At 37.4% G+C, this 144,179-nt stretch overlaps 1 protein-coding gene across 3 annotated transcripts; it reads right to left on the bottom strand.

Moving 5' to 3' along the window:
* Nucleotides 1-30,617: 30,617 nt before the first annotated feature.
* Tfap2d (transcription factor AP-2 delta) lies at nt 30,618-86,353 on the bottom strand. Of its 3 annotated transcripts, none has more exons than XM_004869054.3 (8): nt 85,886-86,353; nt 84,417-84,914; nt 80,868-80,928; nt 71,069-71,234; nt 70,678-70,796; nt 55,462-55,603; nt 49,406-49,519; nt 30,618-34,712 (listed from the first exon to the last, which is right to left on the bottom strand). In XM_004869054.3, the coding sequence occupies exons 1-8, from the start codon at nt 85,922-85,924 to the stop codon at nt 34,493-34,495; spliced, it is 1,359 nt and encodes a 452-aa protein (XP_004869111.1). In that variant the 5' UTR covers nt 85,925-86,353; the 3' UTR covers nt 30,618-34,492. The 3 variants fall into 3 exon arrangements, with proteins under 3 accessions (XP_004869111.1, XP_021103443.1, XP_087044266.1); XM_021247784.2 differs by lacking the exon at nt 85,886-86,353 and adding an exon at nt 85,655-85,803; XM_087188140.1 differs by lacking the exon at nt 85,886-86,353 and having other exon boundaries at nt 84,417-84,965.
* Between the last annotated feature and the right edge of the window lie 57,826 nt (nt 86,354-144,179).

Here is a 144,179-nt window from a genome sequence, read left to right as displayed (position 1 = left end):
CTTTCTTGATTTCTTTTCAGGACTTGGGACTGAACTCAGGGCTTTTGCACTGAGTTACATCAAAACAGCCTCCACCCCCCATTTTAAAAATTTTGAGACAGAATCTCACTAAGTCACTAACTTGTCCAATATAATTTGCAATTATACTGCCTCAGCCTTTCAGGGTGTTAGAATTATAGGTGTGTACCACCATGCTTAGTTTCTTTTCATTTTACAGGTGCTTACAAGTAAGGGTTTGCCTTGACTTTTACAGGAGGTTTTGAACTTGAACTTTTTAGCAATTCTGGAACTGTTAAGAATTTGGAGGCTCTTAGAGATGGGTTAAATGCATTTTATATAATGAGATTAACATGAGCCTTTAGGGGGCCAGGAAGAGATGTTGTCCTTTAGAGCTAAAATGACCCACAAGAGATTGACGTGTTGAGAGGTGGAGCTTTTGGAAGGTGGTGGATCATGGGAGTATTATATGCATCAGTGGATGAGTACACTCATCACTATCAGTGGATGAGTTCATGGCTGAATATGATGGTAGGAAGTGGGGCCTGATTAGAATAGGTGGGCCACAGGGCGTGTGGTTCCTATGCCTGGCTCCTGCCATTACTCCCTTTACTCTGTACAGTGGGAAAAAATGAGCTTTCATTTCCTGTACAAATAATAAAAGAACTCTGCTCTAGGCATTAATAGGGAAAGACAGAAAATTTATTTTAACAAACATTTAAAAATTTCTCTTTGGCCTTTTGATTAGACTGAAGAAGTACGACGTAACTCTAGGGATTGGTTGAAAAAAGAACACAGTGAGGAATTTGTCATCTTTCAAAGTCTAGTACATTGGATGTAAACCAAATGTCCCCTTCAGATACTCAGAGTTTGCGTTTACATTTTTATAAACAAACAATGAGAAGATAACTGGTTAGATATGGTGGGGAGATTGTGGAAGCGTAGAAACCCAAATATCGTAGTAAGTGGGAGATATACTCAGCATCATTCTCTTTATAGCCCTCACCTTTCTTTTGCAATCGATCTAGATCTTGAAGGAAATAGCTGGTTGAACTCAGTACTCATGATAGAATTGCACATGGCTCATCACAATATTGAAAAAGATGGACGAGGAAAGCATGAAGAAAAAGGCCTTTTGCTTGAATTATTTTGGCCTAGTGAAAGAAAGAAACACGAAGTTAGTAATGCATTTTTAGAAAGAACACTGTATCATTTGAGAAGGCAAATGATGTTGATATGTTCCATCCCTGGTGGTACTAATGTTTACTGCTTGGGTAAAATTGTGTCTTATCTCAACTGTAAACCTTTTTGCCCTTCATGAAAGGGAACATATTAGTTATGCATTTTGAGAGGTATGCTACAAAGTAATGGTCAGCGTCATGAAGACTGAAAATGGTTTCATATTGAAAGAGAATAGAGAAATGTGACAACTGAATACAAGACATAATCTGATATTTTTACTACAGAAGATGTTATTGGCTTTATTGGAATGCCTAAATAAGTTTACAAATTAAAAGTTACATTTTATCAATAGTAGAATATTTTAATTCTGTTGCAGCTATATAAGATAATTTTTTTTTTTTTTGGTACTGGGGATTGAACTCGGGTCCTTGTGCTTGCGCAGCAGGCGTGGAAACCACTGAGCTAAATCCCCGGCCCAAGAGAATGTTTTTTGCACTTAGGAAACACACAAGTATTTTGGGGTAAAAGAGCACTAATGTCTGTCATATATTCTGCTAGACATGAAGCAAATGTGGTATAATGTAATATATGGAGAAGCTAGGGGAAGTTTATGTTGACACATACTTAAGCAGTTTATAAGGCAGAAGAAAGGGGTCACTTCTGACATCTGGTTCTTATTTAAATATCTTGCCTAATAATGGTGAAAATATTAGATCCTTTTCTTCACTTATCACTTTCATCATATTAAAATGTTTATGAATATTTTTGATTTTTTCTTTTTGTTTCTTTGAGCCAAGTTATCTCCACGTGCCCAGGCCAGGTTCAAACTTATAATCCTCTTGCCTCTGAGTCCAAGGCTTATAGGAATGTGCACAGAACCCACTCTTACTGTTTTCCATTTTGTTCGGTGCCCACTTGTCAACATTTTATATTCAGACTTTGAAATGTAGTTTATAGCCATAGCGAGGTAAGTTTTACTGTGGATGAGTTTTGCTGAAAAGCTGACAATCTCTGACAGTCATATAGTTATGAGTATGACTTGTGAACTGTAAGGATTTTTGGAAGGATGTTCAGTGGGAGCCAGCTCAGCTGACAAGGGCACATTTGGTTTCTTTCCTTCACTCCTGTTGTCCACAGTGTTGGTAGGATGCAGCCCTCTTGGGCTATGTACTGAACATTGATGATGGAATACAAGGAAGGCTGGAATGGTGGAGGTAAACAGATAGAAAGAGCCTAGACTACCCAATTCGATACCAATTTTGGACTGATTGCCTTTGGACTTCTTTTATATAAAGAGAAATAAACTTTTTCTTATGTAAGGCATTGATACTTTGGATTTCCTACTAAATGTTCATAATGAATTGACTACATTACTCTGATACTTGCAAAAACACATTAGTTATATTTCACTATGGGAAAAAATACAAATATAAAGGATGTTTTCCACACATAAAAACATGCATGAAGGTATATGAAGCCCGTACTTCCATTTTTTCTTTCTCTGCATTGGGAATTGAACTGAAAATCTTCACATTGAGCTGGATCCCCAGCCCTTTTGAAAAATGTTGCTTTATTTTAAGACAGGGTCTTACTAAGTCTCTCAGGCTGAGCTCAAACGTGTGACTCTCCTGCCTTGACCTCCCAGCGTGTTGGGATTATAAACATTTCTTCTTATTTAGCAGATAAAATGAGCCCTTAATAAACAGCTTAGTGAAATTGCTATTAATTCATAGTAATTGTACACATTCATGAGTTTCACTGTGACGTTTTCATACATGAAGTGAAGTAGCATTGCTTCTTGGCCTCTTGGCTAAGTTCAAGTGTGAAGTGAAGGATATCTTAACACATTAAAAGAGTTCATTTAAAAAATAAAACTGAGTTTATTCTTTAGAAGTGAAAAATTTTCTATACTGTAAATTTTCTGTCATATAAATTTGTATAGTCAAACAACATGTTTTCTTAAAAGCAGGAAACTGATAATCAGGATATGAAGATCAGATTCCTTTAATGATCAACCTTAGACAAACTTTATCCTGTGTAATAATTCATCATGATTGATATATGGCAGAATTCCTAGATGAGAATATTTAAAGAGAGAAAAATTCAGTGTATATAAAAAATATTAAGATACCAGATGCAGTAAAATTATACTGATAAATACCATGAAATTTGACCTGAAGATAACTGAAAGTTCCCTCCAAACTCTTCAACTTTGAGTGACAATAGCTTATTGTACCAGAGGGCTTATTATTGAACCATACAATTTTGCAGCCCACAAATAATGTGTAGTGATAATGCTTTCCCACTTGTTATTTCCACATGCAGATCAAGGCAGCAAGCATATAAGGAAGAGCTGAGGAATAACATTTGGTCCTTTGGCGGAACCACGTCAAGTAGATGAGCCAACCAGGAAGTGTGAAAATTGTGTACAGGAGGAGATGGTGTGGAATAATTAGTGGAAGAGTACGGGCTGAAGACATACTGGAAGGGAACAAAAGACACCTCCTCTGATATCTTTGAAAGTGCTGGGAGGACACCTGTGTTGACACTTTGTGTGTCAGCAGTGGCAACTCTAATGCAGCTTTCCTGTGGTTTTGGGTTGTACACTGCTTTTAGTGATCCTCAAGAATGAGTCAGGTGTTTTGGTTTTTTTACCTATTCTATGCATTTGGGACATGTAGATTCCTCTACTACACAAGTTCAATCAGGATTGGCTGTGTCCAAGTCTAGGTAGAGGGTGGAATAGACCATTAGGTAAGGTGTGAAAGGAGAGAGGATAACCTTCACCCTAGTACCTTCCTGGTTGTGTGTATGATTCAATTAGGCAGAAGAAAGAGTAACCATCTTTGGCTCCATTTCCCCAGCCCGCTCATGAATTGCTGAGGGGAAAAGAAGAACCTAGGAAGGAAAGAATGAGACATGTGAAGAGGGGAGTGTTTCCTTCCAACAGTGCCACCAGGATTCCAGGTGCTCCTACCCAGGCACATTCTCATGTGCTTATCTTATCCACTCCCTTAGTCTCTCTGTCTCTTACCTACCCTTCCTTCTTTTAGCTCATATTCACTGTCACTGTTTTAGCTACTTAAAAGAAATAGTAGATATGTTTTCTCATGATTTTTTTATTTCCTCTGATTCCTTTTCTGAATAGACTGACCAGAATCCATGAAATGCAGTCACCCTACAGTGTCCTGGGATGACCTTATTCTGTGTGATTAGCTCTCTCTAAATGAGCTGTTTTTTCAGGGAGAAATCCCTAATGATTTCCATGGAAATTTCAAAACTATCAGAAAGAAATTTTGGTATAAAATATAAATGTATTGCAATTAATTAGGAAATGTGTCTTAAACTAATAATCCTTAGTACACATTTATACATATCCATAAATTCTGATCTGAAGTTCATAAACATCTTCTAGCGTACAGATCTCATTCTTATCAAGAAAAGGAGTGGAAGAGAAACCAGCAGAGAAAGGGCAGAAAGGAGGGGGCGGGGGAGAGAGAGAGAGAGAGAGAACGAGAAGAGGGAGTAGGGCAAAAGCAAAAAAAAAGCAAGGAATCAAGACAAATGCAGACTCCAGAGGTGCTCTTTGCTGACCTCTATATTTGAGCTTAGTTCTGTATGCCAAGGCATTAATGGGGAGTATGAATTTAATAATTTAATACATATTCTCAACTTCTGCCTCAGTCAGATATATGGATTCAGATAATTGGTAAATCAGTAGTACTGGTGAAGAGATTTTCCTTTTAATGAAGATTTCAGAAAATTCAGATTGAGGTAGTCTGTAAAACTTAGTAGGGGTAGTTAATGTGTGTATGTGGCTGTAGCTTCCTTTTGAATAAATATGGCCATCCTGGAATTTCAGGGTTTTAGGACAAAGAAAGGATGTCTGGGTGAAGGACGGGATGGGAAACCTTTATCTATAGTTGCTACAATACCTAATAACTTAAAAGGGGAGATATAATAGTAATTTTTCTGCTATACTTTTTCAACTGACATATGTGATTTGATCAGGTTTAGGCTCATTTGAGCCCACAAAAAGTAAGTCAGGACTTTCTCACAGCATCATCAGGAAGTAGGGCTAATGAAAAAGCAAGCTATTTCAAGAGTGAGGTGTATCACAGCATGATGGAATGACAAACCTATCTGACAGCAGGGAGTCCTGGGGCCAAGTTTTCATGCCTGTTGAGGCATCTTAAATGCTGGGGTGTCATTAACCTTATGTCTAAAATTAAAAAATCTGGGAAAGATGGACTTACATTTCTCTCTAGAGCAGACTTCTACAGGAAGACTTTCTATAGCCTCGTTGAGTAATTCATTGCTGTTAGAAACTGAATAAATGTCAAGTATTCTGTAATCATCAAGTTGTTATGCTACTACAGACTAGTCACAATTCTTCAGCACTCACTAGGTCCCAGAATCTGTGCTTTAATCTTCTATAATTCTCTCCCAAATTTAGCTAGCTAGAATTCCTGAATACTGTCCCATAAGTTGGGAAAATATGATTCAGGATAGACAGGTATGGTTCTTAAGAGTACATTAGAGAGCTTTCAGCCCTAGGCCTGGATCCTGACTCCACCATTAAATACTCTGGATTAAATATGTGAAAGTTACTTATTCTCTGTGCCTTAGTTTCTTCATTTATAAAGTGAAGATAATAAGAGTGTTTTCCTCATAGGACTGTCATGTGTTTGCACTAATAGTTATACAATATTTTCTTAAAGCTGAGATGTGTACCTATGTTTATTCGAGTATGAAACTCATGCTGACTTCTAGCTCAGTGATTCAAATAATGTTTCTGAGACAATGCATCTTTCGAATTTAAAAATAATAGGCAAAGGAGGATACAACATGTTTCCAAATGAGGACCAATTACATGTGTAAACCATTATATTTTGCATAAACCTCCTGGAAATCCATGGTTCCCATAAAGTTATGAAATTAGAAATAACATTCCTATTCTGAGAAAGATCACACACAGTAACATACGCTGTCATCACTCACAGTATGTTTGTGATGTTGGAGTAAAAACTTCTGTTTTAAAGATGCATAAACTAAAGTACAGAATAGTGACATTATTTACTGAAGGTTGCATTAAATGCTCTCACAGGTTTTACAGCTCAAAAGCATTCATAAGTAAATAGAGAAGTACAATAAAGCATTATCATGTTACAATAAGCCCTAACATTATATATCCACTTAATCATTTTTCAGTTTTAATTTTTATTAGTACACTGCTTGTGGGGAGATGGTATATCACATCACATCTTAATTCTCTTCTCCTCCCCTTTACTCCCTCCCTCCATCTCTTGGTTCCCCCCCACACACTTGCAAAAGATCTATCTCCCTCTTTCCTATTATCTATCTTTTATGTTGCTCTTTCTTTATATTTTGGGTTTCTCCTTGATACCAATTTTCTCACATTTTAACCTTGATCTCATCCCTTTACTAAGCAGCTTCATTAAATCCACTATTTTCAATTCAGATCATTCCCTTCCACATTCCCTTCTTGTTATATGTCTATCATTTAAAGGTTTTGTATTAGTTTTATTTTTGAAATTTGTGCAAGATCAAGTTAGTCCTGTAAACAGATCTAATGCAGTTGCATAGTATAGATATCACTTGTGTCTCTGAATAATCTTTTCTTTCTTCCTTTTTCCTATGTATGTATGTGTCTATATATCTATCATCTACTTATCATCTATATTAAGTAATTCATTCATTGGAGGGTAATAAATGTCTTGTTGTTGAATTATAACAGGCCTAACCACTTCCTTTTGCTCCAGCAATCTGGCCACTGAGTGGTTATTCATGCCATATTCCAGCAGAGGGCAGTAGAATATGCATTGTAGCTTATCAAAGCTTTCAGCTCTAGCATTGATAGTTGGAAAAAAGGTACTTATTCTGATATGTTTGAAGAGAGAGTAATGTGAGAGGTTTTGGTGAAAACTTAGAGTAAAAGGAGAAGTTATATTAATTTTAGTTATAAAGCAAGTGAAAATATTTTTCATTGTAAACATTATGTACTACACACACGTACTAATAAACTAAAATAATAAAAATTGCAACATAATCTTATGCTTTTTAATTATGAATTTTATCTTTCTTTTTTCTTTCTATGTTTTTAATTATACTCTACATTTAGATAATACTATCTGTTCTGTATTTTCTTGTGGAATGTATTAATATAGAATGTAAGAATATAAATCTTCCCCTAAGGATATTAATTTCTTTAATAAGGTAAACATGTGCTTCATAGTAATCATAATTACTAAACTTTGTAGTATTCAAATAGATCTGCATATTATAACTATTAGTTTGTGATTCAACAAACAAAAATATTTTTAGGTCAGAGCTTTTCCAGAGTTCCACTCTATAGACATTTTTTTTCAAAACTTATGTGTTCATGCTATACCTTTAAACATGTTAGGATATGCAATGATTTTTCTGTCTTTACCCTTTGATGTCCCCACCTGTTTGATTGTATTTCATTCCCAGTCACTCACAGGTACACATCATTCTCATCTGGAAATACTCATATCACCCTTGTTCCTCCTTTTGCTATGGTTACCACTACCCGTGACAAGTTTTAACTTGGAAGACGGACTACAGAGGAAGCAAAATATCTAAATGTGGCAGGGCATAGTGGCACACACTTGTAATCTTAGCTACTTTGAGGCTGAGGCAGGAGGATTCCAAGTTCAGTGTTTGCCTGGGCAACAACACTTTGTCTCAAAACAAAGTAATTTAAAACAAGGGCTAGGGATGGGGATTTAGCTCAGTGGTTCCGCTGCCTGCCTTGTAAGCACAAGCTCCCGAGTTTGATCCCCGCTACCAAAAATAAATAAATAAATTAATTAATAAACTGTATGCAAAGCTCTGTGTCACAGGATTTAAAAAAAAACAAAAAGGAAAAAAATCCAAATATTCCTCCTGAGGTATGCCAGTGTTTGAGACCCACTGACATTTGTGATTCAGCTGCTTTGTAGTGGTGATGAATATAAAAATGGAATTTGAGAAGTAATGGATGGAGTATAGCAATTGGTAGAACAGGGCCACAAGAAAGATATGAAGTGTTTTGCTGAGCAAAGCTACATATACTACTAATTTTAATAGTTATGCTAGATATGCTAGATAAGTTTTAAAATCTATCATCAAGCTGGGCATAGTGATGCCCAGCCTGGGAGGATCACTGTGAGTTTGAGGTCAGCCTGGGCTACATAGTGAGTTCAAGGCCAGCCTGAACTACATAGTGAGACCCTGACTCACTCTGACTTAAACATTTATCTGTGTAACAAACTATATCATTATATCACCAACTTTTTCTGCTTTCCCAAGAACTATACAAATAGAAAAGATGAAGCTGTACATGGTGGTGTATGCCTTTAATATCAATATTCTAGGAGGCTGAGGCAGGAGGATTGCAAGGTCAAGCCTCACCTGGGCAATTTAGCAACTTAGTGAAACCTTATCTAAAAAAAAAAGTAAAATCTACAGATATAGCTTATTGTGAAGGCCCCAGGTTCAGTTATAGTACCAAACACACACACACAAACACACACACACACACAGGCAAAATAAGGTAATTAGTCTCACGGCAGTTTGGTTAGAATTTCAACTTGATTAGCTTTGAGATCTGCCCCAGGGACGAATGCAGCATGCTTCCAGGTGTGTCTGGTAGGAAAATGGAGGCCTGGAAGTCTATATCTGTTCCTTTACCCATTTCAATCTGGCATCCTTCCCTGCTGCTTTCCAGCCACCGTGAACTAAGCAACTTTGCTTTGCTACACCATCTGCCTTGAAGCCAGCTGATCATGCACTGAAACATAAGCAATTAAACCTCTTCTTTTTAAATTTGTGGATATTGTGTATTATATCTCAGTGACAAGAAAGCTAACTTGTATAGAAATCAGTACAGAAAAGTGGTGTTATTGCTGTAACTGTACCTGACTGTACAGTTTAGAAGCTTTTGGAACTGGTTTACAAAAGTTATTTAAAAAGATTTGGATATGTTGCCTACAGATGCCATAGAATGTGATAAAGAGCCTGATGGGTGACTCTGGTCAGATCTTGGAAAACTAGAATGCTGATAGGAATGTGGACAGTAAAGGCTAGGATCAGGAGATTTCTGTTTGGAACAAGGACTCCATTGGTAATTAGACTAGAGGACAACACTGGCAAAAAAATTATTTATATTTTGCTCATATCTGGAGACTTTGCAAAAGACTCATATTAATCTGAAGGAAGAAATTCCAAGAAGTGTATCATTCAGGTTGTTGTATGGGTACAGCTGGGTGTTTTTAATCAGATTGGTAGTGAGAATTTCAGGCAAAAGGCAGAGAAGAAAAATTTGAAAAACTTAAATTTTGGCCCAAAAGGAACCATCTGTAATGATGGAGCCAAAGAGGTGTAGCCACTAAAGAGATCAATGCCATTAAAAAGAAACTATACATTTTACAGGCACAAAAAGAAAAAAGCTCTGAGAGTTTCTCAAGAATCAACAAGACCTCACCCATTGCAGGCTCAAAGGTGCAAAACTGTCAACTTTTCTTTTGAGAAGAGAGTCCCTTTGACTGATAATTGAGAATGGCTCCCTGGGGAATTGGTTCTTCAGGACTCACTTTACCATGTTTAGCCAAACAGGTATTCAGGGGTTGCTGCAGTCATGGTCTAAGGGGGCCTGGCTACTGTTTGAGTTGACATTTTTGTTATCATTCATGTGTTGCTGGTTTTTCTGGCATGCAGACTACAAGAGTTGTGGGGTCATAGAGGCTTTCCTCTTTCAAAGGAAGACCTGGAATGCCAGGCAAGGAGTCCCTGAGAGGGCAATGCATGAAGTTATGAGAATGAAGCCAAAGGTGCACTGAAGACCCCAGGAAATTGGAGATTTCAGGAACATGGAATGTCTGCCAAGGCCATCTGTAGGATGTGAATGAGCCAGCCCAAGAGCAAGGCTGTGTAGGCTGCAACCAGCAAGCTGTAGGGGTGGGGCCACCAAGCACTTTGGAGCTCATATTTTACCAGAGTATTTCAGGGGCCAGATATGGAAGTATAGGACTTAATGTTTTCCCTGCTGGGTTTTAGTCTTGTTTTGTTCTGATTTTTTTCTATCTGCCTATTCTTCCCTTTTGGTATGGAAATATTTACCCTGTGACACTGTAACTTGAGATTATGTAACTGGTTTTTGTTTATTTTTATAGAGACTCACAGCTAAGTGTGAATCTTCAGTCTCAGAAGAGACTGGGCTTTTGAAAAGACTGGACTTGGGCTTTTCAAAACTGTTTTGGAACTTCTGAGACTTTGGGGAAGGGAATATTGAGTTTCTGGTTGTATACAGGGCAATTGTATTATTTTAGGCAGAATTTATTGTTTTTATTTGAATATTAAGTATGAAGATTTTATTTGATGATTAAATATTTGAGGATTAAGGAGATATATTTGAGAAACAAGTTGAAAAGGATTTGGATGTGGTAGAGTGGAGTTTCAATTTGATTTGCTTTCAGTTTCACCCTGGGGACTGGTGAAGCACACTTCCAGGTGTGTTTGGGTGGGTCATGGAGGATTGGCCTTGGAATCTATGTAAGGTATCTCACTTTTTCCACTCTGGCCCTCTACTTCTAACTGTGCTTCTAGAGTACCTTGACCTAAGAAGTTTTGTTCAGCTATACCATTCCACCATGATGTCTTTGCCTTTGACATATAATGATATTAGGTGGTTGGTCTTAGGATCTCTGGACAAATTAGTGAATAAAAGCAAATGAGCTCAAAACATCCATAGGAAATCTAAAGTCTTCTGACTGTAAGGACAAATTAATAAAGGAAAATAAGGAGCACAAAGATTCAAATTCCCAGCTCTAGATACACATAAAACACTTTAAAGTTTCTAAGTGTGTCTTGAAAGAAAAATCTCTCCTTTGGCTGGAAGGGCTAAGATTGCAAAACTCCAAACACAGGCCATCATAATTCAATCGGCTGAAATATAGTGTAAGTTTAATGGTCAGCCTTGAAGGATATCTAAAGTAAGGGTGAGGGCACTTATTAGAAAAGAATGGGATCCTGTAAACTGGGGTGGAGATGTTAGGGAGGACCCCGATGAGGCCGAGGATGTTAAGCTCCTAGACTCTAATGAAATTATTTTTCCAGAGGAAGAAATTTCTCCACCCACAGTGGCAGAGGTATCCCCACCCCCTGTGGTGTTGGCCTCTTCTAGTGTACCTGAGGAAACTAGTCCTGTGTTGGCTAAGCATGATAATGCTGATACTCTGCAGGACCCATGCTCATCACCCACTTTTGCTTCTTGGTCTATAACCAGGCTCAAATTGCTGAATGTTCCTCATGGTGAGGTACATGGTGTGACCCATGAAGAAGTTCGCTATTCTCCTAAAGAACTTTTTGAGTTTTCTAATTCTTATAAAAGACAGTGATCAATCTCTTTCTTTAGCTACCCCTGCCATTTCCAAATGGGCCCATGAACAGGGTGGCCATTGTGGTAGGGATGGAGGTTATGCATGGGCTTAGCAACACAGACTCCCACTTACAGAGGCTGATCTGGCTACAGCCAATGCTGAATGCCCAATATGCCAACAGCAGAGGCCAACACTGAGTCCCTAATATGGCATCATTCCCCAGGGTGATCAGTCTGAGACCTCATGGCAGGTTGATTATATTGGACCACTTTCACCATAAAATGGACTGCACTTCGTCCTTCCTACAGACACTTATTCTGGATATGGATTTAACTTCCCTGCACATAATGCTTTTGCCAAAACTACCATCCATGGTCTCACAGAATGCCTTATTCACCATGGCGGAATTCCACACAGTGTTGTCTCTGACCAAATAACACATTTTACAGCCAAACAAATGAGTCAGTGGGCTCAAGCTCATGGAGTTCACTGGTCTTACCATGTTCCTCACTATCCAGAAGTGGCTGGATTTATAGAAAGTTGGAATAGTCTTTTGAAGACATAGTTACAGCATTAGCTATGTGGCAGTTGCTTGTAGGGCTGGAGCAAGGTTCTTCAAAAGGCTGCATAGGCTTTGAATCAGCTGCCATCACTTGGTACTATGTCTCTCACAGCTGGGATTCATGGGTCCAGGAATCAAGGGGTAGAAGTGAGAATGGTAGCACTTACCATTACCTCCAGTGATCCATCAGCAAAATTTTTGCTTCCTGTTCTCATGACCTTATGCTCTGCTGGTTTAGAAGTCTTAGTTCCAGAGAGAGGAAGGCTTGTACCAAGAAGTACAATAATAATAATACCATTGAATTGGCAGCTAAGACTTCCCACTGGTCATTTTGGACTCCTTTGAGGAAACAAGCTAAAAAGGGAGTCACAGTGTTGGCAGAGGTGAATGACCCAGACTATCAAGGGGAAATTGAACTATTATTTTATGATGGAGGAAAGGAAGAATATACCTGCAGCATAGGAGATCCCTCAAGGCATCCCCTAGTATTACCATGCCATTTTATTAAAGTCAATGGGAAACTACAACAACTCAATCTAGGCAGAATGACAAATGGTCCAGAACCTTCAGGAATGAAGGTGGGAAAGAACTAAGACCTTCTGCAGTGATTGCTGAGGGCCAAGGGAATACAGAATGAGTAGTAGAAGAAAGTAGTTCAAAACTGGTATGAAGTTTTCATGCACTCATTCAGTTAAGTTTCACAACTGTCCCAGAAGACAGCTCTAGTATTATCATTCTCATTTTACATGTAAGAAAACCAAGGCATAAAGAGTAATTTGCCTACAGTTATTCGTAATTTGAAAGTATGTTATTTGCACAGCCAAAGGAAATCATAAGGAAGTAGCCAAGCCAAAATCAAAATGCAGGAATCTTGATCCTAGTTTCTGGTTTTAGTAAGTCCTGCGCACGAGTCCCAGTGCTCCCTTTGGCTTCAGGATGCAGATATCAGTCTGTTTTGTTCAGCATCACATACACATATTCAACACAGTGCTAAGTTCACAATAGAAATTAAAAAAATATTTATCTAATAAGTGAAAAAGTATGTTTATCTTTTAAATCATGGATAAAAATTTTTGTTTACTTAAGCCAACATGCATTTCATCATCAGAAATGATTTTCCAAAAACCTACAGATAAATTTTTTATATTGTTATGAAACAATAAGCCTCTTCCACTTTGATCAATGATCCAGTGCTTTTGGGTATAATATTGAGCACTTGTTACACACAATCAACTTTGAAAAAACATGAGAAGCCCTTTATTGCACCTCTGGTTTTCAAAAAAGATGTCAACTAGTTTCCAGTACAATAGTTTTTAACTGCCAATTGTATACATATAACTGGTAACACTCTTCTAATATTAGTGAACATAAAACAAAAACCAGCCATGAGGCCCAAACAATTTCCAGGCCAACCTAGGCAATTTAGCAAGACCCAGTCTCAAAATTGAAACAAACAAACAAACAAAAAAAAGACTAGAGATGTAGCTGAATGTTACCTCCATTCAGTCTACTACTTTAAAAACAAAAATGAAACAATGGAATCCATTTATTATTATGAGCATGAGGGTGGGATGGGCCCATTTGGTAATCTGCATTGAGCTCTGCTATGATTGATTTTTCTTGCTCATGTATTAGTGGACACCTGCCTGGTCAGCTCACAGTTTATCTCTTCCACAGAGCCTCTTGTCTTCATCAGGCTAGTCTGAATTCGTCCTCTTGGTAGAGGATATTCAGAGTGTGGAGGTAGGCAATAGAATCAGCAAAGCCATTAATATCTTGTTGGCTAAAGAATGTGGCTAAATATAGAGTTGGTGTGGAAGGAAGATAGAGAATTTATGACCATCAGTGTAATTTAAAAATTGTGACATGGAATAGTATTACCCAGAAAGAAAGTCTTGAAATCATTATCTCCAATATCTATCAGAAGTTCAACTTAGCAGATGCTTTCTTAAAAGTCCACGCTAGTAGATATTACTCTATCTAACCATAAATTATGCCAGGCAGTAGAGAGCTAAAGAAGTGGACTAATGTTCTTACCAAAATGGTCTTGTTTTCACTGACCTGTGTTTTGATGTAATGTCATTTGTCTCAGAGACAGTCTTTTCCTTGGATATACTAGAGTGGTTCTTAACTTGCAAGGCATGGAGGTGGAGGTGACAGAATTTTGATCTCCACAGAACATTTTGGCAATGTCCCAAATATTATTAGTTACTGAAGCTGGAGGAGGCTTCTGTCACCTAGTGTGTAGAGGGTAAGGGTGCTGCTTAACATCTTACAATGCACAGGATACTCCCTCTAGATGATAGTGATCCAATCAAATGTCAATAGTGCCAGGGTTGTGGAACCGTAGTCTGCTGCAAGGATGTCATTGGTAGTATTCCCAAGGGTTCTTTTGAAAAACTTATTTTTCCTAATTATTTTTCAGAAATAGTTGCACTTAGGTGGAGAAATTGTTTTATCTTAGCCTTAGACACAATCATAATGAAATGAAGAAATGATCATATCTTCCATTTTACAATGTCTGTTAGAAAACTAGTCAAAATGTGTATTCACCTTCAGCAAATACATATATTTCTGTTTTTATTGGCCTTATTTCTGGCCATTAAGTTTTATGCTTTATCATTAATTTCTTTGTCTTTCTTGGCTATTTCTAATTTATAGTATTTTTATTATTTTTGTAAGTTTCTGGAACCTGTCTAAAATCATACTTTTTTTTGAAAAATCTAGGGGTATAAATGAATAAATACATGAAATAAAATAAATTATTTCTGGGCCATGATCAAAGCTTACTAAAAAGTAAGTACAGTGGCCGGGGATTTAGCTCAGTGGTTCTGCCACCTGCCTCGCAAGCGCAATGACCTGAGTTCGATTCCCAGTGCCAAAAAAAAAAAAAAAGTGAAAAGTAAGTACATAATGAAAACTGCTATTCATAGCAAAAGGAAATGAGGAAAAGTTCTTAGGTTAAGGACTTGATGTTAATTTGAATCTTAAAGAAACAAGAGCAATGAAATCTAAGGGTTTTTGTTAACTTTAAAGTCCTGATGTTTAATTTATTCCACAACTTATGCACCTAGTATAATGACTAGAAATATATATTTTTGATTGAGTGAAGAAAGAATCAATCTGTGCAAATTTTGATAAAAAGAATTCTTTTCAAAAATGTCTAGGTCTAAGAAAGTATTTTTTTGACTAAATATGACTTCTTGCTGCTTGTTGGTTTTGCTTGACTGATTTGTGAAGTCTGGAACTTGTGAAGATACTATCTTGTGTTAAGAAGATCTATGTCTCTATAACAATTAAATACATTTGTTCATGCTGAGGGAATTTAGCCAGACAGTAGAGAGAAAAATGCATAATAAGCAGTGAGCTTTGAGCATAGTACTACCTTTGGTTTATGTTCTAAGGAAGTCATAGACAATCTTCCCCAAAACTCCTTCAGTAAAATGATTACAACAGTCTTCTGTTTCAAAGTTATTGTAATAGCTTTATAACCCCCAAGATAAAAGACTATAATTTTGTGTGGAATTTGGTCATTCATTATGAAATTTAAAAACCTATGCACTATAATATAGAAGTTACACTAATTGAGGAAAGCATTTATGAAGTCAGAAAGAAAATACTGCCTTTCCATGTATTCTGCTCTACCCCCTTCAAATCTTGGATGTGCTAGTAAATAGGCCTCTAACAGATAATCAGACAATGAGCATACTTACAGTGGATCCCAAAATTCTTGAGGTTGTGTTCCTAGAGCACCTGTGAATTGTGAAAAACCACAAATTTCAGATACAGTCAGAAAAATGCTTATAAATGCCTATTTTATAGTTTAAACCCTAAACTATGCCATATTTCCCATGGTTATATAAATTGACTTAATAAAATACTGTATTGGGCCAGGGATTTAGTTCAGTGGTGCCACTGCTTGCCTTGCAAGTACAAGGTCCTGAGTTCTATACCTGGTACCAAAAAACAAAAAACAAAAAACAAAAACAAAATAAAATACTGTATTAATAAACCCTTAGTATATGCAGAGCAGTTTGGTGGCAACTTAGGCCTTTAAGAAGAACAAACTCAAGAATATTGGAGATAGCTACATGTGGTACTGCAACTTGTTATGATGCCATAATGCTGGGGCATTTGTTGGAGATAGATTATAGGGCAGCAGCCAATCAGCAGCAAGGAGAACTGAATAAAGCTCTAGAATTGGCTACTTTCAAAATTCCTGCTCTAAAAACAATTTCGGGAGTCACTCCCAGCACCGAGGAGGTGAGCCTTCTGGGTCATTGTACCACTGCACCCAGTGCTGAGGAACAGAACTGCCCCCAGCACTGAAGAGGAGCCTTCCAGGTACCACCACCTCCAGTGCTGAGGAGCAGAGCCACCCCCAGTGCTGAGGAGGTGAGCTGCACAGCACCAGCAGCACACCCCCACCCCCCACCTTGAAATGAGAAGACATGAAAAAAGCATCAAAACCAGACTTACAGATCAACTAAAGCAACCCCAAAGGGAAATGAGATGGAAAAATCTGATACTCAACCATCTGGACTCCCTGAACTGGCAACAAAAGAGGATCTGGAAAAAATGAAATCAGAAATAATTTCTCAGATAACAGTATAGATTGTGCCCATAGTGCAAGATATGATTAATAAATCTAGAGAGGACACAGAGAAAAAAATAAAGAAACTGAGGAACGTGATGGAATCCCAACATAGGAAACACATGGAATCCATAAAATAGATGTAGATTTCCAGGAGATTAAAAACTCCATTGAAAGTTTATGCAGCAAAATGAGCCAATATGAGGTCAGAATTTCAGATGTAGAAGATAAGATTGCAATTAGTGACCAGGAAAAGAAAAATTTCTTTAAAACAGTAAGGGACTATGAGAAATCAATCCAGCAGAAGCTAGATGATGCAAAGAATAACATAAGACTGATTGGAGTCAATGAAGAAACAGGAGAGAGTGCATGCAGATGACATAAAAAACTGTTCACAGCAGTGATGGCAGAAAACTTCCCAAGCAGGGGAAAGGAACTTGACATAGAGATAAGTGAGGCATATAGGACTCTAAATAGCCTTGATAAAAAAAATCTACACATAGACATGTAATACTTAAGATTCCAAAAACCCAACAATAGAACAAAATTCTACAAGCAGTTAGAGAAAAGAAACAAGCCACATACAAAGTAAAGAGATTCAGAATCACAGCAGGCTTCTCAACACAAACCCTAAAGGCAAGAAGAGCTTGGAGTCACTTATTTCAAGTTCTAAAGGAAAAAGCCTCCAACCCAGATTGATGTACACTGCAAAACTATCTTTCAAAATTGTTGGAGAAATAAGAAACTTTCATGACAAAGAGCACCTTAGGAACTTCATGAATACCAGACCAACACTCCAAAAAATTTTAGACAGTATCTGAGGCAAAGATAATGAAGATTACAACCCCAGGAAGCCCAGAAGAATGAATCCATTGGGCACAACAAGAAATTGAAGATGAAGCTGGGGAGAATCCAACAAAAAGAAAAAGACATGACAATGATAAGTCAATATGTTGCAGTTATAACCATCAGTCTAAATGGTCTCAATTCATCAATCAAAAGAAATAAACTGGCAGAATGGGTCAAGAAGCAAGGTTGAAGAATATGCTGCATACAAGAAACACACTTAATTCAAAAAGAAATGCATAAACTGAAAGTTAAAGAGTGAAAAACAAGACTCCATATGACAGGAACCCAAGAAAAAGCAGGAGTAGCTATCCTCTTTGCAGATCAACTGGATTTCAAACCAACACTGATTAAGAGAGACAAAGAAGAACACTACATCCTTGTAAAGGGAAGATTCCAAGAGGAAGAGATGACAATCATAAATATCTATGCACCAAACACTAGTGCACCCGACTATATAAAACAAATACTAATGGACATGAAAAATCATATAAGCACTAATATAATAGTAATGGGGGATCTTAATACCTCACTCTCACAAATAGATAGATCAACTGGAAAAAAATAAACAACAAAATACTAGAACTCAATCAAACTCTTGAACAAATGACCTTAACAGATGTTTACAGAGTGTTCCACCTCAGAAAATCAGAATATACATTCTATTCAGCTGTGCAAGGGTCATTCTCCAAAATAGACTACATACTCATATAACATGTGTAGGTAAGAGCAAAGGAATTGAAGTTATCCCCTGCCCCTGTATATTATCAGACCATAGTGTGATGAGATTGGAGATCAATAGCAAAAGAAATGGCAAAAATTTCAGAAACACATGGAAATTGAACAACACACTTTTTTTTCTTAAATTCTTTTATTGGTACATTTTAGGTATACAACACATTTACATCTCTCATTGGGAACTTGTACCTTTACATGATGCATCATGGTTCTTATTTTTTCCCCATTCCTAATCCTCCCTCCACCCCTCCACCCTTCTCTATTTACAAAGACTTTATTTCCATTTTTTCCATTTCTCAGCATGTTTCCTTTCCCTTCTTTCCTTTCCCCTGCCCCTCCCACTACCCCTACCACTTTGGACCTTTTCTTCCTATTTTGCATTATCAATTATTCATTCTAATCATTGCTACATTTTAGGTATACAATATAAGGACATTCATCATTGGAAATTTTCACCTTTACATAATCTCTCTTGGTTCTTATTTTTCACCCTTGCCCAGCCCTCCCTTCAACTCCTCCTGTCCTCCCTATTTACAAAGATTTTGTTGCTATTTTTCCATTTTCTCATATTAATCCCATTCCCTTCTTTCCATTGCCCAACCCCTCCCACTTCCTTCCCCTTTGCCCCTTTTCTTCCTATTTCACATTACCTATTATATATTTTAGTCCTTATTTACCCTTTCGGTTTCTCACACCAGAGAAATTATTCAGTATTTATACATGTGTGTCCTATTTATTTCACTTAAGAGTGTCGTCTCAATTTCTCATTTTTTATGGCTGAGTAGTACTCCGTTTAATAAAAAAAATCCACATTTTCTTGATCCAGTCTCCAGTTGATGGGCATTTGGGCTGTTTCCAAGTTTTAGCTATCACAAACTGTGCTGCTATGAACATGGAGGCACATATATCACTGTGGTATAATACTTTTAATTCTTTGGGGAAGATCCCCAGCAGTGGAATAGTGGGGTCAAATGGGACTTCCAGTCCTAGTTCTTTGAGGTATCTCCATACTGATTTCCACAGTGGTTGCACCAGCTATACTCCCACCAGCAGTGGAGCAGGATTCCTCTTTCCCCACAGCCCCACCAGCATTTGTTATTGGTGGATTTCATGATAGCATCCATTCTTTCTGTGGTGAGGTGTAATCTCAGCATTGTTTTCATTTGCATCTCTCGAATGACCAGTGATGTTCAACATTTTTTCATGTATTTATTTGCTATTTCTACTTCTTTGTCTGAGAAATGTCTGTTCATTTCAGGTGCTCATTTTCGGATTGGGTCTTTAAATTTGGGAGGTCTGATCTTTCTAAGTTCTTTATAGATTCAAGATAGTAGACCTTTGTCTGAGGAAGAGCAGGGGAAGATTGTTTCCCACATTGTGGGTTGTCTCTTCACACTACTGGTGGTTTCTCTTGCTGTGAAGAAGCTTTTCAATAAGAAGAGATCCCACTTCTTGATTATTTGTGCTAGTTCATGGGCCACTGAGGTTTGAACAACACACTTTTGAATAACAAATGGGTCACAGAGGAAATTAAAGGAGAAATCAGACAGTTCCTTCAATTAAATAACAATGACAATAAAACATATCAGAATGTGTGGGACACAATGAAAGCAGTCATATGAGGGAAATTCATAACAGTGAATACTCATATTAGGAAAACAGAGCAAGCCCAATTAAACAACCTGATGCTGAACCTCAAGCTTCTAGAAAAAGAAGAGCAGGACAAACCCCAAGCCCATAGAAAGGAGGAAATTATAAAGATCAGGGAAGAAATCAATGCAATGGAGACTAAGAAAATAATACAAAAAAATCAATGAAGCCAAGAGTTGGTTCTTTGAAAGAATCAAAAAAATTGACAAACCCTTAGTCAACCTTATCAGAAAAAGGACAGAAAAGGCCCAAATCCATGCAATTAGGAATGAAAGGGATGTAATTACAACTGACCCAGCAGAAATCCAGAGGATCATCAATACCTACTTCGAGAATCTATATGTCAACAAGATGGAAAACACAGAAGAAATGGACAGATTCCTAGATACATGTGAATTACCAAAGTTTAATGAAGAAGACTAAAATTCTAAACAACCCAATATTAATCAATGAAATTGAAAACGTAATTAAAAACTTACCAACTAAGAAAAGCCTGGGTCTTGATGGCTTAACTGCTGAATTCTACAAGACATTTAGAGAGGAACTGCTGCCACTACTGTTTAAACTCTTCAATGAAATTGAAAGGGAAGCAATACTCCCGAATTCATTCCTGAAAGCAAGCATCATCTTGATCCCCAAAGGAGAGAAAGACCCAACCGAAAATGAGAACCATAGGCCAATCTCACTAATGAACATAGATGCAAAAAATCCATTTTTTTTTTGTACCGGGGATCGAACTCGGGTCCTTCTGCTTGTGAGGCAGGTGGCAGAACCACTGAGCTAAATCCCTGGCCCCGTAAATCAAGCTCTGATTTGTAGTGTTTTCAGAGTCCATAGTAGAAATACCCTGTCTTCTTTTTTTTTTTTGGTACCAGGGATCGAACTCGGGTCTTTGCACTTGCGCAGCAGGCGGTGAAACCACTGAGCTAAATCCCTGGCCCTGCAAAAAATCCTTAATAAGATACTGGCAAATAGAATGCAGAAGGTCATCAATAAGATCATACACCCTGATCAAGTGGGGTTCATCCCAGGGATGCAGGGATGTTTCAACATATGCAAATCGATCAATGTAATACACTGTATCAATAGAACCAGGGACAAAAAACTTTTGATCACCTCAATAGATGCAGAAAAAGCATTTGACAAAATCCAACATGCATTTATGATAAAAACCCTTTAAAAACTGGATTAGATGGTCTCTACCTCAATCAGATAAAAGCCATCTATGAAAAACCAAAAGCCAATATCATACTAAGTGGTCAAAAACTGAAATCCTTCACACTAAAATCAGGAACAAGAAAAGGATGTCCACTATCACCACTCCTGTTCGATATAGTTTTGGAAACATTATCCACAGCAATTAGACAAGAGAACGAAATAAAAGGATTAAATATAGGAAATGAAGAAGTCAAACTGTCATTATTTGCAGATGACATGATACTCTATATAGAAGGCCCCAAGAAGTCCACCAAAAGTCTTTTAGACTTAATAACCACATTCAGTAAAGTAGCTGGATATAAGGTCAACACACAAAAATCAATAGCTTTCTTCCACATGAACAACAGACTCACTGAGAGAAAAATAGGGTAAACAATTACTTTCACAATAGCATCCAGAAAACTGAAATACCTAGGAATCAACCTAAAGAATGAAATCAAAGACCTCTTCTCTGAAAACTATAACACTCTTAAAAGGGAGATTGAAGATGATATCAGAAAATGGAAAGAAGTCCTTTGCTCCTGGTTAGGAAGAATCAACATAGTGAAAATGGCCATAGTTCCAAAACTGCTATATAGATTCAATGCAATCCCAATTGAAATCCCAGCAGCATACTTCACAGACCTTGAGAAAAAAATCTAAACATTCATTTGGAACAAGAAGAGACCTAGAATAGCAAAAGTAATTCTAGGCAACAGAGACATGGCAGGGGTTATTACAACCCCCAACTTGAAACTATACTACAAAGCTACTATGATAAAAACAGCATGGTACTGGCAAGGAAACTGACCTAAGGACCAGGGGAACAGATTAGAAGGTGCAGGAACAACTCCAGACACACTCAGCCTCCTCATCTTCATCAAAGGAGCCAAAAACCCTCACTGGAGGAAAGATAGCCTCTTTAATAAATGGTGCTGGAAAAATTGGGTTTCAACTTGTCAAAGACTAAAACTAGACCTGTATCTCTCACCATGCACTCAACTAAAATAGAAATGGATTAAAGATCTAAATATTAGAACAGAAATGCTGAACCAGTTGGAACAGAGGTTAGGTAGAAGTCTTGAAGACATTGGTGTAAGAAAAGATTTCATAAACAAAACCTTAGTTGTCTGTTAACTAGCACAAACAATCATCAAGTGAGATCTCTTCTTATTAAAAAGCTTCTGCACAGGAGAGAAATCACCAACAGTGTGAAGAGACAGTCCACAATGTGGGAAAATATTTTCACCTGCTATTCCTCAGACGAAGGCCTACTATCTAGAATCTATAAAGAAATTTAAAGAAATCAAACCTCCCAAATTTAAAGACCCAATGCAAAAATAGGCATCTGAAATGAACAGACATTTCTCAGACAAAGAAGTAGAAATAGCAAATAAATGCATTAGAAAATGTTCAACATCACTGGAGAGATGCAAATGAAAACAACTCTGAGATTTCACCTCAGCACAGAAAGAATGGCTGCTATCATGACATCAACCCAGAATAAATGCTGGCAGGGCTGTGGAGAAAGAGGAACACTGCTCCACCAGTGGTGAGAGTGTAGACTGGTGCAACCACTGTGGAAATCAGCATGGAGATAACTCAAAGAACTAGGACTGGAAGTCCCATTTGACCCAGCTATTCCCCTGCTGGGTATCTTCCCCAAAGATTTAAAAGAATCATACCACAGTGATATATGTGCACCCATGTTCATAGCAGCAGTTTGTAATAGCTAAAACTCGGAAGCAGCCCTATTGCCCATCAACTGGAGATTGGAAAAAGAAGATGTGGTTTTTTAATAAAATGGAGTATTACTCAGCCATAAAGAATGAGAAACTAGAGTCATTTATAGCTAAATGGATGCATATTGAGGCCATACTCTTAAGTGAAATAAATAAGACACACATGTGCAAATACCGGATAGTTTCTGTAGTGTGAGAAACTGAGAGTGTAAATAAAGGTTAAAAGGATTAATAATTAATAATTGATACTTTGAAATAGGAAAAGTTCCAAAGGGGTAGAGGTGGTGGAAGGAGATGGGGAAAGGAAAGAATGGAAAGGAAAAATTGTGAGAAAAGAAAAAAAATGGAAACGAAGTATGTAAATAGGGAAGGGTGGAGGGGTGAAGGGCGCACAGATAATGGGGAAAAAATAAGAACCAAGATACATCATGTACAGGTAGACGCACCCAATGATAAATGTCAATGTATTGTATACCTAAAATGTACCAATAAAAGAATGTAAGCAAAAAAAAAAAAAGAGAGAGAGGAAAAAAAATTAATAAAAACCCTCAATTGTATAGTGTATTTGTGGTTTCCGGGAAATTGTTAGGGTTTCGAGAATAAGTATTAGTTAGGTTCTAAGGAAAATCCTGTGAACAATTGAGAACACAAACTCTCAATGACGACTTCATGGGGGCGTAAGGTGTACTCTTTTTGGTACTATTTGAGGATGCAATATTTCCACAATGTTTTGCTGTAGATGAGATTTTGCTGTCAGTTTCATATTCCATTACTATTTTATTTAAACCTTGTTTTTAACAGTTTGTTTTCAGAACTTAGACATTGGAGAATGAGCTAGATACTTACTTTATGTATTTATATATTAGATATTTTGCACTTTTCACTTCTCACTCTGGGACTGTGAACATAAAAACTCTTCTAGGATTTCCAAAAAATTTATAGTAATCTCTATTTCTTCCAGAAAACCTAGGCATATTCCTTGAATTACATACTCATTCATTTGCCCATAGTTCATGGAAAATGAATAAGTGCTGTATGTGCCATCCTTGTGGCAGGTAGGCACAGTGATAAGCAGTACGGATGGATAAACCTCGAGGAGCCTGGAGCAGAGATCAAAGGCCTATGTCTCCGGCAGTATTGTTCTTTTACATGGACTATCTCATTTATTGCTAATTACATGAATGCTGTTATTATCCTCATTTTGCATTGTGGAAACTGAGAAACTTCTGTCTAATAGGAGAAATAATTAGCAAATGATTTTAAAACATATGTTTGGTGAATGATACGGCAGTGTGTCATGGTGGCATAGGAACACAAGGGAAAGACAAGCACCCTGGTTTGGGTAATCTGAGAAGGTATTTGTGGCAGGCGTTATTCCAATGATAAATTTCTCACTCCAATCCCTGGGACTGTGACAATAATTTGATATCACACTCATAATTATAGTATCTTCCAAAAGGAATTTTCCAGATGTGATCAATACTTCTTGTTAGGTTAATTTTTTTAAGCTTATTTTGAATTAATGGAAAGGGAGCTCATGAGAGTGAGCAAAATCTGATCTTGTAAGCACTTTAAAAGTATAGAATATTCACCCCAGCTTGTGGCAGAATGGAAATTCAGAGAGATACATGTCAGTGCAGCTCTTCTGTCTTTGAAGATGTTGGAGGCCACATGACAAAGACTAAAAGCAGCACCTGGGAGTTGCTAATAATGCCTGCTGACAGCCAGCAAGAAAATGGAGGCCTTAGTTCTTCTTTTTTTTTTTGTACCGGGGATTGAACTCGGGTCCTTGCGCCTGCACAGCAGGCAGCGAAACCACTGAGCTAAATCCCCGGCCTGGGAGGCCTTAGTTCTACAATCTAGGAAATAAATTTTGCCATCCATCTAAATGAGCTTGGAAGCAGTTTTTCTTGAGTTTCCAGAAAAGAAGCGAACCAGGCTGCTACTTTGACTTAGGCTTATGACCATGTAAGCAGAGAACCCAACTGGATTGTGGCCTACGGAGATGTGTACTAATAATTGGATGTTTTATGCCACTAAGCATGTGATAATACATTATGTATCAACAGAAGACTAATACAGCTGCCCTGATTATGTGACAATCAAGCTAACTGGGTGCTAAGTAGGAGGCTGGGAGTGAGGGAGGTTAGGTGAAGCATAGTGTTCCAAGTTAAGAGAGCTTGGCAAAGTCAAGGCAAAGCCTTAGATCATGGGACATTCTATGAGTTCAAAAGATTGTAATGTGGCTTGGCCATGGAGTAGATGTATATATTTATAGGGGCACGGGATGATACAGGGGAAGCAGCGATATAACATAAACCTAGAGGAGGCTGGAGTAGAGAGCAAAGGCCCAGTCCAAAAGATATTGCAAATCATATAGAAGAGTTTAACTATCGTAAGGGCAATAGCCATGAAGAGTATTATTGTGGATGGGCAAATTAGATTTACTTTTAGAATCATTCCCTGCAGTGTGTAGAATGGAATAAGGAAGAAAAGAACTGCAGGCAGGAAATTAGCTAGGAGGCCACTGCAGCGATACATTCATGAGTTGTTGATACCCAGAACCAGGGGACTGGCTACCACAAACAGTTAATCACTAGGTCCTGAAAAATTAATACTATAATGCTATGCTATTTATAGTTTTAATATTATTATAAAATAATTATTATAGTATTATGATTAATTTTAGTGTTAATATCTGTATTGTTATAAAATTAATTATCATAGTATTATGATATTAATTTTTCAAGACCTAGCAATTAACTGTATAAGAGAATAGAGAGAGGAAAACATCAAAAGCAGTTACTAAGTTTCCATCGTGAGCAACTGTATGGAGACATTTTTAGCAGAGATAAAACCATTTAACAAGAGGAATTAGTTGAAGGAGGGAATTGATTAGAAATTCATATTTTGATATATGCTGAACTTGAAGAAACTGTTTTCAATAAGAAGATAACCATTGACTATTGACTATATGAATCTGGAGTGCAGGAAAATAGTATGATTTAGAATTCATCAGCATTGTACTAAGCTAGGCTAATGTACAGCAACAAACCCTCTTTTCCACCCTCCTCACTAGTTTCTGTAGTTAAATATAACAAAAGTGCTTCTTCCTATGGGGCCTTCCAGGGGCCCCACCTTGTGTCTTGTGGGTCTGCCATCACTAAGACAGTGGTTCTCAGCCTGGAGTGACTTAACAATATTTGGAACAATTTTGGTTGTCACAATTAGGAGGGGTGTTAATAGTATCTGCTGAATAGAAATCAAGAATGTGAAACATGCTGCAGCACACAAAGCAGATCCTCACAGCAAAGAATGATTTGGCCCCAAATGTCAGCAGTGCTAAAGTTCCAAATCCTTGGGGGAGGGCCTTATCATACTCCTCATGCTGAAGAAGCCAGAACGTGGAGAAAAGTGGTTTTTATTGGTGAAGCCTAGAAGTTGAAAGTATTACTTCTTCTTTCCAGTGAAGAGAAGTTAATTGCATAGCTACAGACAGCAAAAAGTTTAATCTAGGTCAGAATTTAGCAAACTGCAGCCCTCAGAACCAGTCCAGCCTGCTGCCTCCTCCTTAAGTGATGAGTGATCGGAACAGTCCTGTCCATTTGTTTACACATTATCTATACCTATTTTTATGTTACAGTGGCAGCAGACCAAGTATCTGGCAAAGTCTGAAATATTTACTATCAGGCCCTTTATTAAAAATAATTGAAAACCTGTAGTATACAGGTATACCTAGGACTAGGAAAAATAGACTGTGTTAAATGACTATTAGTCTCTGCCACTAGAAATGACATAACTGAAATTATTGTAAAAGATAATATCCCACACGAAAAATGTGCATGGTAAGAAGGTAAAAGAGTCTATATTTAAGCCCATAGATGTCAGCTTTTATTGACAACAAGAACATTGAACTAGGGAAGAAGACTAAACATACAATTATATCTCATACCTCAATTTCCTTTTCCAGAGATCTTGATTTGAAACAAATAATAAGGAAATGCAGTGTTAACAAAGAATAGATTTGAAATCTTAGACTATCTGGCAAAAATTCTCATGTCCACTTTTATTTTTGAAAATTCTCTTCTGCTTTTCATGGGCCATTATTGATATTTCAAATCATCTTAAGTGTCTTGGTCTTTTTAAACAACAGTTTTATACCGGTGAGAAGTAGCTGAAATAATGTTTTTAAGTGTGGCAGGTATGAATGTCTGTCAATTTGGATATACGACAAAGATTATTTTCTATAACATGCTAATTTCTATTTTTAAACCTTCATTTTCATGTGTGGCACAAATATGATCTCAGCCTACACTGGGTCCATTGGGTGGTCTTGCTATCTCAGTGCTGGGTGGGGCAGGCTTATGTAGGAGCAAAGAAGTGGGCATTGCCTAGCTTGGTCTCCAGCTGTTGATGCTACATCTACAAAGATGACCATTCTTCTATATTGTGTGATGTTGTGGCTGGAAGTCTGAAAACTGTTTATAACACTTTGCCGGCTAGATTCTAATTAGGTTTTGCCAATGGAAGATACTGGTTCTGAGCGGGAGGGACAAGAAGGAGAAAAGATGTTCCAGCACATTTCCAGTTTCTACTAGCATCTCTCTAGCAGAAGAGAAAGGTTAAATCTCCAGCCTAAAACTTCTGCTGAATTCCCAGCATTAGAATACTATACTCCAGAAGTTCCATTAACAACATTCCCGACCTGCTTTCTCAGAGGTTCATGTAATAGCCATGGGTAGAATGGTGCTCTCCTCCAAGTTTCTGGTTCAGCTAACTTCACCTCCTTTCTTCTGTTCTTCTGTCTCTGAGCATCAGAAAATGGACAGACATCCCCTGCTCCTGGATAGGAAGGATTAATATAGTGAAAATGGCCATACTTCCAAAACTCCTATATAGAGTTAATGCAATCCCAATTGAGATCCCAGCAGCATACTTCATGGACCTTGAGAAACTAATCCAAAAATTCATTTGCAACAAGAAGAGACCCAGAGTAGCAAAAGCAATTCTAGGTAACAGAGACATGGCAGGGGGTATCACAATCCCCAACCTGCAACTATACTACAAAGCTACTGTGATAAAAACAGCATGGTACTGGCAAAGAAACAGACCTGAGGACCAGTGGAACAGATTAGAAGATGCAGAAACAACACCAGACACACTCAGCCATCTCATCTTTGGCAAAGGAGCCAAACACCCTCAGGGGAGAAAAGATAGCCTCTTTAATAAATGGTGCTGGAAAAATTGGGCTTCAACTTGCCAAAGATTAAAACTAGACCCATATCTCTCACCATACACTAAACTAAAATAAAATGGATTAAAGATCTAAATATTAAAATAGAAACTCTGAACCAGTTGGAACAGAGGTTAGGTAGAACTCTTGAAGACATCGGTGTTGGAAAAGATTTTATGAACAAAACCTCAGTTGCCAGTGAACTAGCACAAACAATCAACAAGTGGGATCTCTTCTTATTAAGAGGCTTCTGCACAGCAAGAGAAACCACCAACAGTGTGAAGAGACAACCCACAATGTGGGAAAAAATCTTCACCTGCTCTTCCTCAGACAAAGGTCTACTATCTCGAATCTGTAAAGAACTTAAAAAGATCAGACCTCCCAAATTTAAAGACCCAATCCAAAAATGGGCATCTGAAATGAACAGACATTTCTCAGACAAAGAAGTAGAAATAGCAAATAAATACATGAAAAAATGTTGAACATCACTGGTCATTCGAGAATGCAAATGAAAACAATGCTGAGATTCCACCTCACTCCAGAAAGAATGGCTGCTATCATGAAATCCACCAATAACAAATGCTGGTGTGGCTGTGGGGAAAGAGGAACCCTGCTCCACTGATGGTGGGAGTGTAGACTGGTGCAACCACTGTGGAAATCAGTATGGAGATACCTCAAAGAACTAGGGCTGGAAGTCCCATTTGACCCCACTATTTCACTGCTGGGGATCTTCCCCAAAGAATTAAAAGTATCATACCACAGTGATATATGTGCCTCCATGTTCATAGCAGCACAGTTTGTGATAGCTAAAACTTGGAAACAGCCCAAATGCCCATCAACTGGAGATTGGATAAAGAAAATGTGTTTTTTTAATTAAATGGAGTACTACTCAGCCATAAAAAATGAGAAATTAAAGACATTTATAGCTAAGTGGATGCACATTGAGGCGATACTCTTAAGTGAAATAAATAGGACACACATGTATAAATACTGAATAGTTTCTCTGGTGTGAGAAACTGAAAGTGTAAATAAGGACTAAAATGTATAATAGGTAATATGAAATAGGAAGCTTCTGTTTCATTTACTAATATTTGGGTGACACAGTGTCTCAGTTTTGCTCTTTTAGTATTCTTATATTCATTTGTCTTCTTCCCTTTGAAAAATACTCTTTCTTTGAAATCCTAGTGGGGTTTCTGTGTTCCTATCTGGTCTTTGATTGATATTTATCTCAGGTTTCTCCTGTGTGTGCTATGTCCAGCCTGTGGGGACTCTGTATTTTTGCCATTTATCTGGGCTGCTTCTGGGTGAACCTGACACAACAATTACAACTTGTTTGTTTTCTGCTTGCACCCACATCATGCTGTTTTATTTGTGCCATGGTTTCAGTTTTGTTTTTGTTTTTTAATCCATGGGGCTGTGTAAGTATCACCTGCATAGTTGCCATATAGACAGTTCCTTTGCTTCAGCACAATGCTAGATTTTCTTCCTGTCTGACATTTTATTTTGGGTGAGGACATAGTTCCCCTTTGTATTAGTCAGATTTCTCTTCACTGAGACACAATACCTGACACCCACAATTTAAAGGAAGATACATTTCATTTGGCTGGTGTTTACTGGAAGTTCAGTCCATGCTTTGCTGGCTAAGGCAGAAACATCATGGCACAAGTGCATGGAGCAGCAAAGATGCTTACTTAGTTCATGTGGTGAGGAAGCAGAACAGGGGGACAATGCCAGAGGGGAAAGAACTAGAAAACACATGGTAACCAACGTCACATCTCTGTGATCCAGGAGCATGTACTCTTCAGCATTTCTTAATCCAGTGAAGTTGACTAATCAAAATTAATGGTCATACCCTCTGTCCTGAGATTCACATGCTCACCTCACCACCAGACATGGCCCCATCTCTTAGATGCAACAATAGCTAAGCTGTTTAAAATTCCCCATTTTACTCATCCTTTCCCTAACTGTGGGCTATTTCTGGTCTCCGATGTGTATGTGCATGTGTGTATGTGTGTGTGTAAGAAGGAAAGCTCTTGACTGATAAGATTTTAGTCCGCCAGTTTTCCTTAGGGCCTGAGTTTTTGAAAATGAAAACATGTATAAAAGTTTGACTCTTTTGTTACCTACACTCTTTGGGGTCATATTCTTTTCCTGCAGCAGTATGGGAAAAATATTTATTGTTGCAGGAAAAAAGTAGGAATAACCAAAAATATAATGTTTTTCTGCTAGTTTTCAAACTAGCATTCTGCCTGAAATTTTTTATTAATTATATTGGTACATTTAAGGTATACAATATAATAACATTTATCATTGGAAATTTGCACCTCTACATAATCCATCTTGGTTCTTATTTTTTCCCCATTCTCCTGCCCTCCCTTCAACCCCCCCACTCCTCCCTATCTACAAAGACTTTGTTTCCATTTTTTCTTTTTCTCATATTCCATTCCCTTCTTTCTTTTCCCCTACCCCTCCCAATTCCCCTTCCCCTTTGCACTTTTTCTTCCTATTTGAAATGTTTTTTGATTCTCACAAAGTCCCTTTTCTTTTGATCTCCACCTCTCCCTTTCCCTTATCACAACACTCTTCTTTGATTTCCCACCCCTGAAGAGGGACTGATCTCTACTTTAACAATAATTTGTTCAAACTTTAAGCGTAAGTCACATAACAACAACATTCCACTGTTTGTCTCTAAGCACTTCCAGTACATTCACTGACTCTGACAACCATCCTGTGAGCAGGAAACTAATGTTATTTTCTTCTTATAGGTGGAATACTGAGGAGGCACAAATGAGTTCAGCAAAGCCCCAGGTGACGCAATAATGAGTGAAAGAGCTGCAATTCAAACCCAGGTAGTTTGGCTTTAGAGTCCACACTCAGTCACTGGATTTTGCCACCTCCCACATAGCGACTTGGTTTTGGTAAGAAGATGACACATTGATTGTATGAAGAATTTTGATACATTTAAAATATTTCATTGATCTAAAATGCTTCCAAAGAGACACAAAAAGAAGTAAACATAAGAAAGTGAATTGTGTTGTTTTTTTCTCTTCAACAAGGATACTTTGCTGACGTATTTACCTTACTACAAGCACCAGTTGACAGAGGGTCAAACTCTTATCACTGCCACACACAGATCAAGATGCCAATAGGGCTAAAGGATGTGTTCTGTCCTGCTCATCAAAGAGAACACAGGAGAAAAAGCAAAAGAAACTTCAATGCCAGGAAGATTTATCCCTATGTTAAGTTACCTGTAAAGAAGGCCAGAGAAGAAATATCTTTACAGTGTTCACTGATCTTTCCAGAGATAAAAATACAAAGCAATTCAGTGGTTTTATCTATTTTTCTACAGCCATCAAACTTAAGCCAAATTGTAACTCTAATGAAATAGTCATGATAGTGATATTTAAATTGGTTATTGAAACAGACTTAAAACAAATGTGTTTATATAGAAATTTGACTCACTCCTTCATGAAGTTTAAATTTTTATGTTGTCATTATTTTGGGTAAGTATGAAAGCCTTGATTAGTTTTTCTGTGCAAGTAGTAGTTAATTTGAAAAAACTTTTGCATTTCTTTATTTCTTATTATAACATAGAATATCTTGTTATCTCCCTTTCTTTCCTGTAAACTATGAAAATGGTAATACTTATAACTTTATTTTTATTGAGAGTCTGATAACTAACTAGTTTTCATTATTGTTATATATTAAATATATGTGTTTGCAATGAATGTACTTTCATGGAAATATTTCTTTATTCAAGTAAAAGTAATCATCAATAAATTACTGTGGAGGAAGCAATTCAGATTGAATAACTGAATGTGAAAGAAAACATCACACTTGGAAGGTCCTTTGACCCATTTTGGACAAAGAACAAACACACATTCATTTATTCATTTATTTAAAAAGTGTTAGGTAACTATTATATACAAGGCAAAAGTTGATATGTTAACAATGCCTATTAGAATATCATAATAAATAATGATTCTGAAGAGGACCAGTCCATCTATTCCTTTAAGCTCTAATGGCTGGTGAAGTTACATGGTGGGGGCTGTCCATTTAAGGCTCTTAAAATGCCCCAACTTCTGGTAAATAATATGCACTGTAGTTATAGTTAAACTTTTTGTTTTCAAGGCTAATAAATAATGACACCCCACTGAGGTACTTAGAACCTGAACTAGTCAAAACTAAGGGTAAAGAAATAAGCTAGTAACAAAAGCCAAATATAATTTTTCATCCAATTATCGGTGAACATTTGACATGGTATATAATTACGTTAAGGACCAAGCAGATATGCATATCAAAATGCCATATTAAATACATATGTATTATTAATAAATGGAATAAAAGAAAATTAGTGTGGAAATTTCATTAAGGAAATAGCAGTCCACATTATCTGTATGTAACCTCCTACTACTTATTAAGAGCCAATATTTATCTTTTTGTTTCATGTGTATATTTTGCAATATAGAAAATTGGATGGAAGACAGAATCATTTATTTTGTGATAAAATTTGGAACTTCAGCAAAATCTTAGCTTTATTTTATTTTATTTCAAAAAAATTTAAATCCATAAAAGTGGTAAAATTTTAAAAATGGAACTAACCATGTGAAATCACAATTCATTAGTTTCACATTTCTTTAAGTGCTTCTACTGGCTGTAACTATATAATTGCTTTATATAGAATCCCTTAGTTGCATCTTTCATTAATTGAATTTAATCTGGGAAATTTAGATTTTCATTGCTAATTGTTCTTTTCTGTACACAATTAAAGCTGAAAAGTCAAATGATTTTAAGAATTATTGCTCCGCAAAAATAGTTTTTTGTGATGTTCACATGAAAATGTTTGCCCTATGTCTTCTCAAATAAATATCTAATATTCCCCATGGGGTTATAATATGGCAGAGATTTTTAAAAAGTAATTAAAATATGTTAATGAGAGGATAATATTTTCATGCTAAACCAAGCGTTGGGAGTCCACACATTATTAAATGATTTTCAGCATACTTTGACCTATATTTTTATTTGCCTACATAGAAGTTTGAAAATTGTTAACAGTAGAAAAGTTAGTACAATGTCATACCAGTCAGGTTTCTTGTCACAGGCAGATTTCTATGGACCAAACTTTCATTCAATTATCTCCTGACCTTTGCAACCAGGAGTCTTGTGATTTCAGTGCCTTAACTAAAGTGAAGCTATAAGAACAAGCTATGAAAAAAGAAAGCATCTTAAAAGCAAAGGTCTTCTCTGATCAGTCTGTTTTGCTTTTTTATTGAACACAGACCTGAATGCTTTTGTGCCTCTAAAGGTTTAGAGCACATCTATTGGGGAAAGTAGAAGAAGCGCAAAGGTAGGAAAAGAAGGACTCTCGTTTTAACCTCACAACCATCAGCCACAGTGCTTCAAAGGGGCCTCCACTGGTTACCTGGTCTCATCTCCTGTCTCTGAGAGGTGGGACTTCCCAGAAAGATCATTGTTCCTATTCCCATGCAATTCAGGGAAAACAATGCCATTGTTTCCCATCAAGTCCAACAGTAGCAAAACTACCCCAACCCACTCAATGCAGTCTGTTTTCTTAAACTGTTACATTGGTGATATCAGAAGAATGGATAGATGAGTTTATCTCATTCCTACAGCGTCTGCTTTCTGAATATCTACTTAACCATTAGGTGGCTGAATAAATCCACGAGGGGGTAAGAACATTATAGTCGAAGGAGAGTTTTCTGAAATTTTAAAATACCGCCAAGGCACTGATACTTAAGTGGGCGAGAAGTAACCAAAAGTTTTAGAACTACTGTCAGTTCATAGGACAGAAATTCATGACTGTCCTTTTAATATTTATTAATGAATTAATTTTCAGATTGGTCAATATAATGGAAAGAGGCACTCTTGAGTTACAGGGAGCTAAGTCAAGAAAGACTGGCACTATAAGCAATGGTGGTAGATTATAGTTTGGTCATGCTTTCTAATCCCTAACTACAGAGCAGGATAAGAAAGTGCATCAGTCAAATGTGAAAAAGCATTTGCTGCCTCTCCAAAGTCCAGAAGTGCTTAAAAACAGTGGTGTATATAATTTGGAACAATAAACTACGTGCACAAAAGGAATTAATTATAACATAAAATTAAAAAGTGACAATTTCATCACACAATTACACTGCTATTTCCCTTTTTCATTTTTTTAAAAATTTGTCCTTTTTTTGTTTTATGTTTCATTTCCACTTTTTTTTTTCTAATGTAGGGTTGGGGAAGGTAGTGATTTGGTCCACTGAAGATTAGTCACCCTCAATGATATATATATTAGAAAAAATATCAGCAGCAACACTCTCTGGAAATAGATTCTGTTTGATGCAGCTAGTCCGTCTTTTCTGTTTTTCCCTCTTTCACGGCAGCCTCTGAAGTTTTCCGCAGGGGGGCTTTCTCCGAGTTGGCATGTCCTTGTCCAGAATCTGCCGCTCCACCGTTTTTGTGCGAAGTGTGTTTTTCCAAGTAGTTCAGCATCTCACTGAGGACTGTCTGGAAAGTGCTTAGAGCTGCACATATTGCTGGAGTCCCAAAGCCATGAGTGATCAAACTAGAAATGAGAAGAGGTAGAAAAAACAGGTAAATATTTTGGAAATCCCTTCCCCATTTAATCTAGAACATTCAACTGAACATGAATTTCTTGTTTTCCTAAACGTTTCTGATCATTATGGAAGATATTACATAATTCAAGTATTGTTCTTAATCATAAGAAGTTTAGGGCCTACAGTAAGTCCCTGACTTATGAATATTCCAGTCACTACTTTCACAGGTATACTGTGTAAGACTCACTTGGTCGACTTTTGAGTGAATCCAAATTATAATCAATTCTCCTGGATCAGAACTCATCTGTAAGTGAGGAATTTACTGTATTTGGAAAAAGACTTGTAACTAATAGACTTGATATGCACTGATTATTAGCAAGTCTGAGTATTTAATATATGACTTGATTTTCCATTAGGAAGTAGCTAGAAATGTAACTTCCCATGTGTAGGAATCATCTGCTCTTCAAGAGTATCATATATGCTTTTATAGGAATAAACCAAACATGAAGAAATCATACTTGGCTAAATGCACCTGATAGCTACCGATTCCTCTAACTTCATCTTCTCTTCTTACATAATAATAGAATTTTTTTCTGGGCACATGGGTACCAATTTGAGACTATATTGTCAAGCTTCTTTTCCAACTAAGTTTTGACTTGATATTAATCTATCCATAAAAGAGCCTAAGGAAAGTAATATATGCAGTTCTCTCTATTTCTCCTCAAAATATATGCACTATACAGATGAGGATAATAACCTTGATGGCAGAGACAGAATAAGATGGAAGGAACCTATTCACCTCCAGATTCCTATGTGAGAGAGGATAAAATTCTATCTTACCATGTAAGCAACTCTCTGGGTCTTGAAAGCTAACTAATAGCTAATAATTTTAACTATTGAACAAATGTAGAAGGGAGAGGGGAATGGGAAAAAAAAGAAGAGGCAGGACATATCATGTACAGGTGCAAATTCCTCATGGTGAATGTTATCATTATATATATCTAAAATGTACCAATAAATGTTTTTGCTTCAGAAAAACACAAAAAATGTAGAAATTTTGTGGTAATCTCAGCATAGATATCCCTTAGAACCATGACAGATGTCTGTTGTTGGACATATATGTATAACTGTAGCTTCACTCTTCTTGGGAACAGAAAATACACAAGTTTTTCTCTTGTATAAATTTTTATGAAGTTATACTTTTGGTCTGCTTCCCATAATTTATGTTTTATAGTACTACAGCAAAATATGATTGCCACAAACTATGCACATAAATGCATATATTATAATATATATTTTAGATCTAAACCATACAATTATTTTGCTGTTAAAGATTATATATCCTAAGAGAAGTAACTTCTAGTATGGTTTAGATCTAAAATGTCCCCCCAAAGTCTCATAAATCTCATGTGTTCAGAGGGGCTTTGCAAAGGCAATTAATGCTATATATATATTACAATATTTGTAACTCATTAATCCATGATGCGTTCATAGCTGAATATTAGGAGGAGGAGCCTAGATGGAAACAGAAGGTCACTGGAGGCTGAGGGGTGTATCTATTTTCTGTCCTCTTTCTCTTCTACTCTGCTTCCTGAGTTATGAGGAAAAGACCTTTCCTTCACCATGCCTTCCACCATGATGCTTCTGTTTTAGAGCCCACTGACTATGGACTGAAACTTCTGAAACTGAGAGTAAAAATGAACCTTTTCACTTGTAATTTATTAGTGTCAGGTACTGTGTTTCAGCAGCAGGAAGCTGACCAATACAATAACATTTTATTTTGCAGTGCTGGAGATGGAGATTAAACTTGGAGCCTCTGTCATGCTAGGCAAGGGCAATAATGAGATTTTAAAACAATGCAAAGAAGGAATTTGGAATCTAAGACAGCCTGCTGATATACTTCATTGGAAGTAATAGTAGGATCCACCATAAAAATTATTATTTATGTTAATCCATGCAGAGAGCTCAGGTAATGCTAGACCTACACTAAGTGCTCAATAAATGAGTGTTGGTTGTAATGTATTCATAGTTAAGGGTAAAATTTCTTGCATGTCCTTTTATTACATTACCAGTCTTTCCTCTGAAAATTTTACAAAGTTTGCCCCATGCCTCAGTCATAATCAACATAGATTTTTTTTTTTTTTTGGTACTAGGAATTAAACTCGGATCCTTGCACTTGAGAGGCAGGCAGTGGAACCACTGAGCTAGATCCCCGGCCCAACCATCATAGATTTTAAAAACTACTTCAGTCTCCAATCATTTAAAAAGCAACACTAGTCAAGGCTTACACAGTTATTTGCACCACAATTTGTAATATAAGATATTCTCCAAATTCAGATATATACATATCTTTTCTACCTTCCCTTCTATTGTTGAGCAGAAAAATGGATTTCAGCTCTTTTCTACAGTGATAGAACTACTAAAGGAGAATTCATATGATTTGAGATCTATCAGAGAGTCGGGATAATAAATGGAATTGTTTAGAGTAGTAGTAGAAATAATTGTAGTAATATCGACAAAAGAACTGAGGGAAACCATCCCTTTAATATCCAGATGTTTGGCTCTGGACATATACTGCTCCATTTCTCATGTTTTGTTTCTGTTTAGAGTTTCTTGTACTGTAAGAAAAATTTTATTTTCATCTATGTTGCCACATCCTCTTGGTTGTGATTCATCTCTTCAACAATAGCTTAGTATACAGTGTGTATTTTCATTGTGGATAGATATTAAAGTTAATAGCCACTATTTGAATTACAAATATAACCCAGGCTCTAAGTTCTTTGCATGTAGCACATCATAAAATATTAGCTGTGACACTGAGAAGTAGCTGTTATTATTTCTGTTATATAGATGAAGAACTGAGACCCAAAGAATTGAATTAATAATTTACCCATGAGATTGTATATTACTAATTGCCTTTGCCCTTATGTTTCTCTCAGGATGGAAGTGTTATTCTTTTTTTTTTTTTTTGTAATCTGCATTTCTGTTAGCAGTTTTAGCTCAGTTTCTCTGACATCATAATTTTCTTGTTGACTTCCTTATAGTTCTGAAAGGTAATAATTTTTCTCACTCACTTTCTGGTGTAAGGGCAGGAATTTTAAAATCAAGTACAAAGTTGATAAGTCTATATAAATCTCTTCTTTATCTATGTTATAAATATAGTTTTTGCCACACCACAAATACCTCCCAGCTGATAGGCTCTCTTGCTTCTAAAAATATGGACCTGAAATAAGAAGTCTGAAATTCGGAACTGTTATTATTAACTCACACTCTACCTGACATTGTAACTTGCCAGTATTTGAGTATTAGTTACCTCCAGGAGGCACCTTTTGAGCAGAAGGGGTGGGGATCTTATGAGTATGTTATTAATTGGGATAACGAAAGGCTGAAAGTTCCTTTGGTTTCATCTGGGAGTTTCTGATCTCTAGAGTAGTAGGATTTAACTTTAAGTCTGTGTTCCAAGAATGAGGAAGATGAATAATACAAAAATAGGACCAATGGTTGGGAGCAGGGGAGGGTAGTGCTCTGTTATCAAATAAAAAATTAAATAGTAATTAAGATACTTTGCTGCCTTTTTGAAGAATTTAATACTAGCAATAGTACAATCAATGGAGTTGAGACTTTATTTTCTTTAGGTCTAAAGAAGCCATATTTCTAGATAAAGAAATGGAGGCACAGTTTTCAGAGATGATCTTGGAGAAATCATAAAAGATAGAAAACAAAGTAGTGAAATTGAACAGAGAAACATGACTTATAATTAGAAAGAGAAGGGTTTTAGAAACTCTAAATTATTACATTATATTTAATTAGTCTTCTAACATTTCTATAATGGGATAGTTTTAAAAATTGAACTTATCATGTTTGAATTTACTTTACTTTTATCAAATTTTACTTACTCTTTTGAGTTGGCTGAATTTCGACAAAGCCATACAGTTGTGTAACTCCCATAATTACTTAAAAGTTTTCTCAGGCTTCTTTTTAGTTAATTCACACTCCTTCTGCCCTCTCAGCTCCTGGCAATCATTGTTATATTCCTGTCCCAATAGTGTTACTTTCTCCCTGAATGTCATATAACTGAGTCAAAAGTCTGTAGACCATAGTATCTGGCTTCTTTCACTTACTGTAAGTTTTTTTCTCCCCGTACTAAAGATCAAACCTGGGGCTTTTTGCATAGTAGGCAAGTGGTCTACCACTAAGCTATGCCCCCAGTCCAGAATAATAATTTTGAGATTCATCCATGTTGCATTACCAATAGATTATTTCTTTTTATTGCTGACAAACATTCCATTGAATGGATTTATCACAATTTGTTCATGTAGTGGTTTATTAAAACTTTAGTGTTAGCATTTAAAAAGTAGAATTGATCCCTGAAATGTTGCATGGGTTTAGTTGAAAGTACAATAAAAGAACTGTGCTGCCTTTTCCCGTGTTGGGTAACAAACAAAATTTGCTAGACAACTTAATTGGTGGAACAAAATCAATTATATGAAATTTAGGAGAGATTAACGAAAACATATCCACTTGGGTAAAAAAGCAAATTAGTGTTGCAGTGTACCAAAGGAGAGGTCTAACTCAAGTGTAATTCACCAGGGAGAAAGAATTTAAACCAGTAAGTTTAAACTAAAAAATCAGGAGTCAAAATTTGAGGTTTGGATCATAGGCAGGCAGACACAGAAGTTAGGTCTACCCTAGTCATATTCTTATTCATCTTCTTTCTCTCCATTTCTTTAATGAGATTCCAGCTCATTGGTTTAATTTTCCTATTACTAATTTCACACTGAGGAGTAGAAAGGCTCTGACAACTGACTGTGAGCAATACAGTCACCTGCTGAGAAAATCTAGACTGCTGTAGTTTATGGCACCTGACATTAGGGAAAATGTAACTTATATTTAACAGTCACAGTCTTAATTTTATTCATGGTTTTAAAAACTGTTTTGCTAGACCTCCCAATTAACATTCTCTAAAGCATCCTTCTGCGACATAAATCGTATCTCCCTACTGGCTCAGTTCAGGGAGGTAGTGACTGCTGGATACAACTTTCCACCTAAACGTTATCATCCAAGGGTTCACACTTCTGCAACTGAAAGGACCCTACTGGGTAGAGAATCTTTTCTATGGAGACTGTATGTGTATGAGTGTGTGTATATGTAACTGTGAACATGTGCTACTATTTAAAATAACATCTGATCCTGGGCATGTCACTTAGTGGTAAAGCACATGTTTAGCATGCTCAAGGCCCTGGATTTGATCTCCAGAACCTGCAGAACCTAAAGTAGCATCTTCTTCTTGATCAATGGACTTGTCCTGAGTAGGTCTACTGATACAGGCTTCAACTTTTTTGAAGCAAAACTTATTTTAAAAGTTTAAGCTGTAATCGCTATCAGCAGTTAATAGTGAAGAAGTTTCGATCCAGAAACAGAACAAAAGGTAGAGTGGATGGTAGAGAGATGAGACTATGTTATGAGAAAATACTTTATGTTTTGGTTAAGAAGATGGTAATTACAATCCGTTTTCAACTCAGTCTATACTTAGTAAAGTACTTGACAATAATGAGGACCTATTAGGAAACTTCTATATATAATAAAGATTTCACAGACTTTCCTCACACTTTGCAATCCTTAGTTAAGTGTATTTTGTTGCTTATGGTCAAGGTCTTACTCACATTTACATTTTTTTTGGTACCAGGGATTGTGAAGGGGATTGTGCTTGTGAGCCAAGTGCAGTCCCACTGAGCTTAATCCCTGGCCCCACATTTATTTTTGAAATCCCCAAAGCTTCAGGATAAGCAGAATGTGAACTACTCTAGGATTCTGAAAGTACATCTATCAGAGGAGCTAAAGCCAATTTACCTCACTTAATCTAAGTAAATATGGTTTACATTTTGCTGGTTTTGTTGCTAGGTAAAAGTTTCCAAATTATTCCCATATTGCCCTAATTGTCCTTCAAAAATGCTTTAACTTTATGTTAGTTGATTTGCCTACACTAATTTACATTAAACTACTAAAAGAGTTTTCTAAGACATACCCTAAAGCAAGCTCCCATAGGATCTTCCTAGAATTCTTCTCATCTTAGCAACAATTGGGCCTGGTGTCTGACATTTTCTTATCTACCAAGCAAACTTAGTGTGGACTGAAAAAGTGATGAAAGTTTTATTAGTATTTTTCACTGAAGACTGGGCCACTCAGTTGTGTCTATCAACTGTGGGTGGATTTCTCTATTGTTGTTTTTCTGGAAGTAATCGATACTTTTATCCTTCCAAATAGAAATCTGAAAATCAAGAGAAAATAACCTGCCATACCTATCTACATAATCACAATAAAAGCTAATTTCATTTTGTGAAATTTTAACTCACTCCCCCACCCCTTTCTCTATTGCTAAGGATTAAACCTAGGGCTTTCTTTCAAGCCCGAAAAGTGCTCTACAACTGAATTACAACACCAACCCTAAACCTCAGCTTTCTGCCTGGAAAATATTTGACAAGCACAATTCTCTTTTCCTTCATTTCTTCTGGTGTGTATGAAGGTTGAAAGAGAGCTTAGGCTTTTATTTCTATCACTTTGTTACATTCTATTGCATGGTTCCTATGGGTCTTTGTTATGCATCTTTTGAGTTCTAGAGTTTCACGAACAGCACCTGTACCAGCCTCAGCACTGCTCTTCTGCTTTGGGGAAATATGCAAAAAACAAGATTTACAGGGAGAAAAGCTATCCTTTCCTTGTTTTTGGATTACTCAGCTACTGCAGGTGAGGGTCAAGTCTAGTCTGAGGCTCAGTGTGTATTTCCCCTTACAATAATAGGTGGCCACCAGAAAATGCTTTCTTCCAGTCATGAAAACATCCCTGAAGGAAGGATTCTGGGGAACAGACCCAGCAAAGGGTTGAGAGTGTCCTCTTCCAAACTTTCCTTTTCTTCAGACCCCTGAGGGTAAGGTATTTCATCTCTCTGTAGCAGCACTACCTCTATATACCAGGCATGGAGCGAGATCTCACATTCTAAAAAAGTACCAGGGCTTATTCTCTCAGATCTGAGTGGTACTTATTTTTTGTAGCCTAACTGATTTGAAGAAATAATAAAAGGGAAACCGGCTGACAGTGCATACTTCCTACATTATTGTATCTTATCTCTTGGCCCCAAGTACTTTCTAAATGGACTTTACTTAAGATACATATTTAAGGTTTCTGATTCTCTGGTGGATGCTGATGAGGAATCATTGAAATCTACTCATTAGCAAGCCCTTGACAGCACCCACAGATGTTCTATGATTTCCTTAGCTTATTTCAATGAGTAGGTCTCACCATAGACATCCCAATTTAAATGGTTTAAGATGGTGTCCAAAAGACCAGTGTTTTTTAAACAGTTCCCATTCATCTTAAATGAAACCAGGAAGTTGGACATATTACATTAGGATCAAGAAATAATGCCAGTTATGTCTACTTGAACTTCTTCAGCATTGCCCTGGGAACTTTTGTAGAACTTTAGTCCTATGGAATGTTGATAAATATTCTGAAACATAGGAAGAGTTTCTGTGATCAATTTTTGAAACCTGGGGTGAAGAGTTCTAGGAGCCTTTGACATGCTAGTATGAACTGTAATACTTCAAAATAGGCTTAATAATAAAGTTTTCTTGAATGAAAAACCTTGACCATGAAACACTAGTGTTCTGCAGGTTCCTATCAAAGAGGTATGGTCATGAGTATTCTGTATCTCTGTCAGATTGGGAGGTATATGCCCACATACCACTTTAAAATAATGTTCCTTCCGCTTGTCTCAGGTTCCAAGAGGAAATGGGTCATTGTGATTCCATTTTGCTTTAATCTAGCTCATTAGCAAAGCAGAATAAGGATATAATTATTACATACAGGAGGAGAGTCCAGTCAATCATATCTAAGGCAAATTTTGAAGGTGGCGATATTTTTTGACATCTTCACTATGTTTTTTTACACATGAGAAAGCAGTTTTCAGTGTCATTGTTTTTTTTTTTAGTACTGGGAATTGAACCCAGAGAGTGCTGAGCTATGCCCCGCGAATTCCTACCCCACCTTTTTTTGAATTAGAGTCCCACTAAGCTGCCCAGACTGGCCTTGAGATTATGATCCTTGTGTTTCAAGTTCCAGTAGAATATTTTTCTCCTTAACACTTTTTCCATCTTTAGTTTGATGCTATGCAACTTGTGAAGATCCATAGTCCTGGCAATTTATCTAATTCTGTAATTCCCTGCTTAATGATAAAAGTATGTTAAATAATTTAATACAGATTAATAAAAGAAAAACCATCATGGTTGCTCTTGTTTACTGAGGAAGTAAAAATGCTTACATGTTTCATTTTTAGTCTACATTTTTGCTAGCAAAAGTTTTTCTTCAAGGGAAGCTTGTTTTTATTCATATACAAATATTAACATGTTTAGTGAATTAGATCTGACTACTTATAGGAAGTTTTTTCTTTGCAACTGGGTGTGACACTCAGTTTGGGAGTTTAGATTAAGTTTTAAAGTTTAATTTCAGCATCACAAAGGGATTTGTTTGGGAAACATAGGATTTTTCTTTTCTTCATAATTCAGACCTACTATGTCCCATATTCTTAAATATAATGGTAGTAGAAGTAGCAGAACATCCTGGAGGAAGGGTGATAATTTTACTTCTTACATGCTATGTTTAGTTATGTAATGTATTCTATAAGGTTTTGTTTTCAGATTAGAGATTTCCTTAAATCTCTTCATTTGTCTTCTGACACTAAAAAAAGTTTTCACAAGATTAATAAAATCAATTGCTGCTGATTACCCTCCCAGCCACTGTCCTAGCCCAAGAAAGTGGAGAAAAAACCCCAACAGTGATCTATACACACTTTAGGCTCCTTGGAGAAGACTAAAGATGTTCACATGAAAACAAGGGCAAACTCCTCTTTTCAGTGAACTGCCAAGAACATAGCACTCAGAAAGTGCTAGTTGAGTTGACTGGAATCCCTGTTGTGTGTAGGTCACTAAAGAAATGAAGATGAATAACTCTAGAAGAGAAAATTCAGGGACATGAAAACTGCTTTTAGAAATTGGGGGATGGAGGGAGGGCAAGATTAAACTGACTCTGTAAAGCCCCCAAGGAATGGGCTGTTAGGGAGACAGTGTTGTCTCAGTCAAAGAAGACATTTCTAACAGAGTTGTGAGAGGCAGAGGAGCAGTCTGTCATTGAAAGTTTTCAAGCCAGAAATGGAGGACAATTTGACAGGGGTGTTGGAAAGAAGATCTAAATGTTGACAGAGAGTAGGAAATGTAAGGGACCTTCCAACACGGAGAATCAATGAAGAAAACATAATCACTCACAAACACATAGATATCTGGATCTGCCTGTACATTCTTATTTTCAAAAATTGTGTGAGTACTGGGAAAGTCTATTTCTAAGAAGGTGTCACTATATTTTTTGATGCAAATAGGCGAATTAAGCATATCCATCATTTCACTTCTCTAGCCTGTGACCCAATTAAAACACTATGGTCCTGGGAATGAAACAGTAGGGAATACATCCAAGACTGAATTGAGCTATTATGATAATCTACATTAATTAATGTATCTACTGGACACATACTATGTGCTAGGTATTATGCATAGAAGGTGAAAGTCTTTCGTGTTTGTTCCAGGTAATTACCAGTACCCTACTTAATCCTGCTTTGCAGAATTGCTCACATATGTCTTCATATGTAATTAGTCTCCATTTTGGAGAATCCTAAAGTATGTGACATTCCATCAGTCATCTTTTCACTATCTGCCATTAGCACAGTGAAATACAAGAAAAAATAAAATTTCAGTTTCCAGAGGTGGGTTCTGAAGACAAAAATCTTCCTTACTTTTTTCTGATAAACTGTCTTTTCTGAACTGGGCATTAAAGAGAGTGTAAATTTTCCTTATTTACATCATCAAATGTGCTTTTCTTGACTTTGGAGTCAAGGAGATTATGAGAAAATAAGAGACAATGATGGGAAAAATTGCTAAGATTTTCTGATCTCTAGGAAGTGAACTTCTAACATTTCAGAAAATTACGCTGTGGATTTCTTTCCGAGCTATATCCTGTCTGTGAAGCCCTATGGCACCTTGGTCTAATTGCCACAGCCAGTCCTGGGGATGTTGAATCTATAGGGTCATCTGCAGAGTTCAATCAAACCTCTTCCCCTTCCTGGTAAGTGTGGAGGTTTCTGGTGTGTCCTGTACAATTCACACTGCTGATGGCACTCGGCAAATTATAAATAATGAATAAACCTGCCTCCTGTCAGCTTGATGGAAAGAAGCTGCTTTCCAGGCTACAAATTGAGAGACGGTCACTGCCGTGCTCAGTTTCCCAGAACACACAAATGTGTCATCTGCGCAGAAACTGAAAGTAGCTATCTGTGCTCTACAAGGCCAGATTATTCCTGATCGTTTTTAGATGTACTGCTGCAAGTAAGTCACAGTTCTCTATATACCGAATCGGCAATCCTACAAGGAATAATTTCAAGCTCTCTGCACTGAGAAGGAGATTGTGATTAAAAATAAGAAATGGTAACACAAATTGATGTTACTAACTAGAATGCCGATTCAATCCTGTTCCCTCTTCATTTCTTTTTCAGTCAGAACTCAAAAAAATACTGAAAAATTAGACTATGTCAATTGCTGCTTGCTTTCAAAGTCAGTGTGAAATGGTTCCTTTCAAATTCATCTTTCTCTTAAGCTTATGGTTCTATCAAAATCACAGTTATCACCCTCAGTGGATTAATATTAAAGAGATACTCCGTATTAACACACTTTTTACCCAGATTATTAACAGAATCATAGATGTAGAATCCTTTAATACATTAATGTACAAGACATAATTACATAATTTTAATAAATAAATAACATAATTTTCAATGTCTTCTAAAAATCAAATTTGAATTGTGTTTCTTCCAAAAGAGGGAGAAAGCTAATAGTTAAGGTTTGTTTTCTGACAATTGTTCTTAAACTTTCATATCAGAGTCAACTTCAGAATTTTGAAAATAACATAGATGCCTGAGTTCCAATATAGACCTATGGGAACTGATCTTTAAATATATACTCTAGTCCTTAAAACCTTTAAAAAGCTCTAAAATTGATACTGTTATTACACCAGGTTTAAGGAGTACACTTGTAAACCTTAAAGTCTATGTCAAGGTCTGGCAACAAGCCAACTTTTTTTTTTTTTTTTTTTTTGAGAAACAGTGTCTCCCTATGTAGTTCAGGCTGGTTTTGAACTCACTATGTAGCCTAACCTGGGCTTGAACTCTCAGGATCCTCCTTCATCAGCCTCCTGAGTGCAGGGATTATAGACATGCACCATCATGTCTGGAAATAAGCCAACTTTTGCTAACCTGTCCTTAAGATAATTTATTGTTGTGTCTTTAACAATGCATAGTGAAAAGTTCCACATATGTAATTCAACTGAAGCTACGTCAAGAGCCTTCAATTTGGCTTCTAATTTGAAATGTTAACTATGTATCTTTTGTTTCAAAGGATATAATTTAAACTATGCAAAAGAATGAAGTTGGACCTTTACACCATATATAAAAATTAACTTAAAATACTTCAAAGCCCTAAATGTAACACATAAAACTATAAATCTCGCAGAAGAAAACATAGGGGAAAATTTCAAGACATTAGATTTCACAAGCATTTTCTAGAGGTGACATGAAAAGCACAGGCAAAAAAAAGGAAAAATACCCAGTAAAAAAAATATACACTTCCCTAGTGAGCACCAGCATGTTTATGTATTCTGCAAGAAGGGGTAACTAAGATCATATAAAGCCCCTATAAGGGACATTCATCTCATATGGCCTGTGCTGAGCAAACAACTGTTTTGCCTATTTATTTCACACAGTTACTAATGTCCAGTGTACATGATGCAGTTTTTTTGGGTTTTTTTGGCACCAGGAATCTAACTCAGGACCTTGCAGTTGCGAGGCAGGCACGGTGGCAGTGAGCTAAATCCCCAGCCCACATTGTAGTTTTTTTCTGTTTTGAGTCAGAAAAAGAGATCACTGTCCAATGAAGGCTTCAGCTGGAAATATCTTAGTATACATGAGAGTCCCAATTCCTGTTTATTAGAGAATTAAAGCTGAGTATCACAGACACAAGCAACAGAATGAAAAGCCAATCTATGAAATGTAAGAAAACATTTACAAATTATATATCTGATGGAAGGTTAGTACCCAGAATATTTAAAGAACTCCTGCAACTCAACAACATAAAACAAAGTAACTTAAAACTGGGCAAAGAATTTGAATAGATTTTTTTTTCCAAAGATGACATATTTGTTCAAAAATCACTAATCATTAGGGAAATGCAAATGAAAACCATGAAAGAATATCACTTATTAGTATGGCCATTATGGCCAACAGCAAGTGTTGGTGATGGTATGGAAAAAGGAGAGCTCTATGCAATGTTGAGAATGTAAAATGTTATGCCCAATCACAAAGGAGTATGACAGTTCCTCGAAAAAATGAAATATAGCATTACTATATGACTCAACAATTCTACTTCTGGATATATGTATACAAAAGAAGTGAAAGTAGCATCATCAAGAGATTTTGCAGAACTGTATTCATAGTAGCACTGTTTGTAGCAGTCAAGAGGTGGAAGCTATCTAAGTTTCTGTCAATGGTTGAATAAATAAATAAATGTATATATTTGTACAGTGAGATATTCTACAGCCTTAGAAGGAAGAAAATTCTGATGTATGCTACAACAGAGATGATCCTGAGGAAATTGTGCTTAATTAAATACTAGTCACAAAAAATCAAATAGTGTATGATCCCATATATATGAAATATCCAAAGTTGTTAAACCCATAGAAATAGAAAATAGAATGGTGGTTGTAGGAACAGGAGAGAAGGAAGTGAGGAGTTGTTTAGTAGGTAGAGAGTTTCAGTTCTGAAAAAGTCATAGAGCTTGGTTGTACAAAAATGTGAATGGATTTCTCTCTACTGAATTGCACATTAGAAATGTTTCCAATGATAATTTTCACATTATGTTTTTTAAAATCACAATTTAGAAAAACATATACTTTAGGAAATTTGATACAAAGTAGATTTTGTCTAAGTGACTTTTATAACCCCACTAATTTAACATTATGAAATCAGGAAAAAGTAAATAACATACGGTATAAAGAAAAATAAATGAAAATTCTGGCAAGCATTTAGATAACATAAAAGACAGGAAATTTTAACTTTCTGCTATTCAAAATGCTTAACATATAAATATAAAATTTTATAGTTGATATTGTTGTAATTACTATTTTTATTATTATTTGTTACAAATATACAATATACTGTTAGAATATTTAAATGTATAGTTTCACGTTGTTTCAAATTGATTAAGAATTTGTAGCCTCATATAATTTTGAGAGTTTTATACCCTCAAATATAATTTTCCTTCCCTGTTTAATGAGGGTGAGAGTAGCCATTTATCCAATATTTAGCTCTGAAGAGCACCAGCTTGTTATACCATATTCTGTATGGAGAATTAAATTAAAACATATAAAGCCTATGTAAGGAATATTCTTCTCATATTTAGAAGTGAACATTTTCTCTAACAAGTTCTGGGACATTAGATTAGCAAGTACTGAAGTATCAACAAATTAGCACGTTGTGCCTATGCTGAGCAAAGAACTGTTTTGCCCATTTATTTTACAGAGTAGCCAATACTCAACGTATATGTTGAAATTCTATTTTGTTTGGGGACAGGAAAGGAGAGCTTACTACACAATAAAGGCTATAGTAACTGTGATTGGAAATAACTTAGTATACATGACATAGAACCCCAATTCTGTACATTTTAATAGTAATTTCTTCCTTACAGAACACTTATAGTGTCAAAATCTTCTTTCAATCCAGAATTGAATTTGAATAAAAATTAAAATCTAAATTTAACTTCTGTAAAAATTACAAACCTTTTAGTATACACACAAAATATGGAAAGTGTTTTATAGAAAAAATACTTGAACCATTTGTATCTTTTAAACTTGTATTAGTAGTGGAGGAAAACAATACATCATTTATTGAATGCATACTGTGAATTCTTTTGCTAATTTTAGGTATTCATAGGTCACTTTGCTAGAGAAATAAAGATTTAAGAGTATGTAATTAATTCCAAACAAACTGGTTCACATGTAGAAGAGCCCAGATTAGAAAATGCTTCTCTTGACTCCAGAATCTTTTGCCTTAATTTTTATTGGCATTATATTTTTCCCAATATTATTGTATTTTTCTTTATGTCTTCAATTCAGTGGCAGAAAAATCTTCGAAGAAGTGCATGCTATATGTGGTGAATTTTGGGAAGATAAATCGTAAGTTGAGTCTCCAGATACGTGTTTATTACATCTTGAGTAAACTTGTTGCATAATGAAAAATAAAGTATTTTATTTAAAGTCTCTGATTTGGCAGAGTAAATTCCAACTTACTTAAACATTTATTATTTCATATAATGGAATTACCTTCCTCAACAGCCTTAAAATCTCTAGAAATAAATTTCTGTCTTTTAATAAGTTATCCAGCCTAAGGTATTTTGTCATAGCAACCCTAGCAAGCTGGAACAGTTACCATTTTTATATATAAGAGCTATCTTTAAGTGGCACTGTGCTAGGAATACAAAGATGCAAAGATCTGCATCGATAAAGGTGTTTTAAGAACTCAAATGAGAATCCGAGTAAACAGGAAAACAAGTCTTACCTGAAATGCGTCAAGTGTCTCTGGATGTCAAGGTCTAGAATTGGAGTGGGTCTGGAGGATCCCAGTGGTGATCTATCTTGGCTCAGGAGGTCTTGGAACTCTTTACAAATTTGTCTAAAATGAAAGATATAAAATCGAAAGTGAACTTTTAAAATGGGGCTATAATTTCATGGCATGAGATTTTACCAACATTGATTCTCTCCTTTAAAAAAAGGACAAGAAAAAAATTCATCTAGAAACCTCCGAGGTTTTAATCACAGAATAAAGTTGAGATTCACAATCGTGACTTTGCTCTAGAGGATTGTGGGATGATCATAAAGCACCAAAAACAAGTAACACGCCATGGGCACTAACAAAACCTATTTGTAAAGAGGATATTCATAGATTAACCTCAGGATAAAGGATAATTCACAAGAAAAGATTATACAAATTTCTTTTTAAATTACTACAATCCAAATTTTTTTAGGCCAACAGATCTGTAAACAAGTTTCATTAATGTTACAGACTAACTTCATTCAGAGTCACAAATAAAGGAGATTTTGGAAAATTTTACTATGGCATTATGATTCAGACTCTTATGGTCTAATTTTGTGTTTTAATATTTGAAGTAAACACAGAGAGGTAAAACCTATGCAACTGGTGAATGGATCTAGGGATGGAGGGAGAAGGGAGAGAGCGGTGAGGAAGGAGATGTAAAAAGGATTTAGATGTGATTATGTATATGCACCAACTCCCATGATAAATGTATTATGTAACACAAACATGTACTAATTAAAAAATACATTTGAAGTAGTTAATTTCTTATCCAAGGTTTAGTCTACTAGCCTCACAAAAATTGTTAATATTATGTTCCATGTAAGCTGATTTCTTGCAGAAAAGACTCACAAGTACATTTATTATGGCTTTTCTTGTTTCAAGTGGTTATGATTTCTGATTATTGGTTTCAGTTGAATTAATAGCATTGTCATGTATGTTGGATGACAGTAAAGTTTGATGACTTTGTAATACATAGTGTAATGACATAATTTTAAAGAAAAGGAAATATAGCCAGACTTTTTTTTTAAACAACAAAACACTAAATTAATGTTAGCAGCAGGAGAATGAAGTAAAGAACTATCAAAAAACTGCTCAAAAGCATCCATCATTCATAGCAAAGCCACTCCAGATGCAACAGGCAACATGGTAGTTAGTAGGTATTTTGTCTATACAATGGACCATAGCAAAATATAATGATGTAGCCTTTATTATGATTATCAACAAGTACCAAAGAGTCAAATTATCCAAAGTGAATATTGGCTAGCCACAATTCTGTTGTAAAACATTTGTGCCATTAACAAATAACTATTAAAATGTGACAAAATACATTGAAGAATGAATAATTTATGCTGAATTTAAATCAGAGAAGATATTAGATGTCTAAAGTTTATTTGATTCTGCCAAACATCATTTGTGATCTTTTCCAAGGAGAAAGAGCCTCTGCCAGTGCTCAAATATTATGTCATTTCACAGAACTTGCCTTATTTGTTTTTACAGAACACAGGTGAAAGTAAATCAGGGTCATAGATAAACAAGTCCCTATATGCTTAAATTAAACAGAACCCCTCATATCTCTCTGTAGTGCTTTGGTTGAGTCTCTGAGACATAGCATCTACATGTATGATTTTGACAAATGCGTGTGTCTACTTTCACTAAGAATATTTCCTTTGAAGTCCTCATTTCTCTTCTCAGCTGGCTAACTTCCAGGTGAATTGCTATATTTTAGTAGCTGAGTGTGATTTTTCTCAAGTACTTGATGCCATTTTGTGGGACATCATCATCTGCTATGCTTTATGTTATTTAAGAAGTAGATACACTGTTAACTTTGTTTCCTGAAAATATCTAATTGCTCATTTTTATGACTAGCCATTGAATTTTTGTGTAGTAGCCTATCACTATAACTCATTCTCACAAAGAAAGACCAGTCCTAATTTTCTCACAGATTAAAATAAACTTCAAAAAAATTAAAGATGGAAATGTCGCTTTAGTTCTTGTAGTATAATATCAAAATTAGACTATTGAATAAACTAATTTATAAATTGACAAGTGAATTTTGTTCCTACATAAACAATACAGCAAGTTATAATAAAATTGATGAAGAAATAATTGATGAAGAAAAGACAAAGTGTGGAAAAATTTAACCTATGCTAAATAATTCAACTACACCACACATGCAGCTCTAACAGGAGGAGTATTAGAATTCTCAACCTTTAATGTTCATTCTGCTGTTTAATTCACTGACGCAGAATAGGTCTCAGACTGAAATACAGATGACAATGTGGTAGATTCCCCACAGGCAGTTATCACTATTATTACATTATGACAGTTACAGAATTATTTTTATGAGTAGCTTCATTCTTATTTAAATTTTATTTTTAAAGTCATAATAGGAAATGTTCTTATGTCTCAAAAAGAAATGTCATACATTTGAGTTATATAATACAAGATGATGTTTGATGAATCATACCTTCTAATTTTACCACTTACATCATTGCCCTTAAACATGTAATTTTTTAGCTGATTTCTAGATATAAAGTTCTGTGCTTCTACTGACAATTATTATTATAATACTTGACTGAAAATGGTTAACTGTTCTGATTTACTTTAGTGTACATAAGATGTGAAACATAGTCTTAAATTCAATTAAAAAGTTTACATGTGTTTTCTATTAACCAAATAAATATTTTGTCTGATACATGGTACATTTTTAGAATTCAAAAATTGTCTCAGTATCTATCTTTTCATCTAATTATCTAAATTACTCCAAAATATTTGGTTAATCATAAAATACTAGAAATATGGAAGAAGTAGATGACCAATGACAAGCAATAAATGGGCCCTTTATATGCTATTAAATTCAGCTGGATCTGTTACCCCTCAAAGTGGAAAAGAAACATGGAGACCAGCCTGACAAAGACAGTCAGCAACTAGGTCTCTCACCAAGTCAATTTTAGATTTCATATATACTTTGATAAAGTTGAAGTCTTATTTAAAAAGTCTTATGAAAAAGTAGAATATAATAATTATTAATGTAGGGCACTAAATGCCAATTTTGAGCATTTTAATTGATGAAAATATCCAATGCTTTACTATAAGTGGAAAAGTAGAAACTGCTCAAAACACATGTTGGGTCTGTTTATATGTTGAAAAAATAGCAAGTTATTCATACATAGCCTCAATTTATCTACTTATAGTGATTACCTGTTGTATTGTATATATTGGCTATGACTGCATAGTTTCTGGTTCTTTAATTTTACTTATGGAATAGCTAATAAGAAGATGGGATCCGTATAAAAATAGCGATGAAAATTATGAAGACTGTATCTTAACTTCTCAATGATTATGCTTATTTATTAATCTATAAAATAAGTTAAATGGAAGAATAGTGTGTAAATGTCTAGCTGTGTACAAAGGGATCAAAACAAATTACATGCATTCCTAATTTTTTTTTTTTTTGGTACTGGGGATCAAACTTGGGTCCTTGCACTTGTGAGGCAGGCAGCGGAACCACTGAGCTAAATCCCCGGCCCAGTTCTCTTGGTATTTCTTTTTTCTTTTTTCTTTTTTTTTTTTTGGTACCAGGGATCAAACTTGGTCACTCCCAATGTTTTATGAAATAAAAATTCAAAACATCACTCATAATATACATTGCAGCCAAGCATGGTCAAGCGCGCGCGCGCGCACACACACACACACACACACACACACACCTGTAATTTTGGCACTCTGAGAGACTGAGTCAGAAGATGAAAAATATGAGCCCATTTTAGGCAACTTAGTGACTTAGTAGGATACTAACTATTGACTATTTGTCAAAATGCAAACAAATAAATAAAAAGGGCCAGGTATGGATTCCAAGTTAAAGGAAAACACTACTACCTAGTTAAATTTGCTATTCAAGAGATGTCTTAGCATAATGGACAAATCTGGTGGTATCATTTTTATTCTGTGAAAACAATAACTCATTATCAATTTGAATGCAGACAGAGACTCACAAACACTTCCACGGAGAGATGGGAACCCATATGAAAATGAGAACTTCTGTTTCAAGGTGCTAGAGGTGAATAGTTCACACAAGAGGTGATTCTTTGGATCATGAGTTTAAATCTTATGATGCACATGGTAAAACCACAACCAAATAATTTCAAGATAGAAATTACGAAAGTGATTCCCCTTAGGTAATTTGTGCTTTGGGATAACTGTAGCATCCAGAGAACTCTGCATGATGTTGCCAGCTGCAACACTGTCATGCTTTGGAATCATCTGGAGAAACTATCTAACGCCTAGTACTGAAAATTCCCTTGATCTGTAGCAATGTCTTTATCTTCCTCCCGAGATTACGTTAGTGATTCAAACTAACCAACTACAAGTACTTTTAATTGCCTATAAGTATTTTTAATTCCTTCTGGAGAAACTGAAACATGATGGAAGAAGATCTTCTGGGTCAAGAAACTACTTGAAAGAAGAAGAGTACAAAGTAGAAAATCAAAGACCTCCCAGAAGACGAAATGATTCCCAAGGTCTAGATTTAGGTCTTTCTATTGGTAAGTTTTCAGGTGCTTACACAACATAATGTTTACTGCCAAATTTTAAGTTTTATAGCTGACATAATTTACTTTCTCTGTCTTTTGGTTGTCATTCTCTTTCTGCTATTCCTTTTCTCTTTATCTCAATTTGCCTTTCTCTTCTCTTTTTGCCACCACCTTTTGTTGTTCTTAATTTTGGGACAAAATGAGATAATTTTCTAATACTTTTAGAAAAGCAATACACAAATATAATCCCAAACTCAAAACTAGAAGCCACAAACAGTGCACAAATCCCAAGTAAGTCACTCAAGACTCTTGGCAAGCATATTAGATCGCAGATGTCTCACACAAACCATTAAATCTGAAGAAAGATCTATTTTACCTTAGACTCTGGTGAAGGACTGTTTAGTTTTGACTTTATAAAGTTTTAGTCAATCTAAATTTCTGCCAGCATGTTATAAAATTGGCAGATAGTTTTTGCATCAATTCCTAAGTAATAATGTTTCTAATATGGTTTCTCTTAGTGAGTTTCCTAAATAATTTACAAATGATAATATAACCACCTAGAACTATCAGTTTTAAAACCTGAATACAATAGAATTAGAAAAGTGTTTAAGATTATTAATGGCCTATATGCAGCAATACCTTATTTCAGTAAAGAACAGATAGCAAGAATAAGTTATCACTTGAAGGAATTTCCTCTAAAACCTTTAAATGTGATTCACAGTGGTATTAAGTTTATGTTGGGTTTTCACACAGTAAATGGCAGTTTTCCATAAATTGTTAAAGGATTTTCAAGTCTGCAGGATTTAAAAGTCATCTTATGCAATCTTCCCTTTTCCTATCGGACTGACACATTTGCCTACATTATTTCCCTTGTTGTTTTTATTTGTATTTTTCCAGTGTATAATTTTCAGAACTTTTTACATAATTCTTTGAAAGTATCACCATGGGGGAGGCAAGGCCATTCAAGGATGATTTGCCTAATTATTCATAAGAGAAAATGAGGACAGCGATGGTGATCTTGGGCCCCAGAGGTCTCCCGGTGGCACTTACACCTCCGTGCTCTCATCTTTTTTTTTTTGCATTTCCCAGGGATTTGTGGTGTTCTGAGACCTTTGGTCTACATGAAGGTTCAGTGAGTGCTTTAGAACTTAGACTAAATTACATAGCACCACAAAGACATCTGCTTGAAATTTACATTTCTAAACATTTTCTTCCTTCTTGGAATTTCTTCATATTCTGAAGAGGTTCTCTAAGAACTTCATTAGTTTCATCAGTAGTCTTGTCACTAATCACAGGCAGATTGTAAACCTTGCCTTGAATGCAGATGAACAGACAATCTTTGTTTAGTACATTTAACTGAGGGAGTGTGAGATCTCGATCTCATTCTTTCAGAGAACTGGTGCTTTCGACACTGTTTCCCTCATTCAAAGAAAATGGAAAGACTGAAAATGAAGGTCCGTGGAGGCTTTTGGATACTTCGGTGCTTACTTGGTTGCTAGGATCATCTTTTTCCTTGCTGTCTGTTCCTTCTGTTCCATGTGCTGTCTGGCGAGGTGTTCTCCTACTGCTTTGGCTGGAAACTCCGTTTCACACGTGTAGCCAAAGTCCCGAGCCAAATGCAAAGCCTCCCCTGTGGGCAGAAAGCACAAGTCAGTTTCTTTCCAATGCCAACATTATAATAATAATGTATAACCTTTTCTTCTAGGGTCATTCCTGGCTTTGGACAGAGGGATCATTTTTCCTTTTTATCCTAAAGAATACAAGGAAAAGACTTCCTGGGTCAGTGAGGAACGAAGAGGAAAAGCTGAGAAACAGAGGTAGGTATAGTATTTCACTTTTCTCATGATTGTCTGGTCACTAGACTAGGCTGAATTCCAAGGTACTACACATTGATTCCCAAGGAAAAAGCTCCATGGACATATCATTTCACTGCTGCTCAGCCTATAACCTACTGAGCCCCTTACATCTGAGCTATTCTGTTGACTTTTCAAAGATACTGATAAAAACACCTAGCAAAGGGTCCAAATAACTTTATAACATATTTGGAGCACTTTGGAAAGCAAATTAAATGAATTCACTTTCATGATACTACCTTGATAAAATATATTATGTAATAAAATTAGGATTGTTAGGCATTCTGAAGGCTTCAATGCATTATAGTACTATGTACAATGCATAAGTATTATTATTTCACAAAATAATAAATAACATTTTATTTTACAAATTGTTAAAATCAAACACATTTTTTTGTTTGTTTGTTTGTTTGGTACCGAGGATCGAACTCAGGTCCTTGAGCTTGTGAAGCAGGCGGCGGAACCACTGAGCTAAATCCCTGGCCCTCAAATACATTTTTTAAGAAATGAAGTAAAAATGTCTTAACAAGAAAATAAGATTTCATGAAGGAAATAAATCTTTAAAAATTAAGTATTTTTAAAGTTTAATCAGGGTAGGTGTGGTGGTACACGCCTGTGATCCCAGTAACTCAGGAGGCTGAGGCAGGAGGTTCACAGCCTGGGTAAACTAGTGAGACTTTATCTCAAAATTTTTAAAAAATGTAGAAAGGGCTGGTAATGTAGTAGTAGAGCACCCTCAAGCTTGATCTCCAGCACTGCAACAAAGAAAAAGGAAAAGTCTTTCACTGGCTATATAGTAAGCATCAACTTTGTTCAAGGCACAGAGCTAGGTAGGAGTAACAGTGGGGACAAGGGGGCCACAAAAATTGCTCTGTCTCTAGGGAGAGGACCGCATTGCAACAATAATAGCAATGTGGGTAGCACATTAACCATAATCTGGGCATGTTTATTTATATAGCATTATACATGGAATATGTAGTACAAGTATCAAATGCATGTTAAAATATTTTTCAAAAGTTCAAAGGAAGGGCCGGGGATTTAGCTCAGTGGTTCCCCTGCCTGCCTCGCAAGTGCAAGGTCCCGAGTTCCGATTCCCGGTACCAAAAAAAAAAAAAAAAGTTCAAAGGAAGAGTAAGTCGTAAATATTGGCAGGTGATCCAATAGACACATAGCTAATCAAATTTGCCACAAAGAAACAAAAAGTAGGGCCGGGGATTTAGCTCAGTGCTTCTGTTGCCTGCCTCACAAGCGCAAGGACCTGAGTTCGATCCCTGGTACCAAAAAAAAAGAAACAAGAAGTAATAAAAAGTAAATAAAAAGTATCAGAAATAAAAAATAATTAGACAAAATCACAAGAAGTTTGTTTGAATATAGGGCAAATAACACTCTAAGAACTGATAGGATTTGATCTCATTTTATACATACAGAATAACAGAGTACTCAATTAATTATATCAGGAATGAGTAAAAATAATTTTATTGAAGAAGAGAAGGAAACTTATAGGTGTATGAAATAAGTATATAAATAGGCTAGTTGATAGCAATAAAATATTTTTAGTAGAGTTATTTTCTTCTAGAGAAAGAATTAGTCTTCAGATTAGAACAGTCATATTTACAAAGAATCTTAATGACTATAGAAGGCAGGAAGATTTTTAGGATATTATAAAGCTTAGAAAACACAATCCTGAGAGTAATTTACCTCTTAAATTACCTTTGCTTTTCTACAACAAAAAATTCTAAGATGCAAAATGCATAAATTACTTCCTACAGATTTTTTCCCAAACATATTTTTATGAAAGATTCCAAACATGCAGGTGTATGGAAAGGATTTTACAGTAATGAATACTCACATGTTCATCCTTAATATTATACTAATCTTGCTTTATCATATATTCTCCTTTCTGTCTATCCATCACCAATCTATATTACTTTTTATGCATTTCAAAGGAAATTGCAAATCTCAGTATGCATTTTCTGAAAAATTTCAGCATGCATGCATATCAATATTTGTTCATAGACTTTTTTTCCTGAAAAACTTTAACTTCAAATATTTTTCCTGATATATATTATGAGAAAAGAAGAAACAAGACTAAGAACTCTAATGATGGAGAGTTTTGCATATATTTTTTCCATTCTGGGGAAGGAACCCAGGCTTCATGCATGCTAGGCACATGTTCTACCACTGATATACCCCTCAGCCCTGTTTGAGTGATTTATGCCTAATGACTAAATAAGACCTGTTGAAAGAACATCTAGGCAATGAGATGGACTGCTGTTACACCTATGCAGATATTAGTTAACATCTTGACTTGAATTTTCAGTGTGTGAAAATGTTAACTATCCAATCAAAATTAGGCTCTTCCATTTATGCAAGTACTGTATGTTACATTTTTGTTATCCACAGATAGTAATATTGCCATTATTTTTTTATCCACTCATTCATGCTGTAACCCTTTTATTCTCACAGAGTGAGGAATCTGTTCCAGGCCTTTGCAAGGGTCCATCTGAATATAAAAATAGTGCAACGAAGTAATCAATTAGTGTAGATAGCATTGTGTGGCTCAGCCTATAAAGTGCTTCCACACACATTTCAAATGAGTAACATCAGGTCTTTGGCTGAAATTTTTACATTCCTGTAGTAACTATTTAGCTTGTCCCTTATTTCTAACAGAGATGAGATGACATAACTAAAAAGAAAGGGCTTTTATATCAATTAGTATGAATACTGCTAGTTTAATGGAAGATAACAGTTTTGGGTAAAGTTGTGACATCCAAGCAATATTTTAAAGTATTTATTGCCAGCAGTTTGTCAGCCTAACCAACTAGAAAGAAAAGGTATGCATATTTTGCAGAAAAAAATGGCACAAAGATTTGTTTTAAAAGGACATTGCAGGGCCTGGGATTTAGCTCAGTGGCACTGAGCCTGCCTCACAAGCGCAAGGTCCTGAGTTCCATCCCCAGTACAAAAAAACAAAACAAAACAACATTTCAGTGCCATGTAGGATGCTCACTTGTGCTAGAAAAATGTTAAAGAGAGTCCATTTGAGACATTTTCTATTTGGAGGTAAGAATGTCAAATCTTGACCCAGGAAATAACTCATGTGGACCTTAGGACTCAAAAAGTATCTTGAAACTAACAACATCATCACTAGTGTCATCTTTACACATAGTGGCATGATGCATTGTTCACACGGAAATAGATTTAGATAACATTTTAACAGAGACTATTACATATATAAACAGTGCAAACAGGAGGATGGCAGTGTGCCTCTCGAATTTTGTGCAAAAACCTGATTCTTGAGGATCTGTCCCATTTTATGCAAAGCTCTCACTGTGTGGTAGTTTTAAAACAGTTTGACTGCAACAGCTGCTATTTACAGTTACACTGACAGCGAGATCCTTCCTTCCCTTAGTTCTGTTTACTGCTTTCTACTGCTTGCGATGTAACATTGTTACAGGATGTATAGCAATGCGACATCAAAAGAAGTGGCAAGTGAAGACACTCTGATATGTAGTTAAAATGTGTGTATCATGCCAAAAGAGCTTTTTGTGTGTGGACCCAACAATGAATGAATAGATCCATGAATTAAAATGCACATGAAATTCAGAAACAATGAAAAATCTAAATTTAAAACCTCAGTAGCAGATGCCTTAAAGTGTAGTTTTAAGAAAAAAACAAATTTTATGATCAGAAAAATATATGAATGTATCTGTAGGAGATTTGACTGGTTTTCTAAAGTTAAGACATATAAGTTTCTCTCCATCTTTGGGGTGGTTCCATGTGACCTTGTGAATAATGGCAGGTGCAGTAACCTGTGTTGGAAAGGTCATTCAAGAAACGATGTTTCCCTTTTATTTCCCAAAGTCGCTGCTGTCACTTCATTCCTGTGAGGGATGAGGCAGGATGACCTAGTTCTTTTTTTCAGAGTGGGCTTAGGCTTTCCTTTATTTCAAAGTATTTGGCCATCCAGCCCTTAAAAAAAAGCAATGAAATTAACTTTCACAAATACACTCATTTTATCTCCTGTCATTTCAAGAATTATATATTTTAGAAGTAGGATCCATGGGTGTGAACTTAGTATTGCAATATCCAATGTCATTAAATAAAAACAATGACTCAGGTTTTAAATTTTAGTCATGTATCTGTGATTTCAATTTTATTTTCATGTATAGGGAAAGAGTACATTCAAACCTATGGGATTATTTCAAGAAGTACCCATTGGAAAGCAAATTTGAGTATAAATTAAAACCTGGACAACACATTATATTAATGTCAGGCATAGTGGTGCTCGTCTGTAATCCCAATTATTAAGGAGCCTCAAGCAGGAGGATCACAATTTGAGACCAGATTGGGTAATTTATTGAGACCCTGTCTCAAAATAAAAATTTTTGGAAAAGGCTGAAAATGCAGCTCAGCAATCCCAGGGTTCAATCTCCAGTACTATTTTTTAAAAAACCCTACAAATCATGTTAAATAGTCTTATAATGTCAAAAATCTAAAATTACAGTACACTCTAAAGCTGCAGAACAAGATTATTATGTCCCTTATAAGTTTTCTAAACCTCCATGAAAGAACTTCATACTATATCACTGTATTTCATATGATTTATGATATAAATAGGTGTCTTAAAATCTAGTCACTTTCCTAATTTAATGAACATTTTGTTTAGACATCAATAATTTATTGGATTATTTCAAGGCAATAGTTTTGTTCCCTCACTCAATACCTTGCAAATAGTACAGCTCCTGATTTACAATACATAGCTGGTAACATTTTTCATTTGTTATAAAGACACACCATCCAAAGAATGTAGTGCAAAACTAAGGCAAAAGAGATGTGCTGAAAAAATGTGTATTAAAAAACCTATGAAAACAAGAGGGTATCACTGTATCAGTGGGACTATTTAATTCAACAGACTATGCTTGAATACAAGGTTTCTTAGCCTTTGCAACTCCTATAACCTGAGAGCGTATTTAATACATAAAAGCCTGGGTTCCACTGTAGACAATTAACCTCTGGTCCTAAGGCATGCTTCTGAAGTAGTTCTTTCAAACCATAGCGGAAACAACAGTCCTAAGGTGAAAAGAAAGCATTGTGTAGGCATAAGCTGTACCTTCTCCCCATATATAAAGATTCTGTGGCTTATACAAGGGAAAAGTGGTCACTGTCAGGCCAATAATAAACTTGAGAGCCTTTGTCTAGCTGGATTGTTGCATTATGAGCTATGCATATTTAGCTGATGCACTATAAATTCTAGAAAAAATATAAATGTGATAGTAGGAGTAGAGATTGAATGATTAGGAAAACAAAGACATTGAAAAACTTTAAAGTCTACTTGTGTAAGGAGGATTTAGTCTAAGATGAAGCTTGCTTTTCAAATTAGTAGGGAAATGGTGGGTTATCAATAGATGGTGTTGGGAAAACTGGGTGGCCATCTGGAAAAGAAAAACAAAGTTGATCTGTGCTATACATACAAAAGCAAAACAAATTCCAGATGGATCACAGATTTAAACATTAAAAAAACCACAAAGTAATTAAATGATAACATAGGATAATTCTTATAATCTTGATATAAAAAGGTCTTTTAAAGTAGTTTTGTTATAACAGATACTAAAAGCTCTGGAATAAAATATATGAGAAATATAATTTTATCAGCATAAAATTCTGCATGATAAAAATGTGAGCAAAGGGCCAGAGATTTAGCTCAGTGGTTCCACTGCCTGCCTCACAAGCACAAGGACCGGAGTTCGATCCCCAGTAAAAAAAAAAAAAAAAAAGGGAGCAAAAAACAGAAACCCATAACAGCAAAAAAAAAAAATTAAACCAGGAGTAAGAAGATTTGCAACTCATATCAAAAATAAACATCCAGTTTTCCTAACATATAAATAAGTATTTACAAATCAGTAAGAAAAAAACCAAAAATTACCACATCAACACAAAGTAAATACATAGACAGAAAAGCTCACAAACATCTAAGAACATGTTTAGCTTCCTTGATGACAAAGGAATTTTTTTTTCTTTTCCAACTCATGAAATTAGTAAAAATAAAACAAAAATGATAGCACCTTGTTTGGGCTAGAATATGGGGAAATACGAACACATTAATTCTTCTCCCATTGCTGATAAGGTTATAAATTTACAGCTATTATCTCTCAGGAATCTACCAAAATTACAGATGCAAAAATATTGCTACCCTAAAGGCCATTCCTAAGAACTTATTGAACAGAGAGATGTACTTGTATGATGCGTAAGGATGAAAGTATGAGGTTACTCATCACAGATCTGTCTATCATAGCCAAAGGATGGAGACACTTCAGCAATTCAGAAGAGGACTCAATGTAACTCCATGAAGTTTTTAAAAGAGTGAATGACTTGCAATCCCTAGAAAAAGAATGAACATTAAGTGTAAAAAATAATGAAGTGCAAAAGCATGGTATAGAATGCTATAACTTCTTTTTAAAATGAAAAGAAAAAAGAGTTCATACAAACTTATTTCCTTTGTAGGAAACAGAGGAACCAATAACATTTATTTTCTTGTGGAAGAGGAATTGAATGACTGGGTGATAAAGTGAAAAGGAAGTATTTAACTGTATACACTCCCATAACTTTTAAATTTTATACTATTTTTATGTATTATCTCTATGCTATTTTTTGTATTATGTATTAAACTTACATTAACCATAAAATTATTGTCTGTCATGTTCTTGTTTGTTTGTTTGTTTTTTGGTACCAGGGATTGAACTTGGGTCCTTGCTCTTGCGAGGCAGGCAGCAGAACCACTAAGCTAAATCCCCAGCCCTTGTCTGCCATGTTCTTAAAAAGATTTGACTCTCAATTAAAATAATTTTACAAATTAAATGATAAATTCCAGGACTTCAGTTGATATACAATAGAATGTAGACATCAATAGAGCTAATTACAGTCCACATTTGATTCAAGTATCTATGAATATCAATAAATGTAAGCAATAGGAAAAGGCAGAAACTGAACGTTTGAAAAAGCACATTAGTTGAGTCATAAACTTTGAATAGGAGAATCAGAGAAAAAGGAAAAAAAAGTCAATAGGAAAGTCATACCCAGATGAATGTTTTTTAGCAAGAGTCACTATTTGTATGCATTAGTAGTGAGTTGGAACACAAGGGGCAGAGGAAAGACAGGCAGATTGGTGTGCACACATTTCCCTTTCCAAGATGAGATCAGCAAGAGTAGGAACCAAGCCTAAAGACACCCAGACACATTGTTCCAAGAGCAATTGTGTAGCACAATGCTTCCCCTGCCTCTGTATCCAAACAACTTTCTTCCCTACAACTGAATGAAATCATAAAATGCAGATCAGGGTATTGATAGTAGGAAGTAAGAAAATAATTTAAGATGATATTCTCTTTTAAGATGCTGTCTGTTTGCCCAGAATGGTGCATAATACAATCACAGAATAATTGAGACCAATTATTGAATCTTGCATATACAAATTCTCAGATGTTAGGTAATATATATAATTGTTAGCTATTTGCCAATTACCAAAGCAAAATCTCATTGATATAATCTATTCTGTGCCTAGAATAAGAAATTTACCAAAAAAAGACAATACTTATGGATTGTAAAGAGACAATTTCTTAAAATAGAGGCCTTAAAATCTGTGACTATCATAGATTCTACCACAGTTAAATTTATTGAGACCAATTCCACTGGTGGGTCTGAAATGCAAAACTATGCCCCAAAAGACATTGTCAATGCCAGAGTATCTGCATGCAAAAGGAAATAATAAGATCCTCTAGTCATTGATCTTCCAGGTGTTGACTGACTACCAAGTAGAGCTATTACAGCAAAGGTGAACACATTACACTTTTCACACAACTTTTAAAGAAAACCTGTATCCCAATAGTGGGACTAATGCAGACATGTAATGTCTGGACAAGGCCAGGGAAGGAGAACAGATTATCAGTAATTTATGGAAAAGGGGTTTCAGTGTGTTATTCATTGAAGTCTTAGGCACTGGCCAATACTTCTTCCTAAAGTAAAAGGCCATAGGCTAGTAACGTCAATGATACTTGCTCAGTATCTCTCACTTGTAAGCAAGCATTCATTGCCAAATTGGTTATTTTTTTCTTGTTTACTGGATATGTATTCATATACATGTGGGATTACAGACAGAGAAAACATAACATTATCAAGTAGTAGGATTTCTTTCTGCTATGCTTGGGTAGTTTGCTGAAATGAAAGAGCAGTGTAATCTTTAAATGTCATACCATATATACTCATATTTAAAGCATAAGGAACACTCGATAATTATTATTGAAAAGATGTGAAAGATGCTAACATTTCATGTCACTCTAACTTTGGGGGGTGAAGTGAATCAGGATTTTAAAACCTCATTCAAGCACGCAAGAAAGCAGAGCAATGTGCCTAGGATTCCTAGGAGTGGAAGAGATCTAATTCAAGGTGAAAACAAGCTCAAGGGTTCATATCTTTTCTCTATCCTTTAGATTCAGTTTAGATTCCAAGGTAACTGAGCAGTGCTATACACACACACACACACACACACACACACACATACACACACACACATTTCAAGTAGAGAGTATACTGTGGGTTTACAAACCAAAAGATGTAGATTCTCATTCTTGTGGAACCTGATTGTATAACAGTTAATCTCGCAGAGTTTTAGTTTTCTATCTGTGATTATAGAATAGTAAAACCTAATAATAGTAAAAAACCTATTAAGCACTGACTGTGTGGGGCACCATAACAAAGTGCTTTACAAGCATTCTGATTTAATTCTCACAAAAAATTTATGAGATGGGGACTACTATTAACATTGCTTTGTAGATAAAGACACTGATGCTCAGAGAGATTATGTCTTCCTTTGCAAGCAGCAAAAGTGAGGTCTAACAAGTTTATTTGACTAGAAGTCTCTGCTCTCTCTGTCTCTGTCTCTGTCTCTCTCTTTCTTATGGCAGTGCTGAAGATTGAGCCTAGGTCCTTGCACATTCTGAGCAAGCACTCTACCACTAAGCTACAACGCCTGGTGTTAATCTTTATTAGGTGCTTCTATGGTGTCGATTATTTAATTGTTGTGAATATAATTAATCCCACAAAAGATATTCAGGGAAGGTGTTGTAGAAGATACAGGTATTAGACCATAAAATATTTGTCCTTTCTTTATATACTAGAGGTGCTGCTGGGAAGACTCTGCTCAGCTAAAGATTACATTTTCTCACATACTCCAAGCCTACACTTGCATGTCAGTAAAGACAAGTAATAAGTAATAAGTAATAAGTTTTCACAGAATATGAACAGCAGTAAGGGGGCCACTTCCAGCTACAGTGGGTAAGTATTATGAATACATTCAGCCTTTCAGATGAATGACTAGGACTTGTGGGATCTAGATAAGGGCACAGATATGGATGGAGAATTCTGGTGCTTGGTCCCTGTATGAGGCTGTAACAGAAAGGCGAATCCCTAATGAGAATATCTTCTTCAGATGAGAATGAGGGAGAAATAAGCTTCTATTGTGTTAAACTACAGAAAATATAAGGATTAACTGCTATAACAACTACCATTACCCTAATTATTGTGATCTTTATTTTTAAATTAGGAAAAGTGAAGCTCAGTCAGGTTAAGGAACCTGTCCAGAATCTGACACCAGTTTTTTTTTTTTGATACTGGGGATAGAACTCAGGATCTTGTGCTTTCGAGGCAGGAATAGTGCCACTGAGCTAAATCCCCAGCCCTGACACCATTTTAAAAGTGATATTATTCTTGGGTGGTGGTGGAGGGATTACCAGGCCAATGAAGGCAGATTTTCCAAGTAATGAGTCATTCGTATGCAGTAGGAGGTGTAGGGGAGGGCCGGAAAAGCCATATAGATATAATGAAAGGAGACAGCAACAGCAATAAAATATTTAAACTAAAAAAGACTGAGTGGAGATCATACGAAATATATGGAAATGATACTTTTTTGCCAATGTATATGTATATTTCCATTGTCCCATACAGTTTTAAAACTGCACAAATAGAGCACATACAGAATTTGTCCTCTTATCTCAACACATTGTAGCTCCCAGTGTTTATGTTAAAGGGCTTAAATAAATGGGGTTTTCAGAGCCATTGGTGTTGCTTGAGAATGTTACCTGAGATTTTGCAAAAGCAACAAAACTATGCCAACAAAGCAACCAACCCTAACAAAGAAGGCCCAAGCAAGATTCTGGAGTGTGGGCCACCACGGAAAACTACTATAGGTGAGGTGAGACAGATGGATAGCAATGACTACTAGATCATTGACTCCTTGTGTTTGTTTGAACAACCACTGATTCAGCAAATGTTCTGGAGTAAAAACTAGGGCAGGAAAGTTACAGCACTTGGCAGTTCATAAGTAAATATATAGCAAGAGTGTTATGACTGGGACAATAATATTGGCCAAGTTATATGAATGTTGGATAAAGCTAAACTATTTGTACCCCAGAAGAGTCTGGAATTATCCCAAGGTCTCCTGAGGAAGATCGGTGGATAGGAGTAAACAACAATAGGCCACCATATACAATATCCCAGAAATGGACATCTCTCATAGTTACAATGATATCGTAACTATGGACAAAGAAGTAATCACAACTGTGAAAAACAAAGAGAAATCAGGATAACAGGTTTATATAAAGTTAGGTTTAAGAAGTTATTATAGTTATATATTTAAACCTCCTTAGATGAAGAAGACATATGAGTAAAAAGGGAATAAGATCTGGTATTTTATTTATAGGACTCTGGATTCAAAAATTTCTATTTTATTCCAGGTTAAATATGCCCATATTATGTGGACCCAGAAAATTCTCACTCAAAATATCTGCTTAAAATATTCATTAAACAATTTTATAAGGGAAAAATTGTTTATCAGTCTCTAGTTCATCATTTCATTGGTTAATATGTACCAGGATATTTGTGACAGAGATGTCATGAATTATTAAGACATATTACATATTTGCATTAAATAGCCCTTCCCTATAAATTCCTAAAATGATGCCTAAAAATAATGACTCTACTAAGAAGAATGTGATTTTTTAAATAATTAAGAACAAAATAATTGAAAATCTAAAGCAAGCATGGAGACCTAAGTATGGTAGTTCATGATGAAATCTGGTATGGGTAAGTGACAGGGGGTGTTTTTGAAAAAAAAAATTAATTTTCCAATTTGAATCCCTATCATAAAACACCTTAATTTTCATTGATTGGATCTTTATAAAGATTGTATCATCTGTACATTGAGACCCTGTTAGGGCAGTAAAGTCACAGATGTTTGATCTTTATAAGGTTTATTTTATTTTCTGAGAGAAATAAAGACAACTGCATGTTTGTTTTCTTCTGCTCATGCACTGTACCAAAATGTGGAGGGATAATTAAACCTTATTAATATATTGAGCCATCAGAATTTCTGAGAAACTGCTAGTTTTATTGTGGCTAAGCTACTCCATAAGAGTAAGCAAAAGTTTAAGAGTAAGCAACAGTTTTAAGAGATGTTTCAGAGAATATAAGTCTTTGCAATTAATATTTAAAATATATAGATGAGTTACTGAAGAAAATTTAGGAGATAAATGGGAGACGTCAATGAAATATTTTTAAAATGAGTACTGTACTTTCTCACAAGACTATATAGGTTTACGAAAAAGCTAATAGACCATTTTAGTTGACCAGAAATCTAGTTTCAGAATTTCTAGGAAAAAAAATCTAACATGTTACTGGCTCTTGCAAAAGTATCTAATTGAGGGTAAAAATATTACCCACAGGCACATTCAATTCAAGGATCTATTTACCAAATGATAAATATGGTAAAGTTTGTATAGCAGAAAATAACATAAACTAAACAAACTTCAGATTCATGTTGGTCCAAAAAGGCTCGAAGTTCTATAAAAGCAGAAGAGAAGCATCTGTTTTTGTATCACAGGAGGTTGAGAGATGAGAGTAGAGTTACAATTACCCTGTAATTGGACTTCAAAGGCCACGAGCCTAGTGTAGAGTGCGGCGTCACTGGCTGAATACAGGCTATCAGCTCTCGCCACAACCCAACTGAAGTGTAAGAAGGAAGATATATCAGAGAGTCCTCGCTTTCTTTGTCAGTCCAGCTTATAATGAAGTCTAGCAGTTTATCCAAAACAGACTTATTTGTCGAACACTAGGTTTTGTGTCCTAAAATAACTTGTTGTTTTTAAAACTATGGGTCATAAATCCTCACGTCACAGTGGGTTGTGAAATATATTTAGTGATTTTACAATGGATGTTTAAAAAGAACACAACAATACTGAATAGAATATTAGACAACATTGCACATACTAATGTAACTTTGGGGAAGATTGAACTCAGGGAGCACTAAACTAATTCCTAGCCTTTTTTATTTTACTGTGAGACAGAATCTTGCTAAGTTGTCAAGGTTGACCTCAGTTTGTGATCCTTCTGTCTCAGCCTCCCAAGTAGCTGAGATTACAAGTGTGTGTGACTATACCCAGCTCTAATGTTACTTTTAAATTGGTCTTTATGTGAGAGTTTGTTTGTGGGAATCTGAGGGTTGTAAAATGTCCCTTTGTCTTTAAATCTCTTTCCAGAAATTCTATCCAAGTGCTTGGAATTCAACTGTAAAATATTTCTCTACATCATGATTTGGGGGATTTCAAAATCACGCAAGATAAAATGCACCTGGGAAGATTAAAATCTTGTTTCATAAGCCAAGACTAATGGTTATGCATGAGCAGAAGCTAGATGAGAACCTGAGTCACTTTTATGATAGGGGAAGTATGCTAAAAGGCCCCAGAGATCATCCTATCCACTTCCTATATTTGATCTCTGTTCCTTGTGTTGGTACAAATCAATGATTCCCACACAGGATACCCTAGTGCACTTGACTACCATAAAAGTCAGTAAGAATTGTACTGGTCAGTACTTTCACAGGAGGTAAGGAGAAGGGTTTTTCTTTGGGTCTTTAATTTTCAGACCAGTTATAAGTTGCATGAGAATTCACAGCCTGTCTAACCAGGAAAGCAGAAAGGATCCTAAGGTTCATCAGTGATACTGAAACATCATTAAACATTAGCATCACCTGGGGAGTTTGGAAATTAGCTAGATCCCTGGGCCATAACTACAGATTGAATTTCAGTTGGTTTGGGTGTGAGGTCCAAGCACTTTCTAGTACACCTTCTCATTGAACTCTGTGCAGTATGTTTGAGAACCACTCAAGTCCTACTTACTGTCACATGATTCTTGAATCTTCTCTTTTATAAAGTTATAATTTTAACGTTTTTATTTAAAAAGTGCAGGAATCTATCCAGAATCAACCACTTAGTCTTTTTAATTTTCATTCTAGTTTTTGTTTCCCTTCCCTTGGTAACTCCAGCCCACATGCGTGGATGATAATTCAAATTCCTCTCATATAAGCCAGCCCTCAGCATCAGCAAACAGGCAAGCAGAACACAACATCTTTAGAACATTGTACAGGTTGAGTATTGTTTACCTACAATGCTTGATATCCAAGTGTTTTAAAAATTACATTTTTTCATATTTTGGAATGTTGGCACAATGTATACCAATTCAGCATCCTTAATCTGAAAAGTTTAAATCCCATATCATTTAAGTTCCCAAATTTCTTGAGTGTCATGCTGTAGTTCAAACAGTTTCAGACTTTGAATTTTGGGTCAAGGGTGCGCAGTCTATAACACTTATTAAATGTTTGTTGACACAATATTATTGTTGTGACTGTTGTTTTTATTATTAACTGTCAGATGGCACAGCAAAGACAACAGTTAATAGCAAAATCACCAAAGCAATTTTGCAGAGACTAATGTGAAAAATACACTATTTCTTAATGTTATACGTTAAATGCTACGTATTCACAATATGGAAAAAGGACAAGATGTTTGCTTTTGTGTTTCACCCACTTACCACTCCCTGTAGTGTCATATAGATAAATACCTGATTCAAGAAAAGTGTCACAGGTGTGTTCAGGTGAGGTTTGTCAAAAACGGCCTCTGTTGGGCCGGGGTTTAGCAGAGTGGTGCAGAGACCTGCCTTGCAAGCTTAAGGTCCCAAGTTAGATCCCCAGTACCAAGAAAAAAGGCCTCTGTCACTCATGTTTGAAACAATAGCATTCTGGATTGAGGAAGAACTTTTCTTTGACATTTAAAAATTCCCCTACAAAGTTAAAAAAAATAAGTATCCAATAATACTTCTCTTTAAAGAAGACTGTATGAGAGTGTGTAACGTTTAGTCCTAACAGAAAAAACAAAGCAGAAAATGTAAATTGGAAAATATAACTTCTGGGAATATATTTGCACTTCTCTTTCTATTATACTGGTTAATTTTAACCTTTCTATTACTCAGCTTATCCCACCCACAAAACCATGGAACTTTAGCCTTCCTTAAAAGATGTCTACAAGGATTAATACAATGTACTTTCAGGCTCAGGATCCTGGCTAGACTTCTGTGAACTTTTCATAAAGAATTATTTATCCTGTGGATAATGTTGCACTGAATTACAATGAGTTAAGGCAGATATGTCTAAACTCTGAAATAATAATAAAAATGACAGTGTATTGGCAGACTTTTGTTGCTATTATTTAAGGAATACTTGCAAAAGAATCTATATCTTCCATTACCTTCCCTATTACTGCCAAATTAGTAATTAATTGATATTCTATGAATTATCTCAGTTTTATATTTAGCTGGTTAATCATTATTGCTAAGATAAATTAGGAAGTTTTCCTGAAATTGTTAACTGTCTTGCTTAACAGCATAAACAGAAACAAAACATCATAATCTAATAAGCCTCAGTGTCAATTACCAGCAGCCATCATGACTGTGCGGAGCTGAAATATCATACCTTCGACCAAGGAAGTGAGGAGGGTGACATTGGCTGCTTTCCGTCTTCCGGCTGGCAAGTTTAAGCCAAGCCTGTCCAGTTTCTCTCTGAGGCAGCGGCCCCCATTCTTTGATTTTGCTCTGTCCAGAAACAAAAACTAGGTTTTGAAAGTTCACATTCTGAAGCAAATTGTGAGAAGACCTCACCACATAGGGAATATCACATGGGAAGGAAGACATAAACATGGAGGGTAGCCAGAGATTTAGCTCAGTGGTTCCACTGGCTGCCTTGCAAGTGCAAGGTCCCGAGTTTGATCCCCGGTACAAAAAAAAAAAGCTATAAACATGGAGAGTGGAAGGCGTGTTATCAGTACAGTTAGAGACACACAGGATCATAAAACAGATTATCTTACCTTCTCAAGATGCCCCCCAGGAGTGAAGCATTGAGGCACTCAGGGGGTGACAGGCGCCTCTTTACCTCAGCAATGGTCACCTTGTATTTGGAAGTAGAACTGAGGAGAGACAAACGACCAGGAACAGAGCAAAACAAGTCGGTGGGGTTGACCACACAAGTGCCACCTGGGGAGGGAAACGAACATGACATGTTAGTGAAAGTGAGAAAAGATAAGTGCAAGAGGGGAAGTTACTATCAAGGATGGCTCGGTATTGGGGAATTCATGACAACATTTATACTTATCACCCCACAGCAGCTCAGAAGGTTACTCTGAAAATGTCCTTCCAAATACGAATGAAGGTTTTGGTTTCCCAGTATCACATAACAAATTGTTGTGAGGGTACAATTGTAATTTCAGAGAAAATTGACACCTTATGGAATATGGGCTGGCTTATCAGTATAAATTCTGACATCATCACATCCAGACTTCAATTAGTTAAAAATCTGAACTCCAATAGCTAAGCCTACAAAATGTAGGTATTATTTATACACGATTGTTTGTGAATGTATATATACACAAATAGATAAAAATTCTTCAGATGAGTTATCTTTTCCCAAATATTTGAGAATTACCATCTCCTTTCCCTCATCTATCCATCACTTAAAGATACCACAGTCACTCTGTCCTCATATACTACTAACAGTCATCTCCCCATTGCCAGAAATTTCCAACCCGTACAGGTGATCACAGGTCAGATTCTTGTACCACATGCCAGTCTCGAGCGTCAGCACATACAGGCAAACAACACAATTTCTAGACCACAACAATAGTAACACTTACTAAATGTTAGTTGCCAATAATATTATTGTGATTACTGTCATCATTAATATTAGAATGCAAAGAGAGGAATTAATAGCAAAATCATCAAAGCAATTTTGCCACACTGGAGTCCCTGGAACAGAAGCTTTCTGTCTCCAAGGTCCAAGTTCCTTCAACGTCACCTTTGTTTAAAAAAATGCAGTAATTTCCTTAATCTCAAGCAGCTATAACAGACTAAAGTGAACTTGAGGATCCAAGGGGCTGAGGAAAGTTTCCTGCTGCCCGACTCCTGACTCACTGCAAAAATCCTGGGTTAATGTCCACCTTCCTAGGATGGTGGCTCTATGATTTCGGCCTGCTGTCTCCTTCTGCATTCACTCAGTCACCTGAGAGAAGAGTTTTTCAAGGTTCAGTGGCCATTTCAAATTCAAAGTTGGTTTTTCTAGGCATGCATTTGCTTTCTTTAGTTATGGGCAACCTTAAGACTCATTTCAGGAAAGTGTTGAGTTCTATAAGGGAAAAGGGAAAAGAAGGTAAGTGAATAAAGAAAAAAGGGCAAGAAAATGTGGTCCAAAATCTTTTTTATTAAAAGTGTGATCCTCACCAGGCAGCACTGGCATCCTTGGAAGAAACTTGTTAGAAATGTGGAATCTCAAACGCAATCCCAGACTTTCTGAGACAAAATATGGATTTTAATAAGAACCTCAGACAGTGCATATGATCATTAAAGTTTGAGAAGCACTGGACTAAGACTTGCTTCCCAAAAGCTCTTATCCTTTTTTACTATGCAGTACAGATGAAGTGTACATCAGTCTCTTGCTTCAGATGCAAGTGTGTTCTTCCCTAGGCCTGGTACCTTAAGTAACTGGGAGGATGTTTAAAAGGGCAAAGGGACAGTTGCCTTGGGAAGAGAGAACATGCTAACCTTGAGGAACTTTTAATACAGTTCCATACCTATAATTTTTGGAATTCCTTATTATTATTATTATTATTTTTTTGGTACTGGGGATTGAACTCGGGACCTTGCACATGCGCAGCAGGTGGCAAAACCACTGAGCTAAATCCCTGGCCCTATGGAATTCCTTCTTTTGGAATTTGTGGTCACCCATGTTTCCCCCACTCAAAGTGCTAAAGACTAAGATGTTTCTCCTAAACATTCTGGAGATGTTAATATCCCCAAATGTCTTCCAAAAAAAGAAGATGGATAGTGAGAATGTCAGGGCAGACCCTTTGGACTAGAAGTCAGGTCCTGTCTACATGGCCAAATTCCCCATATCAGTTCCTGGAATCCTGTCCTTAATTTGAAGACATAAAGAAGTCACAATTGCCAAACTAAAATCTTTTTCTTCAAGTAAGACTTATAGTCAACGCCACAGAAAACTGTATAAACTATCTCCCTGGGGAGCTAGAAACAAATTCATCTGTGCTTCCCCACTTTGCAGTCTCACAATATGCCCCCTTGCTTTGAATACACTTATCTCATTGTTCATCCCACTTTCTGAAGCTCTCCTAGAAATCTTCTTTCCTGGATGTCTTTGGTTGTACCCTTGTGGCTGCTTCCACACTCTGAATTGTTTCACAATATTTACCTTTCATGGTCATTTCGACTTTAAAGAAGAGCCAAAAGTTGCACAGTGCCAGGTCCAGTGAATAAAGTGGAGGAGGACACACTGTAATGTTTTTATGGGCCTGCCTTTTCACCGGATGACACTTGGTAGTAGCATTCACTGTATTTTTTAGCACATCTTGAAAAGATAATCTTGAAAAAGACTCCCAGAACTACTTCAGAAAGTGGCAAGAATGATAGGGTAGGTGTTTTCGAAGGGAGGGGTAATATTTTGAGGGGGATTATTGGCAGTGTGACTTTCGCTATAATACATTTTATAATTTAAACATTCATTAACATCATATATTGTATACATATGGTTTTCCTAGCTAGTAAGAAAAAGGAAGAACAAAATTTTGGGCCTTTCCTATCTTTACAAATCTTCAGTCGGCCAGAAACCCAATATAGAAAGATGCAGATGGTTATGGATTTTGCAAAAGGAGTTAAATCACTTTATCCCCTGTCAGAAAATGGCTTCCCTTTGGCAAAGTGAACCCTGTGTGCCAAAAGCCAGCAGTTCCCAGGGAAACCATTGAATCTCCTTCTAGCCATGTGCTAACTACCAGGCCTTACATCCAGGCTGGGTTTCTGGCTTATCCTCAAATAGGAATGTATTAGGTAAATTACGCAGGCTGCATATTAAGAGTATGTCTTATGCACACACAAATTGCCTGAAGGATTTATTTTGTATTCAGTATTAGCCATCAACTCTAGAGTCTTTTATTTTTTTATGTCACAGTATCTTTAAAGGGAATTTCTGTTGCTTTGATACTAGGCAATGCTGCAGCCTTGGGGAACTCTCTCATTCTGGATAAAGATTTGGCAACTTGTAGAGTTTACAGCAACTTGGGGAGCATGATATCTTTCTTCTCAGTGATTTACTTTTTAGGAAGGTAGGAAAAGGTAATCGGTCAATATAACCAGACTTTTGCATTAGGAATGAAGGTGTTGAGGGGGTGGGACTTCTCTAAGAGGACCCAGACTACACATGGCACTGATGTGATTGTGAGGAAGAAAGGCCATGAGAGTGCACCTCACTGAGCTGAGTCAGCCTCGGTCCGGTCCCTAGTGTCACCAGCTGGAGCTCGTCATGGTGCATGTCTCACGGTGGTTGTGCATGTCTATTTTAGATTCAGCACCCCAGTTCAGGATATCTTTCATTCCAGAGCCAGCGTGCTCATGCAGAACTTCATCTGTTTTCCATTCATAATGTATAGACACAATATTTCCATGGAGGTCATTATTTTTAAATTTGAAATTTGGAGAGAAGACTTCTTATTTCCAGTGATGCTGCATACTCTAAAGAGTAGCTATGGTAACAGTGTAAGAAATCAGGGATTACCTACTGAAAATTACTTGTCTGGGACAATGTGACAAGTTAGCAAAGACTTACTGTGTGTAAGACAAAACCAGGCTCATCCCTCTGCGGTCACACTGGGTTAGATCGTGCATAACCCGGAAGTTTGGGGCTATATTCTTTTTGGTGTAACTGGGGACATCCGTCCTTGTGTCTGTAGGAACAGTGTGGGGTCATGGAAAAAGTACTGAGCTTCAAGATCTAGGCCAACTAGTGACTTGGCCACAGGACCTTGGAGAGTCATTCTCTAGGTTTTAATCTCTCTGTCTGAAACGCGAGTATGTTCGTCTCTCCAGGGGGTGAGGAGGTATGAAGGAAATGGATGCACATGCTCAGCAGCCTGAGTAAAGGCCATTCAACAACGGCCATTGTGTTGAGCATCTACCGTCTCAACGTGCGTGCTCTGAAACTAGAGAAGAACCCACCTGGCGTTTTACTGCACCCGAAGGGTGAAGCCTGTGGCCAGCCCGCTTTTGCTCCAAGGAGCTGTGGTTCCCTGGGCGCCTCTAAAGCTGCTTCTGAGCCCCACACGGGGTCTGGGGTAGCGCTTCTCCCCTACCCCCATCTGAGGACGCTCTCTACCGTGGCAAGCGGCTCCCAGCGCTCTCCAGGTGCGATCAATACTTCCTGGCCGGCTTCCGGGAAGGAGCCAGGCCCCTGCGCACTGCGCCTCCAAAGCCGCAGCACCGCCCCGCTCGGCGCCGCGTCGCTGTTGACATAATTAGACCAAATCTTGGGAGCAAAATAAATGTTCTGTTCGCCTTACAGCCAAACAGATGTTTACAATTCAAATGAAAGAAATACAAACGGCAGGGACTTTTTTTTTTTCTCTCCTTCATCTCCAGTGATCGCTCGTTTTTTCTGACACATTGAAAACGTGTAAGCGATTACAAGAGTTTCCTGTCCCTGTTTGTTCTGCAGTTGCAGTTCTGCGAGGTGTGCTGTGAACAGCCGGGTGGGGTAGAAACATTTCCCTGCTTCCCCTCCAGCCTTTCTCCCTCAGCACCCCCCCACCGCATCCCCCACCCCAGGCAGCAGAAACTAACTGAACTCGAACCGAGAAGGGGTGGGGACTTAATGGCCGCCAAGTAGGCCTTTGATGTGCCAGCCGAGACAGTGTGGTTCGCAGGAGGATCACACTATGGCAGGTACAACGGGATTAGGGGTTATGGTGGCCGGATGAGTTCCTCTCGGTGCAGAACGCACGGGGACAGTGGGTGTGTAATGGTGTGTGTGTGTGTGTGTGTGTGTGTGTGTGTGTGTGTGTATGTCCGCGCGCTTGCGTTGGGGAGGGGGTTATCCCCACTCCCAGTACAGTGTGCTGCAGTTTTGATTTTCAAAGTAGTAAAGCAATTAGAGCGAAGGCAATGGGTTGTGAGAAAAGCAACCTCCCACCGCTTCCCATCTCTACCACCACCACCACCAACACCAACAACAAACTGTGCAGCAATCACGCCTCTAGGTCTTTTGGTACACGCGTTTTAGGCTTCATCTACACGATACTGAACTTGAGATCTGCAGCGTCTGCATATGGGGGGTAAGGAGGCAGGTGAGACTCCAAGTGCTTTTCTGGCTCTATTTTCACCCACAGAGGCCGAACCACAGAGATGAGATTTGGGTAGGCGCTCTCTACCCAGGAGGTGATGAGAAAGGAAGGGGGCCAAGGCTACCACACTCTTCCACTCTTATTCCTTCCGAGACAGGCGGAAGAACCAAAGATTCTCTCTTCAAGTGGGATTCCAAGACGCAAGGTCCCGCCGAGCCGAACCGGAAGAAGCAAAGGAAGACGCAAGCTCCCACTCCAGTACGGAGCTAGCAGAGGTGAGGGATGCAAAAGGAAGGGTGGTCAGTCCCAGCCTTCCTAATATTGGCAGGCAAGGAGAATGAAGCTAAAGCTGCATTTCATGGAAGCATTTCAAAACTTAAATCTGAGCTGACAGTGTTCGTATTGCGGTGTCAATGCCTCGGCCTTGGTATGCCAGTCACCTCTAAGCTATCTGACAAACGCCAGCTCCTTTAAAACGTGCAAAGTTCAAATCGTATTAATTCCCCAAAAATGTTTTGATTCAAAGTAGTTTGTATTTTGTGTAGCCACGGGCAATCGGGAAAGCGCTCCTGCCAGCCAGTGGCCGGTCCTCTCCTCTCCGCTGGCCCAGAGGCTACGGCGGTATTTAAGCTTCTGAAATTAGCCTGGGGCTGCAAGACGGAATGATCACAAGGCGAAACAGGGCGCTTCCCCTCTTTACTTTTTTCATCTCCCCCTCCCCCCCTCTTTTAGTTTGCCATCCCGATTTCACAAAACAGACTGGGCCAAAATGTCATTTTCCACCTACAAGTGGAAAGACTGGATCTTCTCATCTCACGACTATACTCATCGGAAGGCCAAAGTCCCTACCCAAATGAACCCCTACTCTGAAATTTCAGTCTGGGTCCTTTCATTATTACCCTCCTCCTCCTCCTCCTCCTCCTCCTCCTCCTCCTCCTCCTCCTCCTCCTCCTCCTCCTCCTCCTCCTCCTCCTTCTCCTCCTTCTCTTTGTCATCATCAACATTGCTCACTTATTATTAAACACTCAGAGCAAAAAATGAAAGGGACCATCGTCTGACAACAGGGGAGGGGGCCACGGGGAAGCCTCAGAAGATTCACCGGGAAAAGAAGAGTGGGACTTTCTTTCTTTCTTTCTTTCTTTCTTTCTTTCTTTCTTTCTTTCTTTCTTTCTTTCCTTCCTTCCTCCCTCCCTCCCTCCCTCCCTCCCTTCTTTCTTTCTTTCTTTCTTTCTTTCTTTCTTTCTTTCTTTCTTTCTTTCTTTCTTTCTTTCTTTCTTTCTTTCTATGATTAAAACCATAGATGACTCCTGTAAACAGAAGTCTCATTTCTTCAAGAGATGCCTTTTGAAACCCAGTGTCTGAATATTCAACGAAGGCAAAGCTCCACTCTGTACGTACAACATTAATATGATCTCTGCAGAATTTGCTACTCAGAAATATTAACATATCAAAGCCGATGCCCGAGGCGAAAGAAGCTATCGATACTCGAGCTCAGGGTAAAGTAAAGATTATTGGTTCTGATGGTTGGAGTGGCGGAGCTGCGGGCAAAATCGCGCACACTATTAACCAGGAGTGAGCGCGCAGGGAGCTACGCCTCTGAGGCGGTAGCAAATATTTTATCTAGGTGGTAATTACCTCGCCACTGCCTCCTTTCCACGTATTTTTTTTTCCATACTAGGCCCTCATTACAGACAAAAACAATATAATTGCTACTTACCAAAGTGAGTCAGAGAAACAGCATTTTGTTTTTTACAAGTGGCCAAATTGAAAGGACAGGCACTCACCAATCCTCACCATACTATAAACCTAGACAGCTTCCCCTGCAGACCCATGCAGGGCACATAGACATGTGTCTTTCTTCAAAAGGAACATTTGGGAGGTCTTGTCTTTGGAAGTAACATCTATTTTTTCCTGCCATTGTAATTCTGGATGCCATAAGAAATATAAATTTATCCAAGAACTTAGGGAGAAAGCGGATAATGTTGAAAAGTTGTGCTTTTTTGGAAAATTGCATTTTGTGTGGAGAATCATCTGTAAAGCATGGACTGGGGAAAAAACAAACATTCTCTTTGAAGCTATTAGATATTATTTTATTGGGCTGTAAGATAGACAGCGGTAGGGCAGAGTACTTTACTTAATTAGTTCTAGATTTTTGATGAACAAAGGGGGCCTGAGCTGTTGATGGAGCAAGTCCTGTACACAACTGTGACAATCGAGAGAAGGGGATTCATAGGCATTTCCTAAAAAAAATAGGGAGTCCTGGGATAAGGGGTTGGATGAACTCTGATAAAATATCCTTCCCTGTTAGGCAACACTTCCTTGTTATCCACTTGCAGCCTGTCCTGAACACTGGTACTTTCAGAGTACACAGACGTGTAGTCACACTGTGCCTCTCCAGGGCCCACACAGGTTAACTGGCCTTTCGCTAAAAGAATTGGAAATGAAATAAACTCAGCAGCTAAATTCTTAGTTACTTCGAAATGAGGATTAAAGTTTAATCAAATCATACAAACATAAACCCCAAGTTACATGGCCTTTCTCTTTGGCGTTCTGCTGTTCTACAAAATCAACGTTTGGTTTTTAAATGCCAGATTAAGAGATGATTTTTCAGTGAAACAAACAGATACTAAATTCTAGAAGAACAATAGACATCTGCTCATGATCACCATTTCTGTGGCTCTGATAAGACCGCAGCTTGCTCTTTGTAGATTGCTAAAGCGTTGGCATATCTGGAGAGGACGCTGGGGGGAGGGCATGCCACCTAAATCTGAAATGTCAACGGATGCCACTGCCGCAGTCTCATTCCTAGCTCCTGGCCTCGGCCTCGACTACTTCTCACCCTCTGTCACCTATAGTACAACAATTGGGACGCAATTTCAAGCTTTGGAGAAGGCGATCTTCCAGCAAATACTCAACTGAATGCGAAAATCGCGGTAGCGAGAGCACTGCTCTCTAAGAAGCCGGCCCCGTCGCCTAATCAGTGGCGCTGTTCTTCAGCACCACCGCTATCTGTGCGCCCAGAGCGCAGGGCCTCACCTTTAGTTTTAGCCTCCCTAACCAGATCGCAGTCATTAGGTCTCATGGAACCTCTTCTCATTGTGAAATTTTTTTTTACTTGCCTAACCGTGTGGCTAGTTAATTTTAATATTCACCAGTCTTGGACCTATTTCTTGGCATTTAGATATGACTGGGTATTGACCTGACTGGCAAGCTTAACACTGCCATTTAAAAAAAAAAGTCTGTGTAGCAATATCCATAGTTTTTGTTTTAAGAGTTGAACTGCTCTTTTAAATTTAATATAAAATCCAAATATATATTGCTGCAACACCCAAGTTCTAATAGGAAAACACCCTTTGTTTTCTTTCTTCCTGAATTTGAATATACACATTGTATTTTGAAGTCTGCAATTTGAACAAAAATATCCACTGCTTTCTACCAGCACACTCCTGTCCCCACAAAAGCAAGTAAGTCAAGAATCTTTGACAGGAATTGAGAAAGACTGAAGGACACTTATTCCCTACCACCAGAAGTGACTCAGTTTTAGTGGCTTGGTTACTAAAGACAACTGTGGCCCTGGAGCAGGAATTAGTCTTGGTGAATAGGCTACGTCTTATTAATTCATATGAAGTTGGGATAACAGCTGGTCCCTCTTGCCTTGTATGCTCCTCAGGTTTCTCAGCATGCTAGGAAAATAAACTTCAGAGGCTCTGGGTACAGTTAAGTAGGGAAAGCCAACAAAATCTGCACTGCCTTGAGGCCCTGTGAATATCATAGTTCAAAACCTTTTGTCAAAATGGAACATCTGAGATGCAGCCCCTTCAGTGCTTCAGCTGAAAGCAACAGCTCTCTCCTCTCCTCTCGCCTTTCCCCCACCTTCCAATTCCATGGGTAACTTTGGATTCAGATGTTTTCCCCAACAGATGGGAACAAGAAAGCTTTATCCGGTACAGTTAACACTACCTCCTCCTCCCACCCTCCTTAAAGAAAGAAATGTTCTGGACTCTTACAGAAATAAGGCAGCTACAATATTGGTGTTTCATTAGCTTTCCCTAAAGCCTCAGTGATCAGGCCTTTCACAGAATCTCTCAAAGCCTCAAGCTAACAATATCACCTCAAACACCCAGGCTGTGGCTGACACATCAGAACTAAAAGAGACCAGAAATTCTGCTCCAGGATGTGGTATTGGTGATGGGCAGAGGTGTGAAAAGTGTTTTTTATCCTCAATTTTTTTCCTCTCTAACTTTGTTTTTGTCATTGTTCTGTGAGGAGCAGCAAATATCTCCTAGCACAAGTCTTTTGGGCTCAGCCTGCACTCAAGCCTCAAAGAGAAAAAAGGAGATTTTAATATAGCTATGCCTATATGGAACGTCAATTATTGAGTAAGAGTAATTGGTTTCATAATCAGCAGACAAGGAATCTGATGTTTACAAGTACTGTGAGATCTTTAAAGCAAAGTAAGAATGTTTATGGTCAAAACGTTCTTACTTACCTCTTCTTATCACTCCACCTTGGCCATTGAGAACCAGCCCACACTGGGCTTCCACAGAGCCCTTAATAAAGGAAAAAGAAATAAGATCACTCAAATCTGATAAGTACGACCATGTGGGTAGTAAAATCTTTCAGAATGGCCTACCCTTAGATCTTATCTCAGTAGACATTTCAAAACAACCACTGAGCTGGGACAAGCTTGCCAGCAAACACAATTTTAACCAAAAAAATGCCAGCAAAACCATAATGTAAAAGTTGTATAAATTTTTGGGTATGCCCTTTATATCACCATGTAGTATTACACTTCAGAGTACCTGAGAGCCTTTCATCTTGGTATAAGAGAATGAGAAGCCCGTTGAGAATCCAACAAGGCATATAGTATCCACAGACAGTGGACATTCAATACTTTCTGAGTGGAGAAATCTATTCTACAGTGTCAGGGCTTAGGGTGTGGGTTTCTTATGGGGGTCAGAAGAGTTATTCTGCATGCAAGATATAAGATATCTTTTGAGCATTCTGTTTTACCCCAAATGTAGGACCATCCTGCATTGCTACCCAAAATGGGCCTTATGGAGGGAATGCCTGCAGGTTCACAGGCTGTAGAACCTTCTTCAGGCTCCTAATGGATTGAGGAATTATTTGAGCTGGAAAGGTGGAAAGGGTATGCTGATATTTTATTAAGAAAAATAAAAATTTCTCTGTGGCTGTCTTTTTTTTCTGACTCCAAATGTGTTAAAGGCTCATTTTCCTTTACAAACAAACGAGGTATTGGACATGAAAGAGGCCTTGAAGGGTGTTAACCTACCCAACAGCCCGTGAAGAGTTAAGTAAATGCGGAGAGAGTCGGTGCATAATAAAAACCCACTTTACAAAACAACCTTTACAGCCCTGGCTCCCTTTTGCCTCCCATTTTCACCATATTGAGGCAGGCCTGCAAGACCCCCCTTTTCAACCTACTCACGAGTTCTTTCTTATTTTAAATGTTCTGCCTTAAAGTGATTATCAAATCAATATAAAAAAAAACCTTGGAGACTGAGCATAAATTAAAGCGGTGATGGGAAAAGGTGTGACAGTTTTCTTTGTTGGCCATAGCAAATCTTTTTAGGGGACTCAAAGATGGAACTGAAGCCACAAGACTGTTTGCATCTGTTAGGCAGACTTAGACCGCCCTCCAAACCATTGGACTTTCACTTAAAATTCTGTGCAGGGAAAAGTATATTTACATTTGTTGCATTTAAAATGAGGCATATGCTGATGAATGTTTTAAAAAGGAAGAAATAAAAGGAGAGAGACGGATTTCTCCCACACACTCCCTCCTCATTTCTTGCTTTAAATGTAGCTATGATTCTTTCTTTTTCATTCTGCCAACTAGGTCCAGGAAGAGTGGTAGAAAATAACTTGCCACATTTACAAACTTGCTTCATAACATATTGTTATATGATACATATAGGTAAGTAGCTATTTAAAGATACATGCATGTATCTACTTTTATCATACAACATACTCGATTTCTTCTAGTACCTTGAAATATTTTCCTTCTCAGGATGAGCAAAAGTACTTTAGTATGAGTAATAAAAAGATAAAACGATAAGCACATAAGAAAGAAATAGGCTGGAGAAATTTTGGTTTCATAAAATGTGAAACATAGAAGGTAAAAGCATCTCTAAAGGAGAAAGGAATGAACTACTTTCCCTCCTACTCTCTGACGCACTGTTACAATGTTTATTTCTTAGAAGAGACAAATCTCAGTCTCTTCACTTAACAAACTTTTTCCCTTCATAAGTAAAACATGTTGTTTGGTCAGATGACATTGCATAAGTGACCAGTTGAATGGCACTAAGTCGAAAATTGGATAAACTACGGTGTCCTTTTGCACAGGATTCTTTCTTTGTCTGGTGCTTGCAAATGTTCTAATCCCCTCTTTTGAAAAATGCCCGGCTTTGTGCCTCGCACAGAAAAAAAATTTGTACAGATACAAAAAAATCAGCAGCAGACGTGGCTATTAAAAGGAGTAAATAGGTTTTAGTTGAGCTGAGCATTGAATGGCAGATTTTTTCCCCCCTTGAAACATAAGGAGATCCTTGTGAAAAATGTAAAATGCCCTGAGCGTATAAAATTATTTTGTGAATATAAGTGTAGAAAGTCAAGGTTTATGAAGCCAGATCTTTTTCCTTGTGCATGGAACTAATGGCTGTGGCCCTTTGTTGGAACTGTAAGGGGGTTCACTTTAATTTAAAAGTAATCCCTTGCTCCGAGGTACATGAAGGGAAAAGATTTTCTGTGCGCAACAAGGGATCTCTTACGTCTCCAACTTACGTCTTGGAATATATCTCCTCATTCATCTTGGCGAATGTGGAGGAAGTGGCAAAGGTTGTTCGGACTGCAGAAGTAGGGCGCTCGCAGGTGGAAGTGTACTGCTCATGAAACGATGCTGCAAGTTTGAGTCTTAATTGGATTCTTATTCTAGACATTTGTGCTTATTTGATTGAAATGTGCCTAAGACAATGTGATTGCACAATTAGCAATTTCACTGTAGGCAAAGAATGTGCAAAATTGTGTTAAAAAAGAAAGTAGGGGATCATCTGTTTGAGTGATGGCAGCGTCTGAATTTCTTGACTTCTTTTTCCCTCCCTTCTTTCCTTCTTTTTATTCCTTTTCCTTCATTTTCTTTTTTCTCCTTCCTTTTCCTTTCTCTCCTTGCCTTACTCTCTTTACTTTCTCATCTCTGTCTTTTAAAGGAGCTGGATCTAATATATAATTACTTACAGAGGAAAAATAAGAGCAGGATCATCCAAGTGGGCTTTGGACTTGGGCAAACACCAGGCAAAGCAAGCGAGTTGGACTCAGTGCTACACCCTGGCCAAGCTCACTGTACAGATTCTTTCACTGATGTGGATTTTTAGAGGCTTTCATTTGCAGTTTCTTACTTTTTACAGCAACCTAGTATTTTTTGGTCCAACTTGCTCAAGCTCAATTTTCCAAGAATAAATGAGAGCCCCTCCGCAATTCACAGTAAAATCTCCACCAGCTCAGACTGGGAAAAAAAAAAATCAGGACAAGAAACACAGACCTTGTGAAGTGCAGAAACTGAGGGCAGCATTTTTTGTCAACCTGTTGGTTCCCAAGGAGTGCAGGGGACTGAAACTCAGCTTCCTCCTCTACTTCCCTCACCCGGCCCTTAGGGCCAGAGGTGTGATTGTCAGGAGACTTCTGTGGCGACTGGTGAAGGCAAGGGCCCGCAGCTAGTAGAACCACCTTAAGTGGGTGAATTGCCTGGATCCAATGAGGACAGAGTGACCACACTCGTGTAATTGTTTTGTTTTATAACTTTTCCTAAGTGGGGTGTGTATGTGGTGGAGGGATGGAGGGAGGGAGGGAGGGAGAGCGAGAGCGAGAGCGAGAGCGAGAGAGAGAGAGAGAGAGAGAGAGAGAGAGAGAGAGAGAGAGAGAGAGAGAGAGAGCCAGCTTGCTTACAGTCAGGGTATTAATGGGGCGGGAGGGGGAGGCGGCGAGGGGAGGGCGCAGACAAACGCGCTGCACGCTTATTTACCTGCAAGTCCTCCGCTCCGGCGGTGGCCAGCCCCAGGCTGGGCCCTGGCAGGAGTCTTTGATCTGGGTGCATTCCATACTGAGAGCCGTGGCTCATGAGGGACAGGTCGTGGCGACGGTAGGCATCGAGGCAGCCCAGCTCCCGCCTCTGCTCGTCCAGGCAGGAGGACTTGAGTGCCCGCGCATTGTGCAGGTTAATAAAGTCGGCGGGCTCCCCGTGGTGGATCTGCTGGTAGTACTGCTGCGAGTGGTGGAGAGAGTTCAGAGAGTAGGCGTCGGGGGTGACTGCCGGGTGGCTATGCTGAAACTCGTAATGGAAGGACTGGTGGTGGAGCGGGGTGTACTGGTGATTAGTGGAGAAGTAGGGGGACGCAAACTCGGTGCCGGTGGTGGAGTAAGTTAAAGGAGAGGAGGAGGAATAGGCGACAGTGGAATTGGCTACGGACTCCAGACAGCCAAGCTGCATCAAACGGTAGCTGTTTGATCCGTCGTGACGTATCTGGAAGGAAGAGGGGGAAAAGGGAGAGCAGAAAAACTTGAGGTTTGTCATTTTGCAACCAAAGCGCCACTCTCCCAGAGCCCAGAGCCTACTCCAGCTTTCCAAGGAGAGCAGCGCACAGGGCTGGGGTGGCACCGCAGCCGGGCGCGTCGCCTTTCCAGAAAGCCTCTGCCAGCAGGCAGCTGGGGATGGGCGGCCCGGTCCTCACAGTCGAGACGGCGGGAAAAAGTCCCCCACCCTATATAGGTGCGGGCGACATCACACACGCGCACACGCAGACACACAGACACACCCAGTCCCTGCCCAACTTGTGCAGGGAACTGGGCGAGAGTAGCCAGGTTTGCAGCCGACTCCGGGCCGCGGGGAGTAGGACGGTCCCCGGCAGAGAGCGCCGGCCCCTCCTCGCCGCTCCACCCGGACCGAACGCCCAAAGCCGCGCCCGTTCAGGCCGAGGTGTTCGGCCAGGACTGCTCAAAATCACGGTCCGTACATTAAAACAAAAATCCAGTCTGCAAACTGTTCAACTTGCTCACTTCCTCAGCTATCTGGGAGAGGGAATCCGACCCCTCCTTAACTGCTTCCCTTCCCCTGAAGAAGCTCATTGCAAAAGAGGTGCGCTTTACCCACCCCCCTTTGTCCACCTACCGCCCCCCATCAGTCCTCTTCTTTGCCTTTCTGAAAATCCTTTTCTATCTCTTTCTCCTCACCCCCCTCCTTATTATTAGGATTGTGTTTTCTACCTCATTATGGCAAATGTTTCTTAACGTGGCAGAGAGTTGCCCTTTCTGGCGACAGATGTCATAACGAACTCTTCTCCCTTCCCTTCCTTAACTTCCCCGGAAAGCCAGATTATAATTAAACGTAACGGTCCCACATAGATTAGAGACAGGGGAAGCTGCCACCGCCGCCGCCGCCACCACCACCGCCGCCACACACACGCGCGCTCAAAAAAAAAAAAAAAGTAATAATACCTCGGCATCGTGGACTAGTCCCGGAAAGGTAGTTGACATGTTGGGTTTCTCCAAAAGCTTACGATGCAATTTTCCCCTCCAAAAAAAGAATCTGGAAAAAAAAAATCCAAACTTCTTGTATTTTCCAATTTTTTTTTTAAGGAAAAAGAAATGTTCTATAGACAGAGATCTAAATTGTAATGGTTTTGCCCGGATCAGATAGCTCCTCGCCTTGTACCCACTTAAAAACCTGTAGGAACAAAATTTTCCCTCTGCACAAAAGCAGCTCCCTGGAACAGATTTTGTACTTGCTGAGTATTTCTTTGGCTGATGTCGTAGGTCCCTTGGTAATATAGAAGTTTTGAAAATTAAGCATCAGCACTGAGAACTGGGAGGACAATAGGCAGAAGAGATTTATCCCAGGAGACAAGGAATAAATATTGTATCTTCACCTAATAAGGAACTGGAGGTTCTTTCAACATTTTTATCCATTTTTTCCAACCTTTATCATGCTTTTCTATACCGGCTGAGGTGGGGACTTATCTCTTCGGAGAGCATTTGCACACATTTTATTGTGAAGACAGAGATCTAGCCCCAATATGTGTATATTAGAGATGGAAATATATATTAATTAAAGCTTCCTTTACCATGGGCAAGTGTTCATTCCTATTGGTTCCAATCCCTGGATGCTGAAAGCTGCTTTTTCCAACAAGCATCCGTATCAATTTAGCCTAGATTGGGGTGCCTGCCTTTGCCCAAATGGAAACAATACTGCTTCTTCCATATTTACATCGAATTTGGGTCCTTTCTCTCTTTTGAAAGGCAACACTAGGTGGTGGCTTACACTTTTCAGAAGCTTTTAAAATAAATAACTGTGATGGACAGTCCCAAGTTTCAATCATAAAGTGGTGTAACTGGCAATAAATTTACGAAAAATGCAAACGAATAAAGATGTGTGACAAGATTCCACATTTAGGTAAATGTTGTCTTTCATTTTCCAACCTAACCATTTTTCCTCCTCTTTTGTGTTTTCCTTCTGTAAATAGTGCTGGATAGAAGTGTGTGTTGGAGGTTAGACCATTTAACACTGGAACCAGGTATTTGAACACTATTTCTCCAAAATAACCTTTAAAAGCTTTAGGGTTGTATTTTACAGAGAGGGCAGGAGGGAGGCAGTGCGTGCACCTATCTCCCTTTCTTTAGTGGATCTCTGACTTTCAAACAGTTTTTGAGGTTTACTTCCTTTAAAATGTAGCTTCCCCCATCAAGTTGTCTGGTGCCTGAAGGGGGTAGTAGTGGGTTCAAGCTGGGAAGACTGAGACTTCTCGAGGTCCAGCCTCCAACCCTGTGTATCTCATAAGGACTGGCTGGCCCCACAGACTCATCTCGGAGATAGAGGGGGTAATTCAGTCTTAATTGCTGTTTCATGGTTACCTTTTAAGTGTTTAAGCTGAGAAGGTGTCTTAATAATAAGCCGCAGGCAAACAGACACGTGGCTTTTTTTAAGGTCGGGGGTTTGGGAGGGTTTATTGGGATCTCCTCATTCAGGCTAACTGGGCCTATCACTCAGCACTCTTTGGTTTATACAAATGGACAAAGGCACATGACAAGAATTGAAATGCATTGTCTGAAATGGAGATCAGAGACGCTCCAGCCCTGTACAGGGGTCAGCAGCCACCTCATGTCAAGGTGCACCAGCTCCTCAACTTCCAATTCTTAAAATTCTATATTTTGGTCTAATGAAGTCAGGAGACTGAGAAATCAATGAAGATGAAAAAATGTCCAATCACTCTTTAAGTGGGAGGGGTAAGATGAGAGCTGGTTGGCCCTGAGGGCTGAACCCCAAAGTGCTTGTCTAGTAATCTTTGTTTGCTAGTTGCCAGGTAGGCCTTCATAGCTAACCCATAGAGGACATAAACTATCTAATTAACCTTGGGAGTTGGGAATATATATTACCCAGAAATCCCACTGAGAAAATTTAACTCTGCCCCCAAAAGAATATGTAGAGCCCACACATTATGTTGTGAATGGCCAGATTTACTTTTCTTGGTGGATAATATTGGCTTCCCAGGTAGCCAAAGCTCAAATAGAAAAGGATGGTACCTTCTCTAACAACCAGCAACCACCTTCCCCAGCACCCTACTGTAATATACCTTCATTGAAGGCGAAAGGACCTTCTCCTCCTAGCTTAAGTCTGAACAACAGACACAAAATCCTCTTGCCTGGGAACAACCAGGAGGCTCAGGACCAGAAGGCTGCCTGCTTCCTTTGCTGTCCCAGCAGATGATCCAGGAGGTGACCTACACAAAACCCTGCACTCAGAAGAGGTAGCCTTCTGATACTCTCAGTAATGAGCTCTGGCCTGAGCCGAGTACATCCTATGGAATGACATATGGGAAAGGTCATTAGGTGTTTCATTTATTATGATGCTTGAGTACCCTTAGACTTAAAGAAAACTAAAGATCACAAAGAATGAAAAAAATCCTTTATTTGTATTTGAGACCTGCAGGAAAGATAAAGTGCACCCCTTTTAGTTTTGGACCCTGTCTCCTTTGCAAAGTGCTCTTCCTCCCTCCACACTGACTCCCCACACCACATGCTGGACCCCAGGGAGACTTCACTTGCCCAACTGCTCCCTCCTACCTCATCTCAACTTAAAAAAAAAAAAAAAAAAAAAGCTGTTCTCCCTGAAAGAAAAGTTGGGGAAATCATCTGTGCCATATGTACACACTGGTCAGCATTCCCTTCCATCTGCTCTGGGGTTGCGCAGTGCACCCCTTTTGTAAAGAAATTCATTGAGGCAGGTGTATGTTGTGTTTGGTGCCTTGTGTGTGTGTGAGATGTGCATGCATCAGATTTGTTTCTGTCAGACAGTTCCCCCCTTTCCCCCCTCCCATCCAATTAATAGTCTTGAGCAATTAATAAGTGCCATCTTGCTTGACTCAAAGACTCGGCTTTTCAGCAAATCTAATTCCTTTCTGTTTTGTCCCTTTCCTGGAGAGTGATTGGCCACATGTTCTCCAGCGGGTGGCATAATTGAATTAACTGGCCACAGAGTATTGGAGAGACAATGATGGTCACCTGGGCCTCCTTCAGTGGGAAACTGGTGGCATGCATTCTGGCTTCAGCAGAAGGGTAGGCCAGTGCCTGCCCATTCAAATAGCCCACAGAAAAAAGAAGTTGGAGACAGTCTCCCTTTGCACCTGGTGTGCTTTTTCTCCCTCTAGTTCCATGCTCTACACTCTAGGAGGGATCATCCTGTCACAGTTACTTTAGGAATCTGCTAAGAAATCTTTATACATATCATTAATGTCTTGGTTAAGATCCAGAGCTGGAAGAGGGTTTTTGGAAGTTGTAGGTCCCTTTCCTGAGTTTATAGGTTGGTGGTATGCTAGTCATTGGTTTTGGTTCAACCTAGAAAAATCCTTGTTGAAAGGAATATCCACTTCCTGTTTGAGGTGAGTTAAATATTACCAGCCATCATGCATCATGTGTTTATCCCTAGCTTTAATAAACATGTATTTCTTTGGGGTTATTTTTCTCTTCTTTTTTTTTTTCTTTCTTTCTTTCTTCCTTTCTTTTGATTCTTGGAGTTTCCTCCATTCCTGCAAGTTGATTATATTTGTTTTCTTGTTCTCTAAATAGATTTACATCACAAAATTGCCCATATAATACTAACTGAAATGATTGCAATTATTTGTGCATTTTCTACCAGGAATATTTCACTAAGTATATTTACACACAGGAATCAACCAAAGTATCTTCCTTCTTCCTTCTTTCCCATCCTTCCTTTGTCCTGTCCTTTCTTCTCCTTCCATCTCTCCTTTTCTCATTTCCTTTCTTCTGTTTTTTTTTTCATTTTTAGTTGAAGATAGAGATGAGATTGCATCCATTAAACTTATGCCTTTATCATACATTGTGTAACAATGACATTCAGTATGTTCTGCTCCAGAGTGGTGTGGAGCTCCATAACCCAGATGCAACAGGAGACAATTTCCATAGTCACAAAGACCCTGGCCTCAAGAGTACAGGGTCAGCAGGGTGGTGAAGCACTGAGGACACAATGTAGTACAAAGTAGTCCCATAGGTTAATGTTCAGCACTCGAAATCAGAATAAGAGGTGTAGGTCTGAATAGATGTACCAGTCCTTACTGCTCTCAGGCTCTTTCTTTTCACTCCTTATGTTGTCTTCAGAGAAGGTGGAGCAGGCAAGGATATCTGTACGTTATATAGGGCTGCTCTTGCTCTGCCCACCCTCTGGAACCCTTCCATTTCTCTGAGAATCTTCAGCTCTGAGTGTCTCCACCTGGATAGTCTCTCAAGATGGTGTATGATTTGGTCTCCAAGAGCCAATCACAGAGGGACCTCTCAGGGCTCTTTCCCAGGAGGCCTTAGTTTCAGACACTCAGGATTTTAATGGCCTGGAACTTCTTGTGGTCTGTGGTTTCTCAGAGATGTAATTCATCTAACCTTTTAAACTTTCCCAGTCATAGCTGAAGTAGATGGGTGAGTGGGGGATTCCTTCAGGTGGTGGAAAGACACAGGTGTTGGGACACCATGTGGCATTCCAGCCCCTGGTCCATTCATTTTTCCGTACCAGACAAGGAGGAGATAGAAGGGTGCTCCACATAACCTGGGCAGGAGCAAGTGTTCTAAAACGACCCAGTTACGTGGACTCTGGTACTTGCAGAGAAAGGCCATGACAGTGTGTGTACTCTTATGTGCCAACCAGCTAGGTCAGGCCCCCTTGCCTGACTCTGGCCTCTCCCAAGGAATCACTTGCTTTTCTTTCTGCCTGTGTTGTTGCTGACTCTGGGTCTCTTTCCACAATCCCTCCCCTGGCTTGCCTTGCTGTCCACCACTTTTGTCCACCTCCACCCCACCTTCAACAACAGAAGGGGCACTGTGCCTAACAAGTTCCATAATTGCAAAAGAAAAGTCAGCCAGTTTTCAAAAGAGCATTAGGATGGTTAGGAGAAATTAACATTTCTGACGGACTCTCCAATCATTTCAGTTTAAGAGTTGTCATTGATTTTTTTAAACCCCTTTTTCTTTCTTTCCATCCCGCCCCCCCTCCTTCACGACCCTACCCCGCCCCCTGGGCTGTTTGTCAAAAGCCTTACACGGATCTGTATTCTGCCTTAGCCTCACAGCCCACAGGCAACACAGATTCCATAATCGTACAGAGGAAATGCGTTTGGAAGCAATTAAAAAGCAATTAAAAAGCGAACGTATTGGTCGAAAATTAAACGGGAAGTCCTCTCTGGTCTGAAGTCCTCTTTGATAACAGTGAGACTTGGCGCCCAGGCCCGAAACTGACTCGGCCGACTTCTCATCCTCCTGCACCTGGCCTCGCTGAGCTCTGAGCCTCAAAGCCCAGCCCGGGCGCACGCAGAGCCAGGCCACCGGGGGAAGGGGCGGGAGGCTCACCGGGCAGCAGGCGGAGACCCCCCGAGGTGGGTGCCCTGGAGCCTCCAGGCTGGCTGTTCCCTTTTAGGCAGGAAGACAATCTTCCCCACAAGGCCTGTCTCCCGTGGGAAATTTGCCCTTTAGCCCACAAACGTTTGAGTTTGGAGAGGTTGCGCTCTGTTCTCCGTCGTTTCAGGTTTTCAACGTCTGCTCGCCGGCCTCCCGATTATATGTGGTACCTCAGTTTACCAGGTGCTTGTAAAAGTATTGGCTCATTTGATTTTGAGAACACGCCTCTTCACTCAGGTAGGGGGAACGAATATGTGTTCTTTTGGCAGAGAAAAGCCGACAAGAACAAAGTAACAGTTACAGCGCATTTCTTTATACTTAGAATACGTGCCAAGCCCCGGAGCGCCTATTATTTCACCCTCAGCACGCCCAGAGGAGGTAGGTGTAGGTGGAAACCTCCTTCCTGTGAGGCCCCACCCTGCACCCCTCCCTCTGGGCTGGCAGGAAGGCAGGCGGGCCAAGAACGCGCCCAGGAGTGAGGCCCTGGAGCAAGCGTTAGTCATGGCGACCTTGAACTCAGCGATTTGGGCTCCAAATGAAGCTTTCCCTCCATCTTTGGGCCTTTGCTGTTGTATCTAAACTTTTCAACATTTTAAATTTCCTTTTCAAAATTCTCCTTCTCCACTCTTTTCCCAACGTTAAAGAAAGCACCCTCGTGGGGCCTGGTCCAAATTTCTTGTACACAAAGGCGTGCGCCCTCTGGACGTCTCAGTGGGAAATCGGCAGTACTGTCGTGGCTGCACACTCCGCCTCCGGTTCTGACCTTGAGCTTCCCGGTGACCCACCGGGGAGGCTGGTCCGCCTCCAGCTCTGTTCCTGAGTTAGAGGCTCTAGCCCGCGCCTTGGGACTCTTCCGAGGCTGCCACAGGCACCAAGGGCCCCGGGGATAATCAGACATAGCAGCCCATCTCTCCTGTACCCGCTTCTCATCCCCTAGGGCACGGCGTCGCAGGGAATCCCGCGCTGGCCACCGAGACCTCCTAGGAACCCAAGCTGCAAATTGAAACCCAAAGGAAGTGCGCTGCCATTGACCATAGGGCCTGAGTACGGGCCTTCTAGGAGAAGTTACTTCCTTTCTTCAGCTGTAAAATGGGGCCAGGGGAATGCTAACCATTAGCTGGTCCCGCTAATGGCTTAAGTGAATATTGTAGCTCAGTGATAAAGTGCAAGCTTAGCACATGCAAAGATGAGGGTTCTGTCACCAGCACCAGAATCAACTTACAACAGTATGCACCTTGGCAAGCTTGTAAAATGTTGAGTATTACTATTATTATTACTATTTGGAAAGAGGGAAGTTGCTAGGCAGGCCACAGAGGAGATTATAGTAGCGACTCTTTCTTCCCTAGGGTCAGTTTTGCAAAACCTTGGACAGATGGCACGCTCCCCCCAGCCCCCCCCCCCCAGTCTAACTGGAGGAGACTTCAGAGGGCTTCAGAGTCAAAACTTGACAACGGATAAGGTCACATAGCCAATCAAGACACAGCGTCAGGGCTGGAGCTAAAGCTAGAGCTTGCTGCTTTTCACTGCTCAACCCACAGTGATTCATCTAGTATCTATAGACTAGGTAGTCCTGTTCGCCCCCACACTCTATTCCTTTTCTTCTATAGCTAATTTCTCCTGGCTTAAATAAAATTTAGGTTTTAAAAATTTTTAAATTTCATTAATTCTCTTTCCTCTCCTGCTGTCACTGCCCTTAGCCTCTCCTTCACTCCCACCCTCTGTAGATCTCTTTCAGAGTGTGCTTTTGTTTGCTTGGGGTTCCACTCTGACTTGTTGCCTCCTCTCCGAATCCTGAAAGGTCTCTGTTTCACTTCTGCTTCAATGTCTTGGGTGCAGCTCAGTGAGCTGGAGTGCGGAGGTGGCTCTCTATCTGCAGCACTTCCTGCTGTGGTCTCCCTAACACTCAGCTTCTTATTCTCTCACCTTTTCACAGCCCCTATGGATCTGTCTAGTTGCTGATCCAAAGTCCCTGCCTTCTCTCCTTCCTAGTAACTCTGGGGAGCTTTGAGTCAACCAAGGCCTCCAGTTACTTTTTCTTTTTCATTTTTTCCCCTAAAAGGGCTTTGTTTGCTTCTTCTGTCAATTACCCCAGTAGCCTCTCAGAGGCCCTGTTTATTTTTCCATTGACCTTTTCTTCCTTGTGTACTGGAACAATGCCTTATTATTTTATTTATCTTAATCTCTGGTGCAATCGCTCTTTTATTCTTCAACTTGGCTGTGCTAGTGTTTGCCTTTACACTTTCTTGGCTTCATTATGTAATCTCGTCAAATCTCCACACTCTGTGCATGCTGGTTAGACCTCACGTTTGCCTTTTACTTACCCTTGAATAGTTTGTTTTGAAACTCCTGGCCCATCCATATTTACCGTATTCCTTTGTTTCTTTCTATCTGTTTGCTGCTTATAATGCTCATGGACACAGTCCACAAATTTGCAATAATTTTTCTTTATCACACATCTTGCCCAACAGGACATTTCATTTAATATATAGTTTCCTACTAGGCCCTGCCACTTTTAGCAACATGAATCTGATAATGTCCCTTTCTTCTAAGTCAGTCCTGGTTGTAGATTGTATGGTAATTAGACAATTTCTAGGGTGAATTTCTTTGCTTTGATTTCCCTTTGAGCAAGTGGAGGATGGTACAATATTTACTGAATCTGCCACTGATCAGCTCTGTAACTTTAGAAACATCACTTAATCACTCTGTTCTCTTTTGCAACCAGGTTGTATTAAATGGAGGGGGTATATATAAAACAACTTTATAATTTATGCTTTAAAATTTTTGGAGTTGGAGATGTAGCTCAATGGTATAGTGTTTACTTGTAATATGCCAGACCCTGGCATACACACACACACACACACACACACATACACACACACACACTGTTTACTATGGTTTATTTCTGCAAATCACTGCTCTAAGTCATACCTAATTGTCCCCCTAAAGCCTCATGTGGTCATAGGTGGGGCTTTTTGTAGGTGACTGGATCTAGGGTAAGTGAACATGGATTAATAGTTTATGATAACTAAATTAATTCAGCATAGTTCTGGGTTTGGATAATGGAAGTCCCACCCTGGGTGTTTGTAACACCAATAGACAGGCTTGTATCCTTGATGGAATAAAATGGGGAATGAAGGAAGAAGGCTCACTTCTGTTTCTTCAGAGGAACTCCAATCTTCACCTTCACCTTGGATGTCATCCCCTGGCTTCCAGCACAGACCCTCCAGCCTGCTGATATAGACCTGCACCACGGGACACTGCAGTGAGCTCTAGGCCTTAGACCTTTGACTGGGTCCTTCTGATCTCCAGCACACAGACAGCCCTGTTGCACTCTTCCACACCTGACTCTGCAGGTAGCCATTGTAAGCCTATCTGGCAAATCCTTGTATATTTATATATTTTAAAGCTGTTTCTGGAGTGAGCATTGACTGATACAATCACCTTCCTTCTGGATGGTACAAATCTCTCTGAGATTAATATCAGCCCTAACAGTGAAGAGTTTTGATTCTCCTTTATGATCTCTCCTGTCCAACACTCAATTGTGTTCATTCTTTCTCATCATAAGCTCTATGTCAGGAGCATATCTTTCAAATGTCTAGATTCAGAAGGTGACACCTTTTCCTCAGACCTTTCCTCTATTCTAATATTATAAAAGACTTTAATAGAAGCAGTCGTCACACTTCCAAATCCCCTCTCTGTCAGTGTTCTCCACAAAGGATGGAGTGGTGATCCCAGAATCAGCCGCATGCTACACCTATCCGTTGGTAATCTTCACTACACCAATAGAGAGAGAGAGAGGGAAAGAGATAGAGACAGATGGACAGACAGACAGACAGGGAGAGAGAGAGGGAGGGAGAGAGAGAGAGAGAGAGAGCTTTCACTGAGGAAATTATTGCCAAAAAGACAGCCCACTCCACTGATGGTTGGATTCTCTCTTAAGTAAGGACATCCTGGCAATCTCAGTGTACATTGTGTAGTGAAAAGTCCATTTGAAGAAGTTCAGTGAGGCAGGCATGGTGGTGCACACCTGAAACCCCAGCTACTGAGAAAGCTGAGGCAAGAGAATAAAAAGTTCAAGGTGAGGCTTGGAAACTTATTTAAACTCTCTCTCAAAATAAAATAAAAAAATACTTGGGAAATAGTTCAGTGACAGAGCATGAATCCCTGGGTTCAACCCACAGTTAAAAAAAATTGGTAAAGTGGGAATTACAGGTTTGTGTTTTCCTATCTCCAGATACATAAAATGTCACCTCTTGAGCCCTCCTTTCTTGAGAAATTAGAGACTAAATCTAGCACTGGGATTTCTCTCTAGTATAAGGCATTGGAACCACATATAGGCTGTGATGAATTAAATATGTACCATATATTAGAAATATCTGTAATGAGTGCTGACATTCTGATAAATAATACAGTGTAAAGTTCTTTGTATGATTGAACACTATCTACTTCTCATGTATTTATATACTAGCAGTTAAAAAGAACAAGTTTCTTTCCCTAGTTAAATACGTTGAAATGGCATTAGTCTTTTAGGATGTGTTCCAACCTGAACGCTAAAATTTAGGTGGTGACAAAACTCAGTACATGTAGGTGCTCTGCCCTGGCACATTCAGACACAATTTAGAGGAGGAATTTCTCCCATTAATTGTCTAGACACTAGCAGTGAAGGAGAAGAGGTAGTGTAGAATGTTAGAAAGACATCATTTTAATGTGCTTTTTAATGACAAGTTCAAATGTAACACAGATATAGTAGACAGCAAAATTCCAAATTCCTGAGATGTAGAAATTGTATACTTTGACAATATACTTGGTTATTGTCATTAGATAGATTATGGTGGTGAAAATTATCCAAAGTCCAAAGAGAAACAGGAATTTCCAATAATTTACTCTAACTACTTTTTCTCCTTCGCAAAATCAGCAAAACAAAGGTCATTTCAAAGACTTCATTTTTCTGGAGGACATAGAACCTCCATGTACTTCCACAGATAAATAAAACTATTGGCCTATTAGGAAATAAGTCTGGAAAGTTCATTCTATTATTTCCCACTATGGTATATGTACCATGGAGACTGGGAATATGTTTTTGCCCTTACTAGGTTGGGGTAAATATACAATTTGGGTGACTGAATGAGAAGTATCTTACGCCATAATAATGTCTATTCTTAAAAAGTGATTATTTGACTGGACATTAAAAAATCCTAAAGGATCAGGATATGCTTTATCCACTTCATCTACTTTATCCAACTGTTCATTCAAAATTACCCCCAATGAGGAATATGGGGTTACTTAACATCTAACTTCATTCAGAACTCTCTATCATGATCTATAGAATAGGGAAAACAGATATTGAAAAGAAAAATTGAAGAAAATTCACTGCTTGTTTACCAGCAGTGAAACTTAAAGTCTTCTTGAATCTGCTGAGGAATTTCTTCAGCCAGAGCCTTTAGCAAGCTGAATCAATCTGAGATTGTCTATAACTGTGTTGTCTTTCACAGGGATGACTAGCCACAGGTAGCAATTGAGCTAGACTGCAATGTATCCCCACCCCAGTTTCATATGTTAAAGCCTCTTTGAAGATAGGGCCTTTCTGGAGGTAATTAAAGTTAACTGAGGTCAAAAGGCTAGGGTCCAACTCAATAGGACTGGTATCCTTAGAAGAAGAAGAGATGTTAGAGAAAAGCTCTTGTTAGGAAACAACATGATGGCCATGTGCAAGCCATGAAGAGAAGCACTGGAGGGAAAAAACCCTGCCACAACTTTTTTTTTTTTTTCTTGCAGTGCTGGGAGTGATCCCAGGACCTTGGACATGCTAGGCAAATGCTTTACCACTAAGCTACATCCCAGCCCATCTAGTGACATCTCGATCTTGTACTAACATTTTTCAGAACTGTGAGAAACAAACATTCTCTTAATTCACTTTGTGTGTGGCATTTTGTTATAGCAGCTCTAGCAGACTAATGAGAGAAACAATAGCCCTTGACCTCCATAATCTCAGATGATCAACTAGGCCTTGGTGTTCCTATCTGGCACTGTAAGATTTTGGTGTCCCTCAGATGGAGAATCTTATAGAAATCAAAATCTTATAGGACATAAGCACCAGGCAAGGCCACTCTGTAACCACAAAGGATCATGGTGACAAAAAAGACCACTCTATTTACATCTGAACCCTGACAAGGCAGGAACATTGTGTAAAATCACAAAATACCAACCACATTTCCTCACTGGCTAATATAAGTGATTCCTACTTCTTTAGCAATTATAACTTTAACCGCACTTTAATCTTTGTTTCCTATGAAAAGTTGATGGAGACACACACCTGTAGAATTCTGCTTTTTGAGAGCACTCATTAGAGTGTAATACTCTATCTCCTTGAAATCACCCAGCGAAAGTCCAAATCCCAGAATAAGTCCTTTCTAACACTCTCTTAATGAGGCATTTTGTTATTTTCCATGATCTGTGTCCTCTCTCACTGCAACAAGTTACAAACCCAATTTTAGCAACTATAGGACTGTGCCTAGTGTTTTTTGGCCACAAGGTAGTGGCAGTTTGAAATGAAGCCTGTCCAAACTGAGACCTACTGTTTTGATTTGCAAATACTTAGTATGAAAAAAGAATGTAAAGTTTTTCATAATTTTTATAATTATAACATTTTGATGGACTGATAAATAAAATATAATATTAAAGATCAATTTACCTGTTTCTTTTTTTTAAAAAAATGTAGTTACACATGTGCTTGGATTTCATTTCTGCTGAGCAACATTGGTTTATCAAATCCCAAGAAAAACTAATCACTAACAATTCTGATCATGTACAATTTATTTTTTTTTAAGGGAGTCTATTAGTCATATTAGGAAACATCATATTAAGGGTAACAAACAACTCCAAAAATCTCTGTTGCTTAACAAAGCAAAAATTTATGCCCAACACACAAACTATCCTTGGTTTGGGCCTTGGCAGGTAGATGTCCTCCTTTTGGCAATGCAGAAATCTAGTGGTCTTTATTTCTGCAAATCTCAAGCTTCAGGTGAGGAGAAGATCTTTCATAAACATGTTAAACACATCTCATCACATGACTGTGCTTAATGATAGGGGAATAGGCAAATATATTCTTCCCCTACAGCCAGATAATAAGAACTGGAGAACTGAAAACAAGCGATAGTAGTAATATTCCCATAGAGATAGAAGTACATGTCAATGTCTCTCGTTTAACACAGGTGTGTTACATATTCAATATATGGGTGAGACATTTTGTTTGGGAGACAGACTCAGAAGGCATCACCACTGATGCTGAAGACACAAAAACCCCTTATATTTTCTAGCTAATATATATTTTTGTGGCACTGGGGATCAAACTCAGGGATACTTTTCCCCTAAGTATATCCCCAGCTCTCTTTTAAATTTTTACTTTGAAACAAGTTCACACTAAGTTCCCCATGCTGGCCTAGAACTTGAAATCTTTTTACCTCAACGTCATGGGACTACAGGCATGTGCCACTAAGCCTGGTTTCTATTTAGTATTTCTATGGAAATATTTTAATGTTTCCAGCTACTTAAAAGCAATGTGTGGTTACCAATAACTCACAATTCCTTACATCTTTTTCTCCTACTGAGATGAACTTCAAAATAAAGTTCTGAAAACAGTATGGTAATTGGATTAAATATAAAAAAGACACTTTTAAAGATCATTTATAATTTTAAGTTGTTGATCAGGCTACACACACACACACACATTGATTTTTCTCTCTAACACACACACAAGCACTGCTTTACTCAACAAGGTTTCATAACATTAAAAACAATGTGATCCTGGAGATTTCATTAGTTAAAACCCTCCCATCTGCAGGAAAATTCCTAAAATGCAGGCGAACTTGGCCTTTCTCATCTTCAAAGATCTCCTTCTAGCATCAGAAAAGTTGTTTGTAGTGAGCCCAGGGGAGGAAGGAGGGTCTGACAAGCTTTCCCCTCCCCTTTTGTGGCTGAACTGAGAAGACTGCTAGTATGACTAATTCTACCGATATAGATCAGTAGGTTAATTTCTGGAGGAGGTAAGCCGATGGCTGTGTGGGGTAGAAGAAAGACGGACTCAGCACTTGATCTCACCCCCCGCCCTTTCCCAGTCTCCGGGGTCTGCTTCTGCCCTCATAGACTGCTATCCCCCAGCGTAAAGCCTAGGAGAAAGGAGCTGTCCGTTCAGTACCAGGGCCACGTGCAACCTGCCCGCCAAAACACAAAGAACTGAAATATTAATTAAAAAAAGCCAATCTGCTCAATCCTCCGCCCGCAGGCAGGCTCTAATGGAAAACCGCATATGCTTTCCCTTTCTCCTCAATAAATCTTCATGTGGGCATTAAAATACCTAAAAGGATTAGTCATTAAATGCTTGTACATTTGGCTTAATGCACAAGAAACTATATGTCACAGGGTTACATCAGAACTGCAGTTTAATCTAATTTGCAGTATTTGCGTAAATGCAGTCTGCTGATTGTTACAGAGGATAATATTAATATCCCGAGTGTCCAGAGGGAGGTTAACACACCAGCACAGAAAAAAGCTGGATGCTGACTGATATGTAAAACTATCAAAGCTTCTTTTAAGGTGAAACACAAAAAGAGAGTAAGTGGGAGTGTTACTTTTTCCTTCTCAAGCTGCTTCTATTATTATTATTATTATTATTATTATTATTATTATTATTATTGTTTATTTGATTCTAAGGCAATAAGGAAAGCCCTTTTTTTTGGGGAAAAAGATTTTTGTACTTCAGCTAAATATGCTTCTTGGATATTACATTCAAAAGCTGCCTACATGACAACAGTGAAAGACTCCTGAAAAGGCTTTAATTGCAGAACTGTTCTTATTTTCTTCTGAGAAATTCCTCTGTAGCAACAGCATCTAGTGGAGCTATGAGCTACACTCCACCTTCCACCTCCCCCAGACCCACTAAGCATTTCTCCTTCCACTGAACTAATGGAGCATATATTATCTGTAATGTGCATTTGCACCTGGCTCTGATGATTTACTCTTCGGTTTACCTACTTATTTTTGTACATGGTTTATAGAACTTACTGGGCAGTAGATCCCCAGGCGAAAAGGAATCAAAATCCTAACACTATCTAGAAAAATGGGCTTATTCATTAAATATATATACATTGATTACCTATGCTGTGCAGGCAGACTGCTGATTTTCCTCATAGTACATTTTCTGGAATAATTGGTTTTTAGATATTTTAGTGTATCCTAAATTAATGAAAGAATTTGTCATTAATTTTTTGCCTTCTTTGACCAGAACCAAGGAGTAGAAGCCATAGATTCATTTAAAAATGTATTTAAAAAAATAGAACTTTGTGTTACTTGTAGGAGATTAGGTTTTTTTAAAATGAAGTATTTGATTACAAAATCAACATGTGTTTATTCAATCCATCTTTTATTGGAAAGTAGAATTTTAAAGAGTTCATGCTAATCAAGATTTTTCCTTTGTCTGTGAAATGACATGCATGGTTAGGATTCCTCTAGCAGCAAAGCAGGTTAACAATGGCTATTTCACTAACACATTGTGCAGGTGGTGAAAAATAATAAGTAGAAAATTTGAATCATTCCTTGGAAGGGAAAAGGTTTTAAGCCAATTTAGAGTACCATCATGTATAAATAAGCCAACGTATATTATTATATATGCACATTTTTATATATGATAGATGAGCAGGTATCTGTATATTATGATAAAATGAGCATTGGAAGAGAGTTAGAGGGGTTTTCTATTCTTGGTTTAGTCAGTGATTTCCTAATCATGCAAAATCTCAGTAATTTTCTCAGTCTCAGATACTTTATGTTTTACATAATATCTAGACATTGTTACTGGGCATCTTTAAGTTTCTTTATGATCTGCCTTTCTATGGTTCTAATATTTCAATTCATGAAGTTTTTATTCTGAGTCTTGTCATGTTATCATTATCTAAGTTGAAAGATTCCTTCTTTGGGTCATTTTAATTTGTTTCTATTTTCTTCTATGAGAAGAAAAAAAAAAGTGGACTTCTTAACCAACAAGAGTAATCAGAATTATATCAGCTTTTATTCATTTTCTCTGATAATATATAGTTTTTTTTCTGTTACTTTTATCAAATTTCTTTCACCTTGGATTACTGAGTAATAATTACTATTTAATATGTGAGTGATTGTTATTGGTATTTTAATATTCAATCAGGTCATGAGTTGATTTATTATCATAGAATATTTGTTGTTTTAATTTTAAGAAACTGGTTGTATGAAATTCAGTTTATTTTATACTTAATACTAGTTCTTTTTACTTTTTTGAGATATAAATACAACACATTAATTCTCAATATTTAATTAAAGTTAGATGGAAATAATTTAGTAATAATGAAGCATGTATTATATTTTATCTAGTACTGTATTGGAGAATGAGAAAGGCATTGCAGTGTGTAAGGTGTCAATTTTAGTATTTGGAGAGCTCATAGTCTAGCTCTTTAAACAATGCTTAAATATAAGAAAACAGTCAAAAATATAAAGCAGATTATAATAATTGGTAAAATGTGCCAACAAAGCATGATATGGAGCAGGCAATATCATAGTTTAGAATTTTCTGGGACATGGTAGAAAGGATATCTAAAATGGTTATAGCATAGGCACTGATAGATGACATTAAAAATCAAATTTACAGAAGTATGGTAATTTGTTCATATTTTTAAAGATCTATTTCTTCCATAGGTAATTCTTTCTCCCATGTTTATATTAGAACATGCCTAGTATTTTGTCCCCTTATGAAGAGCTCTTTTTTGCCCAGGTACTTCTCTTGTTTTCTTTACTCTAAGGAAGGAAATGATACATTCAAAGCACCTTCCCATGGGACTGCTTGGATGGAAACTGGATAAGAGAGTTACACTAGGGCAGAAGTGTGGGTCATAGCACATCAAACCAAAAGCATGAGGCCAGAATCAAGTTTGATGGATTTTGTTTATATCTGATCATTTTAAGGCCAGCTGTACAATTTAAAAGCTTCCCTAAATAAGGATAATATTCTTTCACTGAATAATAAGTTGAATTTCTCCTCCCTCCCTTCTACTGAGGATTGAATGCAGGACCTCTGTACTGAGCTATATTGCCTGAGCTTTTTAAATTTTTTTACTTTGAGACAGGGTCTCGCTAAGTTGTCCAGACTAGGATTGGGCATGGAACTCTCCTGGCTAAGCCTCCCAGTGTGTTGAAATTATACCACCATATCCAGCTATAAATTGAGTTTCTTTTAAAACAATAATAAATTATTAGCAGAGTGCAACAGACTCAAGAATTACACCTGATTGGGAGTAAATTGAGATGAGTGACTTCTAATTGAAATAATAACAATGAAAATATGTGAGCTACAGGTCTGACTATGTAAGCTTTGAGGCTAAGGATACTTCTTTTCAACAAGTGCATCATTTCTTTCTTTTTTTTTTTTTTTGGTACCGGGGATCGAACTCGGGTCCTTGAGCTTGCGCAGCAGGCGGCGAAACCACTGAGCTAAATCCCCCGCCCCTTATCATTTCTAATCTACTAGTAATTGTATGGAGGAAGTTTGGGGTTAATGTATCTACAACAGTATTCAATATCATCTGCTATCTACAAAAATACATAGCATTTACATCTAATTTGTATTTTAACAATTATTTTGAGAAAGTTGATGCAATGACAAACATTTTTGCAAATATATTGTCTGTTACATTTGAAACATATTTGCAAACATTAGAAAGAATTAAGTAAAGGATGCTGCTATAATTAAAACTGTATGACTATGTGCTATCTAATACCTTTACTTAAGTAATGTTTGAGGGGCTGGGGATGTAGCTCAGTGATAGAGTACATGTCTAACGTGCACAAGCCCTGGTTTGATCCTCAGCACCTGACTTCCCCATAAAATATTTAAGTTATTATCTTAGATTTTAAAATATATCATATATTCAGTATCATAAATCCTTAATACACATATAAAAGCTTTGTATTTTAGTCTAAAATATATTAATAAGTTATGTGAAGGTTTTAAAACTTGCCTGGAGATTTTTTACATTTATTCCTTCAAGAAGTGTGTGTGTATGTATGTATGTATGTATGTGTGTATTCCTTAGCCTCGAATGTAAGCTGGCCTTAAATGATGCTTTTCAAGTAAAAAAAAAGTATTAGAAATTGTACCAAATGACTTTTAAAAGTTGAAAGACTTGAGGGCTGGGTATTTAGCTCAGTGGTTCTGCCACCTGCCTCACAAGTGCAAGGTCTCGAGTTTGATCCCTGGTACCAAAAACAAACAAACAAACAAAAAGGTCAAAAGACTTCCACTTTGTGGGATATTACACTTACTTTTGCAAGTTTTATTTTTTCCACCCAAGAAATACTACAGTATTAAAAAGATTTTAAAGGTGAAGGAAGTCATGCATGATTGCTGGAGTTTTGTAATATTCTCCAGGTATAATTTTGAATTTATGCAATATGGTAATTTCTTCCTAATTTTGTATTTTTATATCTGTCTTTTCTTTGATACCTTTCACAGAATTTATTTCATCTTTTGTCCAGGTGAAGGTAAACAACAATATGTCTATTTTTTGGTAGAAGTTGGTACCCTTTAGTAAAAGATGTAGTTAGATTGATAATATGTCAAGTAAAGAAGTTCAGAGTTAATCCAAGCAGAGGATTAATACTACTTTTTAGCTGCTCAGTCCAAAAACTGCTGATGGTGTCATCTACCATGATACCCACCTACCTTTCTTGAAAATTCAACAGTTTATATTTGTCCCATCTACTCTCCACAAGAAGTAGTTGCTAGTAATTATTGATGTATTACATGCAGTGTACAGAATACTATGCTAACTACATTGGCATCAAGGGAATGTCTCTGTCATGTTCTGCCATCTTCAAAGTGCATTTAGTCTTAAATGGTGATTCAATTCCACCATATTTGAATTTTAGTTCATGGAAAGGATAAAGATTGAGAGAAAGACATATTTCCCTTTTAAAAAGACATCAGAAAACTGCCAACAGTGCTTTTGCTCATAAACAAAACATGGTTAGTGGATACATCTAGCTTCAAGGAGGTTTGGGAAATGTACACCTATTTTGGGGAACCATGGGACTTGGTGAATTTTTATAACTGTAAAGTAGAGAGTGGATATTAGAGCCACACATAGCACAAGACATTCGGCCATAGAGTGCCTTTCTGATTTTGTTTCATGATTTCCAAAGTGGCAGAATGCAAATTACAGTAAAAGGCATTTGTAGACTGCTCCAAACTAAGATGAGGGATCACAGGGTCCATTGGATTTTAGTGAAAGCTTCCCAGAGGAGAGGTTATTTGAAGTAGATGTTTAAAGCTCAGCAGGAGCATATGAATAAGAAAAGAGATGAATTAAACTCTAGGGTAAGGAAAACACATGGGAGACATCTTAGAAAAGTTACAATGTATTTATAAATTGAAATATTTTAAGCTGGGCTCACCTGGGAATGTTTCTGCACAATATAGTAGACGACACTGTCTATGAAACTAAAAAGGCTGGAGCAAGACTGAGGGTATGTCAGGAAAATGTTAAGAGTTGATCTAAGTAGAGGACTGGTGCTCAGACTCCTTATTCAAAATAATATATTAGTAGATCAGTTTTTCTTACATTTCAGTTTTTGGAGTACTATCTTCTCAAATCAAAGAGTTCAACTCTAGGTCAACATACTATATTTGACATTTTAGGTCTTACCAGAGCCATTCAAAGACTTTTCCTGGCAGGTCTTATGGGGGAAATCTGCCCTCTCCATACCAGACTGGACACAGCCAGTGCATCATACTTTTCTGAAGTCAGATGCAGTCAACTCAACTTCTTTCTTGGCACTGAGATAATTGCTCTTGTGCTTTTTGCATAGGTTCTGATCTTCTCCTGGTTATATTTCACAGAGCTAAATATCCAAGGACAGATTCAAAATTTTAAGTGGAGGAGCTAACATTCAAAGCTGATGTCCTGACTACAGAACGAGATCTTAACCATTGTACAGCTTTCATCAGGTGAACTATAATTATCACAGGTACCAACCTTTGAGAAATAGAGTGATAGATCACAAACACTGAAAGATTTGTTTTTCCACTCAAATGATAAAAGATTAATATCAAAGTATATAAGGAACTCACAGAAATCAATAACAAGAAAGCCAATAAACCACTTTAAAAATGGGCAAAAGGCTTTAATAAATATTTCTCAGAAAAATATACAAAAGGCTAAAAGATATATAAACAAAGGCTTATGTCAATATTTATAAGGATAACACAGTTTAAAACACAATGAAATACCACCTCCCACTTGTTAACAATGGTTATTATCTAAAAACAAAAGATAAGTGTTGGGGAAGATGTGAGAAAAGCAGAACCTGGTACACTGGGAACATGGTTGGTGCAAATATACACTAGTATGGAGTTATGGCTTGTGTCTAGATGTTTCCCCAAAGCCTCATGCACTCATAGGTGGAACATTTTGGAGATGACTGGATCATGGGTGGGTGCTGGATTAATCTATTGCTGAGTTTAGCATATTTTTGGGTGTGCCTGAATGGATTTGCTCAAGGCAGAAGCCCCACCCTAGATGTGGGTGGCAACAACCAATGGGATTGTAACTTGGATGAAGTATAAAGGGAAAGGGAGGCTTTCTGTTGCTGCTTTCTGCCTTCCTTGCCATGGATTATTTTTTCTCTGTGATGCCTCTCTGCCATGCCACCCAACCTTGGAGCCAGGCAACTGTGGACTGAAACCTCTACAAGTTGGGGGTTAAAATAAACCTTTCTTCCTTTAACTTTGGGTGTCAGGTATTTTTTTCCCAGCTATGAGAAAAGTAACTGAGACATATGGGCATTATGGGAAACAGTGAGGCGGTGCCTCAAAAAGTTAAAAGTATAACTGCCATATGATCTAGGACACTCACTACTGTGTATGTTTAAAATGAAATAAAAACACTATGCTGCAGAGATATCTGCACCTTATGTTCACTCAGCATTAACAGCCAGTACATAGGGCCAACCTAAGTGTCTGTCAGTGGATGAATGGACATAAAATGTAGTATATATATATATATATATATATATATATACAATGTGATGATGGTTAGCCTTTCAAAAGGAGAATTGGTCATTTGTGACTTCATGGATAAACATGGAGGACATTATGTTACATGAAATAAACCAGCCACTAAAAGACAAGTATCACATGCTCTCACTTACATATGGAATCATTATTGAAGGATACAAAATTTCAGCTACATAGGAGGAATAAGTTCAAGAGGTTTTATGTAAAACATGATGACTATAACAGTGTATTATATACTTAAACTTTGCTAGGAAAGTGGATATTAAGTATTCTTACCAGAAATAAGTGTCTGAGGCAATGTTCATGTTGGTTTACTTGATTTAGCCGTTCCACAGTATATACAAATTTTATCATTTTAGATACCACAAACATATACAGTTTGGATTTTTCAATCAATCAATCATAAAAGCTAAATCCAAAAGTAAACAAAGTTTAAGTATTTGCATATTGGTGCCAGATGTGGTGGTCCATGCTGATAATCTCAGCACTCTGGGAGTCTGAGGCAGGAAGATCACAAATTTAAGCCCAGCTTGGTAACTTAGTGAAACTGTCACAACACAAACAAGCAAGCAAACAAACTCCAGCAAAACAAAGCAAAACAAAACAAAACAAAAACTGTTTGGTGATGTAGCTCAGTGCAAAAGCCCCGGGTTCAAGACTCACTATGGCTAGAAAAAAAAGCATATGGCAAAATGAAAGAAGCCAGTATTAAAAGACCATATAGTATTTGATTCCAACTATTAAAAAATTCTGAACAAAACAAAACTATAGAGACTGGTAGTTTTGATATAATCAGGGCAAGTTTTGAGAGGTGTAAAAGGAGTGGTGGTTGTTAGGAATTCAGAGAAAAGGAGAGAGAATAAATAAGTTGGAGCACAGGTCATTTTTAGGACAGTGAAACTATTCTTCATGATATTGTAACGGTGGACCCACAATACTGTGCATTTATCAAAACTCAGGAAACTGTCCACACAAAGGTGGGTGCTAATGTATCAATATTTGTTTATCAATTATAATGAATGCAGTACAGAAGAAATTAGGTATGTGGGAAGGGATATCTACAACATTATACTTTATAGCCATTTTTTTCTGTAAGTCCAAAACTGGTCCAGGACATAAAATCTATTTTTTTTTTTTTTTTGGTACCGGGGATAGAACTTGGGCCCTTGTGCTTATGCAGCAGGCAATGAAACCACTGAGCTAAATCCCTGGCCCTATAAAATCTATTTTAAAGAAAGAATTTATTTTAGTATAAATTTCAGGTGAGGGCTAGATCAGTCGTGTCTCATAATTTCAGTCTAAGCACTCTGTTTTTGTTTTTCTGCTAAGTTACTGAAAATTAGTTACAAATTTAATGTTTAGAAATACGTTCTGACTAAAGTTTCTTGATCCTTACACATAGACTGAGGGCAAATGTAAAAGGGAGAGATAGAACACATGACTCTCAATGATTGAATAGCACACATTAAACTTAGGAAATAATAATAGAGGCTTTCTGACAGCTGGGCATGGTGGTGCATGCCTGTAATCCCAGTTCTTGAGAGGCTGAGGCAGGAGGATCACTGCGAATTGGAGATGAACCTGGATACATACCAAGTTCAAGGCCAGACAACACTACATAGTGAGACCCTGTCTCAAAAAAAAAAAAAAATAACAGAAGCTTTGGGCTGTATAGAGAGAATGGTGTACAATAACTTTATGGCAGGAAATTTCTATACTTGTTGGACAGGCAGACACTGAAAGACAGGAATCCAACATTTATGTGTTATTTGAGATAAAGCTTTCTTTAGGTATTACCTTTTCAGATCCTTGTGTTAGCTTTCTTGATACTTCTTTATATGCATTTTCCTTGTCCCATAGGTATGTTGATGTTGTGCATGGCTATTCGGCTGGTGGCGCCTTCCCCAGCTCTCTGGCAGCTGTTAGCTAGTTGCAATCTTATGTTCAAATGAATGTGAATGCAATTGATGTGTGCAATTTTTAACTTCACTTAAAAGCAAATTGCACTTTGAAGCTATTTCCTTCCTCATTCCTTATGTGGTCAACATTCAGCTTGTATCAAACAGATGAAGACAAGACCTAGACAATATTCAGCACCTTGTGTTCTTTTTTTTTTTTCCCAATTAACTTTATTGGTACATTTTCAGTATAAAATACAGTTACATTCATCATTGGGATCTTGTACCTTTACATGAGTATCTTGGTTCTTTTTTTTTCCCCTTCCCTTGACCTCTCATCACCCCCTACACCCTTCCCTATTTGCAAAGACCTTGTTTCCATTTTTTTCCTTTTCTCATATTTTTTCTTTTCCCTTCTTTCCTTTCCCCTACCCCTCCCACTTCCCATGCTCCTTTAGACATTTTCTTCCTGTTACACAATATAAATTATACATTTTTAAAATTACAATATCAAGATCTAGGAGACATTACCACAGATTTTACAGAATTTAAAAGGATATAGAAAGCATATTTCAGAAATCTGTTTCAAAATAAATTTGACAACTTCTAAGAAGTACCTTGGAAGACAAATTAATGAAACTAACTCTGTTGGAAATATAAAATTTGAATAGCACCTATTAAAGAAAGTATATTCCTAGCTTGAAAACCTACCTATATGACAACAGCAGGCTCATATACATTTTAACTGATGAATTATATCAAATAATTAAAGCAGAAAAAAGAAGGAACACTTCTCCCCTCATTTTAGGAAATCAACATTGTGGTAATCCTAAAACTGGATAAAGATAATAGAAGAAAAAAGTACGAACATAGATAGAAATTTGTTTAACAAAACAAACTATTAAAAGTCAGATCTGGCAGGATGTAGAAAGTGGTTTTGTTATAGGGATGGCAGTGTTGGTTCAGCATTGGAAGATCCACCCCCAAAAGTCATCATTTTAACAGAGGAAAGGAAAAAGCCATATGATCCTGTCACTAGTTGGAGAAAAAGTATTGGCTTAAATTCCATAGCTGTCCATGGTTAAAAGCTATCAGGAGACTAGAAGTAGAACAGAACCTTCTCAACAGATGAAAGACATGTACTCCATACTTTCAGCGAGAATGCCTTATATGAATGGAGAAGATACAATGCTTTCTCCTTAAGGTGGGGAACAAGGGCAGATATGCTTACTCTTTATCTGTCCGTTAAACTTTGAAACCTAGGCCCCACCAAAATAGTCTGGCAATAAAATGACACAATTAGGATAGGATTGGCAAGGTAGAAGCAAAATCTTTATATGTAGATGAAATGATCATCTATAGAGAAAATACTAAGAAATCTCGAGGAGGCCCTAGAACTTGTATTTGAATTTAGCAGGATAAGAAAACACAAGATATATATATAAAATTCAGGTCTGTGTATACTTGCTATAAATGAAGAATTGGATATTGAAATTTAAAAGTTATGTAGGAGTACAAAGGACCTAGAAAAGTTAAAAATAAAAACAACAAAAACAGTGTTGGAAGAGGTTTAGTACCTAATTTTAAGACTTCTTCTAAAGCTACAGTAATCAAGGCAGTGTTGGGGTAAGGAAAGACATATAGATCATTGGAATAAAACAGAGAATCTAGAAATAGAACCACACATATATGGTCCACTGAGTTTTGAAAGATTATTTAACATTAGCATTTTATAGAATATAAACTCAATTCAAGAGCCAAGGAAGAGATAGTGTTTTCAGCAAACGGCACTAGATCATCTGGTATTCATATATAAAAAGTTAACCTCAACCCTTTATTTCCATACATGAAAATAACTTGAAGGGATCTATGAACCTAAATATGAAAGCCTAAAAGTATAAAACTTTAACAAGAAATTATAAGGGAAAATGTTTATGAATTCAGGGTAGGCAAGAACTACCTAGGATACAAAAGACATGATGTATGAAAGAAAAAAATTGATAAATGAGATTCCATCCAAATTTAGAACTTTAAATGACATCATTAAAATGAAAAGTAGTCCTTAAACAGACCATATTTCCCATACATATAACCTATGACCAGAATATATAAAGAGTTCTTAGAGCTCATTAATAGACAACCCAATTAAAAAGTAGACGTAAGAAGATGATAAATAGCCAGTATAGCACAAGAAAAGGTGTGCAACTCTAGAATCAGAAAAATTCTAATCAGTACAATAACAAGATTCAATTATACACTCATTAGGGAGATGAAGTTAAAAGTTTTAAAAGCCTTGTCATGACTTTTCTTTTTGTTGGATTCTCCCCCTTTGTGTTTAATTTGTCACGCCCAGTGGATTCATTCTGCTGTGTTTCCTGGGGTCGTGATCCTCACTGTCTTTTCCTAGGGTATTGTCTAAAATTTTTTGGAGTGCCGGTTTGGTATTCATGAAGTTCCTGAGGTGCTCTTTATCATGAAAGTATCTGATTTCTCCATCAATTTTAAAAGATAGTTTTGCAGGGTACATCAGTCTGGGTTGGAGGCTGTTTTCCTTTGGGGCTTGAAATACATCATTCCAAGCTCTTCTTGCCTTGAGGGTTTGCATCGAGAAGTCTGCTGTGATTCTGATGGGCTTTCCTTTGTATGTGATTTGTTTCTTTTCTCTCACTGTTTTGTTCTTCTGTTGAGTTTCTGGAATCCTAACTATTATATGCCTATGTGTAGATTTTTTTTGATCAAGGCTAGCTGGAGTCCTATATACCTCACTTATCTGTATGTCAAGTTCTTTTTCCCTCCTTGGGAAGTTTTCTGCCATCACTTCTGTGAACAGTTTTTTTATGTCATCTGCACTCTCTCCTGTTTCTTCATTGACTCCAATCAGTCTTATGTTATTCTTCTTTGCATTGTCTAGCAGCTGCTGGATTGATTTCTTGTGTTCCTTTACAATTTTAAAGCAATTTTTCTTTTTCTGGTCACTAATTGCAATCTTATCTTCTATATCTGAAATTCTGTCCTCACATTGGTTCATTCTGCTGTGCAGACTTTCAATGGAGTTTTAATCTCCTGGAAATCTATTTGCATCTGTTTTATGGATTCCATTTGTTTCCTATGTTGGGATTCCATCATGTTCCTCAGATCCTCTATTTTTTTAATCTATGTCCTCTCTAGATTTATTAATCATGTCTTGCACCATGAGCACAATCTTTGCTGTTATCTGAGTAATTATTTCTGATTTCATTTTTCCCAGATCCTCTTTTGTTGCCAGTTCAGAGAGTCCAGGTGGTTGAGCTTCAGAGTGTTCCATCTCATTTCCCTTTGGGTTTGCTGTAGGTGATCCAGAAGTCTGTTTTTGAGGCTTGTTTATGTGTCTTCTCATTTCCACGGGGGGGGGGTGCTTTTGGCACCCACGTGGCTCACCTTCTCTGCCCTAGAAGCTTGGGATGGCGGTGGGGGAGCTTTCTTCCGGGTGCTGGGACTGGCTCAGCTTCTCTGCCCTAGGAGCTTGGGATGGCAGTGGCAGAGCTTCCTTCCACATACTGGGACCGGCTCACCTTCTCTGCCCTTAGAGCTTGGGATGTCGGCCAGCACCTTGTGTTCTTGTCATCTTGTTCTTTCATATCCTGTAGAAACTCCGTTAACTGTGCAGGAGCTGTGCTCTTGGAAAGGCACAACTGCTGTCAAAACATTATGCCATGATGGTCATTCATTGACAAGTCCAAACGGAAAAATAAATGGCCAGGAAGCCCAAAAGATGCAACCTGTGAGTAAGCGTAATGGGACAGGGATGAGGACAGGAGGGTGGAGAATGATTTATTTTTCCTGAAGAAGCTAATGACAGTAACTAGATGAACTTTATAGTCTGTATTTTGTTTCTAACAATGTGTTTATAGTCTATTTGGGAGGTGTAAATAGTGTAGAGGTTATATGTGTGGGAAGATAGAATATAATGTTAGAAACATATTGTAAATCCATTAATTTTAATTAAAATCTGTACTCCTTATTGAATAGAAGAGATAGGAAGGCACCAGGTTGTCCACTGGCCAATGAGTCAGTCATATGGGAGCAGTGTGGGAATTTAGGGCAAGCAATCCATTATCAACTTAATTTAATTTTAAGGTGACCAGCTATTACTATTTTAAGAATGTAATTCTGACTAGGAGATTTATACCACAGTTGCCTCAAAGACTGCCACAAACAATTAGATATTTTTATCTTGATATCTTTCCTGCAAAACCCTAAGTGTCCACTATTCACTGAATGATGTGCTCAGTCATGGTTCCTTGTTGCAAGCACCCCAAACTGGTCTTGTCTGATTTAGCAGAAAGAGAAGTTATTAAAAAGGCTTTTGAGTAGCTAGTTGAATTGCCAGAAGATTGAAATCCCGTCAAGCCTGGAGAGCTTGACTTGGAGAACAAGCAGTCTAAAGGGCCAAGAAGTGTGAACCTCAGCTATAATTATCCCATGGAACCATTCTGGTGAGAAAAAGATCGACTTTGCTTGTTGAGCACTTGATACTATCCTGATCCAATTTGCTTCACCATGAATACTCCAACAACCTTTCTTATTGTTTTGCTAGAATGAATTCTGGATCAGTTATGTCTCATTTGCCAAGCCTAGTTCTTACCTGTAAAGGAGGTCAAAAAAGCTGGTATCTAGCTTTTTAGGTTTTTTTCCTTCTACAAAAAGAAAAACAGATTCTTTGTCTTCCCCGTACTTGCAGAGAGTGAGAAATTCTTAAAATCCAGGAGTGGGACTAAAATACAATAAGCCCAAAGAGTATCTCATTTAGCATCAATATCATAGATATATTTATAGTTATAATGTGTTCAGATGATCTAAAAAATTGTTCTTCAGGGCAAAGTCAGTGAAAGCTACTGTCTGAGAGAGTTCCAGCTCTAAATGTAACATTGATCTCTCAATGTTAAGATAACTTCTTAGAAAAAAAAACAGTGATATTGGTGTAGGGTAAATGGATAGAATCACTTAACATTTATGTGAGTGGTTGTACGTAGTAGAGAAATAGAAATAATGTATCTGAAGACTTTCCTACAAGGGTCGTACATGGTCAATAGAGCTCTTAAAATTCATTTTCAATTTTAACATCAGAGATTATGTGCTTTATATACTTGCTTTGAGGTTGTACACCTTATGCATTTTATACTATTTTTTATGAAAGAATAAAAAAATTTCATAACAAAATAAGAGAATTATAATAGTTAATACACTATGTATCATTATCTTCAAAGTAGTTCTCAGAGTATAAGACATAAGCCAGAAAAAATTCTTAGTATTTAAATGGGTCCATTGCAATAGATATGCCTCTTAAGAGTGCCTGCCATCTTACCTACTATACATCAATATACAAGAAAAATTTCTTTTGTTTTACAACTCAAAATAATTTATGAAGATACGATTTTTTTCACATTATCCTGTAAATTTTGGACCATACCAGGACTTAAGCTTCAATATTTATTTTCCATTTAGCCTGCTTGAGAAGTAAAGCCTAATATTATTTTTCTCTGTTGGAAGGTAAAACTTGAATTATATTCTCCAGCTTATTAAAAACTTGTATATGACCACATAGTAAGAAAAAATGATTTTTTTGTAGGGTAGATAATGTTTAAATTTTTAAATTTCACTTGAAGCCAACACCAAAGTACAATAGCTTAGATACCGTCATTATATGTCAGAATTTTTCATGTTTAATTTTTATGTGGATTAACAAGGATCTTTGCTTTTGAATAATGATTCAGAAGTGATTTGCTGGTTGAAGAGACAATATGCTTCTAACATATGTTATTCAAGATTGGAATAATTTTCAGAGTCCAGTCTTAAATTATTTCTGAGAAACTCCTGTGGAAGGAAAGTGAATTAGAAAGGGTTTGATTAAAAAATTCATTTGTATCCCATATACAGCACAGAACCTGTTGAATGACATTTAAAAGAGGATTAAAGCTGATTTCTTACAAGCTGTGCAATAATTAGAATTTTTGATTTCTTAAATGAGTGCATGTTTGCAGTACATAATATGTGCATTCCTTTTACAGAGTTGGTATATGTATATAACACATCTTTTTATTTCTGCCTCTTCCCCTCCTCCCTTTCTCCTTCAATCTCTTGACCTCTTTCTCATTTGAGAAATATCTATGTTCCCACTTCCTCTTTTCTAACTTTTATTTCTCTCTTTATTAATATTTTGTATTTCTTATATAAGAGAAATCATGTGATATTTAAACTTATGTGTCTGACTTCTTTCACTTAATATTATGATCTCAAGTGCATCCATTTTCCTACAAATGACTCAAGTTTATCCTTTCTATGGCACAGTATATGCCATTGTGTAAGCACCACAATGTCTTTACCCATTCATCTGTTAATGAACATACAGGTTGCTTCTCAGATTTAGGTATTATGAATTGTGCTTCTATAAATATGGTTATGCATATATTACTGTAATATGATGTCTTTAATTTTTTGGAGAATTTACCTAGAAGGGGAATATCTGGGTTGAATGGAATTTCTAGTTTTAGTTTTTTGAGGAAGATTTCTATACTGAAGCAGAATTACAACTTCCAATTCATTTACAAAGTTAGCGATGTCCTTGGCTAGGGCCTTCACAATGCATTTGCCTCTGGATATACAATCCCTGTTATCTTTCTATCTCCTTCAGGATTTTGCTGTTTCCAATACTTTGCAGCAAGAGGGGCTAAGGATATACCCTTTATATACAAGCTGGAATTTTCAATCAAACCCCATCATGAATTCCAGGGAGTAGTCTAACCCAGGCCTTACCCTGGAGCCAAGCAGCCCAGGTGAGTCTGACATCAGCAAAATTTTAACTTTCGTGAGTGAAAAGTGTTTATGTAATACACCAAGATTGTGAGATTTATAATCTTGGTGGTTTGCATGACAGATTCTTTTAATCTTGGTGGTTTACATGAACAAATACTTGTTTTATACAACATTATTGTGGCAAAACTTGATCATAGAGATAGGTAATGTCATCAAGATAAGAAAAGAAAATTTCCAGGATCTAATTCAATCATTAAAAAGATGCTGGGCAGATCACTTTGTCTTATATTAAAGTAAATTGCTTATTTTACATTGCTTTAGATAATTGTTAAAACCAATTAAGTAATATATATATCAAACACCATGCTGAATGCTTATATGGTGTATCTTATCTAATGTTCACAATTATCTTGAGATGTAGGCTGTGCAATCACTGTTTTAGAGGTAAGGAAATAAAAGCCTAGAAATGCTAAGCAATTTGACTAGTCAGTTAGTTGCTAGCTCATAGACTCAGGATTTAAACATGGACAAGGACTTAAGAGCCCATGATCTTGACAATGATAATGAAGAAACACATCTCTGTTTCATCACGCACAATGCTGATTCTTATAGGAATCCAAATAGTAGTTTGTAAGAAAGCATCATTGTCTTTATTTATTTGTACCTAAACAAAACCTATAACCAGAATTCCATTATCTCTCTATAGGCTTATAATTTTGATTCCTTTTAAATCTATTTTTCTTTCCTTCTCATTTATGTCATGATTTAGTATAATCTGTATCATTAATTTGTTACTCAAAAAGGTGATTTTTTTATTCTAAGAGTACCTCCTTCAAATACTCTGGTTGTAAATTTTTAGGTCTTTTGCTTTTGAAATTTTATAATTTGGTTGAAAAGTATAATTGACCTTTTAATTCAGTTCATAAAAGTATAAACCTTGATGCTTTCTGAAATTATATTCTCTATAGTTACTTTACTTATCATCCCTTGAATTCCCTCCACATCCTTATTTTGCACTAGAGTTAAGTACCATTCTCACTTTTATTTCAAACTGTCTCTGGAAAGAGCTCCAGAATTCCGATTCTGCGGACCTTGCTTCATCTCTCTGGGGATGTGCACTCTCCACCGGGATGGCTGATTCTGAAGCAGCAGCACTTAGGACACCATTTCACCAGTGATACTTTATTCTTCCTAAAATAAGTTTCCTATGAAACTGGACTGAGTTAACTGCAGAATATCTCATCCAAATTGCAGCCATGTTTGGCTAGCTTGACAATCCAAATACTGAAGGTGCATCTGCACATATATTATAGTTCCTTTTGAAACACTGAGGAGAAATGTCACTAAAAAGAAATTTGCATGTATATCCTTGGCCAGTGAGCATGTTTGCTGGTGGTGGTGGTGATGATGGTGTTGGATTTAAGTTGCAGAGTGAAAGTGTAAAGTATGCCATGTTTCTGCTTCGCTATGTATTTTTAGCCCTGATATAAACAAGAAAAGACACCTAAATTTGTGACAGGCAAAAGGTGGGATTCACATTCACATACACCAACTAAAGACAATTACATACAAGCTAAAGCAGAACAAAATCTAACATATGAGTTTAGTTGGAGCTAGGATTTGGTTCCGTACATAATTTGGGAACTGTGATTTATCTAATATCACCAGGAATATTGAAGACAGTCTACAGAGTGATAAAGTAGACCTTCCAAAGTCGACAAACACAAAGTAGCAAGATACATAAACACCACCTCTACACATAGACCCATATTCATGCTTATCCTGTGTTCCCTGTCAACTTACATATATGCTCCTCTTCCACTTCTATAGATGTTTATTTCCTTGGGCCAGGCTTTTGCAAGTTTGTGAATTATGACACTTAAGACTTCAGATCAGTCTGTATGTGATAATATTATCACTCCGGATAGATTTGTTTTCCCCTCCTTTCTTGGCTAATAACAAATATCAACAAAACATAGTATTAAGCAAGGAAAAATAACTTTTCTCCCTCTTAAAAGCAAATACAGGCCGGGGATTTAGCTCAGTGGTTCTGCTGCCTGTCTCGCAAGCACAAGGTCCTGAGTTCAATCCCCAGTACCAAAAAAAAAAGCAAATACAAATTTTACATTTAATGTTCCATATATATATTTTGATAGTGACCTCATTATGTTGCTGGTCAACTGATCCTTCCACCTCAGCCTACTGAGTTATGGGACTACACATGCTTGCCATGGTACCTGGTATAATATTTTATATTTTTAGGAAAGGCTTATACCCTTATACTAGAATACAGGTGTGTTGATGGCCGTTTTCTTGGAGTTTGTGATGAGATGCAGGCTAAGGTACCAGTTCAAGGCATTTACCACATCCATCAATACAAATGCTCAGGTATATAATGAAAAGAAAAAGAGGAATTTATATTCTTTATATTAGGAAAGGCCATACTTCAGAGTTTGGACAAATGATTTTCAATGCAATTCCTAGAATTACCATCACTTTAGTTAAGGAGTGAGTTTGGAGCAAGAAGTTTTACAGATAGAATATTGGGTCTTGTGCAAGATTATATGAATGCACGTTTGTGTGGATTTCTTTTACTAGGAGCAATAGGGGCTCTGGATCATTGTTTCTATCACTTAGGGTTATGGCTAACTAGAGAGCAAGACTCTGTTGGAGCTAGAGGGACATGCTTCTCCTTTTCCTTTCTGTTTAGGGAGTCTTTTAAAGGGTAAAAATTCAAACCACTGGATACCTGCTCTGAGGTTTCTAACTGTAGCTAATTTCTGCCTGTGACCATCGACCTTATATCCTTTTTATCTACCTGTATGTACCTCTGGATAATACTCTGAAAAGAAGGAGGGAGGGTGCTTTGAAAGGTAAATGAAAAATGGTCTAGGAAACAATAGCTCAGCTGTATCTTTAAAAGAAAGTTAATATATTGTCCGGAGAAAGGGCAAATCACCGAAAACAAACAGAAATAGCATGTAACTTTCAATCAGCAACTCCTGTTTTGAGCAGCTTAACTGCACTTCAAGAACTCATTTGAAGCCAAGAGAGTTTGGCCCTCTGGATTAGAAACTAATTTCATAGCTCTCTCTCTATCTTTTTTTAAACCCTCTTTCTTTGTTTTCCCAAGTCTCTCCCGACTTTGCTGAGTTTCAGTTCTCCACTGTCATTCCAGCAGCTTCTATTCAGAATCTTCCCTCCAGGCTAAGAAATCATCAGAAGGTGCCTAAACATCTTTTTCCCTTAAAAATAATGATTGTATTTTCTTTCATTTAAGGTTTACTTACATTATATGATAAGACACTACTAACCAAGTTACTAATGTCTCTCATTCTTTAACATTCAGGATGCAGTTTAAAAATTAATCCAACTATTGTTTAGCTCATAATTTTTAATTTTAGACTCCTTGTATTTAAAATATTAAGCATGTGGAGTAGTAATTACATATGACAATTAATGAAGGCCATGTCTAGCAAATCTTAACAAAGAAGTAGTAAAATAAATTTAAAAATTTTATTTTAGTGATTAAATTCTTATATGGAAAAAGTTATATAATTGGGCAAATATTTTAAATTGCTTAGAAAAATACTATGCTTAAAACATGAGAAATACATAGTAAATAATATAAATCTTTGTAAAATAGTATTAAGGATCATATACCAGAAGAAGGGAATTTATATCTACTATATCTGCACTGTGTAGGTACTAGATAAGTTTCATATATTTTTTTGTTGAAGGCCAAACTCAAATTAAATTAAAACTGCTTCTTGCTTTCACTCTTAGGTCTTCTTAGAAAAAAGAGTTACTTCCAGCTTAAGGGTAAAATTAAAATAAATAATCATTAATTTTATAAAATTGACATCTGCTAATATTTCTCATTCTTGAGAATTTTTCCAAACTATTTTAAGCATGTTAACAATTCCAATTGTTTCTAAAAGAATTATATGCTAATTTACAAATAACTTCTCTATTAATTTAAAAAATCTTTGGAGAATTTCCTTAGACAATGCTTCACATATCTGGAAGAATTGAAAATAAATTTCATTTTTTTCCAGTACTGGGGATTGAACTCAGGAACTCATGGATACCAGACAAGTGCTTTGCCACTGAGGAACATTCCCAGCCTATTTTCTTTTTTTTTTTTAAATTTTGAGACAAGGTCTCCCTAAATTGCTAAGGCTGGGCTCAAATTTATGATCTTCTTGCCTCAGTCTCCTGACTACCTGGAATTATAGACAGGCATCACCATATTCAGTATCATTTCTAAAAAAATTATCTCTAAAGTTTGTGTTTTTGTTACTTCTTTTTTAAATTGTTCATTCATTTAAAAATATTAATTAAATCTTATTATGTTCTAGAAAATAGTATAGACAATTAAGAAAATTAAAAGGATTTAAATTTTATACTATAGGCAGAACAAGGAAGACACCATTTAGTAGACATTTGAGTAAATACCTTAAGGAAGTGAGGGAGCAAACCACCTGGGAGAGGAGAAACAAGGGGGCATTGTAGCTTGAGGGAAAATGCCAAGGGGGATGTAGCAGGACAGAGGTATTATAAAGATCCTGGTAAATTTGCTGAGGCTGTGTGTGTGTGAGTGTGTCTGTATGTGCTTTTTATTTGAGTAAAATGAGAAAAGATTGCAGGATTTTGACCTAATTTGACATAATAAGATCATCCTGGCTTTCAGGTGGCAAATTTTCTTGAGGCAAGCAAGGGCAAAAGAAGTTAGGAGATTATCACAATAATTCCGTGAGAGATGATGTTTTATCTTTTTTTTTTTTTGGTACTGGGGATTAAACTCAGGACCTTGCGCTTGCGAGGGAGGTGGTGGCACCACTGAGCTAAATCCCTGGCCCCTGTGAGAGATGATGTTGACTTGTGTCACAATAGCAAGTGTGAGGGTGGTAAAAATTAGTTTGAATATGGATGTGCTTTGTGGCTTTTTGATAGGATTTGATTACAAATTGGAATGTGAGAGAGAATTACTCCAGGATTTTGGCTTGAGCCATTAGAATTGAGAAGCTATCATCACTCATAATGGAAAGCCTTGAACAAACAGATTGCAGAAGTATAATTTTAATTGTGGGAAGTGTTGAGTTTGAGAAGCCCAATCAGATTTCCAAGTGGAGATGTTCAGGAGACAATTGAATAAATAAATTTGATTATTAGGTGTTAGATGGGAACTTAAGATATAAATTTAATATACATTTGGGGACTATCATCATGTTGATGTTTTAAAACCCAGGGACCTGGCTCAGATAACAGAAAGAGGTAGAAGAAATAGCCAAAGCTTATAGCCTAGGTGCCACCACTCTGTAGAAGGTGGGTGGATGTGGAGAGGCTCAGAGGGTGGATAAGAAGGATTACAGTAAGATAGGAAGATGATCAGCTGAGCATAGCATCTTGGAAGACAAGTGAAGAAAGCATCTTATGAGAGAAGAAATGATCAAACCTGTCACATACTATTGACAGATCAAGTAGTGTGAAGACTGAGAGTTGGAAACTATAGTTTAGCAAGGGAAAGTCATGGGAAAGTCTGACAAGAGCAGATTTGGTAGAAAAGTTGGTGCCTCATTGGCATGGATTCAAGAAATAGAGCAGCAATTAGAATTAGAAGTAGAGTTAAGCAAGCGTTTTCTTTTTAAGATGGGAGAAATGATCACAGGTTTGTACTCTGATGGGAAAGATAAAGTGTAGGGGAAGAACATTATGATTCCATAAAAAGCAAGGATAATTCTGAAGAAATTATTGTTGTTGTGCTGGTATGAGAGGATAGGATCTGTTGTAGTAGTGGACAGGTTGATTTACTCAGGAGTACAAGTGCAGCCAGTTCACCCGTGATACCAGGAGGCAAACATGCTCTATCCCGAGGAATGCATATGAGAGCCTGTGAAGAAAGTTTGGAGGAAGATGGAAAAAGTAGTCTGAAATAGACATCTGTGAGTATGCACTGAATGAAATAGGGGAATAGAGTGTAGTTATCAGGCGGCACTGTGGGTCTTCTTGAGGCTCGTGGTCCTTCAGTAGGAATGAGATCAGTCAGCGTGTTTCTCTTCTTCATGCCTTTCTCCAGCTTAGATAAGATTTTCAGGTTAATTATTAAAATTAATGTATGTTTCCATGCTAAGTGCTGTATACTGTGGATATAAAAACAACTTAGACACAGTATTTATTTGGCCTGAAAGAGCTCATAGTCTGCTGAATTTGGGGGATCTTTAAATTGATGGAAAAATTTCTGATAATTTCTATATTGGTAGTATACAGTTTGTTTATGACTTGCTTTTCACTGAGTGGGTCTCAGCCTTTTGTATGCCAATGGGCTATAGCAAAGTAAAATTAAAAAAGATCAGGGAATGGTTTGTTCACTTTGATACTGGGCACATCAGTGTGAAATATATCTCAACTCAAGGCTCTGAAGTAATTCCAGTATTCAAATTGGACCTGACCCTGGGCTTTTCTCTTTTGTAATTTTTCCTACCCTTCCTTAATATGAGAACAGAACTTGCTCTGGTTTATTTTCAAGATTAAGCCTGAAAAGGAATACAGCAACAGACAAAAGAATAAAAATAGGCGATCTTTCAGCATAGAATAATTATAAGATATTTAAATCTTCTCCAGAGATCTGTCTCTTCTTACTATAGCACAGTAATTAATGAAGATTTGCTGTTATCATCAAACATTATATAAAATATAGTACAATATAGAAAGAAAATTCCTCAGCTTTGAAATGATTAAACTCCATGGGCTAAGGCAGAGAATCTGCTTACATGCCCATTCTGCCTTTCCTTTTATAACCTTCTACTTACTTCAGACACAGAGAACTAATTCAGTGAAAGGAAGCACTATTGGTAATACCTAGTACTTGGTGCTAGTCAGTGGTACTTAGTGAGCAGCTTTCTCCTTAAATTCTGAAAATATTTAATATTGATTAGGTTTGAGTACACAATACATATAGAAGAGAGGAAAGGTTTTTTTCTAAAGCATATTACAAAAATATACAGTCCAGTTCATTTTATTAGCAAGTTAATTAATTAGTGAATCAACATTTGAGTGTCTAACATGTGCCCTGAATTGTTTTAGAAGCTAAGCTATATGTATAATATATAATACCTAAAACAAAAATTAATGATATGTAATAATCTTAAATTGATAAAGAATAGCTCTTAAACAAAATTTTCTATTTGTGTATTTGCATAGGAATCTTTGATTTCTAGTTCTTGAGTCACATACTGCTTGTTAGTGAAAGGAAATGAACAGAAGTTGGAAATATATATGTATACACTTTTATACACATTTAAATGTATATAAATTGAGACAAGATTCAGTGGCAGTACACTATCATAATAACTTGGTTTTGGGGTGGAGGGTGTTACAGCTTGTGTCTAGATGTCCCCCCAAAACCTCATGCAGTCAAAGGTGGGGCTTTTTCAGAGGTGGTTGGATCTAGTGTGTGTGATGCTGGGATAAATTCATGGTGCAATGCTGGGCTCAAGGGCACTAGGATTAAGGGTGTAAACGCTACCCACACTAAGTAAGATAGAAAGAGCTGTGGTCTTCCCTTGGTCAATTTGCTACCTTCAGTTTACCATGAAATGTTTCTCCTCTGGGGTGCCTATCTGGTATGCCTATCTGGTATGCCACCCTCCCTTGGAGTCAGCAGATTATGGACTGAAACCTCTATGAACTGTGAGCTAAATAAACTTTCCTCCTTTAATTTTGGGTGTTGGGTATTTTGACCCTGCAACAAAAGAAGTGACTAAGACAGAGGGCCCTGGGATTTAGAAAAGACAAGGGCAGAATGGAGAACACAAAATCTCTTCTTAATGATCATCAATAGCTAGATGAGATATTTATTGTTATTATTTATGTTCAGTTTGAGTTTTCCTATTCACAGGAAAAAAAACAAAAGAAGAAAAATGGAAAACCACATCCATCTTGTGGCATTCTTCTTGCTTTTTCTTAGTGGTGAAAAATCTTCCCTATTTCTCCATTCCTTTAATTGGTCCTTGGAGAGTCCTCTCAGACCTTTACAATGACATTCAGTGAACCTTTCTGAGTGGTGCCAAGCCAGAATCTCTGTGATAGCTCACAAATTACAGATTGAACTAAAGCTGTATTACTTACTTTTGCAATGTTTAATGCATGAGTTTTCTTATTTGGTATGGCTAAGCTGATGACATACAGTCTTTTTTTTTCTTCTTCTCAAAGCTTCATGAATTTCTGTGAATATTGCTTAAAATGTGTTCTTTAAAAGTGATTACATGGCAAACCTTTCCTTCTACTGTTTCCTCTACACATGGTTTGAAGCAGAATGATGTATTTCTGAAAAAGTGGAAATAGTCTGCAGAGATGGATTTAAGATACTTAAAAGTCACTGAGTCTGCATTGACAGCTCTACACAAAAAGAAGCGAATTTTAGAATATGTGCAGATCATTCACAAATGAAGTAAAAAGCACATTTTGGTGCTTCAGTTAAATCAGCTTCAAAATATTTTTGGTATTTTCTAGATAGAGCATTATATATAGGAGAAAACTTTAATACCTTTTTGCAAAAGAGTAAAGAAAACATTTTTCTGAAGTTACTCATGGGCAATTATAGTTTTTGTTTCTTGAATTTCCAAATGTTTGAATCTGGTGTGAATAACATATAGTTATTTTTATTTTGAAAGCATGTATTGGCCCATGACATAATATATTTTCATTTCCCTTGTACTTCCATATTTTTAGCATTTATTACTTTTCAAGTAATTTTTTTATGTTTACCATCTCTTTATAATGACTTGAAATCAGAGCTCCTAAAGGCCAGGTATCTTGGTCTATTCTGTGCAGTATTGAAGCCTCAGCAGCCAAAAGCGAAGCTAGCAAAAAAAGAGAGTCAGCCTTGTCTGAACAATTAATGGTGGATTCTCCCTTGTAAAAAGGAATCTTGGAGCCGGGCATGGTGGAGCACGCCTGTAATCCCAGCACTCAGGAGGCTGAAGCAGGAGGATTGCTGTGAGTGAGAGGCCAGCCTGGGCTACATAGAGAGTTCAGGGGCAGCCTGAACTACAAAGGGAGACCCTGCTTCAAAAAAAAAAAAAATGGGAATTTTTCAGAAGGAGGCAAGAATGCTACACGGGTAAAATAACACTCCTCCAAGTGCCAAGGATTTGGCTCAGTGGTTCCGCACCTGCCTTGCAAGTGCAAGGTCCTGAGTTTGATCCCCTGGTACTGGGGGGGCGGCACAAAATTCCCTGAGTCCTCCATATCTGATATATTTGTTCCTAAAATCACCTTCATGTGTGGACATGCATACAGATCCACATGTGCACTTTCCTGATTTACGATTTTAGGAACCATCTCAGTTGCAACAACAGCAAATACATTCACTACTGTGCAATGGGAGACCCATACACTCACTTCTAAGTATTGCATTTATCTCCAACATGACATGTTTTTCTTCAGGCTGGGCACAGTTATGGCTCCACATAGTTGGACAATGTATGAATTACAAGTTTAACTCTCTTTAATATCCTCTTGGTCAAAAAGAACAAGGAATCTTTCCATGGGCAGAGGAGGCGGTCTCCTGGTGAGTCAAGCAGAAGGCTCTGCCTTATGCAGTTTTCCATGACAACGAGTGAAGTAAGTGGAGAGGTATTTCTTTTCTAGAAGCTGCACTGTAGGGGCCGCCCCTTGTCTGAGGGTCTCCACTAGTACAGGATGAATTATCAGGCCTTGGTATTGAGCAGTAAGGCTGTTTGTCAGTCTTTGACTTTACTTTTTTTTCTTGACAATACAGATCCCTTAAAGTGGTTCATCTGCTACATGATTAAATTTCTTTTTCACTCTTTTCACTGTCCATGTCAGTCATGGTCTTTGAACATGAAGTACCATCCAAACTCTCACCCTTGTTTCCCTTTGCAGTTTGTTCCTTAGCAACTGGCTTCAGAACTCTGGTCATTTCCTTAATTTTTTCCACACTGGCTTTAGTCTTCGCCTGTTTCTTAGAGGTAGAGGAAAGAACATAGTTATAACCCTTACCCCAGGCCCGAGGGTGTTTATAACACAGTCTCTTACTACTTCTATCAAGGTGGAGCATACTGCAGGAGAGGTTTTGAAGAGACCTGTCAGTTCATGTCATTCCATTTCTCTGGCTCTTCCTGCTTCACAGTTCAATTTTTACCAAGTCCTTCCTTTCCACACCTAAGTTTTTTTATTCCTTATTTGGCTTGGAACTGCCTATTAGTCTTCTACAAATTCTAAAAAATGCACGATTAATCTGACCCTTAGTAGTCTTAGGTTTCTTGCTTTAGGCAAAAGACCACTTGTAAGGAATATTCTTGCTTTTCAAGAGATATACTGCCCTAATGAGTTTCCCTTTTTGCAACACTTACTGAAGGAGCCAGCACAATTTAACTTATATTATTTTTCTTCAGTGCATCTCTCAAACTTCAGGATTTTCTGTGTATATGAGTTGCAAGATATTAAATTCTAAAAAGTAAGTAAAAATGCAGATGAATGTGATTTTTGCAGATAATATGATTTTTCTAGGAGAGCAAGAAGAATGAAAAAGCCTTAATATAAGCCAAAAGATATTTTAATAAAATAGAGCAAAAATATTATTTAGAAATCAATTCTTCCATATATTCAAATAATCTCTAGTTAGTGGAATAGTAGAAAAACAGACTCTATTTGCAACAGCAAAAAGAAAATATATGTGCACGAATTTAATAAGAAATAGGTTAAAAATGTTATGGAAAACTATCAAATACACCTAAAAGACCTAAAAAATAGACTTGAAGAGGTTGAAAGATATCCTTCCCTCCTGCATAAGAAGACTCAACATCTTAAAAACATCCATTCTCCTTAACTTATAAAATATGAACCACCTCCTTTCCCACATGACATCAGTTTTATTATTGTTATCTTCTTACCTTAGTAGACACACCAATTATAAAGTTTATTTGGGAGAATAGACAGGTAAGAGTAACTCATAAAATCCCAAAAGAGAAAGGCATTACAAGGAAGAATACAAAAATTATGAGACATTATTCTAAAAATCTCAATTATTAAAACATATATGTTGGTGTTTATTGGAACCAATGGAAATGGATATATATGAAATGTAAAAGTAAAAAGCTAAATGGCACAGGCTGTGAGAGAAGAGTTCACTGTACTTGTATATTAAGTAGGTTGGAGACAACTTTCTTAGATAGCTTGACTTAAAATCCAGGAGAATTAAGAAAAAATATTGTTACATTTGTGTATATATACACAAAACATTTTGCATTGCAGAAAATCAAGTGCCTAAGACAAAAAAGAGGCATAAATATTTTCATCTTATACTGTATACAAGGGGCAATTACCCTGATATAAAATAGCTTGTAAAAAATTATGAAAACCAACAACAAAACAGGAAAATATAGATGGCCCTCAAATTTATAAAAAGAAACCTACTGTTGCTAATAATGAAAATATAAATTAAAACTGCAATAAGTTATTAGACTCCAAAATCAGAAAACACATTCTATTGAAAAGAATGAAACAGTCACTGCCATACATTACTGGAGAGAATGTAAAATCTCATATGCATTAACCCTGAGATGAAGAAATCCTTTCTATAAATTTATCCTACAGACACACTAGCAAAATGAACAAACAAACAAGAAACTGTGTTATTTGTAACAGCAAAAGTGGAAACAACTCACATGCTCACTAGGAAGTATCTATGTAACTAAATTATCTATCTATCCATCTATCTATCTATCTATTGTCTATCTTCTATCTATTCATCAATCTCATTATACTGTTAATTTTTTCTTATTGATAAACATTTATTTTTTATGATAATGAAGCTTATTTTGTTAATTAGTGCTTTTTGTGTTCATTTTAAGAATATCCAACTATTTCAAGAATATGTTTATAATATTTATAAGTTTATTATGTTGTTTTAGGTTTTCCCCTAGAGACTTACTTTTAGCATTCACATTTAAGTTTATAAGCCTCATCAAACAATTTTATGAATTATGTGAATAGAGTCGATTTACTTTTTTTCTCACATAGATACCCATGACCCAGTGTTACGTAATGAAAAGGTTTTCCTTTCTCCCTGAAATGAAAGGACTTCCCAAATGGCCTCCATTCCTTCAGGTTTGCCTCCTCTAGAGTCTGTTCTTTGTGCAGGGTGATTCTTATGCTTTCTATTTTGTCCATGTTCATAACCTCCTATACCTTCTGGTCATGCTCAGTAAAATTAAAGTTGCCAGAACCTATCAGAACCTATATTATCTGGTTTATACATAGGCTGACTCCATCTATGACTCTGTGTTCTGCCACTCTTCCCTTTCCTCATTGTGCTGCAGACACACACACACACACACACACACACACACACACACACACACTGGACCCTTGCTGGTCCCTAAATTCTCCAAGTATATTTATTTTTGTTTGTATTCATGGCCTGTAAACCCATGTTTCACTTGATTTCAAGGGTCCATCTCCAGGTATTTGCAAGTTTCACTCTGCTGCAGCAACTCCAGTGGCATTTGGAGGCCTCCCCTCAGTCCTGGGAATGAATCCAGGCTTTTTGCATTAAGCTACATCTTCAGTCCTTCCCTGACCCTTTTAAATGTTGAGGCTGGGTCTTGCTAAGTAGGTAAGTTTCCCAGGCAGAGACAAAATTTGTGTTTCTCTTGCCTTAGTGTCCCAGGGCATGTGCCACCCTGCCTGACTTTGCTTTTTTCCCCTTCATATCACATATTACTACCTGACATTGTACTACTTATATTTTTATTGACAGTCTAACTCCCAATTTAGAGTGAAAGTATTAAGGTGGCAGGTAATTTAAAAAAATTTCTGTCTCTCAATCCTAGAATAGCATCAATAGATGGTATACTAATACAGTGTATAATGTTAAATATGATATATGATATGTAACAGTATATAATGTAACGTAGAGGAGCACACCCAGTATAGCATACATATTGTATTACCTATAATTAGAATATAATAACATGGTAATTATTTAGTGTGTATTAAGTTATTGAATATATGGTTAAATAAATATAGGTGTCAATAATATTGAAAGAAACACAAGAATACAGAGATAACTGATTGAAAATACACATCTCTTTTTTCTTGCACTTCTAATTATTTTGTACTGTAATATTACTGCTTCCCACATGCACTTTTGCAGTTATTCAGATAGTAAAATGCAAAAAGGTTAGAGTTCAAATCTTAATTCCATTATGTAATATCTCTGGGATAGATGAGACTCTTTCAGCCTTGATTTCCTATATAATGAAAATTAAACTATCTTCCTGGCTGTGTCATCACTGTTAGGATTAAAAACAACTTGTAGGAAAACCTACCAAGATAACTGATGTGTAGTATGGTAGTAAAAACTTTAACAATTTTAGTCATTGTACTGTTTCCCATTTATAATTTAAAGGAGAGCAGAATGTTAAAAAAAAAAATACTGTATCCTCTACAGTTGCCAGCAGGATGTTTTGCACTATCAAGACAAAAAAAAGTTTGTTGAATAAATGAATAGATGCAGAGAGGATCTTAAAAATAGATTACAAACAGGAGCTTGTTCCCTTCTTTCGTTCTCTGTCCCTCATCGATTTACTGATTAATAACAGAATTAATCTGTCCCTGAACTAATTAAATAATTCTGTGGAGAACAATACTCATTTTGCATAGTCTCTTAGTCCTACAAAATATTTTTGACTCTTTATTTCTTCTGTAAGGTTAGACCTGGACTTTTTGATTTCTCAGTATGCACAATTGCATATTTCAATGAATTTTTCTAATAGGCACAATACTTCTCCCCCTTCCCTTTTCACTTCTGAAACCTCACAAGCTGTTAAAATGTCCATCCCTTCTGCTCCATTTCCTCACCAAAATCCTATCACATGCCATATGAATTTTTAACCCTAACACCTGTCTATCCACATGGTTCCACAGGGGTGGATTAGAAAATACATTGGAAAGCAATGAGGCCCACATATATCCATATGCAACTACCCACAGAGTCTATAAAATATAGTTTTTCAACACTCGTAGCCTACTGTGTATTTAACTCCAATGACCAGAAGGTCATAAATCAAATGTGTAACTATGAGCCCTTTTCCACTTTTCTTAGTTCCTGGCCAACAATTTTGTTATGGTTCAGTTTTTGTAGTTTCAGAAACCTTGGATTAATTGCTTTTGCCTCATCATCCAGGTGTCAAACAGTGCTCCAGACTGCGGAGAAAGCCAGTCTGTGAGCTGTGTTTTAGCCCTAGTGTGGCTTAGTGTGACAGAAAAGAACAGGAAAGAAATGTGTTATTGCCAATTTTTTTGATTCATTAACTACACAAATGCCTGATAATATAATCTTCTTATTCTTGTTGCGTTTGGATAGGAAAACTGTTAAAGAAGGCTTCTATATGAAACATTAGCTCTGTGGTTATAGGAAAGCTGTTAAAGAAGGATTCTATATGAAACATTAGCTCTGTGGTTATTTGAAGTTCTATGTACAGGAATGAGTTAATGCTTCTATAGGGCACCTGGGATAATTGACAAGCTTCTATTTCAGCCATCTTTTATTATCTGTAGTTCCCTACACTAACCTTGTCTTTTGCATCTTATAATCCAGCTGGGAACCTAGAGGAAGTATTGTATGGAAGTAGCTCATGATGGTGGAGAGGAGAATTTTGTTAAACATTGCATAGAATTCCTGGTACATAACAATTTAAAAAAAGCTAAGTTTTAGCTGGTTTTATCATTAGTTTAAGATTTTCTGTAAACAACCTGTTTCATATTGCTGGAACCCAGGGCACATTATTCTGAACCCTTTGATACACTCTTGATCTGAATGCCAGAGCTGATGCCCCCAAAAGTATTGTGATATATTACTGGGAGGCTAATTCACTAAAGAAAAGACAAAGATTTTTATTGGAAAAAAACTAAGACCTATGTTGATCTGACTAGGATAAGCATTTTGTTTAAGGAATTGCATTTCTATTTTTTCCCTTTTGCTCATTTTTTTCTTTCTTCTTGTTTTGGGAAATGTTATGCTTCAGGGACTTACTCGTAAAACAAAGGAGGCAATTTATCAATTATTTAAGTACTTGGTCTATATTTTTCCCTGTTTAAAGGTCACCAAGAAAGAATAAAATAAAAACTAAATTTGATACAGCAGCATTTTATTTGGAAAGCAATTTTTTTTATTACTGATTATGATAATAAAAACGAGGTCAATTCTGGGAATCCTAATTAAGCTGTTTTCCTTTGCTGTGCTTTAGAGCCACACAACATAGAGTCCAATCCTCATCTTTAGTCCTTTTCCTGAGGACATGTATTTCTTTCACAAGCTATTTGGGGGCTGTAATGTGCACAGATACTACTGATTCTACTAACATTGGGAAAAATAACTCAAGTAATATGTCCTGTCTAGGATATACTGCACTTCACTGCTCTTAAGTCCTTTTGATAGTAAGATGTCATGTAATACCAAGCAAGTAAAACAATGAAAATTGTGTATAACACAATGCTTTCTTTTTATTTACATTTTTATTTTATATATATTGTAAAGAGTTTTTGACATATAGTTAGACATAGTTTTTTTGTGTGTGTGTGCCAGGGATCAAACTCAGGACCTTGCACTTGTGAGGCAGGTGGCCGAACCACTGAGCTAAATCCCTGGCCCTCTGTATCATTTTTAAATGGAGAGTTTTCAATGTCTGTATTTTTCCATGTGACTTTTTTTGTGTTACTAAGAGTAGTTTAGTCAGCTTTTAAATTAAAATGGACACAGTAACTGACATCCACAACTTAAAGGAGAAAAAGTTCAATTTAAGTAGATTTAGTCTATGGTTGGCTGGCTCTAAGGCCGAAACATCATGGAAGAAGGACATGGTGGAGCAAAGCTGCTTGGTTCCTGATGATGGAGAAGCAAAGCAAAAGAATAGCACTAGAAAGGAAGCAGTGAAGGCTCAGACATTCACCCCAAGACCATGTCTCTAGAATCTCCACAGACACACTGACAAGTGAGCTCCACTAATTCCTCAGGCTGATCCCAAAGCTAATCAAGTTGACACCATCAAATTTAATTGTCACAACACTGATTATCAATTTGACATCCAAACACAACTCCTTAAATCATATTTAATTCCCAAATTAACACAAGGTCACAATTTCACCTCATATGATACAACTACCTTACGTACAACTAATAATGCAATAGTCCCTTCCTCAAAGTCTCAACTGTTCAAGTCTTTTCCAAAAGTTCAAGTCCAAATCGCTTCTGAGACTCAGTTAAACCGTTAGCTGTTAACCTCTGTAAAAGTCAAAAACAATAATCCTAAAGTATTATGGGACAGGGTAAGGATTTTTATTCCAAAAGGGAGGAATAGGGAGTAGAAAAGAATTAGACTAAAGCAAGACCAAACCCCAGCAGGAAAAGCACTAAATCTTGTAACCCCATGTCTGTATCTGGAGCACATTGTAGTGAGAAGTGAGTCTCAGAGAACTCACCCTCTGTGGCCTTGTGGTGTGTAGCCTGCATAGCTTCTAGTCCAATTACCAACAGAGTCCTTGTTCCTAAGTGAAACCTTCTGTCTTAGCTCATTTTCTCATTGCTGAGACAAAATACCTGACACCCAAAGTTAAAGTCGGAGAGGTTTATTTGGCTCACAGTTTGCAGAGGCTTCAGTTCATAGTTGGTATGGGAGAGGGACATCACAGAGGAGAAACAGTTCATGGCAGACAGGAGGCAGAAAGCAAGAAGAGATAAGTAGCAACTCTCTTTTGTTCCTTATATCTTATCCAGGCTACCTGTCCTTTGGGCAGGTCGAATTCACACCCAGGCTGGGGCATCCTTAATCCTACTGATAAACATGCCAATTACTGGACTAATTCATTAATAACATGGCTTTAATCCCAGCAGCACATATTCTAGATTCAGCCGCCTCTGGAAAATTCCCACCTATGACCACATGAGGCTTGGGGGGGGGGCATCTAGACATAAGCCATAACACCTCTTAATCTTGACCTTTACTGTCTGTATTCCTATCAACACTCTGGCCTTCTGAGCTCCAACCAGAATCACCCATCAAGCTTTTCTAACATTTTAAGGTGTCTCTAGCCTGCATCTCCAAATCTTTCTAAACTCCTCCCAAAAACCAGTTCCAAAGGCTTCTAAACCACATGATTAGGTATAGTCATGAAAAAATCCCACTTGCCCTGTACACAAGTTTTGTTTTAGTTATCTTTCCCATTGCTCATATGATAGAAAACACCCACAACTTAAGGAGGGGAGGTTTAATTTGGTTCACATTTTAGTTTTAAGTGGATTCAGATCATTGTTGTTTGGCTCTGTGTCAGAAACTTCATGGTAAAAGGGTGTGGCAGAGTAAAGCTGCTTAGCTCGTAGTGGCCTGGAAGTGGATCAAGGGAACAGTGGAAAAGAGGAAAAGGTGATAGGCCAGACATAGACCCAAAAGACATGCTTCCAGGACCCACCCAGAAACAACTATGTCGAACTCCATCAATCCCCTGAGGTAGATCCCAAATCCAATTATGTTGATTGTATCAAGCTTAATAGTCACAAATAGTTCAGTGATGTAGCATTTCATAAAGGAATAGCCTGATATTATGAGAATTTGCAAGAAATTTTTATAGCAGTACTCCTTAGAGTTTACTGGAAAGTGCCACACAAGCAAAGGCAATATTAGGTATCTCACACAAATGACTACAACTTCTACTGAAGAAATCAGAAAAAGAAAAGTAAAAAATATCCAAAGAAAAGAGAAGAAAGGAAATAATAAAAACCAGAGTGGAAAGCAATGAAATACAATACAAAAACATAATAAAGTATCAAAATTAAGAGTTGGTTTTTTGAGATCAATAATATTTTAAAAAAATCTAGCCAGAATGATCAGAAAAAGTAGAAAAGACATAATTTTATGAGTAAAAAAGAAATAGCACTGAAGAAGTACAGATATTTAAACAACAATAAGGGAATACTATCAATAACTCTGTTCAAATGCATTTGACATACTTTGTGAAATTGATAAATTCCTTAGAATACATATACTACCAAAGTTTGGTCAAGAAGAAATAGATATCATAAATAAGTCTCTATTTATACCTATTAAAGAGAGAGATTTTTGTAGCTGAGAATTTTCTCCTATGAAAACTCCAGACCCAGATGACTTTACTGGTAACTATTACACATTTAATACCAGTTCTATACAAACTCTTCTATAAAATTTAGGAGGAGATGGTGTATCCTGTTCACTTCCATGAAGTCAGCATTATCTCGATACTAAAATTATACATGCATAAGAAATAAAGCAAACTATGGACCAATATCTCTCATGGATGTAAGATGAAAAGATTCTAATGAACTTGTTAACAAATTGAATTCAATAATACATGATAAAGATAATACATCATAAGCAGTGATGTAAAGTTGGCAGTAAATAAAATCAACCAATGTAATGTAACTTATTAATCAACAAGAAAGAAAATCCTTTTAATTTTCTAGTATGATTTAGATCTAAAATGTCCCCCCCAAATATTTTTGTGTTCAGAAGTGGGGCTTTTGGAAAGTGATTGGATCGTAGGACCACTATACTAATCAACGACTAATGCATTTTTAAATTCATAGCAGAATGTGCTGTTAGAAGATGGGGCCTGGTCAGAAGTGAGTCACTGGGAATGTAACCAGGAAGGGAGTATTCTTGTCCTGAGCTCCTCCCTTTTCTCTCTCTCTGCTTCTTGAGTGCCATGGGTTGAGCAGCTTTCCTCTGCTATACCATTTCTCCCTTGGAGCCAGCCAACTATGGACTGAACCCATTAAAATTTTGAGCCCAAATAAACCTCTTCTTTAATTTGCAGGTGTTGGATATTTTGCAGGTGTTGGATGGGAAAGTGACTAATACATCATCTTAACAGATACAAACAATGTTTAATAAAATCTAACATAAGCTAAAACTCTAGATATAATAGGTATAAAAGAGAGGTTGGCAAACCTAATAAAATCATATACTGTACTTGTATGTAAAATGCAGAGCTAACTTCATATCGTGAAAAACAAAATACCTTGTTTTCTAACATCAGGAACTAAATATGTATATAGGTCTCATTCCTTCTATTCAACATTGTATTGGATAATATTTACCAAGCATATTTTTAAGAATTTTTTCTGAAGAAAATACCCTTTTTAGTATGGGTTTTAAAGTACTACCTTGATGAAATAGATTTGATCTTACCAACATATTTAAAAACTTTTTCAAAATATATACTTGTGAAGCCTTAAAACTGGTTATCTTTTAACATGAGCGTGAGGCCAACTTGTCATATTTTAACATGACAACTTGACATATTAGCATTGTGCTTTTTAAATCTAGCATACAGTCAAAATAATTTAAATAAATTTGTAAAACTAATAATTGCTCATTAGAGGTCATTATTTCATCTGAATTATCAAGATAATTATATAGTATGCCTTTTGTTTGCCATGTGTGTGCTTTCTATCTGTAGAATAATATTTGTCCTTCCTCTCTAAGGGAGAAAACCTAGTATCACGTGTAGTGATGCATAATCATTAAGCCCAAATATCTAGATGTGTGTGAACCAATGATCTAAGAACTACATAACAAACAGTGGTACAGCAAGGGTGGACAAATGGTCTAGAAATTCCTGTGTAGAAAAGGGGGTAATTGGAGAGATGCAGCAATCAGTGATCTATGGCAGTGATCAAATCCTGCCAGACAGGTATTGTGCAGATTCTATGTCCTGGCAGTGAAAGTCCCTGTCAGAAGCTGATTTGTTCCCTGGGAGGGGTTCTCCTCTCTATTCTCCACAGTTCTGCCTTTACCCTTGGTAAAGTTATACAGTATTCCTCATGATTAATTGTGAGGTGGATTGGAGAACCTACCCTCTGTAGGGCTGTACAACATTCATTGCCAGTTTGTTTCAAATACACATTTGAAATGCTGACAATTGCTTTTATTTCTGAGTTATTTCTTTTCTTTTACTCAGTCTTAATTTCGTTATTCAATTTTTCAAAATCTTAGTTCACTTCTGATTTCTCAAGAGCGTTTCAAATTTCTCTCTCAAAACAGAAAGCTCTCAATATCCTCTTATCTCTTCATTTTTATTTTCCATTCATATTCTTGTACAAGCCTGACTCTTCTGTGTGACACTGTGCTGAGAGCAGCTAGTAGCAGAGAAGTGAGCTCTGCTTCCTGGGCTCTTCCTTAGACTCTGTGATAGGTAGCTCACACCACAGTTCCTAAAGACCTTTGTGTAATCCTTTTCCCTTGAGTGTGTGCTGAACCTAATAACATAAGAACACAATACAGTTATCCCTCTTTTTCAGGGGTTTTGCCTTCTACTGTTTCAGTTATCCCAGGTCAGTTGAGGTCTGAAAATATTAAATGGAAAATTATAAAAGAACATAATTCAGCATTGTTAAGTTGCAGGCCATTCTGAGTTGCATGGTGAATTCTCACACTGACTCTCTCCATCTTTCCTGGGATGTAAGTCATCCGTTGACAAGCAAATCTATTCTGTCTCTACACATTGAACACGTGTTAGTTACTGAGTAGCCCTCTTTGTTTTTAGATCCATTATTGTGACCCTATAGCAGTGTTTATGGTCAAGTGATCCTTATTTACTTAATAATGGCCCAAAAATGCAAAAGCAGTGATGCTGGCAATTTACATATGTCAAAGTTAAGCAGTAAAGTGCTTCTTTAAGTGAAAAGATGGAACTTTTCAGTTTTATAATAAAAGAAATATGTGGTGAAGCTGGTAAGATTTACAGTAAGTTATTGTTATTAATCTTTTACTGTGCCTGACATAAATTAAAATATATCATAGGCAGAAAACATGATATATATAGAGTTAGGTTCTATCTACAGCTTCAGGTACCCACTGAGGATATAGGAAGGTGTCTTCTGTGAGTAATGAAATGGTTCTGAACAGAAAAAGCAATGAGACAACAATCCTCAGATTAGATTATAAAATACATTGATTTAACTTTGACCTTTTTTTCCTCCTCTGCATGTATTTACTTAGTCTGCTTACCATGTTATCACAGACAAGTTTTGCTAAACATTTTGCTACCCTCTAATATGGATCTCCTGGTTGAACATCTGATATTAATCTTCTTGCCAGATACAACCCCAATACTAATTCACTGAAAAATACAGTATTTAGGTTTTCACATGATAGCTGATTGCTTCCTAGAGTAGTTTCTATATTAATTAGGACAACACTAATTTCGGCAATAAATATGCCTCCAAATTTCAGTCGTTCCACATGGAAAGGAATTCTTCCCTCCTGTAGCAGCATGATGAAGGTGTTCCTAGTTAAGAGTGGTGGCACTAGAGTACTTCCTTATGATTTTCTGGGGTTCCAAAATCCTTATACTTTGTGGTTTTGCTGACTTTAGAGTCTAATGAGCCCCCTGCTTTTCACCAGGGGACAATAGATGTGGCTTACCTGCTGCTTCACAATACTGACTAAAGTAACACAACTCATTTTTGCCATACTCGATTAATGAAAATATTCCTGTGACAATATCTGAAAGAAGAGTGGCTGGGAAATGTAGTCAGTGCTGGAAAATGATCTCTAATGACAATTCCATAGCCTGGCAGCAGGAATTTGTGTTAGTCCTGTGTATCTTGCATGACAGGAAGATGTAAATTTAAACCTTACTGCTGATAGATCTGGCCTGCCACTTATGGCTTCCTGGTTGGGGAAGACTTAGGCAGTACACTCAGCCTTGGTATGCATGGCTGAAACCTGTGGACAGGCTTCAGCCAACAACTAATTATCTCCATTGCCTGTATAAAGAGTCCAAACTCTCCATCTTACCAGAGACTTCTGTGCTGTCATGCAGAGGTATCTTTATAGTGTTTAAATTTCATGCATCCTAATCTCTTACCAAATATCAAATATCACTGTTCATACCATTGTTGAGATAATGCTGTGCTGTTCTAGAAGTATTTGTCATTAAATAATCATTTTTTGTTTTGTTTTGTTTTGTTTTTTGGTACCGGGGATCGAACTAGAGTCCTTGTGCTTGTGCAGCAGGCGGCGAAAACACTGAGCCAAATCCCTGGCCCTAAATAATCATTTTAATGCCTAGTTCAAGAGCCTTCATCTCATGAAGCAACATCAGACTTGACTCTTCCCTCTTATCTCTCCTTTTATCCTTTTTTCAATATACTTGCTCTAGAAACAGAATAGTAGCATTTTCCAAACATAAGGAACAGATGAGCGCTGGTTATATATGTTTTTATCCATAGAACATAAAAAACAGAATATATTCATTAAATACTTTGTAATTTTATGCAGTAATATTCCCTTAAGAATTTTGTACCTCACCAAATAATTACTGGAATTTTACAGATTGATTATTTGACTCACAAAAACTGAAAAGTGGTCAGTAGTTGCTGACATCCTACCTAAGCGTCACAGGCATACGCAGGGAGCAGCTCTCCATTACCAGTGCCTTGGTACACATTGTCTGTTTGATGAATACTGGCCTGAGTTATGTATCCTGTTTGATAATTTTAACAGTCTCTGTATATTGTTATTAATAAAATTTAAAATTTCTCTGATATGAAACTTCTTGCTGCATAAACTTACTAAAGCAATAAAATCACATCGTCATCTTCTTTTGAAGCAATAAATCTATCTGTGAGACCATTCTGGTTGTCATTAAAATTCAGGTATGCATAAAATGTTTTAGGCAAAAAAAAGGTATAGTATTATTAAGAAGTGAGCTGAGAGATTATCAAATGAAAATATATTCTTTTTAGATCATGATACACAGTGTATTTACCATTATTATTTAATCATTTTTGTTATAAAAATTACTTTTTCACAGAACAGCTTTTATATTTCTTTTATTAATATCTACTTATATTAAAATAAAAAATGTAAAAAATGTGAATTTGAGGGAAAAAATTCAGGTATGCATGTGTGCTTTTATCAAATAATATCATAAAATTGTTTTGTGCTCAAAATATGTTTAGAAAATTTTGCTTAATGAAACTTACTTGGTATTGCACTTATATATATTTGTGAACTAGTTTTATGCTTTAAAAAAATTAGATTCTGGGCTGGGGATTTAGCTCAGTGGTTCTGGCACCTGCCTCTCAGCGCAAGGACCTGAGTTCGATCTCCGGTACCAAAAAAAAAAAAAAAAAATTAGATTCTAAGGTTATTAGAAGACATTGTATCTTATTCATTTTTCAGTCTCCAAGAATACCTAATGTAATGTGTTTCATTGACAACTGGCTTGTCTGATTTTGAAAGATGTGTAAAAAATATGTGATCTGGTGGCCTTGAATAATGCCTATTAGAAACCTGGAGATGCAGGTGTACCCTTTTCTGCCTTAGCCAATGTGACTCTGCTATTATACACTACACATATTGAGTAATATTTCATTGTAAGAATCCCTTAACTTTGAAAATGTAAAACGAAAACTAACCTTGCCTAATCACATTATTTTATGGATGAGATAAATTGAACTCAAAATGTTTATTTTATCTATCTGGACATGTCTGATTATGCTATAGTAAACAAACCCAGGTCTCACTGACTTAACATAAGATTTCTTTACTGCTTATGCTTATTGTCCAATGAAGGGAGCAAGGAGAATCTTTTCAAAATTACCACTCAGGAATCAAAATTAGTGGAAGTTTTATCTTAACACATGTTTCTATGATATCTGCGTCAAGGGGAAGGAAATGTGATGAATTACCTTCTGAAGCCTTCTAAGCCTTCTAAAGCTTCTCTGTTGTATTCCCTCTTATTTCATTGGCTAAAGTAGGCCAAACAACCATGGCTAATTTCAAAGGCATCTGAGAAGTAAAATCCTACCTTGCACCCCAAAAGAAACTGAGGTATTTGTAATAAGCCCTCAAGAGCATCAGGGTCAGAAAACTTGACTGGCCAACTCACCTGGCCATGTATCAATGGTTCTAGTCTTAAATACATGATTGCATATGTCTTGTCTTGGTTCTTTCCACTGTAGTATGGATGAATATTGAGTCTATGAAATAAACTATCAAGTTTTTACAGTAGAAAAAGTGCAATAAACGTTGAACAGGGCACAAGAGGTTTTGCTTGATAAACTCTCTTCTTCCTAACATCATCATTCTTGACTCCTTGTTTTTCCATGGTCTACCAATGAACATATATATATTGCCTCTCTCTTCAAAGAAAATTGCATCAACCCTCTGCCTTCTACTAGTTAAAGTCCTCTTTCTGTGTTTTCACTGTTTCCTTGGTTCCAGTAACACTTTCCTTTCCTATTTTTTTCTTCTACCCACGCTTCCTTGTCTTATTTTGCTTTCTGACCATTTCACTATTCCTCTGAGTCTAAATGTGGACACATTATTCAGCAATGTCAAATTATTAGTACAAAATGGCTTGCTTTCTGAGAATGGAAAGATTAATCAAATTAAATTTTGATTCCAGGGCTGAACATACTACATGTGAAAGTTTGAGTGTATTAGTTTACTCAGCTAAGCAGTAGTAAAAATATTTCCAATATTTCTTTTTAAAGATCTAAATGTAAGTAATAGGCACATTCTAAATGTTGCTCACTCTTCTTCCTACTCCCTTTACTTTCCCTCAAACTCCTTACTCCCTATTTCTTTTTCTTTTGTCAAAACCACTGTAATTACTTCAAGCTGACTTTAATATTTAACTGACTTTATGCATTTTAAACAGTTCCTCTAGTCTATTTTCTGTATAGAATAAAAAAGCTATTTACTAACAAAGTAACTTTAGTAGACATATTATAGAATGAATATTCCTAGCTCCAGGACCATAGACTGATACTGGTCCATAGCCTGTTCAGAACCAGCAGGCAAGTAAGCAAGGCTTCAGCTATATTTATCACTGTTTCACATTGCTGGAATGACTGCTTGAGTTCTGCCTCCTGCCATATCAGCAGCAGGATTAAGTAGATTCTCATAGGAGCAAGAACCCAAATGTTCACTGCACATGCAAGAAATCTAGGTTATGTACTTGTGAAAATCTAGTGTCTGGTGGTTTGAAGTGAGCTGAGGTGGTGATGCTAACACAAGGGAGTGGCTCCATGTGCAGTTAAACATTAGCAGAGTGGTTTGACAGCACAGACCCCAAAGTCAATCAATAATGTGTAGACTCAATGACTGACAATTGACAATTGAGCTGCATCTAGGGTCAGGCTGTAAGCCAGAGTCTGACACCTATTTTGGTCTATGTGTGGCCCCTCTATGATTTCACTTACCACTTCTGTCCATGCCACTTTTCTTCACTGTGCATTTATCTCAGTCAGAGCTTTGGTAATTCCGTCCACAGGTTAACTGTAGCCCAAATCAGTAAAAACCAAATGTCATTGGAGAGCTTTGAAAAGGAGGAAAGACACAATGAGACAGCAAAAAGTAAGACTGCCAGCAACAACAACAACAATAAACAACAAAGCTGCATTTAAAAGAAAATACCAAGTCCTATTTAAATTATGGATTCATTACAACAAATGATTCACATTCTCCAAGCCTGTTTTGATAATGTGTGGCATTCAATGAGGCTATGAAACCCTCAAAACTGCTCCATCATATGGAGACCAAGAACATTGCATTAAAAGATAAGCCTTTGGACTTTTTCAAAAGGAAAAACGTGAACACAAAAACCCCGAAGTAATTATTGAAGGCCACCACTTCATCAAATGCATGTTTACTGAGAGTATTATTATTCTTGGAGGCTAACTGCATTGCTAAAGCTAAGAAGACCTTGACTCTTGGCGAGTTGGTCATTCTTGCTGCTAAGGACATTTGTTGTGAACTTTTATTTCCATTCTTTTTTCTTTTCTCATAGTTTTTCCTTTCCCTCTTTTCCTTTCCCCTTCCCATCCCTTCACTCCTTCGTCTTTGGACCATTTTTCCTATTTCAAATTATCAATTATTCATTTTAATCATTTTAACCCTTGTTTACACTATCAGTTTCTCACACTAGAGACACTATTTGGTATTTAAACGTGTGTGTCCTATTTATTTCACTTAAGAGTATGGCCTCAATATGTATCCATTTAGCTATAAATGACTCTAGTTTTTCATTCTTTATGGCTGAGTAGTACTCCATTTTATAAAAAAACCACATTTTCTTTATCCAGTTTCCAGTTGATGGGCACTTGGGCTGCTTCCAAGCTTTAGGTATTACAAACTGTGCCGCTATGAACATGGCTGAACATATATCACTGTGGTATGATTATTTTAAATCTTTTGGGAAGTTACCCAGCAGGGTAATAGCTGGGTCAAATGGGACCTGTAGTCATAGTTGTTTGAGGTATCTCCATACTGACTACCACAGTGGTTGCATCAATCTGAACTCCCACCAACAATGAAGAAGGGTTCTTTCCTTCCCACAACCCCACCAGCATTTGTTATTTGTTGATTTCTTGATAGCAGCCATTCTTTGTGGGGTGAGGTGGAGGAATCTCAGGGTTGTTTTTATTTGCATCTCTCAAATGATGAGTGATGTTGAACATTTTTTCATATATTTATTTGCTGCTTTTACTTCTTTGTCTGAGAAATGTCTGTTCATTTCAGATACCCATTTTTGAATTGAGTCTTTGAATTTGGGGTGTCTGATTTTTTTCAATTCTTTATATATTCTAGATAGTAGTCCTTTGTCTGATGTACAGCTGCTAAAAATTTTTTCCCATATTGTAGGTTGTCTGTTAGCTCTGTTGGTAGTTTCTTTTGCAGTGAAGAAGCTTTTTAATAAGATGAGATCCCAGTTATTAATTCCTTCTGCTAGTTCCCGTGCTGCTGAGGTTTTGTGCATGAAGTCTTTTCCTATGCCAATGTCTTCAAGAGTTCTACCTGGCTTATCTTCCAGCAAGTTTAGTGTTTCTGTCTTAATATTTATATCTTTAATCAACTTTGATCTTAGTTTAGTGCATGGTGATAGGTATAGGTCTAGTTTTAATCTTTGGCAGGTTGAAATCCAGTTTTTCCAACACCATTTATTAAATAGGCTATCTTTCCTCCAATGATGGTGGTTGGCTCCTTTGTCAAAGATGAGGTGGCTGAGCATGTCTGGAGATGTTTCTGCATCTTCTAATCTATTCCACTGATCCTCAGGTCTGTTCTTTTGCCAGTACCATGCTGATTTTATCACAGTATCTTTGTAGTATAGTTTCAAGTTGGGGATTGTGATACCCCCAGCCATGTCTCTGTTGCTGAGAATTGCTTTAGCTATTCCAGGTCTCTTATGGTTCCAAATGAATGTTTGGATTGTTTTATATAGTTCTGTGAAGTATATTGTTGGAATTTCAATTGGCATTGCATTGAATCTATATAGCAGTTTTGGAAGTATGACCATTTTCACTATATTGGTTCTTCCTACCCAGAAGCAAGGGATGTCTTTCCATTTTCTTGTATCTACCTTGATCTCTTTTTTCAGAGTGCTGTAGCTTTCAGTGTAGAGGTCTTTTGCTTCCTTTGTTAGATTGATTCCTAGATATTTCACTTTTAGATGCTATTGTAAAAGGAATTGTTTCCCTAATTTCTCTCTCAGTGAGTCTGTTATTTGTGTACAAGAAAGCTATTGTTTTTTGAGTGTTGATCTTGTATCCAGCTACTCTACTGAATCTGTCAATTAAGTCTAGAAGTCTTCTGGTGGAGTTTTTTGGGTCTTCTGTGGGGGGCCTTGCCCCCCCGCTAGAACTCTTGAGTGCCTTTTACGGACATATCCGGGCCTGCTGCAAATCTACCCGGCAACAAGGAAGTAGCCCCAGTACCCTCCTCTTGCTCCTCCCCTCTAGCCCTACGGTATATATGTTGTAACAGCTTCTGCAATAAACGAGACTTGATCAGAAACCTGTCTTGTCTCCATCTCTCGTGTCCCCTGTCCCCTCTCATCCTCGCTCCCCCTCTAGGGTCTCCGTTGACTTACCCGCGGGCCGGGACAAGTGGCGCCCAACGTGGGGCCAGAGAACGGGGGATCCAGTGAAGGACGCTGCTCAGGGGCCCTAAGATTAAGATTGAGGAACAAAGAGCACACTCGACACGGGAGAGGCTTGCAATTGACGTGGACCTGCCGTCTTTTTGCACCTCGGTAAGTTGAGCAGCGATTATGGGACAGGGCATTAGTCAGCACGAATTGTTTGTGCAAGGTCTCAAGAAGACATTACAGGCACGAGGGGTAAAGGTTACAGTCAAACAGTTGTTAAGATTTTTTGATTATATTAAAGATCTCTGTCCCTGGTTCCCTGCTGAGGGAACCATTGACGAACAGAGATGGAAAAAGGTGGGGGAAGCTCTCCAGGATTATTATGCCACTTGCGGACCCGGGAAGGTCCCTATTGCGGCGTTCTCATATTGGAATTTGATTAATGATATTATTTCTCATAAAGCGAGGGATCCACTGGTGGCGCAGGCTATACAGGCTGGGGAGGTAGCTCTCCGAGATGGTAAGGGGCTGACACCCGCCAGTGATTCTGACGCAGTCTCCCGGGCCAATATGGCGCCGGGGCCCAGGCCCGTTGAGACCACGACTTCTTTGTCAGACAAAGAAGAGGACTTGATGTCCTTTGACAGTGACGACGATCCCGCCCCCGACGGACATGACGTCCCTTCGGACCAACCCCAAACGGCCACGAACCCTGCCAAGCCCTGTAGGGCAGGGCCTCGCCGAACCCCTGCTTCCTTGCTTTCCGCCACCGCCTCTAGGACAGCCCCACCCTCGCGGAAGGTTCCGCCCCTATATCCCTCCCTTCAAGCCTATCGTGGCCCGCCTCCGCCCCCAGATCCGCCCCAAGAGGGCTCCGGGTCGGAGGAGCCCGCGGGGGGAGCATTGTGGGGCGACTCCGGATATCCCCCTCCTTATATCTCTTCAGGCCCCGACACTCCCACTCTGGCATGTCCTGTTGTTGATCCCCAAAAGGAACTCCGGGACAAAATAGAATTTCTAAAAGAACAGATAAGGTTAGAAAAGGAACACCAAGAACTTATTACCCAGCTTGAAGGCTTAAGAACAGGCAAAGCCCATAAAAATGTCCGTA

This window comes from Heterocephalus glaber, unplaced genomic scaffold (assembly GCF_053883595.1).
Source record: "Heterocephalus glaber isolate CG9 unplaced genomic scaffold, H.glaber_assembly_v1.0 deba00001523, whole genome shotgun sequence".
NCBI classification, from domain to species: domain Eukaryota; kingdom Metazoa; phylum Chordata; class Mammalia; order Rodentia; family Bathyergidae; genus Heterocephalus; species Heterocephalus glaber.
The sequence above is the reverse complement of the archived record's forward strand: the minus strand, read 5'-3'. Positions and strand labels throughout refer to the sequence as shown.

Excerpts from the sequence above, each read along its gene's own strand:
- Tfap2d (XM_087188140.1), bottom strand. The coding sequence starts at position 84,965 with ATGACAAACCTCAAGTTTTTCTGCTCTCCCTTTTCCCCCTCTTCCTTC. Across the intron at positions 70,797-71,068 it reads CTGGGGGGCATCTTGAGAAG|AGCAAAATCAAAGAATGGGG; the intron begins GTAAGATAATCT and ends GTTTCTGGACAG. Across the intron at positions 34,713-49,405 it reads AGACACTTGACGCATTTCAG|TTTGATCACTCATGGCTTTG; the intron begins GTAAGACTTGTT and ends TCTCATTTCTAG.